The 115,112-nt window shown below is 48.8% G+C and overlaps 3 protein-coding genes across 7 annotated transcripts; 2 read left to right on the top strand and 1 right to left on the bottom strand.

Annotated features, from left to right (window-relative positions):
* The first annotated feature begins 33,140 nt into the window (after nucleotides 1-33,140).
* Nucleotides 33,141-63,360, top strand: SYNC (syncoilin, intermediate filament protein). 2 transcript variants are annotated; one of them, XM_058678377.1, is made up of 5 exons: nucleotides 33,141-33,307; nucleotides 44,021-45,170; nucleotides 60,744-60,868; nucleotides 61,015-61,091; nucleotides 63,221-63,360. In XM_058678377.1, exons 1-5 carry the CDS (start codon nucleotides 33,255-33,257, stop codon nucleotides 63,229-63,231), a joined length of 1,416 nt encoding a protein of 471 aa, XP_058534360.1. In that variant the 5' UTR covers nucleotides 33,141-33,254; the 3' UTR covers nucleotides 63,232-63,360. The 2 variants fall into 2 exon arrangements, with proteins under 2 accessions (XP_058534360.1, XP_058534359.1); XM_058678376.1 differs by having other exon boundaries at nucleotides 61,015-61,112; nucleotides 63,221-63,345.
* Nucleotides 63,361-64,265: 905 nt separating this feature from the next.
* On the bottom strand, nucleotides 64,266-86,097 carry RBBP4 (RB binding protein 4, chromatin remodeling factor). Its single transcript, XM_004591611.2, has 12 exons — nucleotides 85,938-86,097; nucleotides 85,290-85,437; nucleotides 79,393-79,538; nucleotides 72,369-72,542; nucleotides 72,017-72,132; nucleotides 71,755-71,915; nucleotides 71,506-71,632; nucleotides 71,310-71,387; nucleotides 68,932-69,008; nucleotides 68,785-68,842; nucleotides 68,587-68,697; nucleotides 64,266-65,247 (listed from the first exon to the last, which is right to left on the bottom strand). Exons 1-12 carry the CDS (start codon nucleotides 85,951-85,953, stop codon nucleotides 65,182-65,184), a joined length of 1,278 nt encoding a protein of 425 aa, XP_004591668.1. The 5' UTR covers nucleotides 85,954-86,097; the 3' UTR covers nucleotides 64,266-65,181.
* Nucleotides 86,098-86,314: 217 nt separating this feature from the next.
* ZBTB8OS (zinc finger and BTB domain containing 8 opposite strand) lies at nucleotides 86,315-104,100 on the top strand. Of its 4 annotated transcripts, XM_004591613.3 has the most exons (7): nucleotides 86,316-86,842; nucleotides 94,103-94,127; nucleotides 94,369-94,490; nucleotides 94,697-94,779; nucleotides 95,956-96,008; nucleotides 98,427-98,463; nucleotides 103,294-104,100. In XM_004591613.3, exons 1-7 carry the CDS (start codon nucleotides 86,746-86,748, stop codon nucleotides 103,378-103,380), a joined length of 504 nt encoding a protein of 167 aa, XP_004591670.1. In that variant the 5' UTR covers nucleotides 86,316-86,745; the 3' UTR covers nucleotides 103,381-104,100. The 4 variants fall into 4 exon arrangements, with proteins under 4 accessions (XP_012784263.1, XP_004591670.1, XP_036350209.1 ...); XM_012928809.2 differs by lacking the exon at nucleotides 98,427-98,463 and having other exon boundaries at nucleotides 86,315-86,842; XM_036494316.2 differs by lacking the exon at nucleotides 95,956-96,008.
* Nucleotides 104,101-115,112: the final 11,012 nt, after the last annotated feature.

Genomic DNA, 115,112 nt, shown 5'->3' with positions numbered 1-115,112 from the left:
GAAAGGGCTAGCCTGAGCCCCAGCGGCACTGACTCCTCCTCCCTGGATTAATCATTGCTCAGCTGAGTACATTTCCTCCCTTGTGCTTTAGGAGCTCAGACAGCTGACTTCCCAGCACGCCCTGTGCACAGGGCCCAAAGTCCAGCCGGCAGCCAGGCTGTCACCTGACCCAGCAGGAAGCTGCCAACATGCTGTTCCCAAGGAGGACCCAGAAATGTCCTGGCTTGTTGTGACCAAGTGACCCTAGGGTCCGCCCAACTTTACTCCTTTGTTTTTGAAAAGCTCAGGATTACCTCAATGTTGCTGTCACATACCCTCCAACTTCCCCTCATGACGAGGGGCACCTGCTTTGTCCCCTGCTGGCCTGGCCTCCTCCCACACAGACTCCTCACTTGGCCTGGGTAGCCGGGCCAAGGTGTGGCAGATCCTGCGTCTCCTTACATGAGAAAGCAGGCACGGATCTCAGCCTCATGGTGTTGGGAGGAGGGGATAGAGTTGTAGAGGTGAGTGAAACAGTCCTACAAGGTTAAAGACCCCCAGGCACCCTGGAGGTGTGTAGGAGGAAGAGAGAGGGCATGCAGATCCCCTCCCCACAGCCAGCCTGCATTCCTGTGTCCCCTAATCTGTGACTCCTGGCATCTACAGCAGCCTGGTTCAAGTTTCAAACAACCTGCCAACCCAGGGCGTCTTTGATCCTCCCAGCATCTTTTAGAATCAAGCCCTGAGCCTAATTCCACCCATTTGCCTGCCCGCTGGGCTCAGAGGTACAGTTCTCCCCCAGGGTCAGTGGCCTGTGGCCAAGCTGGAATCTCATGGCTCCTGGCTCTGAGTTGGTGCCAACTTTCAGGGAGCTGGGGCAGAGGAGGTGCAAGGGGAGGGGGAAGCAGTGTGTATTGGGGGCCGGTGGCTGTGATCCCTGCCCAGGTTGCCCCAGGAAAACGGGCAGCTCCCTTCATTGTCCCAGTGTCTCTGAGCACAGCTGCGTGTGCTGGGCACACACAGCACAACCATCCACCAAAGATGGACCTCAGATTGCCACGGGTCACACTATCACTCCCTGAGTTTGTACTCTGGGTAGAAACGTGGTGTTCAAACTTCTCGTTTTAGAGCTGGAACTTGTTTTTTTCTCTCTCTCAAACCAAATCTACCCAAAGTTCACATGGAGAAAAGCAGTATTGCAGAGGTAGAAATGGGTCTTCTCCATCCAAACTCACTACTCTGACTTAGGGAAACTATCAGTGGAAACAGCGATGCAGTTCTGATGGACTCCAATTGGAAGCCCTTCCAAGGGACGCTAGGGGTGTCTGAGCCAGTGCCAGTACCCCTTCGGTGACTGCACCAGTTTGTTGTGGTTACAGGGCTACTAGAAAACCCGGAGTAGCTAAACACGCAGGGACAAGTAGAACAAGTTGATGAAGATGTCACCATCTGGGGAAGCAGCTTCTCCGGCTACCTCAGCTGCGTGACAGGTCACAAGTTAGCACAAGGCCCAGCCGTTTTTCATTCCTTTGAAACAAGAGTTCCAGAGGAAGGAGACCAGGTGATGGAAAAGGAGCCTGCAGCTCACCAGGTTCTCATCTCAATTCTGCCGCAACCTGCTAGTTGTCCTTGGCCGATGCACTCACGCTTTCTGAACAGCCACTCTTCCTGTCTCAACATCATCCACTTTTCCCTAGGAAAGAAGTGTATATGCAGGGGTACTGCAATGTGTTGGGGTGTGAGGGTGCAGAATCCATACATAGACACCTCATTAACATCCTTACCACCCACCCCCATCTCAGCGCTCGGTCCAAAAAGGGCCAGGCAAAAACCACCGCAGAGGAGGTTGTCATGGAGACTGGCTTTGTTTCCCTAACTGTTGGGCTGCCTCTGACAAGCACACAAAGCCCAGCCAGATGGACACTGACCTAGGCCAACAGAGAGGGGTTTCCTGACCTTGTGGTTCAGTGGGCTGACTGCCGTGCAAGTAGAGGGCTTCCGGTCTCCTCCACAACAGGGTTATCTGCAGCCTGGTGCCTGATCTGCCCCCAGTGGGGGGCTTCAGCTAGGGGCTACAGACCCCTTCCTGGGTGTTAACATACAGCTCACTCCACCACAGCTGGCCCTGTGCCCAAGGGTGGGGCTAGGATATCCACACTTACCCTTCGGGCCTCCTGGAAGCTAAGGGAAGGCCCAGGAGGTGTGGGCAGCACTCCCTGCCCACTGCCTGAGGGAAACAGCTGGATGTGCTGTTTCAGAGCTCTCCACCTCCCATGGCTACACAAACACACGTTAGCACACCCAGCACACCCAATACACACCAAGATCCATTGGCACCTCAAGACGCATGGATACACACACTGAAACACAAACCCAGATACACATGGACACAACTGGATACCCCCAAACACCCAATGCCCCATCTGGAATAGAGATTAATACCCTGCTTGGGGTGCCCATGTCTCTTATCTAGGACTTAGCTTCTGATTCCAGCATTCTTGCCAGTGGGCACCCAGGGAGGGAGCAGATGATGGACCCTGTGCTTGGGTTCCTGCCACCTGCGTGGGAGACTTCAGATTGAGTTCTTGGTGTCTGGCGTGAGCCTGGCCCATCCCAGACTATTAAGAACACTTGAGGGATAAACCAAAGCATGGGAGATCTCTCTATGGTTCTCATTTTCTAACCTTTTTCCTTAAAAGAGAGAGAGCGGGGGACATCCACAGGCCTGGCACTGTGGTATAGCAGGTAAAGCCATAGCTTGCAATGCTGGTATCCCATAGGGGTGTTGATTTGAGTCCCAGCTGCTCCACTTCTGATCCAGCTTCCTACCAATGGCCTGGGAAAAACAGCACAAGGTGACTCAGGCACTTGGGCCCTTGACACCCAAGTGGGAGACCTGGAAGAAACTGCTGGTTCTTGGTTTCCACCTAGATCAGCCATGACCAATACAACAATTCAGGGAGTGAACCAGTGGATAGAAAATGTTTGCCTCTTTCTTAGTCTCTGTTTCGCTCTCAGTCTCTATAACTTTAATTTTCTTTCTTTTTCTTTCTCTTTTTCTTCCTTTCTTCTTTCTTCTTTGCTTGCTTTCTTCTTTTCCTTTTTTATTTTTAAGATTTATTGGGCTCAGCGGCGTGGCCTCGCGGCTAAAGTCCTTGCCTTGAATGCGCCAGGATCCCATATGGGCGACGGTTCTAATCCCGGCGGCTCCACTTCCCATCCAGCTCCCTGCTTGTGGCCTGGGGAAGCAGTCGAGGACAGCCCAAAGCTTTGGGATCCTGTATCCGTGTGGGAGACACGGAAGAGTTTCCTGGCTCCTGGCTTCGGATCGGCGCACACCGGCCGTTGCGGTCACTTGGGGAGTGAGTCATCGGACGGAATATCTTCCTCTCTGTCTCTCCTCCTCTCTGTATATCTGACTTTGTAATAAAAATAAGTAAATCTTTTTTAAAAAAAAAAAGATTTACTCATTTTCATTGAAAAGACAGATTTGCAGAGAGAAGGAGATACAGAAAGATTTCCATCCACTGGTTTATTCCTTAAGTTGCTGCAATGGCCAGAGTTGAGCCAATCCAAAGCCAGGAGCCTGGAGCTTCTTCTGGGTCTCCCGCATGGGTACAGGGTCCCAAGGCTTTGGGCCGTCCTCAACTGCTTCCCCAGGCCACAAGCAGGGAGTTGGATCGGAAGTGGAGCAGCTGGGACACAAAGTAGAACCCATATGGGATCCCATCACTTGAAGGGGGAGGATTAGCCAGTTGAGCCATTGCATTGGCCCCACCTTCCCTTTCCTTCCTTTCTCTCTCTCTCTTTTCTCTCTTTTTAATTTTAGTTTTAATGTTGTTTTCCAACCCTAAGTTACAAATAAATAAACATTAAGAAGACACAGGCGCAGCATGGTAGCCTCGTGGCTTGAAGTCCTCACCTTGCATGTGCCAGGATCCCATATAGGCGCTGGTTTGTATTCCAGGTGCTCCACTTCCCATCCAGCTCCCTGCCTGTGGCCTGGGAAAGCAGTCAAGGATGATCCAAAGCCTTGGGGCCCTGAACTTGCGTGGGAGACACAGAAGCTCCTGGCTCCTGGCTTTGGACTGGCTCAGTGCTGGCCATTGCAGCCACTTGTGGAGTGAACCAGCAGATGGAAGATCTTTCTTTCTGTCTCTTCTTCTCTCTGTAAATCTGCATTTCCAATAAAAAGAAATAAGTCTTTAAAAAAAGACATTATCTGAGCATCAGTGAACAAACACAAATACTGCAACATACACACCAACACATGAGAATATATTCCCACTCCTACAGACACACACACACAGATGCATACACACACATTCCCAGGTACATAGACATTCACTGACACAGAAACAGAATACACACAGGTGGTCAGCAGTCCTTATGCAACAGAGATAGAGGGACACACAGGCTGGTGACACAAATATGGAGCTCCAGAGACAAAGAGGGGATGTGGAAAACACAGATGCAGGCCAGGGAAGGGGAAGCAAAGTGAACCAGCAGCGGCTGCTGAGGGTGGACTCCATGGCAGGCAGTGGAAAGGTGTTTATCTGGAGCATCTTTCTAAAACCTTTGAAGCTATTCATGTGAAGTTGGTGGTATCACACCTGTTTTTGGCAAATAGGATCATGTCAAACATGCACACTTATAAAAGATCCACATGGGGCACAAATCTACAAGGTTGGCACCCACACCTGCCCTGCTCTGTTCCCAACACTGCAGCCTTTGGCCCTTTTTATTTTTTTCTTTTTGTGGGTTTCCTCCTTGTTAACTAAGCTCCTGGAAATGCCCCCCTCCTTGCCCACCTAATACTTGCCCCAGACTGACTCAGGGAGGACCGAGACATCTGCTCAAGGTCAAACTGCTAGTTTGCAACAAAACGGGCCTATTGAATTGGCTCTGACTCAGCCCACAGACAAGCTGAGGCGCAGAGGCCCAAAGGGGAGGCCCAGGGCGGGGGCGGGGCACCACGGGCTGCAAGGGAAAGGAAGTGACAGCCTGGCACTAGGGCCCTGACAGTCCCTTGGGTGGTTGCTCAGCCCCAAGGCGTTGTCCCTGTACATTCCTATCAAAGAGAGGACACATTCCGGGCACTGGGACCTTTGGATCCTGGACGCACAGGTGAGCAGCCAGCAGGTGAGAAAATGTGAATACACGGGACCAGAGCACCTGCTCCCCCCAGTCCCTTCTACCCTCCGTCTGTCCCCCACGCTGTCCCAGGGGGCTCCTGTCTCAGGCTAAATCTGAGCCCAGTCTTGTACCATGGAACTCTCTTCCCTAAGGGCCATAGCTGCTCAAGTTGCAGCCTGTGACACCAGCACCCCCTTGGATAACCCCAGTTTGTCTCCCAGCTGTTCCACTTTCCATCCAGTGCCCTGCTAATGGCCTACACACAACAGCAAGAGATGACTCAACTGTTTGCACTCATGTGGGAGACCTGGATGAATCTCCTAACTCCTGACTTCACCTTGGCGTAGCCCTGAGCCACCTGTGGCTATTGTAGCCATCTGGGGAATAAACCAGCCAATGGGAGCTCTCTTTCTCACACATTCTCTCTCACTGTATCAAATACATATAATAAATTATTTGTTTAAAATTCCTTCCTGCCACTTCTAGGATAAGTCTGAATTTTCGGGCCTGGCACGTCCTTCACTGTCCTGTCCCTATCTGCTCCTTGGCAGAATGCTGCTGGGCAGTCAGCAGTTGTCCACCAGGGACCTCAAAGTCACCACACCTGCTGCCAGGCCCTGTTGCACGTGCGTTATCTACTCCTCCCCTTCAATTTCACAACAGCTCTAAGGAGGGAAGAGCTCTCGTTTCCATTTCACAGATGGTTAAGTGGCAGTTCAGTGAGTTGAAGTCCATGCCTAGAGGCCTGAGTTTTCCTGGAAAGTCAGCCCTTGGCCAACCCACATAGAATCACATTGTAGCAAATGTATTTTCCATGGCTCTTCCAGCCAGCCTTGGGGTGGGGAACATCTTGGAGGGCAGGGCTGCCCCATGTCCCTTCTGATAAACCCATGGTGCTGACATAGGCTTGGCAAAGCAGGGAGAGGCTCAGAGAATGGTTGTGGAGTGAGGGTGTCTGTCTCTGAGTAGCAGAACGAGAGAGGATAGGAGACATAAGCGTGTGTGTGTGTGTGTGTGTGAGAGAGAGAGAGAAGGGGCAGTGGTGGGGCGGCTGCTGGTCACCAGAGGACAGTGTCCCCTCCCCAGCTGGCTGGGGAAGGCTGTGCAACCCTGCCACAGGTATCCCTGGCTCCAGCACGTCTTCCTTCACTCAGAAGCACTCAGGCAGATGGCTACCTCTCCCCTCTGCTCTGTTCCATGCTAGACCCTAGAGGAGGGGACAAGCCTCTGGTCTCCCCATGGCCATCACTCTACAAGGATCCAGGGTCAAGTGTGTGTCCATCGGTGCTCCTGTGTCCCCTGGCTGGGAGGACATGTGGGCCCAGCAGGCAGGAGGCTCCAGGAGGCTGTGTTTGAGGTGGGGCTGGAGCTGGAACGCTGCCGGCCCTGGTGGATTCTCTGCAACAACAGCTTGCGGCTCCCAGGCACTTCCCCTCCCATTAGCTGTCAGCCCCATGGGTGCCTCTTATTGTCTTCATTTGACAGGGCCAGGGAGGGGCGGGAAGAGGAGGCCGGAAGTAACTCTGCCAAGGTTGCATAGGTTGAGCCTGGCAGGACCGGAGCAAACATTCAGACACTGATCTTCCTCCTGGTCTTGCCACTGTCTCCACTTCCGCTCCAGAACATCCTTCACGTTGCCCTAAGGAAGCTCTGTGCCCTAAGGAGGCTGGCTGTGAGCGTCCAGTCTTGTCCCTCTGGACTTCACACTGCTACACTTTTGCCTCTCTGTGATGACTCCTCCTCCCTCCCTCTGACTTGTCCGCTTTCCAAGCTCTTATTCAGCCTGCAAGTGCCAGCCTAAATGCCACAGCCTCCAGGAAGGCTTCTAGGGTTGAGCCGGTCAGACTGAAACACTCACCTAATGTCTTCAGTACAAACCTCTGTGAGAGTGATTATTTTTAAAGGTTAATTTGTTTTTACCTGAAAGGCAGATTTACAGAGAGAGAAGAGGAGACACAGAGGTACAGGTCTTTCATCTGCTGGTTCATACCCCAAATGACCTCAATAGCAGAAACTGGGCCACTTCAAAGCCAGGAGCCAGAAGCTTCTTTTGGGTCTCCCATGTGGATACAGGGACCCAAGGCCTCGGGCCATTTTTCCCCCAGACATATTAGCAACGAACTGGATAGGAAGTGGAACAGCCAGGACTTGAACCAGCACCCATATGGGATATCAGCAGCACAGCAGGAAGCTTAAACTGTATGCCACAGCACCAGCCCATTTTATTGTGTTACATGTAACTGTCTTCTCTTTCACCAGACTGAGCTGTTCAAGGGCAAAGCCTGTGATTTTTCAAGTTCTGCCAGAGTATCAACTGAATACTTACCCTGTGGCCGACCAAGTGCCAAGCACCCTGGGCATCATCCCATTTGCTCCCCGGGAGGTGGTGAGTACCAGTCCATCTGAAGGAGCAGTAGTCTGAGACTCATAGAAGTAGGCTAACTGACCCATACAACTGGTAAAAGGCAGGGCCAGGGTTTGAACCCAGGTCTGTGTGATGCTCAAGTCTGTTTTGGAAGCTAGGAAATACTGATCAGACAGAACACATAGCACTAAGAAAAAATATCCAGGAGCTAGATGGGCAACGGCCAGGTGATGACTGAGGGCTGTGAAAGACCTGGAAGAAGGGCCAGGTTGGAGGCGTGCTCATCAGACTGGAGAAAGGGCTTGGCAAGCTGAATGGAACCTTCCAGAGAGCTGTCTCCACCTGCTTGGAGGTGTCTGCAACCAGCCGTGGAGTGGGAGGGGGTGGTGCAGGTGGTTGGCTGGGAAGAGGAGGAGAGAAAGGGGAAGGAAGAAGGGAGGGCTGAGGAGGGCAGGACAAACAGGTTTGGACCAGCCTAGAAATATTGGGGATGCCAGCAGGTGGAAGGAGGGGCATGCATTTGAGCAGGTGGACAGAGACCCACGAACTCCACCTCTAACGGAATGTGACTGTCCCACCTCCTCTGTCCTTCCCTACCCTTCAGGCCAGGCCACACTCTTCCCTTTCCCCTCTCCCTCCCAAGGTTGCCCACAGGTTGTTCAGCACCAACCACCCTGCCCCCAGTCCTTGGCCAGCCTGGAGAGGCAGCAGGGAGGAGTCTCTAGAAAGGAAAGCGCTGAGTCACCCCAGGCACATCTACTCTCAGATCTCCCAGCTGCAAGGCAGGGGGCTCCTTACTTCCTGCCTGCTCTCCTGGTCTGTCCCGGACTCACCAGCTCTGTGTGTGTGTGTGTGTGTGTGTGTGTGTGTGTGTGTGTGTGTCTGTGTGTGTGTGTGTCTGTGTGTGTGTGTGTGTGCGTGTCTTCAGGCTGGGGAGAGGACAGCCTCTGTGGTGTCAACAAGCAGTCCATGCTGGGCTCTGTACCCATCCCAGTGGGGGACTTTTCCCGCTGTGCTCTCCCTTGGTGCCCAGCACAGCCCTGGGACACGGCCACCTGATCTTCACAGGTGAGGCACCCAGGGATGATAGGTGGCTGGCGAGTTGGCCCATATCCCCTGGGACTCAGGAGCAAGAAGTCATTCCGAAACTGTGCGGAAGGCGCTGAGGGGCTTGGGTACCCCAGTGGTGATCATCACAAAATTTGGGGGACAGGCATGAGGCACTAGGCCCTTGCTGTTACCCAGCCCCCACAAAGGCCCCTCCTGGGGGCCTGCCCCGCTCCCCTACTCCTGCTCTGCCAGCTCTGCTCTGAGCCGCACCCCCTTCCTCAGCATCTTTCATCTTTCATCTTCTCTCCACGGCTCCATGCTTAGCAAAACTGAGAGGAGCAGCAGGTGCCTTGGCTGGAGTTGCACTGCTGTCCTCCAACACAGTATTCCCATTGTCTCAAACAGAGAGGTGTCCAGGACCTGGGGAGGGGCAGGCAAATCAAACCAGGCCTCTGCAGCCATCTCTGGGGACCAAGCTGTTTGGTTTGGTTAAAAAAAAAAAAAGATTATATATTTGAAATATTTAGTTCTAGAGGAAGAGGGAGGCAGAGAGACAGAGCCTCCATCTGCTGGCTCACTCCCCAGATGGTTGCAGTGGCCCAGGCTGGGCCAGCCAAAGCCAAAGCAAGAACCAGGATCTGGGTCTCCCAGGTGGGAGGAGGGACCATAATACTTGGACCATCCTCTGCTGCTTTCCCAAGCACATTAGGAAGAACAAAACTAGAAAATGAAGCAGCTGTGACCAGGGCTGGAACTCCTATGGGATGTTGGAGTTGAAATCAGGGTCTTAATCCATTGTGCCACAATGCTGGCCCTGTTCTTGTTTTTGTTTAACTTTTTCTTTTTAGTTTTTTTTTTTTTAAAGATGTTTTATTGTTATTACAAAGTCAGATATACAGAGAGGAGGAGAGACAGAGAGGAATATATTCCGTCCAATGTTTCACTCCCCAAGTGAGCCGCAACGGGCCGGTGCGCGCCAATCCGATGCCAGGAACCAGGAACCTCCTCCAGGTCTCCCACACAGGTGCAGGGTCCCAAAGCCTTGGGCCGTCCTCAACTGCTTTCCCAGGTCACAAGCAGGGAGCTGGATGGGAAGTGGAGCTGCCGGGATTCAAACCGGCGCCCATATGGGATCCCGGTGCTTTCAAGGCGAGGACTTTAGCCGTTTAGCCGCTAGGCCACGCCGCTGGGCCCTAACTTTTTCTTTTTAAAGATTTATTTTATTTTCATTACAAAGTCAGATATACAGAGAGGAGGAGAGACAGAGAGGAAGATCTTCCATCTGATGATTCACTCTCCAAGAGAGCGCAATGACCAGTCTGCGCTGATCTGAAGCAAGGAGCCAGGAACTTCTCCAGGTCTCCCACACAGGTGCAGGTTCCCAAGGCCTTGGAACTTCCTCGACTGCTTTCCCAGGCCACAGGCAGGGAGCTGGATGGGAAATGGGGCTGCCGGGACTAGAACCGGCGCCCATATGAGCTCCCGGTGCATTCAAGGTGAGGACTTTAGCCACTACACTGTCATGCCGGGCCCCTTGTTTAACTTGTATTCACTTTTATTTGAAGGCAGAGTTACTCAGAGGGGAGAAACACAGTGAGAGATCTTCCCCCAACTGATTCATTTTCCAAATGGCCATGATGGCCAGAGCAGGGCCAGTCCGAAGCCAGGAGCCAAGACCTTCCGCAAGGTTTCTCACATGGGTGCAGAGGCCCAAGAACTTAGGCCATGATTCACTGCTTTGCTAGACTATAAGCAAGGAACTGGATCACAGTAGAGCAGCCAGGGCTTGATGGTGCCCATATAGGATGCTGACAAGGCAGGTCAGAGGTTTAGCTTGCTAAGCTGCAGGCCAGACTGTGTTGCTGTTTGGAAGGCCACTGTCGTGGTATGGCACGTACAGCCACTGGCTACAACACTGTTATCCTGTGTGGGTGCCAGTTTGAGTCCCACCTTCTCCACTTTCAATCCAGTTCTCAGTTAAAACACTTACAAAGGCAAGAGAACATGGTCCTAGTGCTTGGGCCCCTGTATTCTCTCTTTTTTTTTTTAAATTATTTATTATTTAACTTCATTAATTACATTGCCCTGTATTCTCTTGAAAAATCAGGAAGAAGCTCCTGGCTCCTGGCTTCAGACCAACCCAGTTCAAGCCATGGTGGCCAACTGGAGAGTAAACCAGAGGATGGAAGATCTTTTCCTCTGTTCTCTCTGTAACTCTGCCTTCTCAAATAAATAGATGGATCTTAAAACAAAAATAGCTTTGGCAGGGGGAGCAGGTGTTATGCTAACAGTTAAGAACTCACACTGGAGTACCTGGGTTTGAGTCCCAGCTCTGGCTTATTTCCAGCTTCTTGCTAAAGAAACTCCGTCTCTCTTTTCTCTCTCTCTCAAAAAAAAAAAAAAAAAAAAAAAAAAAAAAAGGTGTAGGCTACTACTGAGGGATTTCTGATTCTGTGGAATTATAAAATAAATTCATGTTCAAAGAGAATGTGTGGAATGCAAAACAGAGCCTAAGGTTATTGACAAAAATTCCGGGTAAATCCACCCAGAAATACCTTCTCCTGGTGATCTTCTAGCATGGAGTATAGACCCTCCGCACCCTTAGGGGCTCCCAACCTGGGTGGGGAGTGGTATTGGTCATGGACATAATCTCCACTGCATGTATCCTGTCTGTGCCTCAGTTCCCCCATCTGGAGAGGAAAGGGTTGAACTCCCCAGGGTAGACAGATTCCACCTCTCCACCGACTACAGTGACTTGCCAGTAGGCACAGCGGGAAAGCGTGCAGTGATTGACTCATCCTGTCTGCTGTGGGTACAGAAAACAGAGGTGAGAGCAAGGGTCTAAAACACCCTTTGACAACGTTGACCCCCAAGAACCTCCAACCTGCACCCCTTCTCATTCTAGCTTTTGTTCCAGGGCCTGCCCTCCTCTGGGCAATGGGAGGGGGATCTTTGCCTCTCTTCCCCTCCCCCTGCTGTATTTCTGGAATCTTTGCACCCACCCAACCTAACTCCTGTTTAACATTCCTCATCCTTGAACACTCTCCTGCACAGCCCAGCCCAGGCTCTCTGACAGCAGACTCCTTACAGGGTGACCTTGGGATGGGCATGGCAGTGAGGGAGGGTGTTGGAGGAGGGGGAGGAGGTTTGGATAGTTTCTTCTACAAAAGGACAATATGCAAACAGTATGCAGGGGTGCAGCCAGCGCTCAGGAGTGCAGGCTCAGACATTTGAATATTAAATGTTACCTGCAAACAAGTTCAGCCCAGCCTGAGTGGAGGGGGCCTGGGTCAAGACAGAACCTCCCAGGGGACGAGACTGGGTGATGGCTGAACAGCCCAGCCTGAAAGCTACCCCCAGATCTGGTGAGGGAGCTCTGTGTGGGGGGCAGACTCAGAAAGGGTGAGGGGAAGAGTGGGCTCAGCCTAGAGGGAGATCCCTGGAGGAGGAGGAGGTGCTGGGCAGGGAGCTCTTGTCTCCTGTTGTATCTGACGCTTCTCTGTGCCCACACCTTCTCCCCATCCTGAGCATAGAGGCTCGCCAAGGACGGCAACCTCAGAGCAGCAGGGTGGGGAGTCACAGCCCTTGCCCTGGGCTGCCTGGTTCCCAGGGCTCCAGGTGCCTTGCTGGAAGTTGCCTCTAGCCTCCAGCTCCCCTGAGGCAGCTCCTAGGAGGTGGGAAAGTTGGGTGAAGCCTCACTTGCCTGCCTGCTTGGCCTGGGCTGGGCCTCTCACTCTCTCCCCAGAGACAAAAGGCTTGCTCCCTGCCCCAGCCCCTGAGGCCTCACAGCTCAGCACTATGAAGTCCCTCCCATGTGGGAATAAGAGCCTACTTTCCATTCAGTGATCTAGAGGACCAACTGGACACCAGGAGGCCCAGCCCTGTCCCTCACAGACAAACTGGGGTAGGAATGTGTCATTATGTTTATTTGCCCCAGGGCAGGTGTTATGGTACAGTGGGTGAAACTGCCGCTTGCTGCTCCTGTGTAGGAATGCTGGTTCACAACCTGATTGCCTTGCTGTCCACGTGGCAGACGCAGATGGAGATGCTGGCTCCTGGCTGTGGCCAGATCCAGACCTCACTGTTGTAGCCTTTTGGGGACTGAGCAAGCAGACAGAAGACCTCTTGGGGCTTTCCCTCTCTCTGTATCTGTCAAATAAATAAGTGAAGAATCTTTTAAAATTTTTAAGCTAACTTGCTGGGCTGGTGTTGTGGTCCAGCAACTTAACCTGGTGCCTGCAACATCAACATCCTGAATGTGCATTTGTTAAGATCCCAGGTGCTCCACTTCTAACCCAGTTCCTTGCCAATGTGCCTGGGAAAGCAGAGGAAGAGGCCCAAAGTGATAGGGCCTCTGTCACCCACATGGGAGATCCAGAAAAGGCTCTTGGTTCCTGGCTCCTAGCAACAGCCTGGCCTGGTCCCAGTTGTGGCCATTTGTAGTGAACCAGAGAATGGAAGATCTTTCCCCCGTTTCTGTGTAGCTCTGCCTTTCAAGTAAATCAGAAGAGCCACAGAGGAAGACAGAGGAAGAGAAACAGAGTTTCCATTTGCTAGTTCAATCTGCAAATGGCCACAATGGCTAGGGGTAGGAAACCAGGAGCCAGGAGCTTCTTAGGGCTCTCCCATGTGGGAGGCAGAAGCTCAAACACTTGGGCCATTCTTAAAAAAAGATTTAGTTATTTTTATTGGTATGGCAGATGTACAAACAGAGGGAAATACAGAGAGAAAGATCTTCCATCCACTGGTTCACTCCCCCAGAGGCTGCAATGTCCAGAGCTGAGCCAATCCAAAGCCAGGAACAAGAGTTTCTTTCGGGTCTCCCATGTGGGTGCAGGGTCCCAAAGCTTTGGGCCATCCTCGACTGCTTTCCCAGGCCACAAGCAGGGAGCTGGATGGGAAGTGAAGCAGCTGGGATAAGAACCAACTCCCATATGGGATCCCTATGCATTCAAAGTGAGATCTTCAGCCACTGGGCTATGATACCAGGTCCAGGCCATCTAAAGGTTTGGGTTTTTTTTTTTTATTGGAAAGGCAGATCAGAATTATATAGAGGGCCCGGCGGCATGGCCTAGCAGCTAAAGTCCTCACCTTGAACACGCCAGGATCCCATATGGGCGCCGGTTCTGATCCCGGCAGCTCCACTTCCCATCCAGCTCCCGGCTTGTGACCTGGGAAAGCAGTTGAGGACGGCCCAAGACTTTGGGACCCTGCACCCGCGTGGGAGACCCGGAAGAGATTCCTGGTTCCTGGCTTCGGATCGGCGCGCACCGGCCTGTTGCGGCTCACTTGGGGAGTGAATCATCGGACAGAAGATCTTCCTCTCTGTCTCTCCTCCTCTGTGTATATCTGACTTCTCAATAAATAAATAAAATATTAAAAAAAGAGAATTATATAGAGAAGGATAAACAGAGAAAAAGCTATCTTCCAACTACTGGCTCACTCCCCAAGAGGCTGCAATGTCCAGAATTGAGCCAATACAAAGCCAGGATCCAGAAGCTCTTTCCAGACCACCCATGCAGGTGCAGGGTCCCAAGGCTTTGGGCCGTCCTCAACTGCTTTCCCAGGCCACAAGCAGGGAGCTGGATGGGAAGTGGAGCAGCTGGGACGTGAATCTTTGCTCATATGGGGTGCCAGAACTGCAAAGTAGAGGTCTAGCCTGTTCAGCCCTTAGACTGCTTGTTGCTGCTTTAACAGAGTTGGATCAAGAGTGTAGCAGCTGGGCCAGGAAATGGCAAGCCATAGTTTAACTTGCTGTATAACACCAACCCCCAAAAAACATTTTTTTAAAAGATTCATTTATTGTTATTGGAAAAGCAGATATACAGAGAAGACGTAAGGTCGAGAGGATCTTCTGACCGATGGTTCAGTCCTCAAGTGGCTGCAAAGGCCAGAGCTGTGCCAATCCGAAGACAAGAGCCCAGAGCCTCCTCCGGGTTTCCCACACAGGTGCAGGGTTCTAAGGCTTTGGGCCGTCCTCGACTACTTTCCCAGGCCACAAGCAGGGAGCTGGATGGGAAGTGGAGCCGCTGGGATTAGAACCAGCACCCATAAGGGATCTCAGCGTGTTCAAGGAGAGGACTTTAGCTGCTAGGCTATCATGCCGGGCCCCCAAAAGAAATTTTATAAAGAAGCTAACTTGGGCCAGATGCAATGACCCAATGGCAAAATCCTCATCTTGCAAGCACTGGAATCCCATATAGGTACTAGTTCGTATCCTGGCTGCTCCACTTCCCATCCAGCTCCCGGCTTGTGGCCTGTGAATATAGCAGAGGATGACTCAAAGCCTTGAGTCTCTGTACCCATGTGGGAGACCTGGAAGGAGCTCCTGCTCCTGGCTTTGGATCAGCTCAACACAGGCCGTTGTGGCCATTTGGAGAATGAGCCAGCAGATACAAGATCTTTCTCTCTACAAATCTGATCTGCCTTTCCAATAAAAATAAGTAAATCTTTATATATATATATATATATATATATATATATACACACATATGAAGTTAAGTTGTTCCAAATCCTGTGTACCCAATTATTCTCACTTCAAACCTAAACTGAGCCCTGCCCTTGCCTGAGCCCCACTCCTACTGAGCCCCACTCCTACTGGGTGTCAGCCTCTGGCTCCCAGAGGGAGTATTTTTCACTGCACTCTCGAGCCTGAGCTGTACTCAGCTAGTCTTAGGCCAGAACCATGCCAGACACATGCTTGTCTTCCTGGTGGGTGGAGCATGGCTGTGAGACAGAGGAGCTGGACCAAGGCAGAGGGGTCAGTCATGTGCTGGGAGGGGCGCCCAGCTAAGGGCTTTCTCTGGCACATTCTACCTGGGCTCTCTTTCAGCCTGCTCTGCCAGCAGCATGAATGTTGGGTATACGCTGCAGGCGACTCACCTCCAGGCTGCCAAGTGTCCTGCCAGGGTTGGGGCTTTGAGCAGGCGCTGGCCTCACCCTGATACCCTGAACAAGGGTTGCACTGTACAACCCCCACACGCCAAGCTCTCAGGCCAGGCCAGGCATGGAGCCTGGAAACAGGACACCCAAGCTGGGAGGGGACCTGAGGGGCTGGGAGATGGGGGGCGGGGGACTGGAGCTGTAGGGCAAGGAGGATGTGGTGGGATCTGTGAGCACACAGAGGCTGTGGGTGCGCCCTGCCCCTCGAGTGGTGGGGATGGTGGCGGGGAGTCACAGGACACAGGGCTGCCTCTTGTGAGGGAGCCCAGGCCAGAGGCACAGAGGGCTCAAGGTGAAGGTGGCCCTGGAGAGCTGGGCATGAGGACACAGCAATCCCTGGCCCTAGGATATGGTTGTGACCTTCCATAGAGCCCCAGAGTAGAGTGAGGAGCAGGTACTGGGCCCAGTCCCGTAGAGTTGGCTACAAAGGACTGGAGTCACCGCAGCAGTCTAGTCTGTGCTTGGAGAGCCTCCTTGTCCACAGGGCTAATGGCTTTAAAGAGGAAGCATGACAAAGACGGGGAGAGATTTTTTTTCTTTTTTTTTTTTTCTTAAGATTTATTTATTTTGGTGGGCCTGGCATGGTGGCCTAGCAGCTAAAGTCCTCGCCTTGAACGTGCCAGGATCCCATATGGGTGCCAGTTCTATTCCCAGCGGTCCTTCTTCCCATCCAGCTCCCTGCTTGTGGCTTGGGAAAGCAGTCAAGGACATCCTTATGCTTTGGGATACTGCACCCATGTGGGAGACCTGGAGGAAGCTCCTGGCTCCTGGCTTCGGATCGGCGCAGTACCGGCCGTTGCACTCACTTGGGGAGTGAATCATCTGACAGAAGATCTTCCTCTCTGTCTCTCCTTCTCTCTGTGTATCTGACTTTCTAACAAAAATAAATAAATCTTTTTTTTAAAGATTTATTTATTTTATTAAAAAGTCAGATATACAGAGAGGAGGAGAGACAGAGCCATCAGATGATTCACTCCCCAAGTGAGCTGCCACGGCCGGTACACGCCGATCCGATGCCGGGAACCAGGAACCTCTTCCGGGTTTCCCACGCGGGTGCAGGGTCCTAAGGCTTTGGGCCATCCTTGACTGCTTTCCCAGGCCATAAGCAGGGAGCTGGATGGGAAGTGGAGCTGCCGGGATTAGAACCGGTGCCCATATGGGATCCCGGTGCGTTCAATGCGAGGACTTTAGCTACTAGGCCACGCTGCGGGGCCCAAAAATAAATAAATCTTAAAAAAAAAAAACAACAAGTAGAGCTGACTAGGAGGTGAGGGCTGCAGGAGTGGTGGGGAGGGCAGTGCGATGGCTCACTGGCTAAATCCTTGCCTTACAAGCGCCAGGATCCCATGTGGACGTGAGTTGGTGTCTTAGCTGAGGTCATCAGGCTCACAAACAGCCCTCTGGACATTAAATTCACTGAACCAAAGGGATCCTGTTTGGGGAGGAATGAAGCAGGAGCCAAGGGTGGCAGGCAGGATATGCAGCCTGGCACCTCAGGGCCTCTGTGACCTCAGCACCTGCAGACAGGCAAAGAGGAAGTGGCTGCCACCCCCTGCCCCAAGCCAGAGGCGCCAGGAGGCCTGCCCGTGAGGGCCTCCGGCCCTGCCTTCCCGCAGAGCCCCAGTCAGCACTGCTTTACTGGTCCTGGTCACTACACAGCCCTGGGCGCCAGAGGCAGTTGTGTGTGGGGGGATTGGGGACGGCAGGAGCCCAAAGGCCTCCGTGTTATCATCAACAGCATGGGCGCCACGCCCACTGGCCCCTAAGGAAAGGGGCAGAAGGAAGCAGTGGGTGACGGAGCACGCTGCAGCCCTCCCGGGGCAGCACCTTCCCTGGACATTTCCTTCCACCCGCATCCCAAAGGTCAGCCGGCACCGCCAGCAGTTCCCACACCTTCTGCTCCAAGCAGAACCTCACCATCCAGGCTGGCTCGGGGATGCCGGACACAGCCCTGGGAGGCTGGCCTGCCAGGCTGGAGCTGCAGACCCTCGTGTCCATACCGGTGTTGAACCTGCCCAAGCTTGGGCCCACTGAGTCACCCCGCCTCCCCTACCAGCTCAGTCCCCTTGGCGTGGGGGCAGGGAGCTGACTCCAGTGAACAGGAAGTGCTGCCCCAGCTGTGGCGGGGAACTCACATGAGACTGTGTCACCTCAGCTCAGGCGGACACACACACACCATCACATGTTCATCTGCGTTCTGCTTTCCTTCTCTCTCAGTCCGTCCCTCATGGTGTGACCTCCAGAGCCGGGCCTGGCTTCACCCACCGGCTCAGCTGCTTCCTGGCTGGGTGACCCTAGACAAGTTGCCAGTGAGATTGAAGTAGACAGAATGGCAACCCCGGGAGAAGGGCTGCACAAGGGGCAATTCTGCCTCTCTTTCTGGCATCCAGAGCCCTGGCCGGGGCTGCTGGCGGGGTTGGCTGGAGCTGGGACTCCACCACGAGCCCTGCGAGCCAGGAGCTTAGGAGCTTCTTCTGGGTCTCCCACATGGGTGCAGGCTCCCAAGGCTTCGGGCCATCCTCGACTGCTTTCTCAGACCACAAGCAGGGAGCTGGATGGGAAGTAGAGCAAACAGGACAAGAATAGTCAGCCAGGGGCCTGGCGGTGTGGCCTAGCGGCCAAAGTCCTCGCCTTGAAAGCCCCGGGATCCCATATGGGCACCGGTTCTAATCCCGGCAGCTCCACTTCCCATCCAGCTCCCTGCTTGTGGCCTGGGAAAGCAGTTGAGGACGGCCCAATGTATTGGGACACTGCACCCGCGTGGGAGACCTGGAAGAGGTTCCTGGTTCCTGGCTTTGGATCGGCGCGCACTGGCCGTGGCGGCTCACTTGGGGAGTGAGTCATAAGACGGAAGATCTTCCTCTCTGTCTCTCCTCCTCTCTGTATATCTGACTTTGTAATAAACTGAATAAATCTTTAAAAAAAAAAATAGTCAGCCATATCACTCCAGGCTTTTTTTTTTTCTTTGATACATTAAACAATTGAAACAGGGCTGGAAACAGAACCGACCCAGCAATTGAAAGCACCAGTTGATTGGGGCGATGGACTGTACCGGGCCCTGTACTTGCAAGTACACACAAGAATCTGGTCTGGGATCACCTCAGATGAAGTTTCTTTGGGGATTTCCCCAATCGAGCTGCCGGACTCAGAGCCCATCGTCTGCCATGGAGTGCAAGCGCCACAGCAGAGCCTCCTCAGAGGCTCAGACAGAGCAGTGGAGAGCATAACCAGGTGCACATGGAGGATATTACAGTCCATCAGAACCTGCAGAGGACACCTGGTACCACAACAGAGGACAGAACAAATCAATCAACTACCCCAGCCATATGTTGGCAGTGAAAATCTGGGCAAATGGAGATTCTAAGGTGGACTATGTCAATCAGCGGATTCTGCAGTGACCTCATCGTGCTTGGAGTGGCGAGACCGGCAGCAATTCATAACTGTTGAATATCAAAACCACTTGAGCAAGACCCTCAGAGTATGTCCCATGGGATGGGTTGGAGACTGGGTGGGGCTTCTCCCTTTATCTCCCCCTTTACCCCAGAAACAGAAAAAAAAAAAAAAAAAAAACAATGTGGAAATAATAGTCTTTTTTTTTAAATTATTTATTATTTAACTTCATTAATTACATTGTATTATGTGACACAGTTACATAGATTGGAAATAATAGTCTTACCTACTTTCCTGTAGTCCTTGAATCTTTGTGCCCTAATTAACTGTGTAAATATTGTCAAAAATAAAGAAAAACAAAACAAAAAAAGAAATGCCAATTCATTAGCATAAAAAAATTGAGCCCAGGGGCCCAGCGTGATAGCATAGCGGTTAAAGTCCTCGCCTTGCACATGCCAGGATCCCATATGGACGCCAGTTCTAATCCTAGCCACTCTGCTTCCCATCCAGCTCCTTGCTTGTGGCCTGGGAAAGCAGTTGAGGACAGCCCAAAGCCTTGGGAGCCTGCACCCATGTGGGAGACCTGGAAGAAGCTCCTGGCTTTGTACTGGCTCAGCTCCAGCCGTTGCAGCCACTTGGGGAGTAAACCATCGGATGGAAGATCTTCCTCTCTGTCTCTCCCCTCCTCTCTGTATGTCTGCATTTCCAATAAAAAAGAAAGGAAGAAAGAAAGAGAGAGAGAGGGAGAGAGAGGGAGAGAGAGAGAGAGAGAGAGAGAGAGAGAGAGAGAAAGAAAGAAAGAAAGAAAGAAAGAAAGAAAGAAAGGAAGAAAGAAAGAAAGGAAGGAAGAAAGAAAGAAAGGAAGAAAGAAAGAAATGAATCGAGCCCAGGAGGCCGGCACCATGGCCCAACAGGCTAACCCTCTACCCTATGTTACTGGCATCTCCTAGCAGTGCTGGTTCATGTCCTGGCTGTTCGACTTCCAATCAAGCTCGCTGCTTATGGCCTGGAAAGGCAGTGAAAGATGATCCAAATCCTTGGGACCTTGCCCCCATGTAGGAGACTGGAAGAAGCTCCTGGCTCCTGGCTCCCCGTTGGATCAGTTCAGCTCTAGCAGCCATTTGGTGGGTGATAGTGGATGGAAGGCCTTTTGTGTCTCCTCTCTATAAATCTGCCTTTCCAATGAAAATAAATAAATAAATATTAAAAAGACATCTGGGGCCCAGCAGCGTGGCCTAGTGGCTAAAGTCCTCGCCTTGAACACGCTGGGATCCCATATGGGCCGGTTCTAATTCCGGCAGCTCCACTTCCCATCCAGCTCCCTGCTTATGGCCTGGGAAAGCAGTCGAAGACGGCCCAAAGCTTTGGGACCCTGCACCCGCGTGGGAGACCCTGGAGAGGTTCCTGGCTCCTGGCTTCGGATCGGCACAGCACTGACCGTTGCGGCTCACTTGGGGAGTGAATCATCGGATGGAAGAGCTTCCTCTCTGTCTCTCCTCTCTGTATATCTGACTTTGTAATAAAAATAAATAAATCTTTAAAAAAAAGACAGCTGGGCCAGCGTTGTACCATGAAGAGCTGAACATCACTTATGATGCTAGCCTCCCACATGGCTGGTCTGACTCCAGGTACCAGCACCCCTCTGCTCACGCGGCAGGCGGGGATAAAGGTCTCTGCTTTGGTCCAGCCCAGCCTTGGCTTGTTGTGGCCATTTAGAAAGTGGATCAGCTGAGGATGGAAGAGCTCTCCCCTTTCTCTCCCTGTGACCCTACCTTTCAACAAAGCAAACTCAATCTTAAAAATCAATCTTAAAAACTCACAGACATTCCCATCCCCTGCATACATGTTGACACTTCAACAATTGCCTCACAAGGACACACTCCCTGCCACAGGCAGTGATCGATGCAAGCTCAGAGGCACAGGTGGCCGGGACTCCCGGGTACACATAGCCCCCCTTATCCACCCCTGCACCGCCCCACCCCCTCGCTGCAGCCAGCCTGACTTGTTCTCCCTGTCCACTTCCCCTGCTGTGATAAACTGGGGGTAGGGTCCCTCCAGAGCTGGAGAGGGGACAGCTGGGCCAGGATGGGGCTTGTCCTGATGACGTGGCGCGGGCTCACCTGCAACCTGGCCACGCCCTCTGCTGGAGAAAGCTTAAAGGAGCCGACTCCCTGAGGCTGAACTCACCAGGGTGGACATTCCCTGCTTCTCTGGTGGTGAGTGGGGCTGAGCCGGCAGCGGGTGTTCAGGCTGGGAGCGGGTCCACCTAGATTCCAGGCCCCAAATCCTGAGCCAGTTTCCCTTACAGGTGCTCATCCAGACAAGGTGAGGAACCTGGGTGTCCCCCTGCACACCTCTCTCTGCTGGAATATCACCCTAAGATTCTGTGAGCTGGGCATAAGGCCCAGCTCTGATTCAGCCTAGTTGCTCCTCCTCTCTAGGCTTCCCAGTCCTTATCTCTACCTGGCTGGTTCACACCTAGCTCCCCCAACGGTGAGAGAACTAAAGGACATGGTGGGGGCAGAATGCTGGCGGGGGGGAGGGCGGAGAGCCAGGTCCAGGGAGTTCCAGCTGACTTCGTGGGTGGGGCCAGGCACCCCCTGCTCCAACCTCTGCAATCTCGTCACCTCCTTGAGGACCGTGCAGAGTCAACCCACTGCATCGAAGTGGGAAGGGTGTCACCATGGTGGGCAGGTGGCAGGAGTGGAGGGGGTCAGGGAGGCCCAGCCACACCTGCAGGAGCCGCAGTCTGACATGGAGCTCTGGCTGAGCAGTGGGGCATTCAACAGGGCTCAGGGCTCCAACACTAGTTACCAGGAGAGGCACAGCCAAGCCACCAGGGCTCCAAGTCGGAAGAGGGCGCAGTTCCTAGGCTGCAAGGGGAGACTCTCCCGGCCTGGGCCACCACATAGCCGTCAGCTCTGGGCATGTGCCTGCCACCTGACCTTCACTTTGCATGTGTGTGCATGCCTGGTGCGTACCTGGGTTGGCCCGAGCCGCTGTTGACATGACCGTGTGTAGCTGAGGGTTTGGGGAATGCTCAGGCAGCAGCCCCGGTAAGTCTCTCTAGTTTGTTGCTGGACCGGAATGCCACAGATCTGCAAACTACAGAGGTGGTGCAGGTGTGGCCGGGTTAGGCAGCATCTTGTGGCGTCCCACAGTGGAGTTCTGTTCAAAGCCCAGATGTTCCATATCTGGTCTCGCTCCCTGCTACTGCCTCTGGGAACACAGCAGTGATGAGTCCTGTCCCTGTCACCTATGTAGGAGACCTGAATGGAGTTCCAGGCTCTTGGCTTCAGCCTGGTCCAGCCCTGGCTGTTTCAGGCCATTTGGGGAGTGAACTAGTGGATGGAAGATATTTTTTTCTTTCTATATGCTACTTTTCAAAATAAATTAATTAATAATCTTTCAAATGTTTAATTAATTGTATTAATTCAGCTGATTTTTACAGAGAGAGAGAAACAAGCAGTGGTCTTCCATCCACTGGTTCACACCTCAAATGCTTGTAACGGCCAGAGCTGGGTCAGTCCAAAGGCAGAAGCCTGGAGCTTCTTCCAGGTCTTCCACATCAGTGCAGGGGTAGTTAGCAGGGAGCTGGAGTCAAGAACAGCAGAGTGGATCCAGTGCCGTGGCCTAGTGGTTAAAGTGCTCGCCTTGCACACACTGAGATCCCTTATGGGTGCTGGTTCTAATCCAGCTCCCTGCTTGTGGCCTGGGAAAGCAGTCGAGGAAGGTCCAAAGCCTTGGGACCCTGTACCTGCATGGGAGACCCGGAAGAGGCTCAGGGCTCATGGCTTCCAATAAGCCCATCTCCAGCCGTTGCTTGCAGCCGCTTAAAGAGTGAATTAACAGACGGAAGATCTTCCTCTCTGTCTCTCCTCCTCTGTGTAAATCTGACTTTCCAATAAAAATAAAACAAATAGAAACAGAGCCAGGTGTCCCAGTGCAGGACGCCAGGGTCCCTGACCTGGGGCTGTAGCGAGGCAAGGTGCAGGCGGGGACTCTGGGTCTGAAGTCTGGCTCCTGGGGCCTCCCGGCGTGAAGGCGCCCGAGGCCGGTGACAGCCGGCAGCAGCCGGTAGCTGGCGAACCTGGCGCTGTCATCCTTGCGATGATCAGGAAGCCCTGGAATCCAGCTCCGCTGTGCACACGCCCTCGGCCCGGAAAACTCAGAGCCCGGGCGGCCCCGCGCGGCCGCAGACGGAACTACAATCCCTGGGGCGCCGAGGGATTAGGGAGGATGGGCGTGGCGGCGCTCCCTGGGGGCAGCACTCGGCATTGCCGGAGGGCCCCACCTGTGAAGGGGCGGTGTCCTTTGCTCTAGAGGGTCAGCACCCCAGGCCGCGACCCCAGAGGCGGGTAGAGAACAACACTTTCCAAATGCTTTTTGTCTTCTGAGCCAAGCATTTCCTCCACGTTTGCCCAGTTCCCAGAGCAGAATCTGAGGTTCAGGGAGATTGAGGCAGTAGTTGTGTGATAGTAACCCAAGTGTGTCCTCGCCTGGACCCTTGGGAGTGTAAGTCTGGAGAACCTGGTATAAGCCCATAACCACAGGATGCCCACAGGACTCGGCGCTGTGGGAAGCAGGTGACGCCACAGCCTTTAGCACCTGTGCCACTTCTAGATGCCAGTTCAAGTCCTACCTGCTCCAATTCCAATCAAGCTCCCTGCTAATGTGCCTGGGAACCCAGCAGAAGATGGCCCAAGTGCTTGGGCCCCTGCACCCACTTGAGAGATTCAGCTGAAGCTCCTGACTCCAGCTTGGCCCAGCTTTGGCTGGTAGGGCCACTTGGAGAGTGAGCCAGTCGATGGAAAACTGCGCTTCCTGTCTGTAAGTCTGCCTTTGAAATGCATAAATTGTTAAAAGAAAACCCACAGAAACAAAACCTGAAGCTCATGATTAAACACCATTCTTAATGCAGGCAGTGTACTCAACCATTTTTTTAAAGATTTATTTATTTCTATTGCCAAGTCAGATATACAGAGAGGAGGAGAGACAGAGAGGAAGATCTTCTGTCCATCGATTCACTCCCCAAGTGACTGCAATGCCCAGTGCTAATCTGAAGCCAGGAGCCAGGAACTTCCTCTTCCGGTGCAGGGTCCCAAGGCTTTGGGCCGTCCTCGACTGCTTTCCCAGGCCACAAGCAGGGAGCTGGATGGGAAGTGGAGCTGCTGGGATTAGAACCGGCGTCCATATGGAATCCTGGCGTGTTCAAGGCGAGGACTTTAGCCACTAGGCCACCCTACCGGGCCCCCAAAAATAAATCTTAAAAAAAAAAAAGAGGGCTTGGCATGGTGGCCTAGTGGCTAAAGTCCTCGCCTTTAACATGCCATGAATCCATATGGGCACCGGTTCTAATCCCGGCAGCTCCACTTCCCATCCAGCTCCTTGCCTGTGGCCTGGGAAAGCAGTCGAGGATGGCCCAATGCTTTGGGATCCTGCACTCATGTGGGAGACCTGGAAGAGGTTCCTGGCTCCTGGCTTCAGATTGGCACAGTACTGGCCATTGCGCTCACTTGGGGAGTGAATCATCGGACGGAAGATCTTCCTCTCTATCTCTCCTCCTCCTCTCTGATTTTGTAATAAATAAATGTAAATAAATAAACAAATATTTTTGGAAAGTCAGATGCACAGAGAGGAGAGACAGTGAATCTTCCGTCCATTGGTTCACTTCCCAAGTGACTGCAATGGCCGGAGCTGAGTAGATCCGTAGCCAGAAGCCAGGAGCCTCTTCAGAGTCTCCCATGTGGGTGCAGGGTCCCAAGGCTTTGGGCCATGCTCAACTGCCTTCCCAGGCCACAGGTAGGGAACTGGATGGGAAGCAGGGCTGCTTGAATTAGAACCAGAGTTCATATGGGATCCTGGCATGTGCAAGATGAAGACTTTAACTGCTAGGCTACTGCGCTGGGTCCTTAAGTCGTTTTTTTTACAAAGGTTCATTTATTGGAAAAACAGATCCACAGAGAGAAGGAGAGGCAAAGAGAAAGATCTTGCATCTGCTGGTTCACTCCCCAAGTGACCACAGGGCCAGAGCTGAGCTGATCCGAACCTAGGAGCCAGGAGTTTCTTCTGGGTCTCCCATGCAGGTGCAGTGTCCCAAACACCTGAACCATCTTCAGGAGCAGCTAGGACTTGAACTAGCACCCATATGGAATGCAAGCACCCCAGGTAGAGGCTATACCACTGTGCCACAGCACCGGCCCACAGAAGTTATTATTATTATTATGTTTCAAAGATTTATGTACTTTTTATTGCAAAGTCAGATATACAGAGAGGAGGAGAGACAGAGAGGAAGATCTTCCGTCCAATGGTTCACTCCCCAAGCGAGCCGCAACGGCCGGTGCTGCTCCGATCCGAAGCCAGGAACCAGGAACCTCTTCCAGGTCTCCCACGCGGGTGCAGGGTCCCAATGCATTGGGCCGTCCTCGACTGCTTTCCCAGGCCACAAGCAGGGAGCTGGATGGGAAGTGGAGCTGCCGGGACTAGAACCAGTGCCCATATGGGATCCTGGCGTGTTCAAGGTGAGGATTTTAGCCGCTAGGCCCCGCCGCCGGGCCCATTATTATTATTTTTAAAAGGTTGTATTTGAAAGAGAATTACGGGCTCGGCAGCATGGCCTAGTGGCTAAGGTCCTCGCCTTGATCCCATATGGGTGCTGGTTCTAATCTCGGCAGCTCCACTTCCTCTCTATCTCTCCTCCTCTCAGTATATCTTACTTTGTAATAAAAATAAAATAAATCTTTAAAAAAAAAAGAGAGAGAATTACAGAGAAAAACAGATACAAGTATCTTCAGGCTGTTGGTTCATTCCCCGGAATGGCAAGAATGAATCCAGGTACCAGGAACTACATCAGGGTCTCCCCCATGGGTGGGGGTTGGCAGGGCCCAAACACAGCCAAGCTTCAACCCTGCACCCACGTGGAACGCTGGCGTTGCCAACACCAGCTTAAGCAGCCATGCCCCAGTGCCTCCCCAGCCCCAGTCATGCTGACTGCACACAAAAGGCCTTGCTTGCCGGGTCGCCTATGTGGCATACAGGAGAGGGCTGCACAGCTCCTGTTTCTCACTGAAGAATTCAGATCTGGGGATGGTGTGGTGGCATAGGAAGCTAAGCCTCCACTTGCAATGATGGCATCCCTTATGAGCACCGGTTTGAGTCCCAGCTGCTTCACTTTTTTTTTAAGACTTAATTTTATTGGAAAGTTAGATATACAGAGAGGAAGATCTTCTGTCCATTGGATGGGAAGCGGGGCCACTGGGATTATAACTGGCGCCCCACAGGATCTCCCTGTGCGTACAAAGGACTCCAGCCGCTAAGCTACTGCGCCAGGTACCTGGGCTACTTCAGTTTCTTTTTTTTTTTTTTTTTGTTTTGTTTTTGTTTCATTTTTTTTTTTTTACTTATTACGTTGCATTATATGACACAATTTATAGGCACAGGGATTTCCCCCACCCTTCCCCAACCCCCCCCCCCCGTGGTAGATTCCTCCACCTTGTTGCATTACCACAGTTCAAATTCAGTTGAGATTCTTTCATTGCAAGCATCTACCAAGCATAAAGTCCAGCATCTTGTTGTCCAGATAAGTTCAATGGTTTCTTGGAGAGACCATCTCTGGTCTGAAGGTAGAGCTGGCAGAGTATCATCCCGATCAGTTAAAAGCCCTGACATGGGGCCCGGCGGCGTGGCCTAGCGGCTAAAGTCCTCGCCTTGAAAGCACCGGGATCCCATATGGGCGCCGGTTCTGATCCCGGCAGCTCCACTTCCCATCCAGCTCCCTGCTTGTGGCCTGGGAAAGCAGTCGAGGATGGCCCAAAGCTTTGGGACCCTGCACCCATGTGGGAGACCCGGAAGAGGTTCCTGGTCCCGGCATCGGATCGGCGCGTACTGGCCCGTTGCAGCTCACTTGGGGAGTGAAGCATCGGATGGAAGATCTTCCTCTCTGTCTCTCCTCCTCTCTGTATATCCGGCTTTCCAATAATAATAAAATCTTTAAAAAAAAAAAAAAAAAAAAAAGCCCTGACATTACATCAGTAACAATGTATAACGTTATGGAATTAGTTGACATGGTATTGAGTAACCAATATGTTAAAAGAGAAAAAAAAAAAGAATGCAAGTTCTAAACCACATCCTGTGACTTCTATATTGACATTTCAATTATTAGTTTATATACAACTGGGTTCTATGCACCTTAAAATGGCCATAGATTACTATTCAGCTGTCTCATGTCTATTTTCATTTTAGTATTTAGCAGTTTATAGCATTGAAGCATGATTTTGCTGAACCTGGCTGTTTCTCGGGTAGTCTAACTCTATAACTCTAATGAGACATATGTCAACAGTTTAGGTGAACAGTTTTAGGAGGGTTGTGCAGAAAAATCTTCAATACCCCAGTGAGGAGTAACTAATCTTTGTGTCCCACCCAGTGAGTTGTAAGTGCATCCCCGGTGACCGTTTCCTGTCTGTTTCTAAGCTTTCCTTGTTGTTCTCTATCTATTCTAGAGGTTTGTTTGTTTTCTGGAGCAATCCTGATGGTCATTATGAGAGAGGGTGGGGACCTAAAGTTGGAACCAGGCAAGGACCAGAGAAAGCTCCTCTCCCTAGTCCTGAAGGAAGTTTACTGTTCTTCTGTTTCTGCGGACCGCTCAGGGCTCTTGGAAAGGCAGATATACAGAGAAGAGGAGAGACAGAGAGAAAGATCTTCCATCCGATGGTTCACTCCCCAAGCGACTGCAACAGCTGGAGCTGAGCCAGTCTAAAGCCAAGAGCCAGGAGTTTCTTCCGGGTCTCCCACACGGATGCAGGATCCCAAGGCCCTGGGCCATCCTTGACTGCTTTCCCAGGCCACAAGTAGGGAGCTGGATGGGAAGCAGGTCGGCCGGGATTAGAACTGGCGTCCATATGGGATCCTGGCGTGTTCAAGGCGAGGACTTCAACCGCTATGCTATCTCTCTGGGCCCACTACTTCAGTTTCTCTCCAGCTCCCTGCTAATGACCTGGGAAAAGCAGCAGAGGATGGCCCAAGTGCCTGAGCCCTTGCCCCCACGTAGAAGACTAAGAAGAAGCTCCTGGCTTTTGCTGGCCCAGTCTTAGGTGTTGTGGCCTTTTGGGGTGTGGACCAGCAGGTGGAATACCCTGCTGTTTCTGGCTCTATTCCTCTTTCTGTAGCTCCATCTTTCAAGTAAACTAATTTTAAAAAGAAAAGAAAGGACCCAGAGCAATGGCTCAGTGGCTAAATCCTGTCGCCTTGTACACACTGGGATCTCATATAGGTGCCAGTTCGTGTCCCAGAAGCTCCACTTCCCATCCAGCTCCCTGCTTGTGGCCTGGGAAAGCAGTAGAGGACAGTTCAAAGTCTTGGGACCCTGCACCCGTGTGGGAGACCTGGAAGAAACTCCTGGATTCAGATCAGCTCAGCTCCAGCCTTTGTGGCAACTTGGGGAGTGAACCAGTAGATAGATGATCTTTTTGTCTCTCCTTCTCTCTGTAAATCTACCTTTCCAATAAGAATAAATGTATCTTAGAAAAAAAAAAAGAACCCTCAGATCAGAGAGAGCCTGCTTGCTGAGTAGCCAAGTTGACTGAAGAGAGTACACGTGGGTCCGGCTGCTGGCCCTTATGTGTACTGGCTCAGTTCCAGCTGCTCCACTCTGAATCTAGCTCTGCTTATGGCCTGAGAAGGCAGTGGAAGATGGCCCAAGCCCCCTGCACCGGGGGAGACCCAGAAGCTCCTGGCTCCCGGCTTTAGATCAATTCCCCTCTGGCTTTTGCGGCCATTTGGGGAATCAACCAGCATATAGGAGATCTCAATCTCTCTCTGCAAAAATCTGGGGTGCAAGTCATGCCAGGCTGGACCACAGTGTTCCCTGGCAGGTATAAGATTGGGAATTATAACTGGTGGCCCTATGGGATCCTGGCGCGTGCAAGACGAGGACTTTAACCACTAAGCTACCATGCCAGGCATTCTTATTTATTTATTTGTTTATCTAATTTTATTGCAAAGGCAAATGTACAGAGAGGAGAGACAGGTCTTCTACCCACTGTCTCATTCCCCAGATGGATGCAACAGTAGATCAAGCCCTAGATGTGAGAGCCAGCATGCCTGGCAGAGCAGGGACCCACAGACCAGAAAGGCTGCGCCGAGAGGAGCCAGCCCAGGCATGCACTTCGCCGCCTGGCTTGATGGGGAGGCTGACAACCTGGCTGTCCTTGGCCTTGATGGAGCAGCCTATGATTTCTCATCCATCAGCACAGGCTGCTCCGTCCCCCCAGCCTTGGCTGCCTCAAGGCCAGAGCTAAGCTCTCCCTCGCTGTGCTCATCACACCACTCAGCCTAGGGGGTTGGCATCATACTCTGCTTCAGCTCTCTCCCTGGGAGACGATTCTAGCCTCCTCTACACCATGAGTTTCTTGCGGGCCTGGGCCAAATAAGGCCATTTGCTCTGACAAAGGCCTGGCACTGACCCAGCGGGGACTTGCCAAGTGAACTGAGTCCTGGCCCTTGCTTAGCTCACCCTGCCTGGAAGATGTCATTGGGGCCCAGGCAGAGGTCGGCTTCCCTGAGCCAACTGGACTGCCTGGTGGTGGGTAGGCCTGCTGGTCCTGTGCTCAGAGGGCATCTGTTGTTGCCTGAGTTGGCCTGGGTGAGTTGGGGTAGGACCATTCTTCCTTCCTTCCTTAATTCATTCATGCAATGATTTGCCCCACATGCCAGTTCCTGCCAGCCCCTAGGGACCCTGCAATGAATTAAACACACAAAATCCCTTTCTCTGGAAGGATTCCCTATTCTGGGTGGGAAAACAGAGGAGGAAGGAATTGAAAAAAAACAAAACAAAAACAAAAACAAAACTATATTGCGGCCAAACATTGCTGCACAAAATACAGAGTGAGGGGGCAGAATAGGTAATACAGGCCTGTGGCACAGCGGGTTAAGCCATGGCTTGAGGTACTCTCATCCCCCAGTAGAGTGCCCCCTGGAGTCTGGGATACTCCCTGCTTCTGATCTAGCGTCCTGCTTATGCACTTCGAGGATGGCCCAGGGACTTGGACACTGCCACCCACATGAGAGACCTGATGGAGTTCCTGGCTCCTTGCTTCGGCCTGGCCCAGACCCAGCTGTTGACCCACTTGGAGAACGATCCAGTGGAGAGACGATCTCTATTAAGAAATATATACTGGGGTCTGGTGTGATGGCTCAGAAGCTAAGTCCTGGCCTTGCAAGGGCTGGAATCCCATATGGGCACTGATGCATGTCCTGTCTGCTCTACTTCCCATTCAGCTCAGTGCTTATGGCCTGAAAACAGTAGAGGATGGCTCAAGGCCTGGGGACCCTGCACCTGCATGAGAGACCTGGAAGAAGCTCCTTGCTCCTGGCTACAGGTTGGTTCAGTTCCAGCTGTTGCATCTACTTGGGGAGTGAACCAACAGACAGAAGATCTTCCTCTCTGTCTCTTCTTCTCTCTATAAATCTTTCCAATAAAAATAAATAAATCTTAAAAAGGAGAAATATATATTGATTTATTTGAAAGGCTGAGTGGTGTGGGTGGCAGGGGTGCAGGCACTTAGGCCATCTTCTGCTGCCTTCCAGGCCCTCTCACAGGGAGCTGGATCTGCATTGGGGCAACTGGGACTCAAATCTGTGCTTCCAGGGGATGCTAGCATCATAGACAGTGGCTTGAACTGCTGCACTGTGATGCTGGACCTCAGTCACTCTGTCTTTTGAATAAATAAATACTTTGTGGGGCCTGGTGGCGTGGCCTAGCGACTAAGGTGCTCACCTTGAAAGCCCCGGGATCCCATATGGGCACTGGTTCTAATCCCGGCAGCTCCACTTCCCATCCAGTTCCCTGCTTGTGGCCTGGGAAAGCAGTTGAGGGTGGTCCAATGTGGGAGACCTGGAGGAAGCTCCTGGCTCCTGGCTCTGGATCAGCACAGCACCGGCCATTGTGCTCATTTGGGGAGTGAATCATCGGACGGAAGATCTTCCTCTCTGTGTATCTGACTTTGTAATAAAAATAAATAAATCTTTAATAAATAAATGAATAAATCTTCTTAGAAAAAGGGGGGAGGGTTGGCACCATAACATAGCAGGCTAAGCCTCTGCCTGTGGTGCTAGGATCCCATATGGGTTCGTACCCCAGTTGCTCCGTTTCCAATCCAGTTCCCTGCTAATTGCCTGGAAAAGCAGGAGAGCATGACCCAAGTGCTTGGGCCATTGCACCCACATGGGGGACTTGGAACAAGCTTCTGGCTCCTGGCTTCAGACCAGCTTAGCTCCAGCCATTGTGACCATTGGGGAAGTGAACCAGTAGATAAAAGATCCCTATCCATCTCTCTATTTGTCTGTCTATCTAAAACTCTGCCTTTCAAATAAAAATAAATCAATCTAAAACAATCCAAGAAAGGAAAAGCAGACATCCGGGTCGGGGACCTGCTGAGCCAGTGAAGTCAGCTGAGAACTGAAGGGAGAAGGGGAGAAGCAGGGACAGGATGAGCTGGGCTGGGTGATCCAGGCTCAGCCAACAGCAGCAACAGAAGCCTGGAGGCGCAGGAGCCTCTGGGCCTGGGAAGCTTAGAGTCAGAGCTTGCTGGGGGTGGGGGTGGTGAGGAGGGAGGAGTCAGGAGTGGGGGCTGCCCATGGTCCCGGGGAACTGCCCAGGATCAGCTCCGGAGCTGCGCTGGGGGCACGGTCAGGCTGACCCTTCCCAGTGCTGTCCTTGCTGCCCGTTGCCTGGCATCCACAGCAAACAGTGCTGCAGGCAGGCCTGCCCTGCTCCCTCCCTCCCTCCGGGCTTCTTGTACTGGCAGCAGCTGTCAGAGGACCGGCAGCTGAGGCGCTGCCAACCTCCTCTGGGGTGAGGGGGAGGAAGAATATTTTGGGGGCTAAGTCAGAAAATGACCAACAGCCTCAGAAACCCGAGGTTTTCTTGTGCCTACCTTACAAGGGCGTACTGAGTTCCCCGGGGGTGTTAGTCTCCCACTCCCTTGTGAGAGCTGAAAATACATAGCCACACGCACAGGCTGATGAATGAAACCGGGCACAGACCCCAGTCACACTCAGAGGACACCACACACAGCTGCTTGGGAGTGCCACCCAGTTCCCTGCAGCTCCCATCACCCCGTCCCACCCCTGCCCGTGGGGTACCCACTCTGTCACACACAGGACTGTGGGCCAGTCACTGTAGTCCCCTGCTTCCACTGCACAAGAGGCGCTATCCTGAGACCCCACAGCCACACAGCCCATTCCCTACCAGCCAGAATTTCACATGGGCACACAACCCCTTCTACCCACCAGACTCAAAACCATGAACAGGTGTTCCTGGGACCCGGATCACACAAGCCCACCTACATCCCACTCCATCGCACCACTGCCCCGCTCCCAGCCCACCCGCCAGGCCTCCTGGATGAAACAGGAGGATCCAGTCGCAGCGTTCTTCCACACAGAATAAAAGGCCACCCTGGACGCACAGCGCCAAGTGGAGAACAGATATCAGATGGGAGAATGCCAGAGACACCCAGGCTCGGGGAAGACTGATTTGATCTGGCAGAAGGCGGGCCAAGAATCTGGGAATGGAGTTCTGTCTGGAAGCTGACAGAACCCAGGCAAGGTAGGGTAACAGGTGGACCCCCAACGAGAGTCCCCAGGGAAGATTGCTGAGTAGGGCAGACAGCAAGAAGCAAGGCTCAAGTTTACATGTCTACCGCCCTGAGTGGGCCTCTCATCATCTTTTCTGAACTCCCAACCAGGGGACCCCAGATTTGTCTCCAGGGACAGGAGGGGTGGCCTCTAAACCTCCCCTCCGGTCCCGCCCTCCCAAGGCCGCCTGCATCCAGCTCCACCCCTCCGCGACAGCTGCCGGCCACAGCGCTCCTCTGGGAGTCAACAGTGTGGCCGTGCGCCAACCTCCTGCGTGGTGCACCGGCGGGGTCCCTAGGGCGCCGACCTAGCCAGTCGCCTGCGGGCAGGCGGGTCCCTGGAGACCTCCTTCCCAAAGTCCTCTCCCACAAGCTGGACCCTGGAGATGCTCTAGGGGTCCCCGGCCCCGCCACCAGGACCCGAGGAAAGGGAGGGGAGGGAGGCACGGGGAGATCTCCGGCCTGGGCGCGTCTCCGAGATGCGACTCACCGGCCCCCCTATCCTCCACCCGTCCTGGGTGAGGAGGGGCGAGGCGAGGAGGGGCGGCCTCTTCCCGCCCCTAGGGCCGCCTTCCCCGCACCTCCCCCCCTCCCCCCCTCCCGTGGCCAGGAGCCCGGGCCAAGTGGGCGCGCCCGGCCCAGGGGCCTGCGGGATCCGGTGTCTGCTGCAGCTGGCAGTGCGGCGGACGAGGGCGCGCCGGGCGAGCGCCGCCGGGCCCGCTATTAATAACGCGGCCGCTCAGCCCCGGGGTCGCACAGCCATGGCCAGCCCGGAGCCGGGGCGCGCTGGGGACGGCGCTGCCCAGGCCGCGAGGTAGGACCATCCCGTGGGGGAGAGGGATCCCCTCTGTGGAGAGCGGGTCCTGGGCACATCCGCACCCCTTGCCGCGGGCGCCCCTTCTGCTCGCCGGTGGGTGGGGTGGTGGTCCAGCCTGGGTAAGGCTCGGGGCGGAGCCGCGGGGAGCTGCCAGGGGTCCCCCGCACCACAGCCCCCTCCCCCGCACGGGAGTCAACGTCCCTCCCCGTCCAACGGGGTGCGTGAAAATTAACCATTTAAGGCCGGTGGCATCTGCCCCTCCCTTGCCACTAGGCCCATGGACACTAACTACCAGGTTCCCTTCGCCCTTCTCGGCCAAAGGTGCTTGGTGCTGAGGTCACCCGCTGCCGGATCCGCCCTGTGGAAGCTGCTTGGCGTGAGGCTGGGCACCTGCCTGCCTTAAGGCCTTAAATGAAGCGTCTGCTGAGACAGCCGGCTCTCTCCTGGGAGTGGAGTGCAGCCGGCTGTCCAAACCACCAGGAGGACGTCTCCTCCTCCAATCCAGCCTCATTCCCCAGCTTAGTAGGGAGGCACCTGTGGCCCAGGGACTGGGGGAGCTTTTCCTTTCTTCAGATCAGACAGAGGCGCTGGGAGCTCCTAGCATGCCAAGAGAGGTGGAGGTACAAAGATCTAGTGACACTAGGTCACTGTGATATAAGGGGACACAAGGGTACGCAGACAATCATCCCATAGCTGAAGGGGCAGTCGCGTACACACATAAGCAGACACAGCCCAGCCATGGTCCTCATGGACCGTGCTGGGGAGCCACTGGTGTCCTCTGGGGACAGGGACAGAGTGGCAGAGGTCAGGAGCCCCAACTAAACAAGTCCCGCCTTCCTGGTCCTGGCTGGAGAGGCAGCTGTCAGGAGGGGGTTGGCCTGCAGCTCCAGCTGACGCCCCAGGTGGCTGACACAGCGGCAGCTGGATGGTCAGCGCCCTGCCTTCCACCTCCAACCAGTGTGGCCGCTCGACCTTGGGCCAACGTTCAGCCTGCAGTGCAGCAGGCGTGCACCTGCCTGCCTTCTGTAGACCCCACCCTGGGGTGCCCTGAGACAGGAGACAGGCGGCCTGGGAGATACTGCAGAGCAGTAGGCATTGCTGGGTCAACAGACACGCTGAGCTGTGTGTATTTATTTTTTTAAGGATATATTTATTTGTTGCAGTGAGAGAGAGAGGGAGAGGGAGTTTTTTGTCACCTGCTGCTTCATTCCCCAACAGCCCCAATGGCAAGAAAGTGGGAACTTGGTAATTTTCTTTCTTTCTTTTTTTTTTTTCAAGATTTATTTACTTTTATTACAAAGTCAGATATACAGAGAGAAGGAGAGACAGAAAGGAAGATCCTCCATCTGATCATTCACTTCCCAAGTGAGCCACAATGGCTGGTGCTGCGCCAATCCGAAGCTGGGAACCAGGAACCTCTTCCAGGTCTCCCACACGGGTGCAGGGTCCCAATGCATTGGGCCGTCCTCGACTGCTTTCCCAGGCCACAAGCAGGGAGCTGGATGGGAAGTGGAGCTGCCGGGATTAGAACCGACGCCCTTGGGCCCAGCGGCATGGCCTAGCGGCTAAAGTCCTCACCTTGAAAGCCCCGGGATCCCATATGGGCGCTGGTTCCTGGCTTCAGATTGGCGCGTACCGGCCCGTTGCGGCTCACTTGGGGAGTGAATCATCGGACGAAAGATTTTCCTCTCTGTCTCTCCTCCTCTGTGTATATCTGGCTGTAATAAAATGAATAAATCTTTAAAAAAAAAAAGAACCGGCCATATGGGATTCTGGCGCATTCAAGGTGAGAGAGGACTTTAGCCGCTAGGCCACGGCGCCGGGCCCGAGAACTTGGTATTTTTCTTTTTCTAAAATATAGATTTGGGGGCCCGGCGGCGTGGCCTAGCGGCTAAAGTCCTCTCCTTGAAAGCCCCGGGATCCCATATGGGCGTCGGTTCTAATCCCGGCAGCTCCACTTCCCATCCAGCTCCCTGCTTGTGGCCTGGGAAAGCAGTTGAGGACGGCCCAATGCATTGGGACCCTGCACCCACGTGGGAGACGTGGAAGAGGTTCCAGGTTCCTGGCATCGGATCAGCGCGCACTGGCCCGTTGCGGCTCACTTGGGGAGTGAAACATCGGATGGAAGATCTTCCTCTCTGTCTCTCCTCCTCTCTGTATATCCGGCTTTCCAATAATAATAAGTGTTTAAAAAAAAAAGAAAAAAGAAAATATAGATTTATTTTATTTATTTTAAAATGTTGTTTACATACTTGAGAGGGAGTCTCAAGCAGTCCACTGATTAGCGTGGGGAGGGTTGAGGTTATATAGGAAGGTGGATGGGACAAATGTTTCCTTTTTTTTTTTCCCCCTTTTTCTTCTGTATCTGCAGGGCGAGAGGTACAGGAGGAGAGGGGAGAGAAGAGGGGGGGACTGCTGTCAGACTACATCAGCACCTGGGGATGGGGGACAGTCATGTGATGACACCCTAGAGACCCCGATAACGGGGAGTATTCTGAGGGTGTTATTTGAATGGTTTTGGCAGTTCTGAGATGTTGTTGGTTTCCTTGCTTGAGGGTTGAGAAAATCTTTCCAAGGTGTATTGGTTGACAAAGTCCATCCCAGTGCCTCCACATACCCAGGGACATATTGCAAAGCTTGACCAGGATGATGGTCCAACCTGTTCTACTGTCCATCCTCTGATGAGAGACTTGACATCCTATGCTGGCATAGATGAGCTGACCGTCATGTCCTCTGTGAGGAACCTAGAATTGTATCCGGGTCTCCCACATGGGTGACAGGTGCCCAAACACTTGGATCAGCTCCTGTTGCTTTCCGTGCTAATGTGCCCGAGAAGGCAGCAAAAGATGGGCCAGTCACTTGGATCCCTCCATGTGGGAGGCCCAGGTGGAATTCCTGGCTTTGACCTGCTGACGTTGGTCATTTGGGGAAGTGAACCAGAGGATGAATTTCCTGTTTCTCCCAATTTCTGTCACTCTACGTTTCAATTAAATGAAGAACACCAGAGAGAGAAAGAGAGAGAGAGAGAGAGAAATGAGTCTTTTGTAAGTGAGAATCCTATGAAGTGCTTGGAGAGGTGCCCAGGTGGGGGCCTGGGCTGAAGCAGGACCCCAGGGAGTGTGGAGTATGGGGTGAGGGTCTGATGCGGGAGCTCCACCTACTTGGCCAGTGCAGGGCTGTTTTCCAGCCAAGTGGTGCTCCAGTGGCTGGATCATTGAGACAGAACTCAAGAGTTGCAGGTGTAAAAAGCGAGCAGATGGGCCTGCCACAGTGGCGTGCGACGCTCATGCTCTGTGGCTCTAGCATCCCATGTGGGCTCTGGTTCATGTTCCAGGTGCTCCACTTGCCATTCAACTCCCTGTTAATGGCCTGGGAAAACCTCAGAGGATGGCCCAAGGCCTTAGGACACTGCACCCACATGGAAGACCTGGAAAAAGCTGCTGGCTCCCAGCTTTGGCAGCTGCTGGCCATCTATGGCCATTGCAGCCATTTGGGGACTGAACCAGTGAATGGAGATCTCTCTCTGTCTCCTCCCATGCCCTGTAACTCCGAATTTCAAGTAAATTAAACTGAATCTTAAAAAAAGCAGCAGCAGCAGCAGCAGCAGCACCAGCTAGCAGGTGTACTGCAGTAGCAAGCCTTGGGTGGGCTCCAGGAGTAACACACAGGCTGAGGTTAGGGAGAAATGGGCTGGGGCCACACATCCAAGGGAGGCAGCAAGTGGAGCCCCATGGTTTGCTTTATGCTGCAACAAGCCACTGGGGGCACTGCAGAGAGAAATGGATCAGGAAAAGAAACAAGTGTCTCATTAGCCGGCTGGTACAAGAGTGCCAGGGCGAGCTGATGGCTTGGACGAGGGCCCTGGCAGTGCCCTGGAGAAGGCCGGCATGGAGGCTGGAGGCGTTTTGAGAGCAGTTCTGTTCTCAGTGCGTTGGCACCACAGGAGAGGGGAGGAGCCACTGAGAGCTTTCTGGCCTCATCTAGGGAGCTTGGTGGTTGTTTCCTTGAGCTGCAGAATGCAGATCCTGGCAGCGGCTGGGGTGGTAGAGAGAACAGAGCCTGGCAGCCCTGGAGCTCCTGGTGATGACCCCCTTTTGTTTTTCTTTAATATTTACTTTTATTTAAGAGGCAAATTTACAGAAAAGGAGAGTGATCGTCCATCTGGTGGTTTACTCTCCAAATAGCTGCAAGGGCCAGAGCTGTGCTGGTCTGAAGCCAGGAGCCAGGAGCTTTCTCAGGGTGTCCCACGTAGGTAGCAGAAACTCAAGCACTTGGGTTATCTTCTGTTGCTATCTCAGACACATCAGCTGGAAGTTGGGTCAGAAGTAAAGCAGTCAGGACTTGAACCGGCACCAACATGGGATGCTGGCACTGTAGGCAGAGGTTTAGCTGGCTACGCTACTTCACTGGCCCCTCAAAACACTCTCTTCAATCTGAAAAGTTGAGAAGATAGAGAGCGCTCTAGTCTGTTGGTTCACTTGCCAAATGCCCTTAATGGGCAGGTCTGGGCCAAAGTGTGAACTATGTTCACAGTAAGGATGGAAGTAACTGTAGCCTCTGGCACCCACACAGGAGCCAGTGCCACATGGATACCTAAGGACAACTATACTTTGTATCTGAAAGTATCAAAAGGTTTCTTGAAAACCATGCTAGAGGCTGGCATTGTGGTTAATTGGTTAAGTCTCTGCATGCCACACTGCCATCCCATGGGCGCCGTCCAAATCCTGATTGTTCCTTCCCTCTTCCTTCCTTCCTTCCTTCTTTCTTTCCTTCCTTCTTTCTTTCTTTCTTTTAAAAAATGTATTTTTAGGGGGAGGGTTTGGGGAGGAGTGGGGGCAATCCCAGTACCTATAAAACTGTGTCACTTAATGCAATGTAATTAATAATAAAAAATGTATTTTTATTGGAAAGACAGATCAGATTTATGGAAAGGGGAGACAAAGATCTTCCATCTACTATTTCCCTCCCCAAACGGCCACAGTGGCCATAGCTGAGTCAATCCAAAACCAATAGCTTTTTCCAGGTCTCCCACCCAGGTGCAGGGGCCCAAGGCCTTGGTCAATCCTCTGTTGCTTTCCTAGGCTGCAAGCAGAGAGCTGCATGGGAAGGGAAACATTGGGAACAGGAACAGGTGCCCATTGGGGATCCTGGCGCTTGCAAGGCGAGGATTTAGTCATTGAGTCATCACACCAGACCCAGCTTGCTCCATTTCTGATTCAGGTCTCTGCTAAAGGCCTAAGAAAAAGCAGAGGAGGGTCTGACATGGTAGCCTAGTGGCTAAAGTCCTAGCCTTGCATGTGCCAGGATCCCATATGGGTGTTTTTTCATATCCCAAAGCAGTCAAGGACAGCCCAAAGCCTTGGGACCCTGCACCCGCGTGGGAGTTCCAGAAGAAGCTCTAGGCTCCTGGCTTCAGTTCGGCTTAGCTCCAGCTGTTGCGGCCACTTGGGGAGTGAACCAGCAGATGAAAGATCTTCCTCTCTGTCTCTCCTCCTCTCTGTATATCTGACTTTCCAATAAAAATGAATAAATAAATCCTTAAAGTAAACAAAGACCATGCTACACTCATGTTTAGTCTCTTTTATAAGTGATGCCCCCTGGATGTCTGAGTACCTTGAGCAACTTAATTCCTTTTTTATTGTTATTTATAAAGTTTATTTGAAAGGTAAGTACAGCATAGACACACATGGGCCATATTTAGGATGGAGTGGGCCAGGAAGGGAAAGGCGAGAGAGAATTTTTTCTGCCTTCCATAAAAGGATGGCCCCCTCTGTCTTATCAGACTACATATGTGTCTGGGAAGGGGAGCTGTTCTACAATACTGCCCCCAGGGAAGAACTTCCTGGGGTAGGGGTCATTTAGTTGATAGATTAGGCAGGTAGGAATTACAATCAGAAGGTGAGGCTTCCGGCTCAGGACCCTAAGCTGGCTAAAGCTGGCTACCCGGCTGTCTCATTTCATTTATTCCTCAGAGATTTTTGACCCTTAACTTTTTTTCTATTGGAAAGTCAGATAAACAGAGAGAAGGAGAGACAGAGAGGAAGATCTTCCATCTGCTGCTTCACTCCCCAAGTGGCCGCAACAGCTGGAGCTAAGCTGAACTGAAGCCAGGAGCCTAGAGTTTCTACTGGGTCTCTCATACAGGTGCAGGGTCCCAAGGCTTTGGGCTGTCCTTGACTGCTTTCCCAGGCCACAGGCAGGGAGCTGGATGGGAAGTAGGGCTGCCAGGATTAGAACTGGAGCCCATATGCGATCCTGGCACATTCAAGGCAAGGACTTTAGCCGCTAGGCTATTGTGCCAGACCCTGTTTTTAATTTTTAACTTTTCTTTTAATATTTTTTACATTGTTGAGAAGGATGCACACCCGTGTGGGCTGGGCCTCTCTTAGTGTGGGAAGGGTCAAAGTATGGAGTAAGGTGGGTGGCTCAAATGATTTGGTTCTCTTTTTTGTTCTCCTGTCTGCAGGAGAGGAAGGAAAAGGGTTCTTGCTTGCTGTCAAACTACATCAGCACCCAGGAATGGGGGACAGTCATATGATGACACCCTAGAGACCCCGATAAGTGGAAGAGTGTTCCAAGGGTGTTACTGGAGTGATTTTGATAGTTCTGAGATGTTGTTGGCTTTATTGCACCAGGGTTGAGGAAATCTTTCCAAGGTCTGTTGGCTGGCCAAGTCCACCTCAGTGCATCCCCAGACCCAGGAGGGACATGTTGCAAAGCTTGACCAGGAGAGTGATCCAACCTGTTTTGCTTTCCTTGACATCCCCTGCTGGTGCAGATGAGTTGACTCTCATGTTTCCTGTGTGCATCTGGGCATGCTGTCCACCTCACAGGCATCAGTATCTCAGGAGGCCCATGCAGTCCAAGGTTGGACCACATATATTGTGATTTTCCCTGTGGCCAGGGTTTGAGTCTGGTGATCTAGTTAGAGTCCCCTAGAAAACCTCACCTGGAGTGACCTCAGACTTTACCCATGTGTGCCAGCCAACTAGTGCAGTGTCAGGTTCAATCTGACATCTACACCAGCCAATACACATACTGGTGGATGCAGCTGCCTGGTCAGTTCTGCTCCAGCCCCGTCTCTTACATGAACTGATGGAGCTGCAGCTTAGCTCAACCCAACCCACCCCAAGTCCTGGCCCTCAAATTACCAATGGGTACTGCTGTCCTGCCCAACCTGGCCTGCCCTCAGACCTGGTTCTCATGTTCACCAGCAGGAATAGGGGAGTGCCTACAGTTCCCTTGCCAGGCTTGTTCCCAGCCCGGGATCTTGCACCTGCCATGACTTATATCTAGTCCCAGCACTTGCTGGCTGGTGCAGCAGCCTGGCCCAGCCTAACCTGCCCCAAACCAGCCCAAATGCAAAGTCTCAGATCCGGCTCTCATGTAACCTGGCAGGTGCTGCAGCCTAATCTGACCTGTCCCACACCCATTCTGGGTATTGCAAGTGCCAGTGGCACCCAAGATTGTGTTTTGAGGTCATCATGAGTTGCAATCATAGGCTGCTTGCTGACACCAGAAGTCAATAGTGTTCCCCCGACAGCAGTTGCTGCGGCCTGGTCTGGGGAGACACCTGATACCAGCTCTTTAGGCTCTCCTGCCTAGCCTGCCTCCAAAAGTTAAATTTTACTTATTTATTTGCTACCCAAGCAGCCACAATGACTGGAGCTGAGCCGATCTGCAGCCAGCAGCCAGGACCCTCTTCTGGGTCTCCTGTGTGGGTGCCGGGTCCCAAGGATTCAGGTGATCTTGATTACTTTCCAGGCTACAAGCAGAGAGCTGGATGAGAAGTGGAGCAGCTGGGAATCAAACCGGAATCCATAGAGGATCCTGGTGAATGCAAGACGAGAATTTAGCTACTAGGCTATTGTACCAGGCCCAGAAGTTAATTTCTTATAACTTCAGCTTCTTTTTTTCTTTTTTTAAAGGTAGGTAACTAGAGCATTCAACTTTTTTAAAATTAATTTTTATTGCAAAGTCATATACATATATATATATATATATATATAGAGAGAGAGAGAGAGAGAGAGAAGGAAGAGAGACAGAGAGGAAGATCTTCCATTCAATGATTCACTCCCCAAGTGACCACAATGGCCAATGCTGTGCCGATCCGAAGCCAGGAGCCAGGAGCTTCTCCGGGTCTTCCATGCCGGTGCAGGGTCCCAAGGATTTGGGTCGTCCTCAACTGCTTTCCCAGGCCACAAGCAGGGAGCTGGATGGGAAGTGGAGCCGCCGGGATCAGAACTGGCGCCCATATGGAATCATGGCGTGTTCAAGGCAACGACTTAAACCATTAGGTTACCGTGCTGGGCCCACTCCAGTTTCCTGATCATAAATTTGGGATAATATATAAAAGACTTTATAGGCCCGGCGGCGTGGCCTAGCGGCTAAAGTCCTCACCTTGAACACACTGGGATCCCATATGGGTGCCAGTTCTAATCCCGGCAGCTCCACTTCCCATCCAGCTCCCTGCTTGTACCTGGGAAAGCAGTCGAGGTCGGCCCAGAGCACTGGGATTCTGCACCCTCGTGGGAGAGCCGGAAGAGGTTCCTGGCTCCTGGCTTCGGATCAGCACAGCACCGGCCATTGCAGTCACTTGGGGAGTGAATCATCAGATGGAAGATCTTCCTCTCTGTCTCTCCTCCTCTCTGTATATCTGACTTTCCAATAAAAATAAATAAATCTTAAAAAAAACTTTATAGCATTATTATGAGGGGGCCCAGCATGGTAGCCTAATGGCTAATGCCCTCACCTTGCATGTGCCAGGATCCCATATGGGTGCCAGCTTGTGTCCCAGTGGCCCTGCTTCCCATGTAGTTCCCTGTTTGTGGCCTGTGAAAGCAGTCGAAGAAAGCCCAAAACCTTGGGACCCTGCATGCCTGTGAGAGACCAGAAGAAGTTCCTGGCTCCTGGCTTTGGACTGGCTCAGTTCCAGCCATTGCAGCCACTAGGGCAGTGAGCCATCTAACAGAAGATCTTCTCTGTCTGTGCTCCTCTCTGTATATCTGACATCACAATAAAAATAAATAATAAAATATTTTCTAAAAGAATTATTATGAGGGTTAAATAAGCTCAAATATGTAAAGCATTTGCCATAGGGTCTGGCACAAGGTGAGGCCTTAGCAGATGGGATTCAGGGCTGGCATTGTGTGGAGTGGGCTGAGCCAGTACTTATGACACAGGCCTCCCTTGTCAGAGCACCAGCCTGAGTCTCAGCTGCTCTACTTCCTGCTGTGCACCTGCTGCAACTGCAGAAGACAGCCCGAGTGCATGGGGCCCTGCCACTCACATGGGATCTTCTAGCTACTGGCTTCTGCTGACCCAGCTCAGAAGTTGGGACCATTTAGGGAATGAACCAGCAGAGGCAAGATCTCTCCTACCGTGTCTCTCACTTTGTCTTTCAAATAAATAAATGCACAGCCTGTTTTAAATACATAAATTTAAAAAAAGATTTGTTTATTTTTATTGGAAAGTCAGATATACAGAGAGGAGGAGAGACAGACAGGAAGATCTTCCCTCCAATGATTCACTCCCCAAGTGACTGCAATGGCCAGTGCTGTGCCGATCCGAAGCCAGGAGACAGGCACTTCCTCCAGGTCTCCCACACGGGTACAGGGTCCCAAGGCTTTGAGCCATCTTCGACTGCTTTCCCAGGTCATAAGCAGGGAGCTAGATGGGAAGTGGAGCTGCCGGGATTAGAATCGGCGCCCATATGGGATCGCAGTGCGTGCAAGGCAAGGATCTTTTTTTTGTTTTTGCGCAAGGCAAGGATCTTAGCCACTAGGCTACCATGTCGTGCCCACATTGGCTTCTAACAAGAGGACATTTCACAGGAGTGAGAGATGTGGTTTAACAGCACTTCATGTGAAAAGGCCTGAAGAATTTTAGTTAAAATTAGTGCTTGTCAAGAATATGATGGGGTGGGGAGGGGTAGGTGTTGTGGTACAATTGTAGTGTTTGCATCCAATATCAGAGTGTCTGGGGTTAAGTTCTTCCTCTACTTCTGCTCCAGTTTTTTTGTTAATTCACCTGGTAGTCAGCAGCACGTGATGGCGCAAGTGCTGGTTTCTCTGCCACCTACATGAAGACTGGAATGAAGTTCCTGGCTTGTGACCTTGGCTTGGCCCAGCCCTGGCTGTGGCAGCCATTTAGGGAGTGGACCCAGGATGAAAATGTCTCTGTGTCTCCCTCTCTCTCTTTTTCATAAGAACAAAATCTATGGGACTCCCAGGCAGCCTGCAGGGGAGCCCTGGGCGCCTAAGTGGAAAACAGCGCCCCAGGCTTTTGCCAAGGTACCACTTTTTACTGCTCATCCCCAAGAGACAGTGATGATCTGGAGACTTCTGGAGGCATTGGACAGTGGGTTGTGTGTGGAGCACCTGGAGGGTAAGCTTGGTACCTGGAGGTTGGCTCCCTGGGGATGCTGTCAGGACTAGGGGCGTCTAGAACCGACCATGGAGCCCAGCAGGTGGTCATTGCAAGGAAGGCTTCGCCTCAGCAGCAGAATCTTATCAGGACGTGGCACACTGGGGCACGACTGCCTGTGTGTGCGTGGTGGGGGAGGTTCCTGTCCTGGAAGGCAGGCTAGTGACCCAAGGGGATGCTGTCAGCGTGTCCGGGTGCACTCTTGGGTTTGCGCCAGGCCTCTGGCTGCCAAAACCAGTGTCAGCAGGGTGGCTGCCCTTTCACTTGGAATCCTCTCTCTCGCAGGACAACAGGAGCAGGGGAGACTCCCGGATCCCTCAACAAGACAGAGGCCTGGAACGCAGAAGCTTCTCTCTCCCTGAACCTAGGTTCCGTGAACCTAGAAGACAGTCTCTACCTGGGGGACTCGGTTGACTGGGATGAACCCCTCCTTGGGGAAGACCCGGAGAAGCCAACGGCACCCCTGTTCATTGAGGAGGCGCCTAATGGAGAAGAGTCCACGGGCACAGAGACCGCCCTGCCTGTGGAGGGGACCCTGAGGCCCGACGAAGTGCAGCTGGCGGAGGTGCCGGTGGAGCCGGGAGAGAGGCCAACGCAGGCTGCAGAGGAAGCAGAGGCAGAAGCAGAGGTCACCGCTGAGGTAGAGCCCAGTTCCGAGGAGAGCGCGGCAGCCACGCAGCAGCCCAGGGGGGAGCAGAACCTGGGCGCGGAGGAGCTGGAGGTGTTGGAGCAGCGCTTCCAGGAGTGTGTGCAGGCGGTGGCCCAGCTGGAAGAGGAGAGAGACCAGCTCATTCACGAGCTGGTGCTGCTCCGGGAACCAGCCCTGCGCGAGGTGCAGCAGGTGCACGGGGACATTTTGGCCGCCTACAAGCTGCACGCGCAGGCCGAGCTGCAGCGGGACGGGCTCCGGGAGGAGGTGCGGCTGGTCAAGCAGAAGCTGTTCAAGGTGACTAAGGAGTGCGTGGCCTACCAGTACCAGCTGGAATGCCGCCAGCAGGATGTGGCGCAGTTTGCCGACTGTCAGCAGGTGCTGACCACGCGGGCGGCCCAGCTCTCGGAGGAGCTGGCGCAGCTCCGGGACACCCACCGAAAGCAGAAGGAGGAATTGCGGCAACAGCTCGAGGCGCCCCCGAGCCAGAGCGACGGGCACTTCCTCCAGGAGAGCCGGCGGCTCTCAGCACGGTTTGAAAGTCTGATGGCAGAGAGCCGCCAGGGCCTGGAGGATGAGTACGAACCACAGCTGCTGCGGCTGCTGGAGAGGAAAGAAGCCGGGGCCAAGGCGCTGCGGCAAACGCAGGCCGAAATCCAGGAGATGAAGGAGGCTCTGCGGCCCCTGCAGGCCGAGGCCCGGCAGCTCCACCTGCAGAACAGGAGCCTGGAGGACCAGATCGTGCTGGCGAGGCAGAAGCGAGACGAGGAGGTGCAGCAGTACCGGGTAGGCCGGGGCTGTGCGGGGCCATCGGGGCTGAGCTCTCATAGCGGGGGAGGATGGAAGCAACAGGTTTCTGTCCTGGGTCGGAAGCACTGTGTGCGCTGCGCTCTGCACTTGTTTTATTTTAAAGCTGATTTCTTGGGACTCAATGTGCTAATCTGCTGTCTGCAACTCTGGCATCCTGTGTTAGCGCCACTTGGAGTCCCAGCTGCTTCACTTTTCGCCCTGCTAATATTCCTGGGAAAGCAGCGAAGGATGGCCAAAGTCTTTGCGCTCTTGCACCCACGTGGGAGGTCTGGATGAAGCTCCTGGCTTTGACCTGCCCCTAGGCTGGCTGTTGACATGTTGGGAGTCACCAGGGCATGGAAGATATCTCTCTCTCTTTTTCTCCCTCTCTCGGTCTCACTTTCCAATAAATAAATAGAAGTAAAATATTTGGGGGCCCGAAGGGGTAGCCTAGTAGCTAAGGTCCTTGCCTTGTACGCACTGGGATCCCATATGGGTGCCGGTTCTCATCTCTGTTACCCTGCTTCCCATCCAGCTCCCTGCCTGTGGCCTAGGAAAGCAGTCAAAGACGGCCCAAAGCCTTGGGACCCTGCATTCGCATGAGAGGCTCAAAAGAAACTCCTGTCTTCAGATCAGCTCAGCTCTGGCCATTGCAGCCGCTTGGAGAGTGAACCAGCGGATGGAAGATCCTTCTCCCTGTCTCTCCTCCTCTCTGTATATCTGACTTTCCATTAAAAATAAGTACATCTTTTTAAAAAACTAAACTATTTTATAAATAAAGTATGTAATTATTGGAAAGGTGGAGTGACAGGACTGGGAGAGAGGAAAAGAGAGAGACATCTTCCATCCACAGGTTGTCTCCCCAGGTTGACTGCCACTGCCTCTTGTTCCCAGGTACTTGGCAGGGAGCTGTGAGCGGAGGAGCTAGCATGCAAACAGGTGCTTGATATGGGGTACCCATGTTAGCTTCCCCCGCGACACACCAACACCTGCCCTCTGCACTCCCGTCTTCCCTTTTCCTCTCACGTCACTCATTCAGGCCTGTGGCAGTGGCCGGAAGTGATTCATCCATACCCTTTACTTTTGCACAATATCAATATTTGGATACCAGTGATCTCATTTGATCTTCATATTAATCCTATTAATCCTTCCAGTCTTCTTTTTTTTTTTTTTTTTAGCAGGTGCATCACGGAAGCTCAGGAGGCGGGGAGCTTTTTGCGGCCCAGGCTGCTAGCCCCAGGTCCTCCAATGTGGTGGCACCGTGTCTGAGTGGTGACTCACACTGGGGCAGATGGAGAGTGGGAGCCAAGGGGGCTGGATGGCAGGATGCCAGCCCCATCCCCCACCCTCCCAGTCCTTCTCAGCACCCTCCTAGCCTATCTCCATCTTAAAGGTTCCCAGACTTGAACCTGGCTGAAATCTATAAATCTCTTCTTCACTTTCCTTTTTTGTGCATTCGTCACCATCTCCTTCGTATTCAAGTTACTGGTAATTAAGTGTGAGCCAGTTCTAATCCCTTTTTAGAACACAGTAGGATATAAATACTAAGTGAATAAACAATGATGTCTAACCCAGACAGGAGCTCCCAGAAGTTGGCCCTGCCTTGTTCTCCCGCACCCAGGACCCAGGCCCTTTTGAGTAGTATTTCTCTTTTGAGACTTGTGTTCCTTGTGGAGAAACTTGGAAAAAAAAAAAATTCATGCCCTCCATTCTTTTCTTTTTTAAGATGTATTGATTTATTTGAGAGAGAGAGAGAGAATGCTAGATCTTTCATCTGCTGGCTCACTCCCCACATGGTCCCAATAGCTGGGGCTGGGCAGGCTGAAGCCAAAGCCAGGAGCTTTTTCCAGGTCTCCTACATGGGTGCAGGGCCCAAGGATTTGGGCCATCCTCTGCTGCTTTCCCAGGTGCATCAAAGAGCAGGGGAGCGGGGAGACAGCTGGAGCATTGAGATATGGGCCTGCACTTCCGTGAGAAACTGCCTTTGCAGGTGTAGCTTTACATCAAAATGCCAACCCTGAGTTAGATTATTTTAGATTTTTAAAAAGATTTATTTATTTTTTTATTGGAAAGTCAGTTCTACAGAGAGGTTAGACAAAGAAAGATCTTCCATCCACTGGCTCACTCCCCAAGTGACTGCAATAGCTGGAAATGAGCCAATCTGAAGCCAGTGCCAATAGCTTCTTCCAAGTTTTCCATGTGGGTACAGAGTCCCAAGACCTTTGGGCCACCCTTGACTGCTTTCCCAGCCCACAAGAAGGAAGCTTGAAGGGAAGTAGAGCAGCTGGGATATGAACCAGCACCCATATGGGATCCTGGCATGTGCAAGGTAAGGGCTTTAGCCACTAGGCTATTGCATAGGGCCCTAGATTTTTTTTTAAGTTATTTGTGGTACATTGGGTTAAGCTGTCAGTTGTAATGCTGGCATTCCATGTTGGAGCTCTGGTTTGAATTTTTCAATTATTTCGATAATCTTTACATAATTGATTAGGGCACAAAGGGTCAAGGGCTTCAGGAAAGTGGGTAAGACCTTTATTTCTACAATATTATTATTATTTCTGTATATGGGGTAAGGGGAGAGATAAAGGAAGAAGCCACACCCACCCTCCCAACCATCCCAGGTCCCCGACAGGGGGCATGCTCCAAGGACACTGCTCAAGTGATTTGGATAGCTCAACAGTTCTGAACTGCCGCCAATCTAGCCATTCCATGCACGATGAAATCTCTCCAGGATCCACTGGTGACATAGTCCACCTTAGAGTCTCCATTTGCCCAGATATTCACTGCCAACTCTTGACTGGGGTAGTTGATCAATTTGTTCTGTCCTCCATCCTCTGTTGTGGTACCAGGTGTCCTCTGCAGGTCGCGATGGACTGCCATATCCTCCATGTGCACCTGGATATGCTGTCCACTGTTGCATCTGAGCGTCTGAGGAGGCTCAGCTTTGACACATGCACTCCATGACAGACCGTGGAACCTACAGCTCTCTTCATGGTTGGGGTTCTGAGATCAGCAGTTCAGTTGGAGGGATCCCCAAAGAAACTTCATCTGAAGTGGTCCCAGACCTGATTCCTTTTTTTTTTAATTTATTTTATTATTTTTTTTAAGATTTATTCATTTTATTACAGCCAGATATACACAGAGGAGGAGAGACAGAGAGGAAGATCTTCCGTCCGATGATTCATTCCCCAAGTGAGCCGCAACGGGCTGATGCGCGCCGATCCGATGCCGGGAACCTGAAACCTCTTCCGGGTCTCCCACATGGGTGCAGTGTCCCAATGCATTGGGCCGTCCTCGCCTGCTTTCCCAGGCCACAAGCAGGGAGCTGGATGGGAAGTGGAGCTGCCGGGATTAGAACCGGCGCCCATATGGGATCCCGGGGCTTTCAAGGCGAGGACTTTAGCCGCTAGGCCACGCCGCTGGGCCCAATTTATTTTATTTTTATTACAAAGTCAGATATACAGAAAGGAGGAGAGACAGAGAGGAAGATCTTCTGTCCGATGATTCACTCCCCAAAGTGAGCTGCAACGGCCGGTGCTGTGCCGATCCCAAGCCAGGAACCTGGAACCTCCTCTAGGTCTCCCACATGGGTGCAGGGTCCCAAAGCTTTGGGCCCTCCTCAACTGCTTTCCCAGGTCACAAGCAGGAAGCTGGATGGGAAGTAGAGCTGCCAGGATTAGAACCGGTGCCCATATGGGATCGCAGTGCGTTCAAGGCGAGGACTTTAGCCACTAGGCCACTGTGCCAGGCCCCCAGACCTGATTCTTATGTGTGCATGCCAGTACAAGGTCCAGCACAGTCTGTCGCCGCAATCAGCTTATGCACATGCTGGTGGTTGCAATTGCTGGGTCAGTTCTGTTTCCAGCCCTGTCTTCCACACAAACCAATGGATGTTGCAGTCCAGCCTGATCCTGCCCACCTCACTCTCAGCCCTCACGCAAACCAGTGGGAGCTGCAGCTAGTAGGAGTGACCCTCACTAACCCCCACCAGGCCCGCCCCCCTGCCCTGGTTCCTGTACTTGCCAGTATGTACAGCGGACTAGTCCAGTCTGTCTCACATTCCATTCAGCTCTCCTACATGTCAATGGTTATTGAAGCCTAGTTCAACCCAACCAGGACCACTATCCAGCCCAAACACAGGCTTCTGGATGCTGTTCTGTCTAGTCACATCTGCCCCAGTCCTGGTTTTCATGCTCTCCAGTGCAAGTGGTAACCCAAGAGGGAGGTGCCCACTATCTCCCTCCTGGGCCCACTTCCACTCCCGGATCATGTACTTTCCAGGCAGTTCTGCAGTTTAACTTGACAGAATTAGCCCCCAGTGCCAGCCTCTGCCAGCTGATGCAGCGACAAAGCACAACCATCCCTCACCCTCAATGATTTATGTTTGCACCAGTAGGGACAGTCAGCCCAGCCTGGCTTTTCCCTGATCTAGCTCACATGAGGCCAACAGGTGTTGTAGCCCTGCCCGGTATGTTCTGTCCGCATCCCATCTTACACTCTCCAGCAGGGAAGCCTCCACATCCCCCCTACCAGCTTTGCCCCCCTGCCCCCCAGTTCTGTCATGCATGCTGGTTGGGTGCTGCAGCCCAGTCTGTCATGGCCTGTCTTGCGTCGGCATTTGCCAGTGGGTGCTGTAGCCTGATCCGGCATGGCCCACCCCCAATTCCAGCTCATGCTGGTGGGGGAACCCAGCCTAGCCCAATTCAGCAGGCAACCAGTCCCAGCCCTTATGTGTACTGGTACATGTTGCGAACAAACCCGACCTGACCTACACTCTATTCTGGTGCTCGGATTCGCCAGCGGGTGATGTGAACTGGTTCAGCCTGGTCTGTCCCCGACCTATGCTAAATGTATGTTGGTGAGTACCATTCCCTGGCCTGGTTTGGGCTGCTCCCTTTCTTGGTTCTTGTGCTCACCTGCACAGACTGTGTCCCAACAGAGGAGTTTCCCAAGCTCCTCCATCAGAACCTTTTCCAATGTCAGGTCTCATGTATTCCGGTGGGTTCATGGGCCAGCCCTACTTAGTCTACCTTCCGTCCTAGCAAGAACAGTGGCCTTTCCTGACTGACCTTCAGCCAATTTCGGTTTTTACTGTTGGATGTTTCAGCCCAACCAAGGCTGATCCACACCCAGACACAGCTCACACATGGCTCAGTAGGGGCAGAGACCTAGCCTAGCCTGTCCTACACCTACCCTAGGCCCGACTCGGTGTGCCCAGCCTGTCCACACTTGTGCCAAGGGACACTGCAGCCATATCCAGACCAGATTGCAGCTCCCACTCTGGCCCCCGCACTCACCAGTGGGAACCCCAGCCCAGCCAGGGTGTCCCCTTAGATCCCCAACTAGGCCTGTTCTCCAGCCATAGATCACGCATGTGCCAGTGGTTGCTCTGACCCAGCTTGGAATAGACCCTCATCTGTCTTGGCCTTTGTCTTAGATGCTGTAGCCTGGCATCCCTGGCTCATGCAAACCAGTCAGTATAAGAGCCTAGCTTGGCATGATCTGTGCTCCAGCCTGATTTCTGTTCTTGTTCAGTCCTGCCCGGTCCACTGTTCCGGCCGGCAGAGCCAGTAACATGGACACGGCGAAGGTCTGGGGATGAGGCACCGACAGGAGACCAGAGATGGTGGAAGTCTCTCTCTTCAAAGTCTCTTCGAAGTCTCTCTTTACTGCCTCCTCTCTTGACTTTTCACCTACTTCTTGCTTACTCTTGACCCCCACATCCTTATTAGCAGAATATTGGATACAGCTGAGTCCAATTGACCAGGTGCTTTTAGCCCCAAGCCCATTCCCTGTAGTGCTCAGCTTAAGGAGTGCTAATCATCTCCTTAGCCCACAACAGTCCACCCCCTTCCATAACCAACCCACACCTTAGCCAACAGTTGGAACTACTTTGCCCAGCTTGCGCAACCCCCCAGCCTGGACCATGTGATCATCAGTGAGAGTTATGACCCATTAGGGGAGTTTCCCAAGTTCCCCCACTTGATCCTCTCCCAGACCCAGATCTCATAGATGCCAGCAGGTGTTAGGCCAGTGCCTGGCTTAACCTGCTCTTCCATCTTTGCCTTGTATGAGCCGATGAACATTGCGGCCCAGCCTGCCCCATATCCTAAAAGGATGTACATGCGGGTGCTGCAGGCTAGACCTCCCCAGACTACTGTTGGTACCTTTACCCATGACTGATGGCAGGTTCCATGGTCACACTTAGCTCAGCCCATCACTACCCCAACTCTTGCACTAACCAGAGGGACTTGTATTTTCACAGGGTTGGACCCACACATCCACCACAGAATCTACCCCCGGATGGCCCTGCCTAATGTGACCTGTCCCCTAATCTGACATTCTGTAAGGGACTAGGATCCAGCCCTGCTAGACAGGCCCCCAGGCATAGCTTTTGCATGGACTGGCATGTGGGGGTCAGCATTGTTTGGTGGTAACATGTCCTACACAGGACTCACAAGTGGGCTGGTGCATCAGTCTGACCCACACAGATCTTCTGATTTCTCCCCTCCAAACCACCAGGTCTCAGTAACCTCGCTTATCTTCAAGGAAAAGTTATCCTGCCATTGGGAGTCTCTCAGGATTGATTCCTCACCAACATGCACAGTTGCCTCATTTATGGACATTTCTTGGCATCAATTCCAACCCCCAAAACCCCAGAGCTTGCCACCGGGTGGCCAAAGGCGGAACCTGGCACCAAATGGCGCACAAGCTACCCAGGACTCACTCACCACATGGCAGTGATGGCTGTAGGCACGGCCCCAAGCATTGAGTCCAACCTGGCTTGAGTGCTCCTAGCAGCCACCAAGCTGCTGGAAGTCCTCTCCACCCAGGCCCCAAGTTCGCACTCTCCTGATCTCCCCTCCCCACCAACACGCGGCTAGGCCTGCCTTGTTCCCAAGAGATCCCCTCCCAGCATACTCACCAGGAAGGGAGAAGCCTCTTGAGTCCAGGCAGGCCTAGGACTCCCTCACCGCGTGGCAGTGGTGGCTACAGCTCTGGTTTGAGTCTTAACTGCTTTGTTTCCAGCCCAGCTTCCTGCTACCTGGGGACAGCACAAAATGGCCCAAGTACTTGGGCTCCTCCCATCTTCATGGGAGACCTGGATGGAGTATTGGGCACCTGAAAAGGATCATCTATTTCCAGTTTCGGTGGTCATTTGGGAGTGAACCAGCAATTGGAAGATCTCTGTCTATCACTCTGCCTTTTAAACACTACATTTTTTTTTTTTTTATCTGTAAGGCAGAGTGACACAGAATGAGAGGGAGAGAAAGAGAGAGAGCGAGAGCGCTTCCGTCAACTCCCCAAAGCCCACAACAGCTGGGCATGGACTAATCTAAAGCCAGGAGACAGGAATTCCACTCATCTCATGTGGTGGCAGAGACCCAAGCATTTGGGCTGTCAACCGCTGCCTCCGGCAGGGGGGTTGTCACTAGGAAGAGTGTTGAAGTGGAGCAGGACTGGCTCCCAGGCACTGTGATTGGGGGTGTGACTGTGCAAGTAGCAGCTCAGCCCTGCAGCTCACAATGCCTACCCCAGTCCTTTTATTATTTTAAGATTTATTTTTTTGTATTTGAGATTTATTTATTTTTATTGGAAAGGTAGATTTTGAGAGAAGGAGAGACAGGGAGAAATATCTTCCACCCTCTGGGGCTCGTTCCCTAAGTGGTCACTATGGCCAGAGTTGAGCCAATTCAAAGCCAAGAGCCAGGAGTTTCTTCTGGGTCTCCCACGCAGGTGCAGGGTTCCTAGGCTTTGGACCGCCCTCGACTGCTTTCCCAGGCCACAAGCAGGGAGCTGGATGGGAAGCGGGGCTGCTGGGACATGAAACAGAGCATGTGGGATTCTGGTGGCTGCAAGGTGAGGACCTCAGCCACTGAGCCACAGCACTGGGCCCTATTTTATTTTTTTTCAAAGGCAGATTTACAGAGATTAGGAGACACAGATCTTCCATCTGCTGGTTCACTTCCCAAATGACCTCAATGGCAAGAGCTGTCCTGGTTCAAAGCCAAGACATGGAACCCCATGCAGGTCTCCAACATGGGTGCAAGGGACCAAACTTTTTTTTTTTTTTAAAGATTTATTTATTTTTTCTGGAAAGGCAGGTACAAACAGAGGAGCAGAGACAGAGAGGAAGATCTTCAGTCCGATGATTCACTCCCCCAGGCAGCCACAACAGCCAAAGCTGAGCTGATCCGAAGCCAGGAACCTGGAACCTCCTCCGGGTCTCCCACACAGGTGCAGGGTCCCAAGGCTTTGGGCCATCCTCGACTGCTTTCCCAGGCCACAAGCAGGGAGCTGGATGGAAAGTGGGGCTGCTGGGACATGAACTGGAATCCATATGGGATTCAGGCACGTTCACAGTGAAGACATTAGCCTCTAGGCCATTGTGCTGGGTCCAGACCAAACTCTTAAGCATATCCTCTGATGCTTTCCCAGGCCACAAGCAGGGAGCTGAATTGGAGGTGGATCAGCCAGAACTCAAATTGGTGCGAATATGGGGTGCCAGTACCATAGTCATAGGCTTAATCCACTATGCCACAGCACTATTTGTTTTATTTCTTTATTGGAAAGGCAAATATACAGGCAGAAGGATCTTCCATCCTTTGATTCACTCCCCAGATGGCTGCAATGGCAGGAGCTGAGCTAATCTGAATCCAGGAGCCAGGAGCCTCCTCCAGGTCTCCCATACAGGTGCAGGGTCTCAAGTTTTGGGCCATCCTCTACTGCTTTCTCAAGCCACAAACAAGAAGCTGGATGAGAAGTAGAGCAGCCAGGACATGAACCGGAGTCCATGTGGGATCCCAGAGGATGCAAGGCAATGATTTAGCCACTAGGCTACGGCACTGACCCCTGAATCCTCAGTATGGGATCCCTGATCCTCATATGGGATCCTGGCGCGTTAAAGGTGAGGACGTTAGCCACTAGGCCACGCAGCCAGGCCCCATATTCTTTTTTTAAAAAGACATTTATTTTATCTATCTGAAAGACAGAGTTACTGGGTCTGGTGCAGTAACCTAGTGGCTAAAGTCTGTCTTGCATGTGCCAAGATCCCATATGGGCTGTTCATATCCTGGCTGCTCCACTTCCTTCCAGTTCCCTTTTGTGGCCTGAGGAACCAAGCTCTTTCCTTCTCTCTGTAAATTTGACTTTCCAATTAAAATAAATAAATCTGGGCCCGGCATGGTGGCCTAGCTGCTAAAGTCCTTGTCTTGAACGCGCCAGGATCCCATATGGGTGCTGGTTCTAATCCAAGCAGCCCCACTTCCCATCCAGCTCCCTGTTTGTGGCCTGGGAAAGCAGTCGAGGACGGCCCAAAGCCTTGGGACCCTGTATCTGTGTGGGAGACCCAGAGGAGATTCCTGGCTCCTGGCTTCAGATCAGCACAGAACTAGCTGTTGCGGTCACTGGGGGAGTGAATCATCGGATGGAAGATCTTCCTTTCTGTCTCAGCTCCTCTCTGTATATCTGACTTTGTAATAAAAATAAAATAAATCTTAAAACAAATTTTAAAAATCTTAAAATAAAAGGAGAGGGAGAGACATCGAGACAGGCACACACACACACACACTTTCCACCTGCTGGCTCATTCCCCAGATGGCCACAGAATGTCAGGGCTGGACCGGGTAGAAGCTGGGAACTTGATGTGGGTCTCCCACACGAATACAGGGCTCCAAACAATTGGGGCACCTTCTGCTATTCTCTCAGGCATGTTAGGGAGCTGGGTTGGAAGTGCAGCCGCTGGGACTGGTACAAGTGCCCATATAGGATGCCAGCAGCTTTACCTACCTGCTACAGCACAACACCGGTCCCTCATGTTTGTGTGTGTGCGTGTGAGTATGTGTGTGTTTGGCCCACAATCTTGTGAAAGGGCCGTTACTTATTTAACATAAACAGTGTCATTCACAGCTAATTCTCAAGTAAACCTTACATTAACAACTGTGACTCAGGATAGAAAGTAATGTGTGATTTAAGAGGTGCGGGTAAGGGGAGTTTTGGGAAAACAAGATTATTTCTAGCCACATGGTAAATCCAAGAACACTAACAATGGAAAAAGAGGTGGAATTTGACTTCGGTATGACGGGCAGGCTGCTGCCCCTGCAGGTGGCTGCGCTCGTCCCTGTCTCCCTGTCTTCCTGTAAGAGCCTCACATGGGAGGCCACTCTTGGCAATGTCAGGAGATATCCTGCAGATCACGCCCCTCCCCACCCGACAAGGCCAGGTTGGGGTCTCACAAAGAGCGCAGGCTGCATTCGGACTGGCATTCCCCTGGGGCATTCTCTTCCCACCCGCCTCTTCTCCTGGGGCATAGCTGGGTGTGGCATTCCTGTGTTATAGCGGGCAACTAGTTCACTGGGGGCCCCCGCTGGGCAGCTCTGCCTGTGGAGTGCTCAGGGGAGGATTGAGGCCCTACAGACACGACTTGTGATGTGCCAACGCCTGGCTGCTCCTGCTTCTACGTTCCTTCTTTCAGCCACACAGACTTTCCATGTTTGTTCTTGGGCCCTTGTACACACAAAGGCGACTGTCTACCTTCCCGCCTGTCAAGTCTAGATCAGTGTTGTCCAACCAAAAAATGAGAGTACTTCTGACAGCTTGTGGGAAATGGGATTACAACATTGATTTGGGTGCCAAAATCTTTTTAACTTATTTGAAAGACAAAAAAAAAAAAAAAAAAAGGAAAGAAAGGAAAGATGTGGGGAGCGGCCAACCTCACGTAAGAGGGGCCGCAAGATGGCGGCTGGCCGAGGCCCAGGAGGCGGGATTTGTCCCACCAGGAGGCAAGCAGGAAGTCGCAGAGATAGGCTAATGCCCCCTCGTTGCGATTGCTGGCCTATCAGATAGCGCCCCGTGGACCACGGGGAGAAGTGATTGGTGGAGAACTGTATATAAGCAGCCCGCTTTCGGCAATAAACCTTTTGGTTCGCCTTCTCTTTTTCCGTTTGTTCATTTGTGTGTGTGTTTGTTTGGTGTGTGTGTGTGCCGGTTGCGGTGGCGGTTCCTGTTTTTTCCAGGCCCTCAAGATTCCTCATCATTTTAGTGTCGCTGCAGGGCGGGGACAGAAAGAAGGGTTAGAGAGAGAAAGAGATCTTCTATCTGCTGGTTCACTCTCCACATGGCCCCAGTTGGTGGGGCAGGGCTGGCTGAGGCCAGGAGCTTCTTCTGGGTTACCTGTATGGATGCAAGACCCCAAGCACTTGGGCCATCTTTTGCTGCCTTCCCCAGTACACTGGTACAGAACTGAATTGGAAGTGGAAAAGTCAGGACATGAACCAGGGCCCATATGGGATGCTGGGAGTTACAGGCAGCAGCTTTTTACCCACTATGCCAAATGGTCCTGGTTCAAAAATGTTTGAAAATCCATTCATGGGCCTGGCGCTGTGACCTAGTTGCTAAAGTCCTCACCTTGAATGCGCCAGGATCCTATATGGGCACTAGTTCTAATCTCAGCGGCCCCAATTCCCATCCAGCTCCCTGCTTGTGGCCTGGGAAAGCAGTCGAGGACGGCCCAAAGCCTTGGGACCCTGCACCTGTGTGGGAGACTTGGAAGAAGCTCCTGGCTCCTGGCTTCAGATCGGCACAGCTTTGGCCTTTGCAGCCACATGGGGAGTGAATCAATGGACAGAAGTTCTTCCTCTCTGTCTCTCCTCCTCTCTGTATATCTGCCTTTCCAATAAAAATACATAAATCTTTTTTTTTTAAAGATTTATGTATTTTTATTACAAAGAAGAGCTGCCGGGATTAGAACCGGCGTCCATATGGGATCCCGGCGCGCTCAAGGCGAGGACTTTAGCTGCTAGGCCCCAAAATACATAAATCTTTAAAAAAAGAAAGAAAATCCATACATAGGAGGTGTTCTTCGAGATGTTCTTGAAAAATGCATGCTGTGCAAAAATGATTAATGATCTGAATCTGTTTCCATGAATATTCTGAAGCACCCTTGCATTTTAACACAACATTATCAGAAATACAGTTGGTATCTTGGCTGCAGATAAAAAGCTGTTTACCTTGTGTTGAACTGTGGCGTAGTAGATTAAGCAGCTGCCTGGGATTCATACATCCCAGCTCAAAGTGCTAATATGAGACTCAGCTGTTCTGCTGGGTACCTGGTACTCACATGGGAGATGCAGACGGAGTCCTGGGCTCCTTACTTTGCCCTGGCCCAGACTGGCTGCTGCAAAGTTACAGATGGGAAATTTTGTGCTTCACGGTGCCTTTCAAGTAAATGAAAATAAGTGAGGCAATATGTTTTTAAACATTACATTGAACTGTAAAAGTAGGTTGGAGGTGAATCGCATTGAATGCTCATACCCAACCCATGCTGAGTTTGGACTTGATTCAGTAGTCCTTTTGCCTCAGGGAAGGAATTTCATCAGGGGGAGTGATGTGATTGGCTGTCTACTTTTAGAATGCACTGGTGGCAGGTGTGAAAAAGGACCACAGGCCCAGGGGCAAATGAGACGAATTAGGAAACTGAAGTGGGTTAGTGGGCAGGAGAGGCAAGCTCGAGGAGGATGGTAAGGCCATAAATAGGGAGTTTCTAGGTTAGCTTTCTGACTTTGTACCAGAGTTGTGGAACCCTCTGCCCCAGTGATTTCCATCACAGTGCTGGGTATAGTTCAGAGCTGATGATTTTGTGACACCTGAGTGAGGTGATCTCTTCCTGTCCCCACTCCCCGGAGCTATATTCAAAGTGGAGCAGCCAGGACTTGAACCAGTGCCCGTAGGGGATGCTGCTGCCACAGCCTCGGGCTGCTCTGTCTTTTAAAATATTTATTTATTTTTTATTTGAACAGTAGAGTTAGAGAAGGAAAGACTAAGAGATCTTCTCATAACAAAGAAACAAAGGCAGAGTTAGAGAGAGGGAGATAGAAAGCCTCCATCTGCTGGTTCATTCCCCAAATGACCCCAATGATAGGAGCTGGGCTGGTCTGAAGCCAGGAGCCAGGAACAACTTCTGGTTCTCCCACACAGGTGCAGGGTCCTAAGGCCTTGGGCCGTCCTTGACTGCTTTCCCAGGCCACAAGCAGGGAGCTGGATGGGAAGTGGAGCAGCTGGGATTAGAATGGGCGCCCATATGGGATCCCGGCGTGTTCAAGGTGAGGACTTTAGCCGCTAGGCCACAGCGCCAGGCCCTAAAAATAAATCTTAATGCTTTCTGGGGCCCGGCGCGATAGTGTAATGGTTAATGTCCCCTTTTATTTTGAATTTTTGAATTTTGTGGTACAATTTCGTATAGACTAGAATTCCTCCCCAAACTCCCACCCCTCAACAGTTTCCCCATGTTGCTACAATAGCATAGTCCTTCATAAGGAGTCATAATTCCATCAGTCTGTTTCACTGGGAGTCCATCTCTTACCCAGAAGCAGGGATGCATTCTGCATTGTACCCCCACATCTGGATATGGTAGTCTCTAGTACTCCATCCCTATACATTCCCATAACTGAGAAGCCATGAAATAAGATCAACAGCTTGCCTGAATTGGAAAAGCAGCCACAAGGTGAGGATTTTAATAACTAGGCTACCATGCTGGGCCCAATAAAAATAAAATCTAAAAAAAAAAAAAAAAGAAATTAACTAAATTTCATCTTTTTAAATTGAAAGGCAAAGATAAGCGAGGCAACATCTTTATTCAAATCGATGCAACAGCCATGGCCAGACCAGACTGAAGCCAAGCACCTGGAACTCCAGCAGGGTCTACCATGTGGATGGACCGAACTTCGGCCCTTACGCCACCACCCCGCTTCTTAGGGACACTGGCAGGGAAGTGTGTCAGATGCAGAGCAGCTGGGACTGGAGTGCTGACAGTCATTTACGATGCAGGCATCCCACGCAGCACTGATGGTGAACGTGCCACATCATGGCCATGACAGCCCTGGACTAGCCAGGTGACCAGCAGCTTCCACGGTGGACAGTGCAACGCTGTCAGAAAATGTAAGACCAGGGCAGGGAGATTCAAGTTGTGGGAAGGGGTCCAACTCAAAGCTTTGGAGATTTCGAGATAACTGAAGTTTTTCATGCCTAACCTAGCTGTGTCCTTGCTCAGTCTCTCCTCCACTGCAATGAGGCTGGGTGTCCTTTCAGGGCCCACAGGCCACTTCCCCAGATGTGTAGCTAGTGGGGCTTGGCAAAGTTGGGCAACGGGGAGCACCTATTTACCTTCAGATGTGATTATGATGCCAACACATGGCTGGGCACCAGTTAAAAAAAAAACACCCTTAGACAACATTGATTAAAGTTGAGAGTCAACCAGTTATTAAACCTTGCAGATTAATGTGCTCCAGGTACAAGACCAAGAATGACTCAGAGAACACATTTAGATGCTTCTAATAATAGTATGTACCCAGACTGGATGGATTCTTCTTGGCATCCGAAATCTGAAGTGAAGTCATCGCCCCTCTAAATGTACTCCCCACCCCACCTCACTCATCCCTCCGCACTCCGGCAGCTAAGCTGGAGGCTGACTTAGGAGTCTTACCTCATTCCTCAGGCATTAGCCTTAGATAAGAACAATTTAGAGAATGTATGCTAGCTGGTTTTGAGCCACTATTTGCCAGCTTAAAGGGCCTGCTGGGCAAAGCATCCCATCTTCCAACTTGGAGCTGCTGAACATGTCTGGTGTTTCTGGGTAATGAGTAAACGCGGTAGGAAACTAACCATTAGGACAGTGACTGCCCTAACGAATAAAGCATCTATCCGCACCAAGTATGGACCAGCAGAGGTATGAGGACATGGGAAATTCATTTTCCTGTAAACCATCCAGTTATTTTCTGAACATAGTTCATGAATTGTCCTTCCAGAATTCCAGTCTATATACATATATATATTAAACTAAAAGATTTATTTTTTATTGGAAAGTCAGAAATACAGAGAGGAGAGACAGAGAGGAAGGTCTTCCATCTGATGGTTCACTTCCCAAGCGGCTGCAACAGCTGGAGCTGAGCTAATCCAAAGCCAGGAGCCCAGAGTCTCTTACGGGTCTTCCACATGGTGCAGGTTCCCAAGGCTTTGGGCCATCCTCAACTGCTTTCCCAGGCCACAAAAAGGGAGTTTGATGGGAAGTGGGGCCGTCAGAATTAGAACCAGCACCCAGAATCCTGGTGTGTGCAAGGTGAGAACTTTAGCCGCTAGGCTGCTGTGCTGGGCTCTTCAGTCAATACTGTGTTCAATGAAGACTGACTTTTCTTGTCTTCAATTTACCTGTTAGGGTAAAAACTAGCAGTATCTTAACGGAAATGAACTTTGCACATGGGGCTGTGTAGGAAACAATGCCTCAAGTAAAGGACCAAAGTCCTTGGCAACAGCATGACGTTGAAGGGGTGAAACTAAACAGTCCTTTGAGGACCTGTTTATTCTTGACAAGATCTGTTTTACATCACCATTTTCAAAAGCAGCGTCCCTTTGTCAGGGGCGGCCTCCCCAAGCCTCCATTTCCTAGCATGAAATCATAGTGGCCTCAGGACTGCCAGGAAGACTAAACACTGTCTAAGGAGGTGTTTTATGAACTAGTGGATGTGAGGTCTGTGTGCTGCTGGGCTCATCAGCAATGTTCTTGGACATCTCATGCAGGAACAGCTGGAGGAAATGGAGGAACGACAGAGGCAACTGAGGAGCGGAGTCCAACTCCAGCAGCAGAAGAACAAAGAGATGGAGCAGCTAAGGACCAGCCTCGCCCAAGAGCTCTCAACTTACAAGTCAGTTTTAACTGCTATTCAAATCTCTATCTCTAGCAAGAAGGATGACAGGGAGGGTTTAGAAAATCTGACTTAACAGTGATGAACAAAATGATTTGGGAAGTGCTCTTCTGGACGGATGGAAAATGCTCTGTTTTCCCCCAAAGGGCTATGCTCCCCAAGAGTCTGGAACAGGCTGCGGCTTCCACTTCTCAGGCAGGTGGGATCCAGACACATCCTCAAGGTGACCTTGACGGGCACAAAGGTGGTGTTTACTATTGTTTCTGCTTTCATAACAACACTAACGCCTTAAAAAAATTAAGCATGTTTAGTGACCTACTGCTTAGTGTAACCCTTACCTCCAAAATGCTTGGGCTAAGCACATCGAACTCATGTGGAGTGTGTCATTTTCTACTAATATTCACAGTTATGCCCCAGTTATCAGCAGGAATTCTGTAACAGGGAAGAACACCTAGGCTCTGGGCAATCTTACTTTCCTGATCTTACACCACCTTCACTGCCACTTAATCTCTGGTATAGCAGTAGTTCTGTCATCAAATTCAGACTGACGTCAACCAGGCAGCTAAATGACTATGCAACATTATTAAAAGCAAAATATCCTGAGAAGGGATGATGTTTGGGTGGGGGAAACAAATTAATGTTTTTTAAGTATAAAGTTCTCAAAAAGCAAAAAAGCAAGCTGTGTTTGGAATAGAGAATCTCCTTCTGACCAGTGTGCTACAGGATCCCCCAGTCCTAAAACTATTATACTCTTTATACATGAGCTCTTCACAAATTATAGAAGATATACATTAAACATATATTCCCCCCCCTTTTTTTTTTGAGAAGCAGAGAAGGAGCTCCTATCTTTTGGCTAATTCCCTAAATACTTGCAAAGGGGGCTGGCCATCTGCAGTGCTGGATTCCATGTGGGCATCAGTTTTTTTACCCAGTTACTCTTATTCTAAATCCAGTTCCCTGCTAATGGCCTGGGAAAGCAGTGGAAGACAGGCCAAGTGTTAGGCCCCTGTATCCACATGTGAAACAAAAAAGCCCTGGGCTCCTGGCTGTAGCCTGGCCAGGGCCAGTCCACTTTCCCCCTTTTTGTGTAACTATACCTTTCAAATAAATACATCTTAAAAAAAAAAAAAATGTATTGAGGCCCAGTACATTAGGCTAGTGGCTAAAGTCCTCACCTTGCATCCCCCAGGATCCCATATGGGCACTGGTTTGTATCCTGGCTGTTCTACTTCCCTTCTAGCTCCCTGCTTGTGGCCTGGGAAAGCAACTGAGGACAGCCCAAAGCCTTGGGAACCCTGCATCTGTGTGGGAGACCCGGAACAGGCTCCTGATCGGCTTGGCTTTGTCCATTGCAGCCGCTTGGGGAGTGAACCAGCATTTAGAAAATCTCTGCCTCTCCTCTCTGTAAAAATAAATAAATCAATCTTAACACAGAAACCAAACCAACAAACCACCCACGTACTTATTTGAAAGGCATAGTGGCAGAAAGGGGAACAGATACCTTCTAACTACTACTGGTTCACTCCTTAAAATACTGTGAAAGCTGGGGCTGGGCCAGGCAAAGCCAGAACAGAAAACTACCCAGATCGCCAGAGGCAGGACGTGATCCCAAGCACTGACACAGGATGCAGGCATCCAAACTAGCAGCTTAAGTCCTGGCCCACATGCTGGCTCCAGAATTGCTATTCTTTGAATGCTATTACCTTCCCCCCTGAAGATTTATTTTATTGGAAAGGCAGATCAGATCTACAGAGAGGAGATGTTCTGTCCACTGGTTCTCTCCCCAAATGCCTACAATGAAAGGAGCTGAGCCAATCCGAAGCCAGGAACCAGGAGCTTCTTGTGGGACTCCCATGCTGGTGCAGGGTCCCAAGGCTTTGGGCAGTCTTCTACTGTTTTCCCAGGCCATAAACAGGAGATGGATGGGAAATGGAGCAACTGGGACAGGAACCAACACCCATATGGGATTCCAGTGTTCCAAGTTGAAGATTTAGCTACTAAGCAATTGGGCCATGCCCACTGTTAACTTTTTGAAGTACTCTCACGAATTTTTGAGATAAATCAAACTACAGAAACTGAGGCACTGCAATTCTTGTTTAAGTTAACTTGGTCAGGGAAAGTTTTATTCCTTCACATCAACTAGATTACTGTTCAGTTCCGCAAACACAAGGCATCCAAGTACTTGCCAACAGAAAGCCATCCTTTATCAGATGGATGTCAATTGCGCTGCAGCAAGGTTTCTTAAATACAGTTGTGTGCACCTCTGGGACTTCACTATTACAAACCTTCTACTGTATTATTTAAAGTTTCAGTAAGTGTAAACTTAATATATTTTTCCTCTCAACCTTACAGGGGCTGTTTAGAACTGTACTGCAGAATCTGTAATCCAGAAACAACAGATAAACTTTCTTAGCAAAGGATCACCAAGTATTCTTCTGGATACACTCTTTTCCAAACAGACATGTGATTGTCAGACTTGGCAAGCCACTTGCCCAGTTGCAAACACTGGCTGACTATTTACAGAACATCAGTCCACTCCGAGCTGGATTCTGTCTCACAGGCCGCTGGTTCTGATGTCGGTGCACCAAGGACTGGAAGACGGGTGTGAATGTATGGACACGTCTGGCGATACCTGTAATTAATGTATCTTGCCTGGTGTTGATCCAAAGAAGGGAAAAAAAAATCTGGGAAGGCAGAGATGGGGTCCCCAAAGGAGCCTGTTTCACTATGTGGACTTATTTTGTGCCATTAAGTGTTATCCACTCCTCTTACAAAGTTTACTTTTTCCTAAAATTGTGTCAAGATAATTTTTAGGATGTTCTAACACTAGATATGGAAGAACCAATACTGTTTTGAACCCAGTGTTAAGACTGCAGATTTCCAGAAAGATCTTAAGTGGTTTCAAAGTGTCAGAGCAAACTATTGAATTTGAAAAACCAAAACAAGAATGGAAAAAGCCAGGCTTTTTATCTGGTTCTAGTATTTGGTGAGAAAGGCGCTCAGAGCCGATTCCTTCTAGCCTCTAGGTAAGAGCCCAGGGAAGACACTGGGGACCCAGCTTCTCTGGGAAAAGGTCCCAGTGCCTTTTCCAAATTAAGCTACGCCTTAAATAAATTCTACCACACTGCCTTGGACACTCCTGAAAACCTATGTAACTAAGGATAGATTTTAAGATGTTCTTTTACCAAAGACTGATCTATGCACTTCCAATTCAGTATGTCATGTCTTTCACTTTTCTGGAAGAGTAAAACTCTTTTCTAGAGATCTGAGTCTATTATATTTAATTTTATTTTTAATAGTCAAAGAGCATGGGAAAGAACTAATTTAAACTACTCTTCCTAAATACAGATTCATGTTTGATGGATGTTATGTATTAAATAAAACCCACAGCATGGGGTTATATAGAAAAGCCATTTATTACATTATAAGCACTTACACAGTTAGTCATGGAGAGTACAGGCCTGCTGGTGAAACAGGTCACTCAAAATGGAGATGGTATTAAACTAGTGGTCAAAGACTAACCCCTAAAAAAAGAAAAAAAAAGCAACTTTTATCAAGGATTAATTTAATTTTAAAAACAAATACAAGCTATCAATTCACTCTTTTTCAACCTGACAGTCTACCTACAGTACAACTGCCAGGAAAAAACATACATCTTTACAACTTGGTGGTCCCAAGTTAAAACAAAACAAAATAAAACCATTTCACAGAAAGGAAAGGAATAATATGAAAAACAGCTCAAGAAATACACTAATGAGCAAAAATATATGGAGAAAGAGGAACATGTAATTTCGACTTAACTGAAGAAACCAAGAGGAGACTGGTCTATGTAGGAAAATGTGCATCCTGGAAAGTCAGGTGTGAAGATCTGAGTAGGAACCTGTGACTCTAATCTCCCCTATTTCCTGAATAAAAATGACACCTTGCATTATTTAAACTTCATGGCTCAGACACCTAACTCAGTTGGCTCTATTCCTTGCTCATTCTAACATTAAATCAATCTGAAAAATGTGGGGATATAGCATTAAGAAGGAAACACACCTAATATTCCCCTCTGTAGCCACTTTTAGACCCAGACTTGTTACTAGAAAATTCCTGAAGAAAATTGAAATATACGTTTGTGGCTTTACTAAATCAAGTCCTGCAGTTACTATTTAGAAAACACCCCTGTTTGGGCCAATAGCATTGTTGGTGGTACCTAGTACAGAGGCTAGCAGAACAAAGTCTGTGTGTCTCAAAAACAGTGTTAAAGTCAATCTTGGGGTTGAGAGGGAAAAAGGGGGAGCCTAAAGTCACGAGAAGTGCAGACATATCTAGGATCCTTGTCCTTCTGGATCCACACTTCCTTCAGGATCTTCATCATTGTAAATGTTCTCTGCCTGCCCAAAAACAAGAGAAAGAGAAAGTATTTAGTAAAATAGAAAAAGGGAATTTATTTTCAAGTCAGCATTCCCACAGCAGAATTGGGAACCAGATTAACAAACACTTTAAGCTTGTGGGCCATCTATTCTCTGTTGCAACTATACAACAATGGTGACACTGGATAAAGGCAGCAGGATATGAATTATAATGGGCATGAATCATAAGTGAATGGGGACAGCTGTGTTTCAATAAAAATTAGGCATCTATCCCACAGGCCCTTATGAGCACATACCCACAAAACCGTAGTTACAATTTTGACAGCCAACATCCCTGAGCCTTTTAATCCAACAGTGCTAAGATTCAACTGCAATCAACTGATCAATGGATAAATGATATATGCATACAATGGAGTAGATGCCAATCAAAAAGAAGCCCACAGCACCCAGTATGATTTCATTACTTAAAATGTACAGAACAAGCAAATCCATAGGAAAGTAGACTGGGAGTTTGGGGTTAGGGCAGGCTATGAGTCAAACAGTGATAACTTGTGGGTATAGATTTTCCTTTTAGAAGGCCAGTGTGGTGTTATAGCAAGATCAAGCCTATGTCTGTGGCACTGGCATCCCTTTATAGGCACTGGCTCAAGTCCTGGTTGCTCCATTTCCAATCCAACTCCCTGCTAATAGCCTGTGAAACCAGCCAAGGATGGCCACTGGGGCCATTTGGAGAATGACCTAGCAGATTTGTAACACTGCCTTAAACAAATAAACAAAAACAAAACCTTAAAGAACCAAAAGCTTATTGTTAGGAATTGTTATGATTTACTGCAGAATACCAGTCAGACACTCAAAATACAGCATGTGGATATCTTTAAGCAGTGACTTAACATGATGTGCTATTAACACTTGGCTAAAGTTTGGAGAGCTTCCATCTTCTTGTTCTCTCCCAGATAAATGCAACACACTGGGCTAGGCTGACATCAGAAGTCCAAGGTCTTTGGCCATATTCCTCTGCTTTCCCAGGAATATTAGCAGTGAGCTGGACTGGAAGGCCCACTGGGATGGCAGTGCTGCACCTAGTGGCTTAACCCGCTTTGGTATAATGCCAGTCCTGTACTTAATACAACTCTGAATATATTGAAAACCAACGAATTGTACACTTAAAAAAGCATCAAATGTGTGTTCAATAACCCAACCATTTTCTGATACTAAATTCAAAGTTATCAGCATCAAATTCAAGAGGTATAAATAGGCTTGGGGTTGGTATAAAATAGGGTTATTCTGCCAAGAGCCACCCAAATACTTAGAACAACAATAACGGGCCACACAAAACTATCAATTTAAAAATCACATCTGGGCCTGATGCCGTGGCCTGGCGGCTGAAGTCCTCGCCTTGGGCGTGCCGGGATCCCACATGGGTGCCAGTTCTGATCCTGGCAGCTCCACATCCCATCCAGCTCCCTGAAAGCAGTTGAGGACGGTCCAATGCTTTGGGACCCTGCACCTGTGTGGGAGACCCAGAAGGAGGTTCCTGGCTCCTGGCTCCGGATCGGCGCAGCACCAGCCACTGCGCTCACTTGGGGAGTGAATCAATGGACAGAAGATCTTCCTCTCTGTACATCTGACTTTGTAATAAAAATACATAAATCTTAAAAAAAAAAAAATCACATCTAAGGCCTGGTACAGTGGCCTAGCGGCTAAAGTTCTTGCCTTGCATGCGCTGGGATCCCATATGGATGGCAGTTCTAATCCCAGCAGCCCCACTTCCCATCTAGCTCCCTGCTTATGGCCTGGGAAAGCACTGGAGGATGGCCCAAAGCCTTGGGACCCTGCACCCATGTGGTAGAGGCTCCTGGCTTTGGACTGGCTCAGCTCTGGCCATTTCGGTCACTTGGGGAGTGAACCATCAGACAGAAGATCTTCATCTCTGTCTCTCCTCCTCTCTGTATATCTGCCTCTCCAGTAAAAATAAATAAATAAACAAACAAAGTAGAGGTGCTGGGACTCAAATCAGCATGCCTGCATTCTAAGGAGTGCCTGAATCTGCTGCTCCACAGATACCAACCAGCTTCCAGAAGTCTACTCTGAAGTCATCCAGGAGGTTCACTGAGTAACTCAGAAGTGGCCCGTAGGAGATCATTATGAACAACCAGTCACTGGGCTTGGTACGACGGCCGAGTGGCTAAATCCTCGCCTTGCAGGCACTGTGATTCCACATGGTCACTGGTTTATGCCCTAGCTGCTGCGTTTCCCACCCAGTTCCCTGCTTGTGGCCCAAAGCCTTGGGACCAGTGTGGAAGACATAGAAAAAGCTCCCGATTAGCTCAGCTCTGGCCATTATCGCCACTTTGGCAGTGAACAATCAGATAGAAGATCTTTTTGTCTCTCCTCCTCCTCTGTAAATCTGCCTTTCCAATTAAACAAAAACAGACAGTCATCATCCCAGAAGTTTTGCTCTTTTTAAAAAACAAACCTTGGATGAAGTAAAAACTAGAATAAGAGGCGGTGGCCTTGCAAGGCTTGTACACATTCTGGCCACAGCCCCTCAGCAATTTTGGGCAGCGGTAGCCTGATACTAAAGACAGCCATGTCCCCAGCAATAGTGCTTGAGTTTTAGCTCTGCTCTAATTGCAGTCTTCTGCTAATGCTTAACCTAGAAGGTGGCGATAATGACTCAAGTAACTGCATTTCCACAATCTACGTAGGAGACCTCTACTGGGCCTGCAACTCAAATTTTGGAGTTTTGGCCTGACCCAGCCTGGGTCATTGTGGAAATGTGAGGAATAAACTAGCAGATGTGACCTTGGTCATTTTCAAATTCATGATTTTAACATCTTAGCCATCTGTTTATATCACACAATTCTAAGCACTCTGACAACATGAAGGGCAAGAACCTAAACTTGGGGCAGAGTGCACTGTAATGTTTCCAACGACAGGCAAGCGTCCCAAACAAACTGTAGCACTGATGCTGTGAGATGCCATCTACCTCCTCTGTTAGGTGTGTTTACATTTGTTCAAAGAAGGCATGGAAGCAACCTGCAGAGAAGAGTATGCACAAAGTGACAAGTGAAGTAGACCTCAAGATGAACAGAACAAACTCTTCTGGGGCTGGTGTTATGGCACAGTGGGTTAACCTGCTACCTGCAATGCCTGTGTGACACTGTGTCAAGTCCTGGCTGCTCTACTTTTGACCCAGTTTCCTGTTAAAATGAACTGTATGAAGCTCCTGGATCCTGCCTTAGTCATCAGGGGAGTGAACCAGTGAATGTAAAATGATCAATTGGTTGATCTCTGTTTAACTGTTTCAAATAACATAAAATGTTAAAAACTTCCACAAATAAATGGCCCAACACTCACCATTTGCCACACTTGCATGATATTATCCTCTGACACAGAACAAATCACCCAAGGTTCATTGGGATTCCAGGAAAAGTCAGATATCTTAGCAGTGTGACCACCATGAATGAACTGAAAAGGAAAAACAAAGATATAAAACGCAGACCTAGGACACTAAGTTACAAGCTATTTCAGTAGGATTCAAAGATCTCAACATACCAACAACTCTGGTGGCCCATCTTCTGCATCTTCTGGAGATTGCTCTTCTCCAATTTTACTAGCATAAAAAGAGAACAATGTCAAAACAATTGATTTAACTACCTGTGCAAATAAAACTACACAAGAAGGAGGTAATACAAGACTGACCTTAAGTCCCAGACATTCAGTCGGCGATCAGTACCACTGGAAGCCAAAATGGTCTCGTTATGAGGTGACCACTGGACCTACACACAAACATGAAAACAAGAAAGCCATGAATTGGACAAATCAAGGGAAAATACAAAAAAACCTAGTAATTTTGAAACTTTGTAAGTAAACAGAATTAGACACTACAGTTTAAACTGACAACTCTTTAAATGAAACTAACTTGCATTTATTTGAAAGGAAAGAGATACATATATACAGAAAGAGATCTCTCATAAGCCAGTTCACTCTTTAAAAGCCTGCAGGGTTTCAGAGCCAGCAGCTCCATCTGTATTGCCCAAGTGGAACATATCGCACATCTCCAAAGTGGCTCATATCTTTGCAGACTACATCTTACCTATTATTATGGTGTCTGGCCAAATGTAATCTAATTCTGAACGAAGGACTATAATCATACAGATGGCATACATGCAATAACTACTTTTCCAATTACTTATGAATGAATTCCACGTCACACACAAAGGTCAAAAGCGGTTCCTACTGGGGCCAGGGCTGGGGCGCAGCAGCTAAGCTGCTGATGGCGATGCCAGCACCCCATGTCAGAGAACTGGGTGAGGTTCTGACTACACTATGAGCTTCCTAAGAACGGGCCTAGGGAACAGAAGACGGCCCAAGTACCTGGACAGCTGCCTCTCCAGTGGGAGGCTAGGATAGAATTCCTGGCTCCAGGTGTGGCTGCTGAGACCATTTGCATAGTCAATTGGTGGACAGAGATTCTTTCTTCTCTGATGCTCTGCCCTCAAATTAGTAGTTAAAGAGTATGAATACTCTCCAGGCAAGGACATGATTATGAGCAAAGGGTGAAGATGAGTATGCTAAAGTAAAAATAAGGCAACAGACTCAAGTTCCCTGAAGTTCAGATCAGATGCCATATTCAGCAACCTGATCACATGACAGAGGTTTTATTATAGCAAATGTTTAATGTAGTATCAAATTTAAAACAATGCAAAAACTGTTATCTCCCTCAGAGTATCTTAACAATAAACTTCAAACATAGTAAAACAATGAATTTGTTGAACTGAGCCAGAGGGCTTTGTTATAAGCAAGCAGGGGCTGGCGATATGGCACAGATCATTGACTGCTTGGTACAAGGCACTCACACGCAGTGTCAGCATAGGTCCTATTTACTCTATGCTTCTGGCTCAGCTTCCTGTTAATGCATGCGGGAGATACTGGATTACGGTCGATATAGTAGGGTTCCTGTAACTCTTGGGGAAGCCTATATGAAGTTCCTGGCTCTTGGTTTTGCCTACATCTGGCAGCAATGGGAATTTAGGGAGTGAAACAGAAGTTGAAAAATCCCTCCCTCTTATTCTGCCTTTCAAATAAAGTACTTAAAAAACAAAACAAAAAAACCACAACCCAATCTGACACATGTTGTGGTGCAACATGGGAAAGCTTCCACCTGACGCCAGCATCCTGTTCGGCTGCTGGTTTGTGTCCTGACTTCCACTTCTGACCCAGCTCCCTGCTAAAGGCCTGGGAAGAGCAACAGAAGATTGCCCAAGCATCTGGGATCCTACCACAGATGTGAAAAACCTGATGAAGCTTCTTAGTGCTGGTTGTTGTGTCCATTTGAAGGGTGAAGCAGAGGGTGCAAGACTCTTCCACCAGCTCTATTACTCTAATTTTCAAATAAATAAATGCTAAAACACACACACACACGCAAATACTATTTAGGCACAAAACAAGAAGCTACAACAGAATGGCCAGTCTGAGACAGTAATGGGGCGGTGGAGGTGTGGGAAAGCAGTGGACAATGGCCCAAGTGCTTGGGCAGTTGCTATTCATGTAAGAGACCCAGAAAAAGTTTCTAGCATTGATCTGGCTAGTCCTGCCCATTGCGGCCAACTGACAACTGAACCAGCAGCTGGTAGATCTCTCTCTCCTCAATACAACTCTGACTTTCAAACAAATAACCCATTTTTAGAAAACGATTTATTTATTTCCTTGATAGTCAGAGTTACTCACAGAGATGGGAAAAAACAGAGAGAGCACCTTCCATTAGCTGGCTGACTCTGAAGTCAGGAGTTTCTTACACATGGATAGAAGAGCCCAAGTACCTGGGCCATTCACTGCTTTACTAGGTGTGTTAGCACGGAGCAGGACTGGAAGTAGAGCCACAAAACAAACGAAAAATATTTCCTTACTAAAAAGAAAAAGGAAACACAGTAGAGAAAAACAATATAGTTTCCACAGAAGTTAGCTCTAGCTTACAGAAAGACCCCTATTATTTTAAGCAATGGATAAAGCACAAATGTGTCCAATTACACATGCAAGTCATCCATTAAGAAAAAATGGTTGCCAATGGTTTTTCTTACCTGGAATATCTCATCTTTGTGTGATTCAAAGGAATGCAACTTCAGTTTCAGATTTCTCAAATCCCACAAGGCAACAGTCTACACACAAAGCAAAAGGAAAAACCAACACATTTTTCTTTAAAGTAAGAAAAAAGATCCATTCCACTGAAAAGGAGAAACACATCCTACATATTCCATTAAAATAAACAAAACTGACCTTGTCAGCTGATCCCGTGGCAAGAATGAACTCACTATATGGATTGAAAGACAGGCAATTCACTTCAGCAGTGTGAGCATCAACTGAGTGGCTTGGCTTGGAAGTGTTGTTTGAGCGAGTATCCCAGCTTTAATTAAAGGGCAAAAAAAAGAAGAAAAAATAAAAAAGAATAAGAAAAACCTTGAAATTGTGAATGTATGATTTAGATAATACACAAAGAAAAAAACATAAACAACAAATTCCACTTACATCATTAATTTCTGATCATCAGCAACTGACCCGAACAGAGACTCATGTAGCAGATGCCAGGAAACATCTTCTACTACGGCCGTATGTCCTGTAAAAATGGTCTTCGCATCCACTACCTTCCCCTCCTTTGGAACGGCACTGATGTCCCACAGGCAGATAGTCTTAAATGTGAAAGCAACCATTACATGTGAGATGGACATCTCCTCACAAATCCACCAGAGAAACCCAACCAGTGCTTAGCCCAATGAGGAAGGATACGCACATGGTCATCAGAAGCACTCAGTAAGTGTCCACTGAGGTTTGGGTTCCAAGAAAGCCCGTAGCCTTCCTTCTGATGTCCACGGAGACGTAAGTCTGGGTTGCACTCACCAGAAGGGTCTGCAGAGATAAGACACTCTATTGTCTCTCTGGGTCTACTAAGCATAACAGAACTTGATTAACCAAATACTTATATTCAAAAGTTACCAACATTTATAAATAACGCATGATCAGATAAAAATTACATATTAACATAACTCACAAAATGTGAATTATACAAACAGTAACAAGTAAGGAGTGGTACTAAGTATTTCCACTTTGACTCATTATCTATTTGACAAGAGAAGGGCAAATACCTGGCTTAGAAGGATGTTTTGTATAGTCAAAGACTAGAACATCGCTGGATGGAGTCTTTGTTGCAATGATGCAAGGATTCTGGGGCATATAACGAGCCCTGTTTACTTCTCCTTCATGGTTGATCTTGATTTCTATTTCAATTTTTCCACTAACTGAACCAAAACCTCCAAATTCTGTAAATAAAATAAAAAGCAAATGAGGAAAAAGCAGGAAGCACTCCAGGTCTGTCATTCAGAGCACACAAGACTTTCATCAACAAGCTGGTACAGAGGTTAAGTTAGAAATGTTAGCCCTCCATATAAAGTGCTTTCAGTCTTCTGACTATGTACATAAACACTTAACAGACATTATATCACTATTTGAAATTACTGAAGATTAGCGATTCCACTGGAAAAGGAGTTTCTCAGTAACTTTCAAGTATCATTTACACCACAAGCATGTTGAGTAAATAAAACTAAAGTTACTATTGAAACAGCCTCCCATAACTATTATTTTGTAAAAGATGAGGTTGGCACTGTGGTACAATGGGTTAAGCCATGGCTTCCCACATAGGACTAGTCCTAGCTGCTCTGCTTCTGATCAAGCTCCTGCTAATACACCTAGGAAAGCAGCACAAGATGACCCACGTGAACCCCTACCACTTTTGTGAGAAACTGGATGGAGTTCCAGGCTCCTGGCCTTGGCCCAGACTAATCCCTGCAGCTACGGACATTTTGGGAGTGAACTGCCTTTCAAATAAACAAATATTTAAGAATACAAATCCTGTATTAATAACAACAACAACAAAAATACGAATTAAAAAAAAAATTGGGGCCCAGCACAGTAGACGTTAGTCCTCGCCTTGCATGTGCTGGGATCCCATATGGGTGCCGTCTGTATCCTGGTCACTCCACCTCTCTTCCAGCTCCCTGGCTTTGTGGCCTGGGATAGCAGTCGAGGATGGCCCAAAACCTTGGGACCCCTTACCCATGTGGGAGACCAGGAAGAGAGAGGCTCCTGGCTCCCAGGTACGGATCGATCAGCTCCAGCCATTGAGGCCACTTGGGGAGTGAACCAGCGGACGAGAGATCTTTCTCTGTCTCTGCAAACCTAACTTTCCAATAAAAATAAATAACCTTTTTAAAAAATTAGGTATTAGGAAGGTAGAGTAACAAGAAGTAGATACAGAGATAGCTTTCATCGCTGGGCCACTCCTCCAAAGCTAGTCAGGACTAGGCCAGGCTAAAGCTAAGACCTCCATCCAGGTCTTGCACATGGGTGGCAACAACTCAAGTCCTTGGGTCATCACCTGCTGCCCCGCAGGCACATGAGCAGAACAAAGGCATGCTAGCAGGCCTGAAACAGACACCCCAACATGAGGCGCAGGTGTCCCAAACAGCAGCTTAAACTAGCTGTGCCACAATGCCTGCCCTGGAGTGCCCTTTCTGGAACACCATCACACTCATCTCCTGACAGCATTTCTATTAGCCCAATGAGGAAAAGCAGAGCACCAACAGCTAATTCCATTTTCTTAACCTCACTTACACTTGCCAACCAATTTTCTTGGTTGAAATAAACCAGGTAAGAAAGGACTACACAAAAGCATTTTATATTCACATTTGACTACTATATGCATACAAGAGCTCACCTAAACATCATTATAAAGTGCTTTAACAATACAATTTGTGATTGTGTAAATGTTGGCAAAGCAATATAAAAACAAAGGTGAAGTTAATGGCCAAAGGATTACAGAAGCCAACATGAAATAAGTCCCATAAGTGTTAGACTAGGCCTTGATGACTAGGAGAAAGGCTTTTCTGAGCTTGAAATACCCTCTCCATCAGGCAAAGATGCTCTGACAGTACCATGTAAATAAAAATGCTCTGTCAGCATTGCTAAACAAGTATTATCTCTGTAAGGACAATGTTCTCAGAACACAAAGATGTAGATAATAGCAGTTTGTGTATTAGATAAAACTTTGACTTCCAAAAAAACTTTTACAAGCAGAAACAAACAGGTTTCAAACAGACTAAAACGCTAAAAACAAAAGTTAAAGATTCTAAGGGAGAAAAAAAGTTAACCCCATTGTGCCAAATGCCAGAACACTAGCCACAAACATGTACAAGCTCCTATCAAGCAAACAGGAGCATTCCCTGGTGAAGGCCCAGAACACCTGCATACATGACTGTTACAGAGGACACGCCTGCCAGGAGACACCAGCAAGGTGCAAAGCAGCACACAGCAAGAGGCTGCATTACTGAATGTGGGTCACTGAAGCACTGGACATATTCTAAATGTGCTCTTCCCCTACTATAAGGACAGTAGTACGAATTCAGCATAGAGGTATCAAAACCAAGCTTTAACACAGAGAAAGATCTAACTATTGAAAATATAAACTGGGGGGCTCCCAAGTTTAAGTTGGTAGCACTGGCTGAAAACAGTTAAGGGGCCTGGCATGGTAGCCTAGTGCCTAAAATCCTTGCCTTACATGTGCTGGGATCCCACATGGGCGCAGGTTCTAATTCTGGCAGGTCTGCTTCCCTTCTAGCTCTCTGCTTGTGACCTGGGAAGACAGGTGAGGACGACCCAAAGCCTTGGGATCCTGCACCTGTGTGGGAGACCCGGAGGAGATTCCTGGCTTTGCAACAGCTCAGCTCCAGCCACTGTGGCCGCTTGGGGAATAACTCATTAGACAGAAGATCTTCCTCTCTGTCTCTCTGTATATCCGACTTTGCAATTAAAAAAAAAAAAAAAAAAAAAAAAGATGTGTGTAACAATGCACAATATGAATGAAAATATGATACAACACATTGTGGTGTAAGTGTAGAGATCTGTAGCTTGATGAATTCTCACACATGTGCACAACAGATAGATCACACAGCTGAAATATACCCATGAAAGAAAGTAATGTGTATTTTGAATCAAGAATAGCACCACAGTCCGATGCAATAGCCTAGTGTCTAAATCCTTGCCTTGCTTGCATTTGTATAGGGATCCCATATGAGCACCATTTTGTGTCCCGGCTATTCCACTCCCCTTCTAGCTCCCCTACTGTGCCCTGGGAAAGCAGTGCAGGATGGCCCAAAGCCTTGGACCCTGAACCCAGAAGCTCCTGGCTCCCTGTTTGGCTCAGTTTGGCTGTTATGGCAACTTGGGGAGTGAACTAGCAGATGGAAGATCTTTGTCTCTCCTCTCTGAAAATCTACCTTTCCAGTAAAAAGAAATAAATCTTACAAAAAAAAAAAAAAAAAAAAAAAAAAAAAAAAAAAATAGGGCCCAGCGGCTAAAGTCCTTGCCTTGAAAGCCCCGGGATCCCATATGGGCGCCGGTTCTAGTCCCGGCAGCTCCACTTCCCATCCAGCTCCCTGCTTGTGGCCTGGGAAAGCAGTTGAGGACGGCCCAATGCATTGGGACCCTGCACCCGCGTGGGAGACCTGGAAGAGGTTCCAGGTTCCCGGCTTCGGATCGGTGCAGCATCGGCCCGTTGCGGCTCACTTGGGGAGTGAATCATCGGACGGAAGATCTTCCTCTCTGTCTCTCCTCCTCTGTGTATATCTGGCTGTAATAAAATGAATAAATCTTAAAAAAAAAAAAATATATATATATATATAGCACCACAAAGAACCACCATTTTGATTTCCAACAATCAGATGGTTTTGTATAAGCCTCTAAATTTTAACATCCTATTTGATCATGATTCAGTAAGAACAAAGATTTCTTTTTTCAAGGGAAAAGTCAGGGTTGGCATTAGTGGTTCAGGAGTGAAGACACTGGCTGGGAGGCTAGTGTCCTGTTTAAGAGGACCTGGGCTTGAATCTAGCTCTGCTCCAAACCCCAGATTCTTGCTACCAGAGACCCTGGGAGGCAGCATGGCTAGAGCAGCTGGATCCCTGCCAGTCAGATTTGGCTGTTGTGGGCATTTAGGGAATGAACTAACTGGCAATCACTGCCTGCCTCTCAAAATACAAAACTTCACAAACAAGCTGTTACAAAATAAACTTGGTCTTGGTAACAGAATATGAGGTGCAATTTTACATCTTTGGGTATAATACTTGACCACAGCCAACCTAAATCTAACACACACACGAATTCTTTTTAATGTTGCAACAGAAGCAGCCTTAGTTCTTTGCACTTTGGAAGTTCAACAGCCTGAACTGTCTATCAGCAATTACCTTAAACCAAAGGAGACTAAATAGTATGTAAGATGGTTTTACCTTCCAGGTAGGAAGGTGTCTACCTAATAGATACATCAACCAGGACATGTTTCCAGGACTCTAGCTCAAGTACTTAGCCCACTTAGTTTTGCACTGTTGACAATAAAAAGCTCTGAAAAACGCCAAAAAAAGAGCAAAGGTAAAAGCAGAAGTCTTTTTGGTACCTGAAATGTAACTGGTTTGATGTCATACTTCTTACTCCACACCAAACTCCAAAACAAATACTCGGAAGATAAAAAAGTTTTTAATGGTTAAAACACCAAGGCACAATGTGTATGGGCGACTACTGTGAAATCTTAGAATGGGAAGCGCTTTCAAAGAGTGACAAAATGTACAGGAAATGAATGGAAAGTTGAACAATTTCAAATGTGTAGCTTTTAAACAATTACTTAAGACTTAAAGGCCAAATAATTAACTTGAAACTACACAGCTAGGGGCTGGTACTACGGTCTAGCAGATTAAGCTACCTAGCTAGTTGAGTCCTGGCTGATGTTTCTCATCCAGTTCCCTGCTAATGTACCTGGGAAAGCAGCCGGGTCCCTGCCTCCCACACAAAATCTGGAAAGATTTTTCCAGACTCTTTCCTGGCATCAGCCATATGGCAGTGTGAACCAGAAGACAGAAGGTCTTGACTCTTCTCTCTCTCTCTCTCTCAAATAAATCAATTTATTTATTTTTTTAAGATTTATTTAAGGGAACCATGGCGCCAGGCCTCAAATCAATTTAAATACAAATAAACAAAACATAGCTATATAGAGGTGCAATAGGTAGGAACCAATCTCAAGTCAGTTTAGTACTTTTCCCCGCCTAAGACTTTATTTTTTATTGGAAAGGCAGATTTACAGAGGGGAGAAGGAGACTTCCCAGGTGGCCACAACAGCCAGAACTGAGCTGATCCAAAGGCAGGAGTCAAGAGCTTTCTCTGGGTCTCTCCCACTTGGATTCAGGGGCCCAAGGATTTGGGCTATCCTCTTCTGCTTTCCCAGAGTACAATCCAGGAGCTAGAAGGGAAGTGGAGCAGCTGGGGCACAAGCTTACATGAGATCCTGGAGCTTGTGAGGGGAGGATTAGCCAATTGAGCCATGTTGCCCGGCCCAGTTTAGTATTTTCAGCTCCCCCAGATAACCACCTAGAATCATTTCACATCCTCCCCAAAAGGCCTAAATCTGAACGGATTCTTAAAACTGTGTATATGAAATACATGAAATTCACTGCCTTTATAAGAAAAACAAAGGGAAAAAATGTCTGAGACAATAGCATTCCTTTGCCAAGAGTGCCTGTGTCGGTCTCTGTTCTATTTCCAACTCCAGCTTCCTGCTAATCTTCATGCTGAGAGGCCGCCAGCACTGACTAAACGGCTGCTTTCCTAATACTCATGGGAAGACCTGAATTTGACTTTTACGTTCCTAGCTCTAATCTGGCCCAAGACCCAGCTGTTGCAGGCATGTGTGTAGTGAGATATCGGATGAAAGATTCTTTCAGCCTGGTGTTCAAATAAACAAATTTGTAAATAAACAAAATAAATAAAACCATACAAACACAAAGACACATTAAGCCAAGATCACCACAGACTAAAATCACAATCATGCCAAACCAGTGAGGTGGCTTATCATGCCAATCCTGTATTGGCACCAGAAGCCCACAGAGTGCTGACTGAGGCCCAGTTGCTGCACTTCCAAGGCGGCTTCCTAACGGCCTAGTACAGCTGAGGGTGGTGGCCCAAGTTCCCAGGCCCCTTCACCCCCATGGGAGATCTGGCAGTTGTGGCCATTTGGGGAGCAAACCAACAGATGGAAGACTTCTCAAAGTCTTGAGTAAAATAAACCAATCTTTAAAAAGGGCATTAAAAAAAAAAGATTAAGACAGTGTTATCACACCCTAATCAACTACATAAAAATAAAAAATATGGGAAATATGGGAAAAACCAGTCAGGGGGTGGGATTTGTGGGGAGGGGAATGCCAGACTATACAGAATGGCATGATAAAATTCAAAATTTAAGATAAATAAAATTTATACAACTGAAAAAGACTCCGGGCGAGGGGACTTGCACCTGGCCTAGTCTCAGATGCAGCCCTGACTTCCCTGCCGTGCTCAACCCTGCATCTTGTCTTATCTGTGATCTATAATGAAAATTTTTCCTCAGGAAACAGTTGTTAACAATTTACCGTGGTACAGCGATAACTATCCAAAACACCCTACCATAAACAAACAATTTCACAGCAAAAGAAAGACAATGTGATGAAAGTAATGGAGACAGGGATTTACCTTCCAGCCGCTGGTTCACTCTCCAAGTGCCCTCAAGAGCCACAAGCAAACCAGTATGCAGGCAGGAGCCATGACCTTCACCTGTCTCCCTAGTTTGGTGGCAGAATCCCAAATTATTTCGGCCATCTTTGGCTGCCTCTCAGGCACACTGGTAACAAGTTGGATTGGAAGTACAGGTAGCCAGGACTCCACCACTATGGAATGGAAGGGGTATTCCAAGCCATCGCTTAACACATCATACCACATGCCTGCCTCTGTATTCATGTTTGATGCATTCAAAGAATAACAAGGCTTACACCTACTCACACCTGCAAACCAACCTCCATCATTTCAGGGACAATCTCATTTGTTGAACAGTCACGGGTGATATCTGCTTCTTTTAATTATACAAACACTGCCCCTCCCATTTACAGCAAAGGCACAAACCCAAATATAGCAAACTTTTTAAAAGCTTACACATTGCTTCTAACTTGAAATATCAAATTGCACATCTCTTTTATGATAATTCAGATATGAAAAGATAAAGCCTGTACACTGCTTCTCTTTCACCTTTCAGATTCCTACCTCCTTTCTCACTGTCGTAGTGCGACGCATCAAACTGAGCATCATCATTGGGAAGCTGCACACTGGCTATCACAAGGTGGTTTTGCTCATCTGACGTATGCGTCCCCAGGACAAGTCGATGAATGCTGAAATCTTTGCCTTCTGGTCTGTAAATTGATATACAGTTATGATTCAAACATTAAAACCAAGAGAATTCACACAGCCAGGTTTTTAGGAGACTTCTCAACTTTAGAAAAGGACAGGATACAAAGGGCAGGAGGAATGGAATGGATAGGGTGAGGGAGCGAAAAAGCCAACCCCCACCTGCTAATTCATGACTCCAATAACTGGGGCTGGGCAGGCTGACACCAAGCTGGAAACCCAAACACTAGTGCCATTGCCACAGCTTCCCAATGCATGTATCGGCAGGAAGCTGGAGTCAGGAATTGAACTCATGCATTTCCCATCTGCCAATTTATTCAACAAATGCCCACAACAGCCAGGTTAAGCTGAGCCAAAGCCAGAAAACAACAACTCAAGCCTAACCCGGGTATATGGTACCCAACTACTTAAGCCCTCACCTATTATGTTCCAGGGTGCACATTAGCAGGAAGTTGGAGTTGGCAGCAGAGCAGTAACATGAACTCAGACACTGTGACAAGGGACATAGGTGTCCCCAAGTGGCATCTCAACTGCCATGCCCTACATCTGCTTCCGTTTTCCTTTTGAGAGGCAAACAGAGTTAGACATAAACCCACTGGTTTACCTCTCAAATGCGCACAGCGGACTGTGCTGTGGCCTGGAGTTGAAACTCATCCTATGTCTCCCCCCATGGGTGACAGGAACCCAACCACTTGAGTTGTCACTGCTACGTCTCCCCCGAAGTCTGCACCAGCAGAAGCTGGAGCCAGCGTTGAGAAGCTCATTGTGAGACACAGGTGTCTTGATGCCTGCCTTTATTTTCCACTTGTGATACGTTATCCACAGACCGAGTATAAGAATTACATGAAAATAAAATTTCCAAGTACTTCTAAACATCTCATCAATGGGCCAGTGGTGTGGAATAGCAGACTACATGGCTCACAGCCATCCATACAGGGGTCAGTTTGAGTCCAGCTACTTCACTTTCAATCCAGTTCCCAACTGACCTGCCTGGCAAAGCTGTGAAAGGTGGCCCAAGTCCCTGTGCCCCTGTGCCCACGCTGGAGCCTAGCATGAAGCTCCTGGCTTTGGCCTGGCCCAGCCCGGAGCTGGGGAGTTGTCCAGGTGTGTTGAGCTATTTCGACGGGCCATTTGGGGAGTGAACCAGCAGATGAACACCTCTGTCTCTCCTTCTCTAACTTTGCCTTTCAAATAAAAGAAATCTCTGAAAAATCTCATCAGGCGCAGCTCCGGCTGTTGCGGCCACATAGGGAGTGAATCATTGGACAGAAGATTTTCCTTACTGTCTCTCCTCCTTTCAGTATATCTGACTTTCCAATAAAAATAAATAAATCTATAAAAAAAACAGTAACATGAAAAATCTGATAAAAAATTAAGACCCAGAAAAGAAAAGGTAAAGCCCATGGGGTCATGTTGTGGCACAGCAAGTTAAGCTGCTGCTTGCAGCTCTCATACTGCAGTGCCAGTTCATGTCCCGGCTATTTTGCTTCTGGTCCAGCTTCCTGCTCAGACTGCTGGATGATGGTCAAAGCACATGGGCCCTGCCACGCTGTACACTCTTGCACACACCCTCCCTGTGCTAGTTCATCCCTCAACAGTCAGGTCTGGGATAGACTCAAGCCAGGAGCTCAGAACTACACCCAGGTCTCCCACAGGAGTAGCAGGGCTCAGTTACTTAAGCCATGATTCATTGCTTCCTACGGTGCATTAGCTGGATGCCAAGTAGCAGGACTGGAAACGAAAGCAATATAGGATTAGACACTAACTGGCAGCTTAACCTCCAGCACAACTGTGGCCCTGGAACCAATACCATCAGCATTATCTGGGGATGATTAGAAATACTGGGGTCCCAGGGCAGTAGCCTAGTGTCTGGAGCCCTCGCCTTGCATTCTCCAGGATCCCATATGGGCACTGGTTCTAATCCCAGCAGCCCTGCTTTCCATCTAGCTCTCTGCTTATGGCTTGGGAAAGCACTGGAGGACGGCCCAAAGCCTTGGGACCCTGCACCCATGTGGAAGACCCGGAAGAAGCTCCTGGCTTTGGATTGGCTCAGCTCTAGCCATTGCAGCCACCTGGGGAGTGAATCAGCAGATGGAAGATCTCCCCTCACCCATGTATCTGACTTTGAAAAAAAAAAATCTTAAAAAAAAAAAAAAAAAAAAACTGGGGCACAATAATCCCACTCCTGGGAGTAGGTCCAAGTAAAGCAAAATCAGCATGAGAAAGCGAACCACGACCACATGTTTACAGCAGCAGAATGCATGATGGTAAAGACCTGGAAACAATCCGGATGCCTGACCAAAGATGAATGGCTAAGAAACTGTGGCGCAACTATCTGTGGACTACTACACAGCTATTAAAAAGAATAAAATTTTGGGCCCGGCACCATGGCCTAGCGGCTAAAGCTCCTTGCCTTGAACATGCTGGGATCACATAAGAGCACCGGTTCTAATCCAAGCAGCTCCACTTCCCATCCAGCTCCCTGCTTGTGGCCTGGGAAAGCAGTAGAGGACAGCCCAAAGCCTTCGGACCCTGCACCCTCGTGGGAGACCCAGAAGAGGTTCCTGGCTCCTGGGTTCAGATTGGCACAGCACTGGCTGTTGTGGTCATTGGGGGAGTGAATCATCGGACAGAAGATCTTCCTCTCTGTCTCTCCTCCTCTCTGTATATCTGACTTTGTGATGAAAATAAATAAATCTTAAAAAAAAAAAAAAAGAATAAAAGTTTACCATTTTCAACAAAATGGTCCCAAAATGGAGACCATTATGCTCAGTGAAATGAGAAAATCCCCACAGGGTAAACAGTACTCATTCTATAGATGACAACCTTCATGCAAAATACAAAACAAATAGATTTCTAGGTGAACAAGTCTATACATACATTGACAGCTGGAATGTGTAATGGAGACCAGCATTCCAGGGAGTAAAGATTTGTTGCAGTACACATCTCTACTGGCAAATTAAAGGACTCCCAACGAAATAGCTCAACATACCTGGACAATAGGATACTCGATTTTCCACTTGCGCTTAAAATGTCATGACACAGTTAAACAGAATGTTAAATCAGTAACTATTACTCAAGAATCATATTACTATACTATGGGGGAAAATGAAGGGGAATGTGGAGAAAGGGGAGGGAAAGGGCAGAATCCCTGTAAATGCAGAACTGTATCATGGAAAATATTAATAATAAAATCATAGAGGGTAGCAGGTCTGATGCTATAATATAGTGAGTTAAAACTGTTCCCTGTAGGGCTAGAATCCCACATGGGCACTAATTCATGTCCTGGCTGCTCCACCTCCGATCCAGCTATTTACTTATGATCTGGGAAAGCAGCAAGATGCCCTGGGTCCTTGGGACCTTGAACCCATGTCAGAGACTCCTGGCAACAGTGTTGAGTGGTCCAGCAGATCGACACCTTCTGTGTGTGGGATCTGCCTTTCAAAACCAACCAACAAAAGCCCATGGGCACGCATTGGTAAAGCTTTTACCCTGTGAAGATGCTGAAATTCCACCTGGAATACAATGCCTTCTTCTCTTCTTACAGTCCTTTGCTAATGTGCACCCAAGGAGACAGAAGGCCATAGAAGTTCAAGGACTTGGGCCCGGTTGGGGTAGCCTTGCGGCTAAAGTACTCAACTTGCGTGTGCTGGGATCCCATAGGGGCACCAGTTCTAATCCCAGTCGCCCTGCTTCCCATCCAGTTCCCTGTTTGTGGCCTGGGAAAGCAGTCAAGGATGACTCAGGGCCTTGCAACCCTGCACCTGTGTGGAAGACCCGGAACAGGCTCCTGGGCTCAGTCTGGCTCAGTTCCAGCCGATGCGGCCACTTGGGGAGTGAATCAACGGATGGAAGATCTTCGTCTCTCCTCCTCTCTGTATATCTGACTTTCCAATAAAAACAAGTTCAAGGACTCAAGTCCATGGCACTGACGTGGAAGAACTGGACCAAGTTCCTGTTTCTTGACTGAAGCCTGGTCTACTTCCCACTATTCACAGGCATTTGGTACACCAGCAGATAGGCACTCTGTCACTTTCTGTACCGATTAAAACAAGAACAAGGGCACAGCGCAGTGGCTCAAGTGGCTAATCCTCCCTCCCCCTTTACCTGCTGGGACTCATTGAGGTGCTGGTTTGTGTCCCCACTGTTTTAATTCCCATCCATTGCTTATAGAATGGCCCACTGCCTTGGGATCCTGCACCTGTGTGGGAGACCCGGAAGCAGCTCTGGGCTTCAATCAGCTCAGCTCCAGCTATTGTAGCCACTTGGGGAATAAACCAGCGGATAGAAAACCTGTGTCTCCTCTCTATAAATCTGTACTTCCAACAAAAATCAATAATCTTAGATCCATGACAGACTTTGTAAATAAACTCAGGTGTGGGGCACAGCAATGTTTTATAACATCTTCAACTGATCATGATAAATGCTAACATTTGTGAATCTGAACTATATGAGAAAAATACTGTAGAAGTATTAGGGCTCTGAAATCAACTGCTTGTCAAGTGGATAAGAAATGTTCAAACTATGAGACAGACAACATAGGAGTGGGACCTCTTTGGAGGGAATTATTCAGTGTGGACACAGCCAAGTGAGACAAACCAATTCCAGAGGAAATAAGACCGAAGAATTAAGAGCTCAGAAGTTAGGTTCAGAAACGCCAAAAGGAATTCTTCCACACAGAAGTGACAAGCAATCCTATGCATGTGTCTTGCACAAAAGGGGGCTGGCATTTGACACAGCAGTTAAGACATGACTCAGGACACTGGTGTATTCAGCAAGCAAGAAAGTTTGGGTTTGCGTTCTAGCTCTGCCAAGTCTAGCTTTCTGTTGATGCACAGCCTAGCAGGCAGTGGAGATGGCTCAAGGGACCGGGTTCCTGCCACCTGTATGGCAGACCTGGATGTTTCCTGTTCCAGTCCTGGCTGCCAGAGGCATTTAGTGGACAAGCCAGTGAACGGAATGTCTTGGTGTAGCTACACCTTTCAAATAAATCAGTTTAAGCGAAAAAAGTTAAACTTGTATTACTGAGTTGAATCATCGTCTTAGCCACATGTTCAACTATTTCCTCACTCATTTTTGACAACCCCGCTTTATAACCGTGTTTACAGGCTTAGTACACTTTAATTTATAAAGGTTTATTTTGAAGAGTTTTGTACAAAACAACTTCGGAACATAATTGTAGGCTCTAAGTTGAAGACATCCTACAATAGAAACCTCATCATTCCAAGAGGCATGCGGGCATGGCCAGGTCACCTGCCATCCCTTCACCAGGCCCAGTCCCATACAGAAGGCAAGTCTTGCTTTCCTAAGATCCTAATGCTCTTGCCACTTCAAACAACCAGTCTCTCCGGGGGGCCTATTCCACGGGACCAATGTCCTTCTGGAAGGCTGCTCTCACCACCTTTTGTAGCCAGCTGTGACTGTGAGACTCGCCGCGACACTAAACCCGTCCTATCGTTTTTTGAAAAGCTGACAAGGGTGACATTAAGCGCACTCTGGTCAAGTGGAACAGGGCTCCACAGCTGTTATCAAAGCACAACAAAAGGCCGGTTTGTGTCCTCTTATCTGCGACAGGACCCGACAATGTTGCTTTTTTTCGGGTGGAGGGTGGGGGGTGAAGGAGGGGGAAGAGACCCAAGGGTTAAAAAAAAAACCCCACCGGCTCTGGCTCACGTGTCCAGTCCGGCTGACCAGAGCCAGATCAGAAACATCCCCGGCAGCGAAAAGCGAGAACCCGTGCAAAGGCCCCTGGTCACCTGGTGACATCTGGAAGCCACTGCGCGGTGAGGCTGGGCCACTCGAGCGCGTGGGTCATCACCAGGTCGTACAGAAAAGGCGTGTTCTTCTTCCATATCTTGTACTCTTCGTTGATCACGCGTTCTTCCACCGCGTCGTCAAAGGCGGCTGCCATTCGGGATCAACACACGCCCGTTAGCCGAGCGAGGCGGCCTCTCCCCCCTCCCACCCAGGCCTGGACCGAAACGGAGGCCAAGTCGCCTCCACCTCCCCGCCGGGGCCTCCACCTCCCCGCCGGGGTCCTCGGCGGCCGCTCGCCGCTCCGCCCGCGCCCGGAAGTCTCCTGCTCCCTCCGGCCCCGGGCTCCCAGGTCGGGGCGCCGCGGGGAGGCCCGAGGAAGGGAGGCAGACAGGCAGGCTGGCAGGCGGAGGCCGAGCCGGAGCCCGAGCAGCCCGGGTCCCCTCGCCGCTGGCACCGGCGGGCATCACACCTGAGGAACCGGCGCGCCATCAGCCCGCCCCGCGGGGCACGGCCGCTCGCCTCCCGCCACCGAGAGCCGCGGGCTGCGCGCAACCGAGCCGGGCCTGCCTCGTCCCCCTAAGCCATATCCAGGCCACGCCACCCAGCCCAGCCCCGCCATCGGCCCGAGGCGGCCCCAGCAGCCTCACCTTCCTTGTCGGCCATGGCGGGCAGCAGAGCCAGGGGGAGATCCCGGGGTCGAGCGCGGCGGGAGGGGCGGGGAGGCAGCGAGCGCTCGCTCGGCGCGCGCGGCCTCTATTGTTTCCTGCGGCCCCTGCGAAGAGTCCCGACTCGCGCCCCTTCGCGCCAACAGCAGCCAATCAGAGCTCGCCGATCGGCGGCGTGGGCGGGGAAAGGCCGCTGGTAGCCTATCGGCTCGCGCGGAGTCGTTCTTCGCGGGGCCGCAGAGCGCTCTCCACCGCTGTCCCCCACCGCCCAGGGGCGATTTTCACCATTGCGCGCGCGCCGGAGTTGGGCGGGGGGGGGGGAGCGGGTTGTACTCGTCTTCAGTCACGTGAGAACCTCAGCTCGCGCCCGTCCGGGGCCGCCATCTTCTTTAATGCTGTTAAGCCTAAAACCCCTTGAGAAAAGCATTGAGATGAGAAATTTAGGAGACTTTGACATCTTCTTATCAACTCGGGGGACTGAGGCGGAGAGAAAGGCCCCGCCCGTCACACCTAGAGGTGTCTAAGGTGTCAACTAGTTTCCTTCGTATTTTAGAAAAGATTTAGTGAAAAGAGCCGAAGACTAGGCCTTGGCTTTTCAAATACGGGGATCCGGGCAGCAGGGCCCTGGGTCGGCACACCACGAGCTTAGGGACGCCCACGGGTTCTGAGCATTGGAGTCCTGGTCCTTTAAGGATGCGGACCTAGGGGCGGGGTCTAAAGCGGAAGTTGTAATGTAAGGGTCGAAGCCGGCAGGTTTTGGGCGGAAGGAGCGTGTCTAATTCTGGCAGTCATGGCGCAGGGCGAGGAAGATGTCAGAGATTACAATTTGACTGAAGAGCAGAAGGCGATCAAGGCCAAGTATCCTCCAGTCAATCGGAAGTACGAGTGTGAGTAGGCGGCTCATTTCCCTCTCCAGAGCCAGGCACACGGGCGCCCTCTTCCTCCCTGCGCCTTTGCCCTGTGGGTTCCTCAGGCGTGTGCCCGTTGCCCTCGGGAGTGTCTCTTTTCTCCTCTTCCAGGACATGCAGAAGAAAAACAGAACAAAACAAAAAATCTTGCAGGCTTTTGAGAGTCGAGAAGCCTTGGGATTCCGCACACTGGTGCCCGATCCCATGCGCCTGGTGGGTGTTAGCAGTGTGGTAGTTAGAATGGGGATTAGCCGGGTTCGAGGACCCGGGAAGCTGGGTAGTTTATTTCTCACTTGGTGGTGTCCCCGGCCTATCGATAGGAAGCCTTAGTTTTTGCCATTTACTGTTTCAGTGATTTAAAGTAAATGTAACTGTATTTGTGTCTCAATTGCTGTATTAGATGACTAAATAATGGATGTGAAGGTGTAGTGCAGACTTGTAGCATAGCTAATTCAGCTGCCTCCTGCGGCTCGGGCGTTGTAGGGCGTTGGATTTCCCGGGTTCGAAGACCGATTGCTCCGCTTGGGAGCCTGCACCTTGCTAAGCACCGGGAAAGCATGTCCCCACCTCCCCTGCTGGTGACGCCCCTGGAGTCCCTGGCTCCCGGCCTGCTCCTGGCCCAGCTCTCTCCTTTCTCCCTCCTTCACCCTGTCTCTCCCTTTTTATAACTGCCTTCCTAACGAATAAATAAATCTTAAAAGCAGAACAAGAATTAAGGTCATCTCTAAAAGTGCCTGTTACCAGGAAAGCAAGAATCTGACTTTATTTTCTCTGAATTTTGATTTCCTGGTGTCGGGGTGGTGGCAGTGGGTACAAGGTAATTCACCTGTGGCGTGGACATCCAGTAAGGGTTCCTGTTCGTGTCCCAACTGTTCCACTTCTGATCCTGGGGCGCTGCTTGTGGCCTGGGAAAGCAGTGAAGGATGATCCAGGGCATTGGGACCATACACTTCCATGGGAGACCCAGAAGAGGCTCCTGGCTCCTGGCTTTGGATCAGCTCAATTCCAGCTGTTGCGGCCACTTGGGGAGTGAACCAGTGGATGGAAGATCTTTCTGTTTCTCCTTTGTAAAATCTGACCTGCTTTTCCAATAATAATAATAATAATAATAATAATAATAATAATAATAGATGCCAGGAATCAGGAACTTCTTCCAGGTCTCCCATGTGGATGAAGGGATCCAAGCTCTTAGACCATTCTCAGCTGCTTTCCCAGGTGCATTGGCAGGGAGCTGGACCATAAGAGGAGCATCTGGGACTCAAATTGGCTCCCATATGAATGCTGTTGTCACAGACAGTGGCTTTACCTGCTGCAGCTCAGCACCATCCTCTTTGCAGTTTTATTATTATAAGTTAAGTTGAACGGAGTCCAGTATCTTTAGAGCTTTTTGTATTTCTCCTTCTGGGGTGTATATGTTCCTGTTTTTAACACTTTTTGTCTTTTGTTGTTGTCTTTTTAATATGTAGAAGTTAGTATTTATATTTTGAAATGTATTATCCCTGTCTGTGGTATGTAGGATGTTAATTTAAGAAGACCTTGCAGGGGCCCGGTGGCGTGGCCTAGCGGCTAAAGTCCTCGCCTTGAAAGCCCCGGGATCCCATATGGGCGCCGGTTCTAATCCCGGCAGCTGTACTTCCCATCCAGCTCCCTGCTTGTGGCCTGGGAAAGCAGTCGAGGACGGCCTAGAACACTGGGACCCTGTACCCGCGTGGGAGACCTAGAGGAGGTTCCTGGTTCCCGGCATCAGATTGGCGCGTACCAGCCCGTTGCGGCTCACTTGGGGAGTGAAACACCGGATGGAAGATCCTCTCTGTCTCTCCTCCTCTGTGTATATCCGGCTTTCCAATAACAATAAAATCTTTAAGAAAAAAAAAAAAAAAAAAAAGAAGACCTTGCAGACTCGGAGATGGTAAACTCTCACGTGCTTTCTTCTATATGTTTGGTCATAACATTTCTTTTAAAATTTTTATTTATTTTTACTGGAAAGGTAAATTTACAGAAAGTAGGAGAGACAGAGAAAAAGATCTTCTGTCTGCTGCTTCACTCTCCAAGTGGCTGCAAGGGCTGGTTCTAAGCCAATCTGAAGCCAGGAGCTTCCTCCAGGTCTCCCACTTGGGTGCAGGGTCCCAAGGCTTTGGGCCATCTTCAACTGCTTTCCTAGACTGTTAGCAGGGAGCTGGATGGGAAGTGGAGCATCTGGGACTCGAACCAGTGACCATGTGGGATCCTGGTGCTTCTGAGTGGAGGATTGGCTGATGGAGCCGTTGTGTTGGGTTCTGAACTAATTAGACTTGTGGAATACCAGCTTTTTCTCGAAAGGCTGGCTGAAAGCCATCCTGTGGTTACTCAGTTATTTAGCAGGTATTTTCTTGAAAATAATCAAAGTAATCTATCACATCAAGGAAGTAACTGATAGTACTTGCTGGTTATGATAAAATTTAGGCTTTTAAGTGTAATCAGACATAGAAAAGATCCATTCTGAGATTATAATAGATTGATGACTTTTGATATATGACGTATGAAAAGTTCATTGCTATGGCATCCAAGACCACATTGCAACTAATCTTTGAATAAAGACCCTGTTTAATTTCTTTTTAAAAAGATTTATTATCTATTTGAAAGTCAGAATTACACAGAGAGGGAGAGAGAGCTCTTGCATTGACTGGTTTGCTCCTGGGATAGCCAGAACTGATCGAGGCTTTAGCCAGGAGCTTCCCTGTGGGTGGCAGAGCCTGGAGCTTGCACCATCTACTGCTTTTCCCAGACCATTAGCAGGGAGCTGGATGTGCCCGACTGGCTCCCCCGTGAGATGCTGGCATTGCACGCGGAAATTTTACCTTCTATACCCTAACACTGGCCCTGGGGCTTATTTTCTTTGTTTTTTTATATTACCAGTTTATTAATGGTTGAAAATATTGACAATATTTAGAACTTACATTAAAAATATGTACTGTTGTTGAGGACATGCATTTTTTTAATATATATTTTTATTATATTATTTATGTATCTGAGGTGAAGGGGGATATTGAGGGAGAATCCCCACCCAGTCTCCCACCCGCCCAAGGTCCCAGATGTGGGGCATGCTGAGATACTTGCTCAAGTGGTCTTAATAGTCTTCCAGTTATGGATCGCTGCCAAAGGACATGCATTTTTAAAAAATGATTGGAGGCTTATTCTCTTTAAATGAGCTAATAAGTGTTCAAAAATTTTTTTCAGTTAAATATTCTAATCTGATTAGTAACAGTTGTAACCCTATGAACAAAGGCTCTTTGTGATCCTCAATAGTTTTTAAGAGAATAGATTCCTGAAGCCAGAAATAAAATATGAGGATCACTGTCCTATATCAGTGTCATTTGAAAAGGTATTGTCTTTTTAACCAGATTTTAAAAATGTGAACGTCCCTGAGTAAAGTGCCCAATTTTTTTTCTTCTTGTTCTTGTTTTATAAAGATTTATTTATTTATTTATTTTAAAGATTGATTTATTTTTGTTGGAAAGTCAGATTTACAGCGAGAAAAATCTTCCACCTGTTAATTGATTCAATAGCTACAACAGCCAAATAGCTCCAAATAGCTACAACAGCCAGAGCTGAGCCAACCTGAAGCCAGGAGCCAGGAGCTTCTTCTGGGTCTCCCAGGTGGGTGCAGGGTCTCGAGTCATTGAGCCGTCCTCAGCTACTTTCCCAGGTCAAAAGCAGGGAGCTGGAAGGGAAGTGGAGCAGCTGGTTTACAGACGGCACCCATGTGGGATCCCAATGTGTGCAAGGTGAGGACTTTAGGCACTAGGCTACTGCACCAGGTCCAATTTATTTATTTATTTATTTGAAAGTCAGATTTTATAGAGAGATCTTCCGTCCACTGATTGACTTCCCAAGTGGCCGCAATGACTGCAACTGATCTGATGCATAGCCAGGAGCCTCTTTCGGGTCTCCCACGTGGGTGCAGGGTCCCAAGGCCTTGAACCATCCTCTACTGCTTTACCAGGCCGCAAGCAGGGAGCTGGATGGGAACCAGAGCAGCCAGGACAGGAACCAGTGCCCGTATGGGATCCCGCTCCATACAAGACGAGGACTTTAGCCAGTAGGCTACAGCACTGGGTCTGTTTTTATTTGTTTTGTTTAAGTTTATTTATTTTTATTGGAAAGGCATATTTTACAGAGAGAAGGAGAGACAAAAAGATCTTCTGTTTATTGCTTCATTCCCCAAGTGGCTGCAATGGCTGAAACTGAGCTGTTTTGAACCCAGAACCTAGGGGTTTCTTCCGGGTCTCCCACATGGATGCAGGGTCCCCAGACTTTGGGCCATCCTCTGTGGCTTTCCTAGGGCATAGGTAGGGAGCTGGGTGGGAAATAGAGCAGCTGGAAGAATAACCAGTGCTCAAATGGGATCTCAGTGTGTGCAAGATGAGGATTTAGCCACTGGATAATTGCACCAGACCCTAAGTGCACAGTGTTAAGAGGTAAAGTCCAGTGAGTTTTGATAGAAGATAGATGTTTGCCAATCCTCAGAGCATTCCCGTCCCAGACAAGTACATTTTGTACTTTACAGCCAACTCCCCACCCGTTGAAACCAACAATGTTGTGTTTTCTGTTGTGACAGTTTGATTTTGCCTGTTTTAGAACTTTGTCTAAGTGAAATCACACAGTGTTGATTCTTTTTCCAGAGTTTTTTTTCCCCTGCATTTGAATTGATTTGAAAGAGAGAGAGAGGGCTCTGTGCCATAGCCTGGCAGCTAAAGTCCTCGCCTCGCACACACTGGGATCCCATGTGGGCACTGGTTCTAATCCTGGTGGTCCACTTCCCATCCAGCTCCCTACTTGAGGCCTGCAAAAGCAGTCAAGACGGCCCAAAGCCTTGGGATTCTGCACCTGCATGGAAGACCCGGAAAAGGCTTCTGGCTCCTGGCTTTGGATCAGCTTAGCTCCTTCCATTGTGGTCGCTTGGGAAATGAATTAACGAATGGAAAATTTTCCTCTCTGTCTCTCCTCTCTGCATATCCGATTTTCCAATAACAAATAAAATAAATATTAAAAAAAAAAAAGGGAGAAGTGTTCCATCTGCTGGTTCATTCTCCTGATGCCTGTAACAGTCAGATGCCTGTAACAGACCAGGACCTCCAGGTCTCCTATATGAGTGACAGGACCCAAGGATCTGAACATCATCCGCTGCCTCCCAGGGTGCATTAGTAGGTGGCTGGACTGGAATAAAGGTAGGATTCGGTCCCAGATGCTTGGATATGGGCTGAGGCTTAACCAGCTGTAGTAACTGAAGATTTCTATTTGAATTCTTTAGTCCTACTAAGGATACACATAACTGGATATTGGTTGGAGAGGTGGAAAGATATGTATCTTTTTCCGTGATTACCAACAATAGGAAAGAGCTGAGCTTCATTCTAACTTACATATAGACTACTGAGCATTTTATAGGGATAATGGAGGAGGAGGAGAGCTCCTAGGGAGGCGCTCATCGGAGAGGTGGGAGGGTCAGGGTGAATGCTATGAGACCGGCTGTGTTTGTCATTAAAGGTTATCAGAGTGAGGTTTCTCCCCTACATAGCAGGAGACAAAAGTCCCCTCTGTACAGAACCATATCTCAGGGCCTTGAAAAAGACACTCTTGAGTTAGAAGAGATACATAGTCACAGTCCGTGCTGTAAGAATGGGAGGCTGGCGGCCCATGCCAGGTGTTGACTGGAACACACAGTACATTCTGGCCCCCAGAGAGCTATTTCAAGAAGCTGTATTCACGGGGGACTGCTGTCATCCCGGAACGAGGACTTGTATTGTTAGGAAGCCAGGGTTAGGGATGGTCAAGTGCATGGGTGTGGATAAACAGTTGCTTTGTGCTGAGAATTCTGCAGTCTCCACCCAGCAAAATGTTTTCTTATTCATGTTTATGCATGTAGTCATAGTTGATGCTTTTCTTTCCTTTTTTGTTTTTGGATGGACATTGAATTCTTAATTTTTGTAAATAAAGTTGTCCTGAACACTCTATGTCTTTCATGCACATGTGCTTTCATTTCTCCAGAGTTCATTCCTGTCATGGTTTTAGTTTGTCATCTGCACTGGTCATGTCCCCTTAATGCCTGAAACTTGCTCAGTCCTAAGAAATATTTCTGAGCGAGTTAGAGATGAATGTGAACCTTGAGTGCCAGCAGAATATGATAGGTCATGGCACAACGCATCAAACTCTTCATTAGAAAACCTCAATTCTGTCCCATCACTACCTCTAATCAACACGCCACACAACCCTCCGCACTTCAGGTGTCTTCCTGTAAGTTAAAGAATTGATGTAAAGCGACATCCAAGATGCCTTCTAACTCTAATAGTCTATAATCCTCAGTGGGAAGAAGTGATGGAGGTCACGACACAAGGCGAGGAATGGACAATGGGAATGTCCAATGGGAGCACGTAATAGTCACAGCTTCGTCTTCTCCAATGAGGATATCAGGGAAAAGCTCTTTCTAGACTATTTTTATCTAGTTAAGCGACCTGTGTATTAAAACGTAAGGGAAGTCCAGAATTGCTCATGTTTGACGATGACATAGTTCCTACAATTGATCACCCACACAACAGATATTTAGGAAAGAGATGGATCTGTTTTGTTGAAGGAAAATGTTTACAGGAGATGATGTTTGTTTATGGAGAACTGGCTGCACATTTTGTAGATCATCTAGAAGACCCTGACCCTACTGCCTTCTAAAAATTGTCACTCATTTAAATATAAACTTTGGCTTTAAAAATAATAACCCGGGGGCCCAGCCATAGTCTGATGTGCTGGCATCCCATATAGGCACCAGTGCATGTCCTGGCTGCTCCTATGCTCTGGGTTCCTGCTTTTGACCTGAGAAAGCAGTGGAAGAAGGCTTAAGTTCTTGGGCTGCTGCACCCATGTGGGAGATGTCGGAGAAGCTCCAGGCTCCTGGCTTTACATCAGCTCCTTGCCAGCCTTTGTGGCCGCTTGGGGCGTGAATCAGCAATGGGAGATGCAAAGTCTCACTGTCTCTTCATCTCTCTGTAAATCTGCTCTTTAAATAAGAAATATTTTAAAAAATAATAACAACCCTATAAAAGCAGTTCACTTTTTTGGATAAATGGATAACGAAACCTTGAGGATGCCCTCCCCAGCCCCCTAACTCCCTCTTTCTTGTTCTTTAGGGATGACATTCTAAATGATGAGCTAGAATTGTGATTTTCAAGTTAAGTTTAGCAACTTAAAAGTGTTTTTCCTTCTCTCCCCCAGATTTGGATCATACAGCAGATGTCCAGTGAGTACAGCCAGAATTGGTTCTTTTCAAGAGGAACACTTAGTGTTTAAGTCTTGGTGTCCTGACTTTAATTCTTGTTCTCTCATTTTGATTCTTTCTGAATGTGAAAATGATGGTCTAAAACACACCCAGTCCCAGTGCCATTGACTTGACCAGGGCCTTTAGTTTTGTGTTTATCATGCTCCTTTTATTTTTACCTTGATGTTGAGTTTTCTCTCTTGGACTGAATGTGTTTTTCTAGGCTGCACGCATGGGGAGACACGCTGGAAGAAGCATTTGAGCAGTGTGCGATGGCCATGTTTGGTTACATGACTGACACTGGCACTGTGGAGCCCCTCCAGACAGTGGAAGTGGAAACCCAAGGTAACCTGTTCAGTGCCAAGGCGGGGAGCTGGTACACCTGTGTGTGTTCTGAGTGCATTTTTCCAAAAACAATGGCAAAAGCGATGATGAGCCTGTTCTTCCTGTTTCAGCTACCCTATGAAATTCACTGCACTTTAAAATTCAAACAAGTTGTTAGCAGAATTACTAAACAGCCTTTAATTGTGACTCTTTGTGTTCCTGTGTAGGAGATGACTTGCAGTCTCTTCTCTTCCACTTCTTGGATGAATGGCTTTATAAGTTTAGTGCCGACACATTCTTCATACCCCGGGTAAGCGAGGTTTTTTTCCTTTTTCACTGAACAAATGGGTTCTCTGTGTTTTAAAGTAAAATGCCTGACTTGAAACAGAACACAAGATGTAGAACAACCATGCAGATTTGTGCAATGATCCTGATTTGTAGAAACTGTGACAGCTGCATGACCGTAGCCATTTCTTGGCAATCCTGGGTTCTGCGTACATTTTGCGTTTAGGTCTTTGTTCACAGCCTCTCAGTCTTTTGGCTAAGCTCAAGTGTAGATCTGTGTTCACACACTTGTCACTCTTAGGATTCTAGGATAAGGATGCACTTGCTGTCTTCATCCACACTGGATGCGTCTCCCAAGTTTGAGCTGTATTTATGCCCATCCACATGTTCCTTTTGTTCCATTTGCAGTTTAGTTCCTCTGTCCTGTGAGTTCAGGGATTCTCCCGTTCCTTCCGCTGCCAGCTCCACCGCCTGTGTTCCACCCACTGAGTCCCGTACCCTATAGGGTGCCCTATAGGTTTAAGTGTCTTAAGTGTCTGCAGCACTTTATGAAAATGGTCTGGATGGATTGAAGCTCTGTGTCTATCTTCTCTAACATGTATACAGAAATTCTTTGAGAAAAAATTCTTTGGACTCATATTCTTCGACTACAGTTTTTTTTAAAGATCTATTTTTATTTTTATTGGAAAGGAAGATTTATAGATAGAAGGAGAGACAGAGATAAAGATCTTTCATCCGCTGGCTCACTCCCCAAGTGGCCACAATGGCTGGAGCTGAGCTGATCCAAAGCCAGGAGCCAGGAACTTCTTCTGGTTCTCCCATGCAGGTGCAGGATCCCAAGTCCTTGGACCATCCTCTACCTCTTTCCCAGGTGACAAGCAAGGAGCTGGATGGGAAGTGGAGCAGCTGGGACATGGACTGTTGCCTGTATGGGATTCCCGTGTGTGCAAGGGGAGGATTTAACCACTGAGTCATCATGCTGGGCCCTCTTCGACTACATTTTTGTTTGTTTTTTCACTACATTTTAAAAGATTTCTTTGATAATGTTTATTAAAAGCATTATTTGCCTAAAATATATATTGTTCTATTTTAATTAAGTTTAATTTTCTTTGCTTCACAGAAATTGCAGCCACTTAGACATATTTCAGTAATCCATTTCGAACATTTTTTAAATTAAAATCTTTTTTTTTTCTCTCTTTAGGAAGTAAAAGTACTTAATATTGATCAAAGAAATTTTAAAATACGATCAATTGGGTAAGTCCTACAATTTTTGTTAAGTAGCAAGTCCTAAAATGTATCCAGGTGGAAGCTTTCATGAAGACAGTGAGGTGTGCAGGAAGGTTCAGCCGGGTCAAGGCCAAGGACTGCTTGCTTCCAGAGGGGCTCTGCAGACTGAGCATTGAGAGACACCTCGGGGAGGCAAGGATCCCGGGAGCCTAGTCACAACAGAGCTGATTCTGGCTGTCATACCTCGTCTGCAGTTTGTTGAGCTTCAGTGGGAGTGAGGTGTGTGTGTGTGTGTGTATGTTCAAAGATAAACTCACCTAGCAATAGATAATTCTGTTGTAGATGGGAAATGCATATCCTTTGTCATAGATATGCACTTTTTAAAAAATCTATTCATTTGTTAAGTTGATTTGTTTATTGATAAGTCAAAATTAGAGAGAGATCTTCTACGTGTCACTTCATGGCTGTAACGGCCAGAGCTGGGCTGGTCTAAGCCAGAAGCTAGGAGATTTTTCCAGGTCTCCAGCAGGGGAGTGGGATCCCAAGGGCTTGAGCCATGATTTGCTGCTTTCTCAAACCATAAGCAGGTAGCTGGACGGGAAGTGGAGCCCACCAGGACACAAACCAGTGCCCATATGGGATGCCGGTGCTTACAGGTGTAAGATTAGCCTGTAGGACCGCTGTGGTGGCCCTTCCTAAGTTTGTTTTTATTTTTTAAGATTTATTTTTTATTGGAAAGTCAGATCTACACAGAAAAGGAGAGACAGAGAACAAGATATTCCATTGCTAGTTCACTCCCCAGGTGACCATAATGGCTGAATCTGAGCCAATCTGAAGCCAGGAGGCAGCAGCTTCTTCAGGATCTCCCGCATGGGTACCGGGTCCCAAGGTCTTTCCCAGGCCACAAGCAGGGAGCTGGATGGGAAGTGGAGCTGCTGGGACCAGAACCAGCACCCATATGGGATCCCTGCAAATGCAAGGCAAGGACTTTAGTCTCTAGGCTACTGTGCTGGGTCCTCCAAGTTTCTTTTTCTTTTTAGAGATTTATTTATTTGTAATGCAAATTCACATATTCATAGAGAGAAAGAGAGAGAGAGCAAGATATTCCATCTGTTAGTTCACTCTCCAAGTGGCCGTAACGGCTGAATCTGAGCTGATCCAAAGCTGGAAGCCAGGAGCATCTTCCAAGTCTCTCATGCAGGTGCAGGGTTCCAAGGCTTTGGGCCATCCTTGACTGCCTTTCCAGGCCATAAGCAGGGAGCTGGATGGGAAGTGGGACTGCTGGAATTGGCACCTGTCTGGGATCCCGACTCATACAAGGCGAGGACTTTAGCTGCTAGGCTACCGTGCCGGGCTCCTCCAAGTTTCTTAATTACCTAATAGCTTATAGGTTATTTTTATTATTGTCTTATTCTTTCCACTTTATATTGAATTTTATTTGTTTCTTTTTGTCAAGTCAAATCTTCTGTTTTCTTGGCCTGCTCTTTTTTCTTAATGAGTAAGGAGAAAGGCTTTTGCAAAGGGTACTTAATAAATAGTTAAACAGAATTTTTAAACTGTATCCTTTTCTACTAAAACACATTATGGTTTTCAGCCACATTAATGTTAAAGGGAGTAAAGTACATTTCTCCCAGGTTCTAGGAGGGTACCTTGCTTAGGGTTTTCTGTATACAGATTATGGAAATTTTGGGGGAAGTTAAAAGGATGAGATCCAAGTTCAGACCATATTACGCAATTGAGTATTTTGCATTTGTGACACTCAGACTTGTCTTTTCCCTGGGAAGATATTATTAATTTTCTAGACAGAAGTATATTGAAAAAAAATTTTTATGAGATTTATGTATTTTCACTAGCAAGGCAGATACACAGAGAAGGAGAGAGAAAGATCCTCCATCTACGGGTTCATTCCCCAAATGGCTGCAACAGCTGAAGCTGATCCAATCCGTAGCTGGAAGCCAAGGGCCTCCTCCAGGTCTCCCATGTGGGTGCTGGGTCCCAATGCTTTGGGCCATCCTCAACTGCTTTCCCAGGCCAGAAGCAGGAAACTGGAAGGGAAGTGGAGCAGCCGGAATTAGAACTGGTGCCAGTATGGGCTCCCAGCTCATGCAAACCAGGGAATTTAGCTACCAGGCTACAGCGCCAGGCCTGTATTATGAAAAATTTAAACATGGTACTCTCTTATGCAATAATACTCATTAAGCAGTGCTTATGGAAAATCCAGCATACGCACATGGTCAGTCTTGAGAGCTCCCAATAGCTATTGTGTGTAAGTCTCTTAGCACCTGTACCTGCTGGAAAACAAAAATGAGATTTGTTTACAACCCCATCCCTCCTACCTCTTGTAGCTTTCAGGCATCTTTACCCTGATTGTAAGACTGTACATTTTAATTTTAAATAATGTAGAGCACAAATATTAAGTCTTAATCCTTAATTTTGTTTCTTAAGGTGGGGAGAAGAATTTTCATTATCCAAGCACCCTCAGGTATGTTTCTAATCCAGACATCAAAAATATTTTATGTTTCTATGCTATAGAGTCTATAAGTGTGCTAGTAAACATCAGTTCGTTCTGTTAACTGCTATGTATGAGCTTTGCTCAGATTGCTGTGATGTGTCAGATATATTATGTTCAGATATTAGATGCTTTTTTTACAGAAAGTTTATGGAAAATAGAATTAAAAGATAAGCTTATTTTGGCATATTAAGACAAAAACTTCCTAATTTGATGGTGAGGCTGGAGTGTACTACCTTGAGAATCAAAAAAAATTTAAATATTCATTTTGAATAAAAGAAATTATTCATTTCAAAGGCAGAGTGACAGAAAGACAGGGAGAGAGGAAGGTTATCACTCATCTTCAGTTTCATTTTCCACATGCTGCAGTGGCTGAGGCTGGGCCAGGCGGGGCCAAGGGACTCCCCGCTGAATCTCCCTCCTGAGCGGCACAGCCCCAAGCACTTGAGCCATTAGCCATTCTGCTACCTTCCCAGGCATGTCAGCATGAAGCTGGATTGGAAGGAGGGCCCCTAGGGCTCAAAGCACTCTGATGAGATACTGATGTAGGGCTAAACCCACTGAGCCACAAAGCAGCCCTTATAAATATATTTTTGTGTAAATAAAATGTTTGCTTTGAATGTACCAGCCATTACCTTAGGCCCTTTAGAGAGATAATAGGACATGCAGGGTTGCCACCCTCCCTGGGCTTCAGATTTTCTGACAAGCGTGGAGACAACTGAACAACCTAATTTGAGTTGATAAACAGTTTGCTAGTGGGTCAAGAGAGAGTAGTGGGGAGAGAGGAGAGGGAGATCAGAAAACACAGGCTGTGGAGGTCACGTCTGAGGAGAGGGCAAGGAGAGGAACTCTGCCAGGCGGAACAAGCAGGTGCGAAGATGCCAGAGTGAGCCGGACCATGTTGCTGCTAGATCTGAGAGTGAGGGGGAGACTAGGAGATGAGCTTGTACAGGCCCGGAAGTGGCGTGCTTACTCCATGTGAGGGGGAGCCAGGAGAGAAGCTTAATCACGGGAGTTAAATGATCTAATTTGAGCTTGTAAATGACCAAGAATAGACGACAAAGGGATAAGAATGGCACCAGAGAAGCCATTTAGAAGCTTTTTTTAAAGAAAAGATTTATTTATTTTTATTGCAAAGTCAGATATATACAGAGAGGAGGAGAGACAGAGAGGAAGATCTTCCATCTGATGATTCACGCCTCAAGTGACCGCAACGGCCGAAGCTGTGCCGATTCAAAGCCAGGAGCACAGATCTTCTTCTGGGTCTCCCACATGGGTGCAGGGTCCCAAAGCTTTGGGCCATCCTCGACTGCTTTCCCAGGCCACAGGCAGGGAGCTGGATGGGAAGCAGGGCTGCCGGGATTAGAACCGGCACCTGTATTGGATCCTGGCGCATTCAAGGTGAGGACTTGAGCCGCTAGGCCACTGTGCCGGGACCCATTTAGAAGCTTTTACTGCTATCTACATGGGAAATAGATGATAACATGGACTAAGATTTTGCTGGTAGAGATGATGAGGAGTGGTTAGATTTTTTTAGAAAAATATTTCTTTTTAAAGACCAATTACAGAGAAATGGACAGAGGTCTTGCATTTGCTGGTTCACTCCCCAGATGGCCACAAATGCCGGAGCTGAGCTGACCCAAAGCCAGGAGCCAGGAGCTTCTGGGTTTCCCACACAGGTGCAGGGTCCCAAGGCTTTGGGCCATCCTCCCTTGCTTACCCAGGCCACAAACAGGGAGCTGGATTGGGAAGCGGAGCAGTCAGGATACAAACTGGCGCGCATTTGGGATGCTGGCACTAGCAGGTAGATTCGTTGTTATACCACTGTACCAGCCTCAGGAGTAGTTTAATAGTTTTATTTTATTTTATTTTACTTTATTTTATTTTCTCCCCTCCCCTCCCACCCTGTCCCCCCTTCTCCTCCCCTCCCCTCACTTGGGGAGTGAACCATCGGATGGAAGATCTTGCTCTCTCTGTCTGCTTCTCTCTGTAGATGTGCCTTTCCAATTAAAAACAAACAAACAAATAGACAAATAAATAAAAAAGAGAGAGGGAAACTTTATTTTTAAAAATGTCATATGTTTATTTGAAAGGTAGAAACAGCCAGAGATCTCCTATCTGCTGGTTCCTTGCAAATATCCACAATGGCACAGGCTGTGCAGGCCACTGCCAAGAGCCAGGAAGCAGATTGTAGTCTCCCACATGAACATCAAGGACCCATTGTGTGAACCATTACTTGCTATTCCCAAGGGTAAACATTAGCAGGAAAGGAATCCAGAATGGAATCAGGTCTTGAACCCAGGCTTCTGAAACAGGCTGCAGGCATCCCTTGTGGTCATTACCCAGCTGTGCCAAACACCCAATCCAACATGTTACACACTACATGGAGAAGGTAGTTAATAGATAGGCTTTGGACTGCAGGGTGATTTTGTTCAGAGACAGATGTAACATAATACAAATTTGGAAACTGAATAAACAATTTATAGCTGTAGAATTATACGAAATTGGGCCTGGTGCGGTGGCCTAGCGGCTAAAGTCCTCTGCTTGAATGTGCCAGGATCCCATATGGGCTCCAGTTCTAATCCAGGCAGCTCCACTTCCCATCCAGCTCCCTTGCTGTGACCTGGGAAAGCAGTGAGAACAGCCTAAAGCCTTGGGACCCTGCACCCATGTGGGAGACCTAGAGGAAGTTCCTGGCTTCTGGCTTCAGATCAGCACAGCACCGGCCGTTGCAGTCACTTGGGGAGTGAATCATCGGACGGAAGATCTTCCTCTCCGCCTCTCCTCCTCTCTGTACATCTGACTTTGCAATAAAGATAGATAAATCTTAAAAAAAAAAAAAAAAGAATTAAACAAAATTGCCAAGGAGAAAGTGTAAATAAATAAGCTTGGCATGTCTGTTGTTGACTTTGCTTCATGGCTTCTCATTTAAGGGAATGTATAGTGATGGCATAATAGAGTCTGCCATATCCAAATGTGAACACAATGTAAAATGCATCCCTACTTCCAAATCAGAGATGGACTCCCAATGAAACTGTTGGACATATCTAGATGATGGGATGATGGATTGTCTGGCATTGTGTATGCCAGGAATGTCGGGGCACATGTAAAAATACAGGCTGATGGAATCGTGACTCCTTATGAAGGACTATACTATTGTGATAAAATGGGGAAAATCATTTGGGGGTGGAGTTCCAAACCCTATTTAGTTGCACTGTAAAATTTAAAAAGAATAATAAGCTCAGGAGAAACAGCTGAGGCCTAGGATGCTAGGCTTGGAAGAGAAGAAGCCAAAAGGGAAAAAGGAGCAGATGAGGGTGTCCCAGCCTGCACATACTACTGAGGCTAGTAGAAGTCAAGACAGATAAGGCCGGAGGATTGGCCACTGCACTTGCTTATCAACAGCCTGGTATTTGTAAATATTTGGATTCAGTTAGAGGAGGAATGAGGGGTGGTAGAAGGGAGAGGCAGCATACACATAGTTTTCTGGAAGCAATTGCAGAAAACTGAACAGGTGGATAGAACAGTAGTAGCTCTCAGGAGCTGTGCTCAAATGGGAGAAGGTTTTTGTCTTATTTTGTTTGGGAGATTGTGTTATTCCATTGTATGCTAAGTGGAAATGATGTCAGAAGAAGGAAAACTGATAATGCTGAAGAGAGAGGGTAGTATTTTTTTTTTAACATTTGAAAGAATGACCTAATGGTCATTTTAAGTATACAGTGCAGGGAGAAAAGAGAGGGCCATTTTAGAGCAGGAGCGGGTCTGGGATCAAGTGCTGCACTAGGAAAGTGAGCTTTCTGGTAGGTGCAGGGCTGGGTCCTTTGTTGAACCCCATGGAAGGCTATTCTGAGTACAGATAGAGCAGATTTGCGATTGGGTGGTGGAAAGAATCACTTACCGGTTGTTCCTGTGTTCTCCAAGAAGCACAGTTGAAAGAATGAAAAGGGATGATGCCAGAAGAAACGATAAGAAATCATCTCATAGATGAAGACAGGGACTTGAGTGGCGAGTGTAGGATTACTGTTCAGTGCTGAATGCCTGCTAACCCAATGGCAGAAAGCTGGCTTTGATGTAAGCTGTGGGTTTACTAAGTGATTGATTATCGCGGAGGGAAAGAGGCCTGGTAAATCTTGGAATTTGGTTTGTATTGTAGAGCTAGTAAATGCTGTTTGGTTATCGCTTGTTCTGCTTTGTGGGCATGTTGTTGTAGATTGTTTTTAGAGCCCACTGAATTCAAGGGAACATCTAATCCTTGCTTCTAAACTGGAGCAGGGTGGGGGAGTGTCATGTATCAGAAGGCTGGGGAGAGAGAGTTTTTGACCTGAGAAATGATACGTTATTCTCCAGCTAGACTTGGAAAAAACCAGAATCACAAGAGGTGAAGTGAATGTTGTCAGCTAAGTAGCATTGAATGAGATCCTGGGGCCTGGGACACATGCAGTGTGAGGAGAAAGTCTGGGCTTGAGAAGGGGGTCTGGGCCCAACAGTGGGGAAACTTGTGTGCCTTGATTCAACCCGTTGCATAAAGGAAGAAATTGAGACAGTGTTCTGAGCCAGTTGAAAGCTGAGCTCCGTCTTCCAACTCTAATTCAGGGCTCTTCCTACTGCGCACCTGCTGCCCGTCATTTTTATTACATCAGTGTATAATACTGTGCTGATTTGGTAGCTAATTGTTTCTTGAGGGTTTTTAGTTTTTCAAGATAATATTAAACATTTGACTGTCTTGCGAGTTGCTGCTAGAGTCACAAATTCTGATTTCACGATTCTTTCTCCCTATTTTTTTTTTCTCTTTCCCAACTTTAGGGAACTGAAGTCAAAGCAATCACATATTCAGCAATGCAGGTTTATAATGAAGAGAAGCCAGAAGTTTTTGTAATCATTGACATTTAAGACACCAAAAAAAAATAAAATAAAATAAAAAAGAAGAAGAGAAGAAAAAGACTCCTGCAAAGAACTATTTTTCCTCCCTTTTGAGAAGATACTGTGATTTAAATTGTGTGGTGCCTTTTGATACTTGGAAACTGAACACAAGTTTTTTTATTTGAAGTAGCTTTCAGAAATGGCAAGTCAGAGCACAGCAGTGATCTGTGTTCCTCCGAATATTGAGCTCTTCAGTTGTCACAGGTGGCTGTGGTCCCTCGCGTGTTCATTCCTTGCTGGGGTCACAGGTGCCTTCTGTCTTCCAGTGGGATGTAAACCTCCTTCCTGGTCCCCAAGGAGCCACGGATGGAAACAGCTGCCTTGGAATGAATCCAGTTTGAAAAAAATCATTTGAGAAAATACATTCCTACAGCTAAAATTTTTCTTTTATTTCAAATTAGTCAAGCTGGTTTTTTTTTTTTTTTTTTCTTTTCTTTTTGGAAGATGTATTTTCTTATTTTAAAGGCACAGGGCCTCCCACATGGGTGACAAGGATTCAAGGCCTTAAACCATCACCTGCCTCCAGCACATTACCAGGGAGCTGGATCCAAAGCTGAGTAGCCAGGAATGCAACTGACAGTCCCCGTGGGATGCAGACTTCAAAAGCAGCAAGTTACTACCATGCAGGACAAGACCTGCCCCAAGTCATGCTTTATCTGTGCACATTAAAGGAGATCGTGGTTTAGATTACTATGCAGCAGAGCTATCTTTTATTGTAGTTGATTTTCTTAAATGAGATAAAATTAGAAAACTTACCTAGAAGCAACCCTGATTTTCTGTATTTTTCTCAGTACTGATATTTCTGCATATTATCACAAGAAACATTTGATACTATACCTTAAAAATGGACTCTTTAATAAAAAAAATTTTTCTTTCTTTTTTTGATTTGCGAGGTACAGTTACAGAGAGAGGGAGAAACAGAGAAAGAAGTCTTCCAACCACTGGTTCACTGCCCAAATGGCTGCAGCAACCAGGGTTGGGGCAGGCTGAAGCCACGTGGGTGCGAGGCCCTAAGCCCTTGGGACATCCTCTGTGGCCTTCTCAGGGGCCTTTGCAGCAGCTGGATTGGGAGTGGGGCAGCTGACTCTCCAACCGGCGCCCGCACAGGATCCTGGTGTGGCCGCTTAGCTTGTCATACCGCAGGGCCTCCTGACAAATGGACCCCTCCTTCTACATGCAACTTTTCTTCTTGATGCCAGCATGTATATTCAGTTAGCAAAGAAAGGAAGACATCAAAAAGATTTTTTTTCTAAATAAAATAAAAGATGTATGTATTTATTTGAAAGGCAGAGTTACAGAGAGAGGGAGAGAGAGTTCTGTCCTCTGCTGGTTCACTTCCTAAATCGCTGCAGTGACCAGAGTTGGGGGCCAGGCTGAAGCCAGGAGAAATTTTTAGAAACCTTCTTTGTTGTTCAACTACCTCAGCAGTTTGTCTTTTTTTTTTTTTCATGAAAATTTAAAAAAAAATTTTTTTTAACTATTTGAATGACAGCCACAGAGAGAGATTTCCATCTACTGATTTTCTTCCCAAATTACCTCAACACTTGGGGCTAGCCCAGGCCAAAGCCAGCAACCTAGAAATCTTTATCTATGTCTCCCACCAAGCACTTGAGCCATCAACTGGTGCCTCCCAGGATGCAATAGGCAGGAACTGGACCAGTAGTGGAGTGATTATTTTAAACTAGTACTCTGACATGGGATGAGGATGGTTCTAGTAGTGATTTAAACTGTGCCACACTGCCCATCACAAGGAGACATGAGACCAAGAAAACAACTTTTAAATGGTTTGAACTTTTGGCCTGGCATGGTAGCCAGTGGCTAAAGTCCTTACCTTGAATGCCTTGGGATCCCATATAGGCACCGGTTCTAGTCCCGGCAGCTCCACTTCCCATCCAGCTCCCTGCTTGTGGCCTGAGAAAGCAGTTGAGGACAGCTCAGAGCCTTGGGACCCTGCACCTGCATGGGAGACCCGGAGGAGGCTCCTGACTCCTGGCTTCAGATCGGCTCAGCTTCGGCCATTGCAGCTACTTGGGGAGTGAATCATTGGATGGAAGATCTTTCTCTCTGTCTTTTCTCCTCTCTGTATATCTGCCTTTCCAATAAAAATAAATAAAATAAAAAAAAATAAAATGGGTTGAACTTTTAAGAATAAATGACTTTTTATTTATTTATTTTTTAAGATTGATTTATTTAAAAGGCAGAATTACAGAGAGAGATGGGGAGGCAGAGATAGATAGCTTCTCTCTGTTAATTTCACTAGCCAAATGGCTGCAACAGCCAGGATCTCAGTTAGACTGAAGGCAGGAGCCGGGAACTCCGTCCGGGTCTCCAGTGTGGGTGGCAGGGACTTGGAATATCTTCTGCTGCTTTGTCAGAGGTATTAGCAAGGAAGTGGAGCACAGGGACTCAGACTGGTGCTCATATGGGATGCATGCATTGTAGACAGCCGCAACTCTGTCACCCTGGTAGATAGTATTCTGTCTTTAGAGTTTGCAAACTTCCTTTTTTTTTCAAGATTTATTTTTATTTTTTCTGGAAAAGCAGATTTACAGAGAAGGAAAGACAGCAAGAAAGATCTTCCATCTGATGGTTCATTCCCTAAGCGGCTGCAACAGCCAGAGCTGAGCCAATCTGAAGCCAGGAACCAAGAGCCTCCTGTGGTTCTCCCATGCAGGTGCAGGGTCCCAAGGCTTTGGCCGTCCTCAACTGCTTTCCCAGGCCACGAGCAGGGAGCTGGATGGGAAGTGGAGCTGCTGGGATTAGAACCGGCGCCCATATGGGATCCCAGTGCGTTCAAAGTGAGGACGTTAGCCACTAGGCCACGCCGCCGGGCCCGAATTAGCAGTACTTTTCAGCAGACTTTTTAAAATGTAGTAAAGACAAGTCAAATGCGATTGTCTAGTATAAATTAGGATACATTCATAATTGTATTTAAATTTCAAAATTTAGACCAAAATAAGAATGGAAGGAAAATGAGTGTATCACCTTCTGCATGGGGCTGGCATATCCACTCACGTCTATGGCAGTCTCCTTTGTGCGCTGCTTTACCCAATCCTTGTAAAGCCAGGGGAGCAAATCCCCGCGCAGTCACCGGGTAATGGCGTTGGCGGGGAGCGCTGAGCCGAGGGTTTGGACAGTGCCTGCGTGACCCTTGCTGGCAGTGATATCGTAAGCCTGGTGTCACAATTGCTCATGAAATTCCAGAAATAGAGATTTTTATGTGAAAGTTCTCAGCGTTTTAGCAAACAACACCATGGGCCGTCACAACAAAGGGTGCTGCTCCAGTGTGGAGGCTGAGTCAGGGCCACAAGCTTGTCAAGCCCACTCCGCGTTAGCGTCCACCTCACGCGTGAGCCTCAGGAAGCCCACATGGCCGATGCCATTGCCATAGGCTCTGAACATTGCCTGTCTAGTTAGTATTAAGGTCTGCCAGCTTCAAGGTTTTATAATTGCTTAATGCTTGTTAATCTTGTCCCTCTAAATAGGAAGCTAGCTCCCACATGTTGTGTGGTAGGTGCTCATTTACTACTTGGTAATAAGTGGATTAAGCATTTTGGGAGTATGCAATACTCAGAGTCTCTAGATCAACTTCTTGAGCAAATCTTAACAGCCTATGAATTTCAAGTCACAAGACTTGATTTCTTCTTTTTTCTTTTTTTCCTCCTCCAGCCTTGATTTCTAACTTCCGTGCTGCTGACCTTGGGCCCACTCCCTTATCTCAGTTCCTTTTTGGCTGGAAGTTTCCCCTAACTTTTTTCTTTTTTAAGATTTATTTATTTGCATTAGAAACACAGATCAGATTTATGGAAGGGAGAGACAGAAAGATTTTCCATTGGATGGTTCACTCCCCAAATGGCCACAACAGCAGGAGCTGGTCCATCTGAAGCCAGGAGCCAGGAGCTTCCGGGTCTCCCACGCGGTGCAGGGTCCCAAGGCTTTGGGCCGTCCTCCACTGTTTTCCCAGGTCGCAAGCAGGGAGCTAAATGGTAAGTCGAGCAGCTGGGACATGAACCTTTGCCCATATGAAATCCTGACATTTGCAAGGTGAGGATTTCGCCATTGAGCAATTGCACTGTGCCCACATTCCCCCCATTTTTTAAAATTAATTTTATTTTGGTGTTGTTTACATAGTTGACAGTAATGTAGGTTCATAAGAGCCATTGAATGGGGAGGAGAGGGTCACAGGCTGAAGGAAGGTGGGTGGGGCAAATGCTTCCAATTTTCCCCATCTTCCCTTTTCTCCCCTGTTTGGGGGGTGGGGAGGCAAGAAGAGGGGCCTGCTTCCTGCTGCCAAGCTACATCAGCACTAGAGGATGTGGATGTAAACCCAAGTTTCCCGTTTTACACAGCTCAACTAGCTGAGAAAAATAAGACGTTTGTGCCTGGAGTTACTGGTTGCTGAGGGGAGAACAGCCTCACGCTCCAGCAGGGTTCCTGAGAGCCTGTGTCACGGGTGTGGCTGGGGGCTCCAGGAAAGCCACTACCGCACCACAGAGACCACTCATCGTGGCTGCCTGCGCCTCCAGCCCCTGCTTTTGAGAATGTTGGGAGAGATTAGTCATAACCTCCTCAGCGTGGGGAGGTGCCATTTCGGAACTGCGAGCCTGGCTTCCCTGAGCCCCTGTCTGACCTTCAGGAGCTGGGGGCTTTCCAGATCCTGCTCAGGACAAAACCTGCATGATCTCAACAGTCCAGAAGTGCCAGGTCGCTGGAGACATGTGTACCAACTTCACAGTTTGAGTGTTTCTAAATCAGAAACCCAAAATGCCTGCACCCAAGACACTGTAGATACTGCTGCCTCCTGGACTCAGACACCACCTCAGAGTGCCTGGGCTGTGCCAGCCCTGCCGTGCACAGCCTGTGGGACTGGGCGTTTGGTTTCTCTCATGAAGAAACAAGGAAACAGAAAGATTTCCTCCCAAGGGGGCTTCCAAAGCAGCAGCATCAGAATCTGGAGCCTGTAGTGTGTTACCACTTCCTGTTACCATACCATGTGCATTTTGTTTGTTTACTATCTGTGAAATTGAATAATCCATGGTAACTTTTGTATACGTTAGAAAGTACTCTTGGAAAGGGTCATAAACTCATACTCAGTTTTCCACTGTACAAAATATTTGCCAATATGCTGGCAAGTATTGCCCACTTACCCCACAGCTGCCTATGTGGTACAGTTACACATCTTATCAATAGATATTGGTGATGCCTAAGACCACCTGGCTGCCAGAGACACACTGGCATGTCAACCTTGTAGAATATTCATACAACACCTTTTATTGTTTTCGCAAACAGATTTTGCTTCTTTTGATCTCACTAATAACCCAATAGGGGAAGGGGTATAGCAACCATTACATCATTTTATTTTTTAAAGGTTTTATTTTTATTTGAAAGAGTTACATAAAGAAGGGAAGACATAGAAAGATCTTCCAGCCACTGGTTCACTCCCCAAGTGGCCAGAGCTGAGAAAATCCAAAGCCTGGAGCCAGGAGCTTCTTCCCAGTCTCCCATTCGGGGGCAAGGTCCCAAGGCCTTGGGTCATCCTCTACTGCTTTTTACTGCTGGATTGCAAGTGGAGTATCTGGAACACTAATCAGCACTCATATGGGATGCTGACAGCACAGGTGGAGGCTTAGCCCACTAAACAACGGTGCCATCCCCAGCCATTACATTTTTTGAAAGATTTATTTATTTTCATTGGAAAGGCAGATATACAGAGAGGAGGAGAGAGAGGGGGATATCTTCCGTTCAGTGGTTCACTCCCCAAGCAACCACAACAGCTGGAGCTGAGCCAATCCAAAGCCAGGAGCCAGGAGCTTCTTCCAGGTCTCCCACGCGGATGCAGGACCCCAAGACTTTGGGCCATCCTCAACTGCTTTCCCAGGCCACAAGCAGGGAGTTGGATGGGAAGCGAGGCTGCTGGGATTAGAACCGGCTCCCATATGGGATACTTGCGTGTCCAAGGTGTAGACTTCAGCCTCTACTCTACCGCACTGGGCCCAGATGTAATTTTTTAAAAAGATTTATTTATCGGGCCTGGCGGCGTGGCCTAACAGCTAAAGTCCTCGCCTTGAACGCCCCGGGATCCCATGTGGGTGCCAGTTCTAATCCCAGCAGCTCCACTTCCCATCCAGCTCCCTGCTTGTGGCCTGGGAGGGCAGTCGAGGACGGCTCAAAGCTTTGGGACCCTGCACCTGCGTGGGAGACCCAGAAGAGGTTCCAGGTTCCTGGCTTCGGATTGGCGCAGCACTGGCCGTTGCGGCTCACTTGGGGAGTGAATCATCGGACGGAAGATCTTCCTCTCTGTATATCCTCCTCTCTGTATATCTGACTTTGCAATAAAATAAATAAATCTAAAAAAAAAAAGATTTATTTATCTTTATTGCAAAGTCAAATATACAGAGAGGAGGAGAGACAGAGAGCAAGATCTTCCATCCAATGATTCTCTCCCCAAGGTGGCTGCAACGGCCGGAGCTGAGGTGATCTGAAGCCTGGAGCCTGGAGCCTGGAGCTTCTTCCAAGTCTCTCATGCAGGTGCAGGGTCCCAAAGCTTTGGGCCATCCTCGACTGCTTTCCCAGGCCACAAGCAGGGAGCTGGATGGGAAGTGGAGCAGGACCGCTGGGATTAGAACTGGCGACCATATGGGATCCTGGCACATTCAAGACGAGGACTTTAACTGCTAGGCTATCACGCCGGGTAACGTTTTTAATGTAAGAAAGCATTTTGGTGATATAAGTTGCAACTTAAAAAAATAGGTGACTTGAGCCCGGCACGGCAGTCTAGTGGCTAAAGTCTACCTTTCCAATAAAAACAAATAAATCTTAAAAAAAAAAAAAAGAGCGTGGCTTGCAAAGACTATAAATTTTCTTTAACATTTATTCTAAACATTCAAAGGCTAATTTATCCAGCAAAACTATATATATATATTTTTTCTATATATACATTCTATATATATTCTAAGCACTTCTTAAAAATATTCATTTAACATTTTTATTATTTTTCTTTTTATTAGAAAGTCAGATACACAGAGAGGAGGGACAGAAAGGAAGATCTTCAATCTGTTGACACTACCCAAGCAGCCACAACTGCCGGAGCTGAGCCGATCTGAAGCCAGGAGCCCCAAGACTCTTCTGCGTCTCCTGAATGGGTCCAGGGTCTCAAGGCTTTGGGCTGTCCTCGACTGCTTTCCCAGGTCACAGGCAGGAAGCTGGATGGGAAGCAGAGCCGCTGGGGTTAGAACCAGTGCACATATGTTATCCTGGCATGTGCAAGGCGAAGACTTTAGCCGCTAGGCTACCATGCTGGGCCCCAAAATATTTATTTTTAATTGGAAAGACAGATATACAGAGAAAAGGAGAGACAGAAATAATTCTGTCTGACAGTTTACTTACCAAGCAGCTGCAATAGCTGGAGGTGAGCCAATCCGAAGCCAGGAGGTAGGAGCTTCTTCTGGGTCTCCTATGTGGGTGCAGGTACCCAAGGCTTTGGGCTGTCCTCGACTGCTTTTCCAGGCCACAAGCAGGGAGCTGGATGGGAAGCAGGGTAGTTGGGACATGAACCGATGCTTATATGGGATTATGGCATGTGCAAGACCAGGACTTTAGCCAGTAGGCTACTGTGCCAGGCCCAAAACTTGGTAATTTTAAATTACTTCCAAGTGTAAACATTAAGGACATTACAGTCATGGATCATAATCCTGACCCTGCACTAATTGGCTGCCTGGGTTTAGGAAATTTTCTTAAACTCTCTGTGACTCTGTTTTCTCATCTCTAAAATGGGAATTATAAATACAGACCAAGAGGCTGCTAAGATTCTTATTTGCTAAGACGGAATAATTTTGGAGTTACAATTGGAGATTGTGTGTTTTGTTTTTACTTGTTTGAGAGGTAGAGACCAAGATCAATCCATCTGTTGGTTCATTCTTCAAATGCCCACAATGGCCCGATGTAAGTCAGGCTGAAGCCAGACACCAGCAACTAACAGGTCTCACATTGGTGGTCAGGTCCATGGGCCGCCACCTGCTGCTCCCACATGGTGGCCAGGTCCACGGGCCGCCACCTGCTGCTCCCACGGTGTGCATTAGCAGCAAGCTGGAATTGAGAAATGTTGGTACGTGAACTCAGGCACGGTGATTAGCAAAAGTGGCCATCCCGAATGGCATCTTGACCTATCCTGGATTTAGGGAATTTAAACATGACAGTGATAACATTTTTGTAATAAGGGTATTGGATAGGTACTAGTTGTAGCACAAATTTCAGCCCTTTCACTGGCGGTTTAATCTTGATTCTACCTGTTGAGGATTTTTACTATAGCCTTGGCCCCAGCCAGACTTCAGTAAGGGAAGATCTGAGTAGGCCACTGTGAGTCCTACACAAACCTTGTGGAGTAAAATTGTGTTCCTTTTCATTATAGTTACTTATGGGAACAAGATCAGGGTGGAAGAATGCCTCTCTGGTGGGGCCCCTCTTTGTATTGTACGTGCTGGTGAGAGCTGAGACTTGGGGCATGGCCAGTCTGGGACAGGCCATGCTAGATTGGGCTGTAGTGCCCCCTGGCAAGTGTAAGGTGTGCAGCTGGGAGTGAGCCTGATAGGGGAACTGTGGGGCACTGTCCTATTAGGCTGTAGCTGCTACTGATGAGAGCCAAGGCTGGGGGCAGGTGAGACTGGGTAAGGTGACAGCACCTCTTGGCATACGTGTGGGTCAGGCTGGGCCAAGCCACAGCACCCGTGGATGTGCGTGACAGCCAGATGGAATGCAGAACAAACTGAGCAATAATACATGCCAGCACACACAAAAACCAGGGCTGGTGGCAGGTTTGGTGGGGGCTTTGGGATCACCCCAACTAGGCCAAGGCACCTACTGGTGTGTGTAATGACTGGGCCTATGGCAAGATGAGCTGGGCTAGGCTACAGCACCCATCAGTTCATGCGAGATGGGGCTGGAGGCAGAGCTGACCAGCCAGCTGAATCTATCAGTATACACATTTGCTGATGCAGGTAATAGGTCAAACCTGACCCTGCACTGGCTGGCACCAGATCACGGGACTCAAACCCTGGCCACAGGGCAAAATCACAAAATATGTGGTCCCACCTTGGAGTGCATGTATCGGGACTGGGCCTCCTCAGTTGCTGATGCCTATGCAATGGACAGATGGCCAAAAGCACACAGGAGACGTGACAGTCAACTCATCTAGGCCAGCAGGGGATGTCAAGGGTATCATCACAGGATGGACAGTCGAACAGGTTGGACCACTCTCCTAGCCAAGCAACGTGTTCCTGGGTCTGGGGATGCACTAAGGTGGACTTGGTCAGCTAATGGACCTTGGAAAGAGTTTCTCAAGCCTGGTGCAATGAAGCACCAAAACATTACAAAACTATCAAAATCACTCCAGTAAAACCCTTGGAACATTCTTCCCCATATCTGGGTCTCCAGGGTGTCATCAAATGACTGATCACCATTCCTGGGAGCTGTTGTGGTTTGACAGCAAAGAGCAACCTCTCTTCCTCCAGCTGCGGAGACAGAAAAAGGAAAAAAACCCTGAAGTATCTGTCCCACCTACCTTTTTCCATGCCTAGACCCTCGCCATGCTAATCAGAGGCCAGAAGGGCGTGTATTCCTCTCAACTATGTAAACAATATTAAAAATAAAACGGGAATGAGAATGGTCCTCATTGAAAAAATATTTTATTATTTTTATTGGAAAGTCAGATTTACAGAGAGGAGAGACAGAAAGATCTTCCAACTGCTAGTTTACTTCTCAAGTGGACACAACAGCCGGAGCTGAGCCGATCCAAAGCCAGAAACCAGGAGCTTCCTCTGGGTCTCCCGTGCGGCTGCAGGATCCCAAGGCTTTGGGCCGTCCTTGCCTGCTTTCTCAGGCCACAAGCAGGAAGTGGAGCAGCCGGGACATGAAGTGACGCCCACATGGGACCCCAGTGCCTGCAAGGTGAAGGTTTACAAAAATCATGGTTTATGTTATGTTGCTTTCAAAGGTTTTGCTTTTTTATTTTTTAATTTTTATTATCATTGTTTTTTTTTTTTAAGATTTATTATTATTGGAAAGCCGGATATACAGAGAGGAGGAGAGACAGAGAGGAAGATCTTCCATACGATGTTTCACTCCCCAAGTGACCACAACGGGCCAGTGCTGCGCCGATCCGATGCCGGGAACCTGGAACCTCTTCCAGGTCTCCCACGCGGGTGCAGGGTCCCAAAGCTTTGGGCTGTCCTCGACTGCTTTCCCAGGCCACAAGCAGGGAGCTGGATGGGAAGTGGAGCTGCTTGGATTAGAACCGGCGCCCATATGGGATCCCGGGGCGATCAAGGTGAGGACTTTAGCCACTAGGCCACACCGCTGGACCCTATTATCATCGTTTTTTAAGATTTCCTTTATTTGAAAAGCATGGTTCTAGAGAGGGAAGGCTATACAGAAAGAGTTTTCCATCTGCTGGTTCACTCCCCAAGTAGCTACAGTGGTTGGGATTGGACGAGGCAAAAGCCAGAAACTTGGAACTCCATCTGGGTCTCCCGTGTGGGTGGCTGAAAGGGTCATCTTCTGCTTTCTTTGGCACATTAGCAAGGGGATGCATGGGAAATGGAGCAGGGGCAGCTCCAACTGTCTCATGATATGTCACAATACAAGTCCCTCAAAGCTTTTATTCTTTCTTGAAGAAGTAAAACAAAGATGATACTTACTTATAGTTTCAAACTTCTCTAAAGGTTTCTTTAAATAACATATCTTAGTACTGTTCCACTCATACTGAATTGGAATTTCAAAAAATGTTTGGATTTTGAGAATTCTTACGTATGGTAACTGAGCTTCCTACTGTTAAAGTGTTTTGGTTCCTTTATTAAGGGCCTAATGCGGTAGCCTACTGGCTGAAGTCCTCTCTTTGCATGTGGCAGGATCCCATGTGGGTACCAGTTCCTATTCTGGCTGCTCCACTTCTATCCAGTTCCCTGCTTGTGGCCTGGGAAAGCAGTGGTGGATGGCCCAAAGCCTTCCGACCCTGCACCTGTGTGGCAGACCTTGAAGAGGCTCTGTGCTTCTGGCTTTGGGTCAGCTCAGCTCCAACCGTAGCAGCCACTTGGGGAGTGAATCATTGGATGGAAGATCTTGCTCTCCGCCTCTCCTCCTCTCTGTATATTTGACGTTGCAATAAAAATAAATCTTTTTTAAAAATTACATCTGGGCCCAGTGCAGTAGACTAGAGGCTAAAGTCTATGCCTTGGACACGCAAGTATCCCATATGGGAGCCGGTTCTAATCCCGGCAGCTCCACTTCCCATCCAACTCCCTGCTTGTGGCTTGGAAAAGCAGTCGAGGACGGCTCAAGGCCTTGGGGTCCTGCACCCGCTTGGGAGACCTGGAAGAGGTTCCTGGCTTTGGACAGCTCAGCACTGGCCATTGTGGTCACTTGGGGAGTGAATCATCACACAGAACATCTTCCCCTCTCTCTCCTCCTCTCTGTATATCTGACTTTCCAATTAAAAAGAAAAACAAATTAAAAAATACATCTAGGCCCTTCCTGCCAGATTCTAATTTGGCGGGGGACACTGAGTTTTCTAAAGCTCTGTGCTAATTTTCATGTGTAGCCACTGTTGAGATCCCCTGCTTAAGGCAAAAATATTATACCATTTTTTTCCCTTTATAGGTTGAATAAAAACAAGCGACTCTTTAACAAAGGAATTAAGTAGTGATACGTAA

The sequence above is a fragment of the Ochotona princeps genome, chromosome 2, assembly GCF_030435755.1.
Source record: "Ochotona princeps isolate mOchPri1 chromosome 2, mOchPri1.hap1, whole genome shotgun sequence".
NCBI classification, from domain to species: domain Eukaryota; kingdom Metazoa; phylum Chordata; class Mammalia; order Lagomorpha; family Ochotonidae; genus Ochotona; species Ochotona princeps.
This window is presented reverse-complemented; position numbering and strand designations above follow the sequence as displayed.

Excerpts from the sequence above, each read along its gene's own strand:
- ZBTB8OS (XM_004591613.3), top strand. The coding sequence starts at position 86,746 with ATGGCGCAGGGCGAGGAAGATGTCAGAGATTACAATTTGACTGAAGAG. Across the intron at positions 94,128-94,368 it reads GATCATACAGCAGATGTCCA|GCTGCACGCATGGGGAGACA; the intron begins GTGAGTACAGCC and ends GTGTTTTTCTAG. Across the intron at positions 96,009-98,426 it reads TTTAAAATACGATCAATTGG|GTGGGGAGAAGAATTTTCAT; the intron begins GTAAGTCCTACA and ends TTGTTTCTTAAG.
- SYNC (XM_058678376.1), top strand. The coding sequence starts at position 33,255 with ATGGCCAGCCCGGAGCCGGGGCGCGCTGGGGACGGCGCTGCCCAGGCC. Across the intron at positions 33,308-44,020 it reads GGCGCTGCCCAGGCCGCGAG|GACAACAGGAGCAGGGGAGA; the intron begins GTAGGACCATCC and ends TCTCTCTCGCAG. Across the intron at positions 45,171-60,743 it reads AGGAGGTGCAGCAGTACCGG|GAACAGCTGGAGGAAATGGA; the intron begins GTAGGCCGGGGC and ends CATCTCATGCAG.
- RBBP4 (XM_004591611.2), bottom strand. Across the intron at positions 68,843-68,931 it reads CTGAATGTCTGGGACTTAAG|TAAAATTGGAGAAGAGCAAT; the intron begins GTCAGTCTTGTA and ends TTTTTATGCTAG. Across the intron at positions 68,698-68,784 it reads ATGGGCCACCAGAGTTGTTG|TTCATTCATGGTGGTCACAC; the intron begins GTATGTTGAGAT and ends TTTCCTTTTCAG.